Here is a 144,179-nt window from a genome sequence, read left to right on the forward strand (position 1 = left end):
GGAGCTGCTTTCCACCTAAACTGAGACCTACCCAGAGTTCTCTCCTTCTTTTTTGCATAATTTATGCGTCACTCTATGCCTGAAAGGGTTTTGTTTTGACTTAATACTGGGTGCTCCCTTGTGTCTGGACAAAGCTATACCTCTCTGAAGAGCTCTAATTAGAGCGAAACACTGTGTCAGGGGTTGCTTTTATTCATTTCAGGTTGGCTTGAGTTGGTATTTTACCAATTCAAAGCTGTAATATTGTGCCTGGAGTGATAAATGGCTTTTGTTATTTGACAGCTCGGCAAGGACTGCACTGTACTAGTCCTATGCTTAAAGACTTTGCTGTTTAAATGGCGAAAGACTTTGTCATTTTCTATCTCGGCATGGATAGCACTGTCTAATCCTATACTTAAAAACTTTGATAGAAAAACAGACATTTGAGGTGAGCAGATCTAGAGTGTCGCTGGTGTTGAGAGTGCTCTAATAGGAGCTGCTTTCCACCTAAACTGAGACCTACCCAGAGTTCTCTCCTTCTTTTTTGCATAATTTATGCGTCACTCTATGCCTGAAAGGGTTTGTTTTGACTTAATACTGGGTGCTCCCTTGTGTCTGGACAAAGCTATACCTCTCTGAAGAGCTCTAATTAGAGCGAAACACTGTGTCAGGGGTTGCTTTTATTCATTTCAGGTTGGCTTGAGTTGGTATTTTACCAATTCAAAGCTGTAATATTGTGCCTGGAGTGATAAATGGCTTTTGTTATTTGACAGCTCGGCAAGGACTGCACTGTACTAGTCCTATGCTTAAAGACTTTGCTGTTTAAATGGCGAAAGACTTTGTCATTTTCTATCTCGGCATGGATAGCACTGTCTAATCCTATGCTTAAAAACTTTGATAGAAAAACAGACATTTGAGGTGAGCAGATCTAGAGTGTCGCTGGTGTTGAGAGTGCTCTAATAGGAGCTGCTTTCCACCTAAACTGAGACCTACCCAGAGTTCTCTCCTTCTTTTTTGCATAATTTATGCGTCACTCTATGCCTGAAAGGGTTTTGTTTTGACTTAATACTGGGTGCTCCCTTGTGTCTGGACAAAGCTATACCTCTCTGAAGAGCTCTAATTAGAGCGAAACACTGTGTCAGAGGTTGCTTTTATTCATTTCAGGTTGGCTTGAGTTGGTATTTTACCAATTCAAAGCTGTAATATTGTGCCTGGAGTGATAAATGGCTTTTGTTATTTGACAGCTCAGCAAGGACTGCACTGTACTAGTCCTATGCTTAAAGACTTTGCTGTTTAAATGGCGAAAGACTTTGTCATTTTCTATCTCGGCATGGATAGCACTGTCTAATCCTATGCTTAAAAACTTTGATAGAAAAACAGACATTTGAGGTGAGCAGATCTAGAGTGTCGCTGGTGTTGAGAGTGCTCTAATAGGAGCTGCTTTCCACCTAAACTGAGACCTACCCAGAGTTCTCTCCTTCTTTTTTGCATAATTTATGCGTCACTCTATGCCTGAAAGGGTTTTGTTTTGATATATATATATATATATATATATATATATACAATAACAATTCCGCTTTTCCTTCGCAAGCCGAAAATAGAAAGCACTCAGGTCATCCGTTTTAAAAGTGATTTATTGGCAGACCCCGTGCCCCACCAAAAGACACGTTTCGCCTCACGGCTTCGTCAGTGTCGGTGAGTGTGACTGAAGGAAACCATTATATTGTCCACCATTCCCACATCTTTCTAAATAGACAGTGAGAGCGGACTTCACCTATATGTCCCAAAGCGGTGGCCATCTTTTAGTATGTTGAAAAATGGGACATAGTACCTTTTTGTCTTAAAAACAATGGTTTCAAAAGTGCAAGTGCTATGTTTAAAAACAGATTCTTAGTACAATTCATGATATATATGATTATACAAACCTAGAGGGGGGAAATATACAAAAAAGAAATAGCATTTCATTCTTTACCAGCAGTATTGCCTCTTTTCTTGGAACAAATATTTTCTTTTTCACGCTGTTCAATTAATTTGAAACATATTCCACATGTCAGTTGTTATGGAAATAATTATTTGTACCTATCGATAGGCAACTGCCGTACCTCTAAGTATATATTGATTATTCTCTTATTCCCCTGTTTGTTATTTTATCATGCCCTGTAGGGGCTTACTCTGTTATTATCCAGCCCTGTATGGGCCATTGTGCATTTTTATTAAGTCCCTGGACTCGGGAGAGAGCAATAGGCAGATTAGTTAGATCCGATAATTTCAGTCATGTTGTTACTTTGACCGGGGGAGAAAGGTGTTATTCTATTCAGTTAATTTTAATTTGCTATGTGATCCCACATATTTAATGATCGTATCTCTCTCTGCTACTTTCCTGCTTTTTATACTTTTTGCGCCTTCTGTCTCGATTCATTTATAGGTGTACCCATAGCTCCTCATCGTTATTCAGCCCTGTTGGCCATTTGCTTTGCAAGTCTATGATGTATTTAGACTCCAACACCCTTAGAGCTTTAACACGATCACCCCCTCTTTCCCTTCTGTCCACCTGGTCTATGCAGAAGAAGGTGAGTAGGTCTCTGTTGCTGTTGTGATGTGTTTCAAAGTGGCGTGCCACGGGGTAAGTCTTGTCCCGATTTGTTATCGCACGCATGTGCTCCAATACGCGTTTTTCAGCGAGGTGAATTGTACTTCCGATATACCTCTTGGAACAGGGACATTCCAAACAGTATATCGTGAAGTCAGAGTTGCAATTGAGAAATTTCACAATCTCTCTTGTTGGGCTCGGATCATTGGGTCTCCCTTTATATTTTGTTCTCTTTTTACTGTGTTTGCAGGCCTTGCAGCGCATACACGGGAAGAAGCCTTTAATGGGCTTCATTGTTGTTACTTTGGGTGGGACCTCGAAGTGACTGTGTATCAGGTGGTCATTTAAGGATTGACAGCGTCTATAAGTTATGGATGGGTGTGCAGGGATGATTCTTTTCAAGGTGGCGTCTGTTTGTAGGATATGCCAATTCTTGTTAAATACCTGGACCAATTCTCCTGATCTTATACTGAAATTGGTAATTGAATTTTTTATATATATATATATATATATCGCTCCAAAATCCACCAGCCGGTTGATGCCATAGATACTTTCTCAGAAGCTGTCATAAAAGATCTGGTGAGATTAAGACATGATACACAATACCAGGATAAAACTAAGAATTTCACTAAGAAACAACAAATAGCGTTTAACAATCTCTGCGATGATTCCTCCTTAGTCTGTAAACCTTCGGACAAGGGAGGGAATATTGTATTAATGCCTAAAACACAGTATGAGATGGAAGCATGTCGCGGCTGAACGATACAAATTGTTACCATAAGATCACTAATTCTAATTATCAACAAAGTATTACAGAATTTCATAATATGATCTCCAAATGATACGATAAGGACATGCTAAACACGGACGAATTCCTAATTCTGCGCTGCTTAAATCCAGTTACTCCGACATTTTATCACCTCCCCAAGGTGCACAAAGATAAAGTAAATCCTCCAGGACGACCCATCGTGGCATCACAAGGGGGATTGACTGAACATCTTTCCATGTATATTGATTCCTTTCTGTCTCCACATGTGATTTCTTTAAAATCGTATCTTAAAGACACTACTCACTTTCTAAATTTGATGGGTAGTTTTGTTTTGGGAAAATGGGTATTGTATGATGGTGCTGGATATTACCAGCTTATACACCAGCATTGCACATACAGACGGACTGAGAGCTGTCCATAGTTTCTTACAAACTAGACAAATCAGGTTTTATGAACACAACAAAATGTTAATAGAGTTTCTAGCATTTAGTTTGAATAATAACATCTTTGTGTTCAATGGCCAGCTATACAGGCAAATGTCAGGCGTGGCCATGGGTTCCTACTCCGCCCCCAGCTACGCGAACCTTTGTGTTGGCTGGTGGGAGGAGCAGGTAGCCTGGGCCAACGCCAATTCGATGTGGAATCACAGAATCAAAGCTTGGCATCGGTACATCGATGTTCTCTAAATTATATTTGAGGGATCCATAGCAGAGGCAACTGCATATGTGAATGTGCTTAATGATAATACTGTCAACTTGAGATTCAGTGGAGAGATCAGTAATTCTAGTGTTAATTACCTGGATCTAACTGTGTACATTGAGGAAGGACAATTATACACCAAATTGTTCCGTAAAACCACGGCAGGTAATTCCACTCTGTATGCTACTAGTAGCCATCCGAAATAACTGATAAAGAGTATCCCTTATGGGGAACTCTTGAGACTAAAAAGAAATAATGCTACTGAAAAGGAATTTCAGAAATCTGCCAAACTTTGCATGGATCGCTTCAGTGTGCGTGGATACAATGAGGGAGTACTAACACAGGCATTAACAAGAGTGAACAACCGGCCCAGATCAGAACTATTAAAACCTAAGCAGAAAGTGAATACTGACAAGGGGACCTTTAGACTAATTACAACGTTCTTAGATAATGCAGGACAAGTGAGAAAGATACTACGTAAGAACTGGAATATCTTGCTTACGGATAACATAATTAAAGATGATTTACCATCTAATCCCATGGCGACATTTCCCAAAGCTAGGGCTTTGAAAGATCATTTGGTCCATAGCCACCATTCGATAAAACCTAGTGCCCCAAGTCAAATACCACTGAATAGTTTCTATCCCTGTGGCCGATGTAAGGCTTGTAAAATAAGCAAGAGGACCCTAACATATAAAATATCGGGTCTAAAATATCCCCAAAAAATCAATACATTTTTGACCTGTACTACTCCATATGTCATATATTGTCTGGTGTGTCCTTGTGGGCTACGATATATCGGTTAGAGGTAAATACAGTGAGCAACCCAATATACCCTTGGGGGCTTGGGTGAAAATATGGAATGGGTAAGAGTTGCCTCCAAGGGAGTTTATTCTACAAATATTTCAATGTTTTTTTAGAATCTTACTATGGAGGACAATTGAATGGTCCCAATAGAGTTTAGTTCAATCAAATATGTATAATCAATTCAATTGTGTGTTAATGCAAAAAAAACATTCAACATAGCTAAGCAAAACAATCACAAATACAGAGACAAACAAAAAACAAGAAAATGTATATGCAAAATGTTGAATTTTATCAAATAATGAGTTATATATATAAAGTCCAAACCTTCGTGATTTCCCACGAAAAAGACGCTGACACCATGGGATTCAACAAAGAGGGATTTTATTAGCCTCTACGACGACTGTTAACGCGTTTCGACGGGACAACCGCCTTGCTCACAACCTACGTTCACCTGTAACATACAAATTAATTAAAAATATATTATAAATTAAAATATTTAATATTTTTTAAACCTACATTTGGCACTACATTGAGTGCAACAGTAGAGAAAGTGTTGGAGAGAGGAGGAATAGAAATTACTATTCCCACTCCAGCGAGTGAAACAGTAGGGAAAGTGTTGGATAGCAGAGAGGTAAAAATTACTATTCCCACTCCAGCGAATGCAACAGTAGGGAAAGTGTTGAATAGCGGATAGGTAAAAATATACTATTCCCACTCAGGGAAATGCAACAGTAGGGAAAGTGTTGGATAGCGGATAGATAAAAATTACTATGCCCACTCCAGCGAGTGCAACAGTAAGGAAAGTGTTGGATAGCGAAGGGTTAAAACTTACTATTCCAACCCCAGCGAGTGCTACAGTAGGGAAAGTGTTGGACAGCGGAGAGGTGCAAATTAGTATTCCCACTTCAGTGAATGCAATAGCAGGGAAAGTATTGGGTAGCGGAGGGGAATAATTTACTATTCCCACTCTAATGAGTGCAACAGTAGAGAAACTGTTGGATAGCAGAGGGGAAAAAATTACAATTGCCACTCCTGTGAATGCAACTGTTGGGAAAGTGCTGGATAGCGTAGGTGTAAGAATTACTATTCCCACTCCAGCGAGTGCAACAGTAGGGAAAGTGTTGGATAGCGGAGGGGAAAAAATTACTATTCCAACTCCAGCGAGTGCAACAGTAAGGAAAGTGTTGGATAGCGGAGGGGAAAAAATTACTATTCCCACTCCTGCAAGAGCAACAGTAGAGAAAGTGTTGGATAGCGGAGGGGTACAAATTACTATTCCCACTCCAAAGAGTGCAAGAGTAGGAAAAGTGTTGGATAGCGGAGGGGAGAAAACTACTATTCCCACTCCAAAGAGTACAAAAGTAGTTAAAGAGTTGGATAGCGGAGGGGTATAAATTACTATTCCCACTCCTGAGAATGCAGCAGTAGCGAAAGTGTTGGATAGCGGAGGGGTAAAAATGACTATTCCCACTGAAGAAAATTCAAATTAGAAAACAAACAAAATATCAACTTCAATACAAAAGATAATAAAAAACAAGAAACAAAACATATATAAAAATATTTAAATATTACAACACATAGAAACATATAATTTTAAAAAAATCTAAAAATTGCAAAGATTAATGTAAAAAGTTTTTAAAATAATTTACAAACAAAAAATATTGTGTAATTGACATTTTTAAAATCAAAAACATTAAATATTACATACATGTTAAATTTTCTTCCTCGCCTATGACACCACACAATTTACAACAAACATCTAAGTTTAAAAAACAGTGTACCTCCATAATTAACACAATTAATGATCAATTCAACAAATATTATTAAAAAACACATTAAAACAGATAAGAATGTATGTACTAACCAAACGTTACCCCTATAAAACCAAAATCCACAAACCAAATGAAAAATAAACAATTACCAAAAATATTTATCAATTAATAAATGAATATTAATGATCAAGTAATGATGAATTAATCTAAACTAAACTACTTTCCACCCTCTACCCCAATAAACACCACAACACACACCTAAAAATAATGACACAATTTCCATAACAAATTTCCATTAGTAAATTAATATCAATTAACCACAAATTATTAATTTATTTTTTTTTACTTTCCATTTACCACTATAAACCACACAACTCACACATCAAATTATTTACACAAGTGCCATATATATATATATATATATATATATATATATATATATATATATATATATATATATATATATGTATATATATATATATATATTCACTGAAAAAACCATAGGTTATAGACCATATATAGTTAGGAATTAGCATTTACAAAACCTTGAAAATTCACTGAAAAAACGATAGGTTATAGACCATATATAGTTAGGAATTAGCATTTACAAAACCTTATTTTACTCACACAAAACCATTGAAATTCGCATATATAGTTAGTTGCACTAACTATATATCGCGCACCCGCAATCCACTGCTGATCATGTCACATATTACATCATTCATGACATGGTCAGTGACATCACTGATGACATCACTGATGACATCTCAAATGACATCACTGATGACATCTCAAATGACATCACTGATGACATCTCAAATGACATCACTGATGACATCACTGATGACATCACTGATGACATCTCAGATGACATCACTGATGACATCACTGATGAAATCTCATTTGACATTACTGATCACATCACTGATGACATCATTCATGTGATAATACGATGAACCTCTTCAGACTCTAATATAACCTTAGATACACTCAGTGTAAACAGACACTCACAGACTGTCACTCATCCATGGAGTTACTCACACACCTAGTCAGTCATGCAAAGAATCAATCACACCTCCATTTCCTCAACTATACAGTTATACACACCTTACTTATTCAAACATATACTAACACATATTTACTCTCTTATACAATCCCTGTTACAAGTTCACAATGATCCAAACAGCCACTCACACATTCACTGGCTCTTATGCACAGTTATTTATATATGTCAACTCTCACATGTACTGTGTTTTACATATGTACTTACTTTGACATGTAGCACTGAGATATCCATTCACTCACCAATACACTCATGCACACAGTCAATCGCCCATACAGCTGTTTCCACATGCACTTTTGAACCCATACATCTAGTGAATCAACTGCTCACACATCTATGCACAGAGTCATACACCTCCCAGCCACCCACACACACACTCAGTCTCCCATACAAATACTTGGGCAACCAATCAATAACCCATATACTTACTCATATAGCTACTGATCAACAATGCAGCAGTTTACAGAACAACAGACATAATGATGCACAAATTAAGACAGTTTAGTCACTAACCCATGCACTCAGTGAGACACATTTAATCACTCACTCATACAGTCAGTCATGCACCTACTAAATCCTTCATCCAGACACTTATACATCCACTCATTCTTCAATATGTAAGACATATTTTAACTTTACAGAAACATACAGTCACTGGATGTTGTCATCAGTGATGTCATCAGTGATGTCATTTGAGATGTCATCAGTGATGTCATCAGTGATGTCACTGACCATGTCATGAATGATGTAATATGTGACATGATCAGCAGTGGATTGCGGGTGCGCGATATATAGTTAGTGCAACTAACTATATATGCGAATTTCAATGGTTTTGTGTGAGTAAAATAAGGTTTTGTAAATGCTAATTCCTAACTATATATGGTCTATAACCTATGGTTTTTTCAGTGAATTTCAATGGTTTTTTAATAGCAACTATCAAAAGCTGTAAAATGTATTCTTCTTTTAAAGGAAAAATATATTTTATATGTATTTAATATAATTTTTTTATGTATATAAATTTTTTGAGGGAACAAATTTATCAACTATCATGCTGAAGAGGAGTGTGGGGAAAAAAAAACAAAGAGGAGGACTAAGAGGAAAGAACAATCAGTTCAAAAATACAATTGCTTTAAAGCATGAAGTGCTTTTCCACAGATTTACATTTTAAATACCCATATTGGAACATACAAAATATCTACAGAGGAGACGGTGTACATTGAATTTTAGACTCTTCATTGGTACCTACATGTTGGTACCTACATCACCCACACAACACAACAGCTCTATTCAGAGCTACCCTACCTCAAAGCACTCTAAAATATTATTTTAATATTGTCCTTGGTTTTCCCCTTGTTACGCTTTCCGTAACGCTACCCGGTGCGCGGACCGGGCGCTAACCGCTTTTTTTTTTTACATATATGGGCCTCCTCAGCCACCCTCAGAAAACCTAGGGGGTCAGGATATGTCTCCCGTGCCCCCTTATACCCATTCCCAACATTGTTTATCCTCCATCTTGTGACTAAATTCGTCCGAAACACAAGATGGCGGACTCCCATTACGCTACCGGTGAGCTACCCGGTTCGCGTACCGGGTAGCGCTTCCACCGCGAAAAATCGAAAAAAAAGAATATTTTCTTTTTTGCCCCGCGGGGCCCCCACATCAATCCTAGGGGGTCAGGAGGGGTCTACCTTGCCCCCTTTCATTCATTTCCCCCTTCGTTTATTTCCACCTCTTGTCTCTCGATCCTACCGAGAGACAAGATGGCGGCCGCTCCGGACTGTTTAGAATGTTGACAGTCACCGGAGAGCCAATCCGCTTCTCCTCGCGAAGTTCCGTTACGCGTCTGGTACGCGAACCGGGGCGCTAACCGGGACGCTGTCTCAGATATATATTTTTTTGGAACGTTAATTTCTCAAAATCCACTGGAGCACATATCTTGAGACCTAGCAAAGGCAGATCAGGCAAACAGTCTCTACAATTTTGCCAAGTTTCATAGAAATCCATTCAGCCTTTCGAGCTAAAAGTGAGTCCAACCGCCCTATGGAAAACTCAATGTTAAAAACACGTTTTGGGACCCCCCTTTTTTCTCGGCCCCCGCTTGACGAAACCGCCCCAAACTTTCAGGGGACGCTAAGAAACAAAATGTGACATTTTCCTGAAAATTTCAGCCAATTCCGTATATCAACGCCAAAGTTATTCAACATAGAATTTTCAGAAATCCCTATTCAAAAAAATCCTAACTATATATACCTACTGGCGGTCGCCAGTAGGCAATATATATATATATATATATATATATATATATATATATATATATATATATATATATATATATATATATATATATATATATATATATATATATATATATATATATTATATATATATATATATATATATATATATAACATTTCTATGGCAAAATGAAACCCCTTATTTTGTTCCTTTTCAAATTAAATGTATTAAGTGTTACCACTTTATTCCAATCAAGATGACTTCAGGTGTGCCATACTTTTGTCATAAGTAAGACTGTTAGCGTTCTAGTTGTTCTTTAAAACTCTTTGGGACATTCTGTCACTGGGCTATAGTTGGGCTACATCTGGCTGATATTTGGGCTACAGTTGTTTTTTTTTGTCTCTGGCGGCCATCTTTGGGCTACATTGGGCTTCATTGGGCTACATTGGGCTACATTTGGGCTCCAACATATATATAGCCCAATGTAGCCCAATATATATTTTTCAAAGTTAATTTTCGTAAAAACCACTGGAGCATATATCTTGAGACATAGCAAAGGCACATCGGGCTACCAGTCTTTACAATTTTGCCAAGTTTCGTGGAAATCCATTCAGCCGTTCGAGCTAAAAGTGAGTCCAACCGCCGTATGGAAAACTCAATGTTAAAAACACGTTTTGGGACCCCCCTTTTTTCTCGGCCCCCGCTTGACGAAACCCCCCCAAATTTTCAGGGGCTGTTCAGAAACAAAATGTTCCATTTTCCAGAAAATTTCAGCCAATTCCGTCCTCAAACGCCAAAGTTATTCAACATAGAATTTTCAAAAATCCCATAGGAAAAAAATCCTAACTATATATACCTACTGGCGACCGCCAGTAGGTAATATACATTTTAATTAATGCATTAGCATTAACAAATAATTAATTAATGATAAATAAATTACCTCCCACCCTATTCCCCTATAAACCCACCCATTTCTGAATACATGACACAATTAACATAATTACAAATTAATTAATCATTAACAACCAAATAATATGTAATTAATAATAAATGAATTCCCACAATTAACACTATAACACAACATTTTATAATTATATAAAAATAATAAATGTATTAAAACTAAATTACTTCCCACTCTACTCCCCTATCAACCCACAACCTGCTCCTAAACAAATGATACAATTAACATAATTACCAATTAATTAATAATTAACAACCAATTAATAAGTAATTCATAATAAATTAATTCCCACAATTAACAGTATAAAATATTAAATACATATTAATTAATAAATAATAATAATTTAATTATAATTAAATTACTTTCCACCCTATTCCCCTATCAACCCACAACCCGCTCCTAAGAAATGACACAATTAACATAGCTATTAATTAATTATAAACAATTAACAGCCAATTATTAATTAATTAATAATAAATTAACTCCCACAATTAACACTCTAAAATCTAAATGTAATAAATACTAATAAATAAAAATAATATTTAATTAATTATAATTAAATTACTTCCCACCCTATTCCCCTATACACCCACAACCCGCTACGGAACTAAAACGCAAAACGTAATTAAAATAAAATTAATAAATACTAAAAATGTAACACATATATTAAAAAACAAAAGCAATACTTAGACAAAAAAATGAGAGCACATACATTTATTCTGTCTCTACACCTCTACCGAGCCGTGACTGCCCCCGCTGAGCGACGACCTCTGCTGATTTCTGTCACATGGTGTGGGCATGCCTGGCGGCAGAGAGATACTGGACCAATATAGTCACAGAACATACTGGAATATTGGGTTGGGAAATCCCCTTTCTCCTTGAGTAGATAAAGTCTTTCTGGGCACAGCCTTTATGGTAGCGAAAAGACATAGGGCCAGATGTATCAAGCTAAATGGCGTTCACAAACGCTGAAATTCGCAGCGTTTGCGATCACAATTTAGCTGTGTGCTATGAAGGTAGGCAAATACCTACTCGCAAAATAAGGAATCCTTATTTTGCGCTAACATTTAGAGAATCGCAATTTGCGATTCCCAAATTGCTATGCTAGTAGGCATTGCAAATTGCGATATTTCCTTAAGGAATCGTAAATTACCACCTGGTAAATTGAGACTTCTTTGAAAAAAGTACTTTTTTGCATTTTTCAAAGTGCCATGTGGCACACATACATGTCCTTAGGGCATGTATGTGCACCACATATGCACACATGCACATTTCAGGGGTGCAACAGGGTGTCCCTTTGGAACCCTTGCACCCTTGTAATTGCACGCGCAATTCCCATTCATTCCTGTGGGCCTCTTGGCCCATTGGAATGCATGGGAAGCCATTCCTTAATTGCCACTCACAGTTTGCAAGTCGCAATTAAGGAATGTGAGGGAATCACAAAAAATTAGCAAAATTTTACCTACATGTCGTTTTGCGATTCTCAAGTAGCGATTCTCTAAAAAATCGATATTTGAGAATTGCAAATGAATTCTTTGATACAAATGCCCCATAGCCAGCAAGTGGAAGCAGCCCCCACCCACCCCACACAGTGGCACAGAGGCTTGGAATGGTGTGCGATTCAAGAGAAACAGATCTATATTGCATGGGGTTCCCCTGCAGAAGTATGAAAGGGCGTGGAGTAAGTGGCTGGGTCAAGTGGAATAAGACAGGTGGAGTCATGCTAATGGCCTGTTCAGGTGGAGGTGCATATGCGCTTATTAGGGGCCGATTCAGATTCCGGTCGGAAAGCACCCCGACCGAGCCGGATCCGGGGTGGTTTCCGACCGATCCAGACCCCTGCAGTCCGACCGAGCGAGTACGATGCGGCCGTATGCTGTCGGACTCGGTTCAGTCGGACTCCCATAGAAGTCAATGAGAGCCGATCGTACGACTCATACATGGGCTTCCATTGACTGAACGTGTACGTTGCGGTCGAGTGCGCCTCCTACAGTGGGTACGTGTTGGTGCTATCCGCACCATACATGCCTGTGTTGGGGAGACCCATGGGTCTCCCCCTGTGTCCCAATTGTAAGGCTGTAGGTAACAGGGGGTCCGATGCGGACCCCCAAAGCCCGACTCTGGGAGCTATTGCGAGCCGGAAGCTCCGACTCGATCCGGCTGTCCGAATCAAGCATTGTACTGGCTCGGTCGGAATTCGCCTCCATTGCACGGCACGGTTAGCTTACGGCCGAGACGTACGGAGCGGTTCGGACCCGGAAACGATTCGGACGGAGATTTTGAGCTTGTTCGCATCGTACTTCGACGTCCGGACCCGTGTACGAACAGGACGGAAATTCAGCCTCCGACTCCAATCTGCTAAAGACAAACCCAATTCGGTGCCCTTCCGACCGAGATCGGAATCTGCCCCTTAGTGTTGCGCCTGAGGTGAAACGATAAGCACAAACCATACAGTGGGTTGAAAAGTACTTTATCACGCTTAAATGTGGCTGTATTGGATTGTTTGCATTAAATCAATAAACTTGATTATAAAAAAAAATCACCTGAATTATCTTGCCCATATTTTACCATGAGATTTATTGGTTACATCCTTATGCAACCTCAAAGCGCAGTCTGTTAATGATCAATACATTTTGCTATAGTATTTTGTTTTCTTATCAAATTCTTTGGAGAAGCGTGTGTGTATATGTACTGGCAGGCGGTACCCTGCCTGATGACTGTGACTGTGCCCCTCATTACTCAGCCCCATTTTGTCAATAGCCCCCATTTTGTGAATTCCAGAACTGTTTAATTTCACCCACAGCTACACTCTTAGCTTTTACCTAAGTTGTGTTTGGCTTCTTGCCCATGGCTAACACTACCTTGCTCTTGCTGAAGAGGCTGTTAATGACGTGGTTGATGCCGGTGCAGTTGCATATTTTCCTTAACCTGATGTGGACTGCAGGCAAGGAAATAAGGCTGTTTTTTGCCAGGGCTCAAATTGGGTCCCAAATACCCTGCACACCCAGAACAACAAACCTGGGGGCTCATTACGACGGCGTAACGATCGACACCGCCAGGCCGGCGGTGGTGATAATTACGCCATCGTAAAGAGAATTCCCCAGGATGGCGGTGGGTATTGCGGCAGATGCAAAGTCCATCCGTTGCTCTTCCGCCGGTGAAATCGTCACGATTGCCTGCCGGGCGGAGGAGCTGTGCCACTAATATGGTGGTTTTGCCTAGCAGGCCACGCCTGCGATATTAGGATGTGGGTGAGTATGGGCCTCTCCATGATGGCGATGCCGCCATGGAAATGCTGACGGGGATTGGCTTTGGGGGCCTGTTGCGGGCCCCCTTAGGGGGAGGGAGTGGTGGGGTGCACTGGGTACCCCCCGCAGTACCCTGGACCAAGTGGCAGGCACCGCGTAGTGCCTGCCACGTGGTGCAGGGAAATGCTGTGCATGCTCTTTTACCATTGCGGACGGTGCTGCAGCCAGCAGCACCATCCGCAATGGTAAAAGGCCAGGATAGCGGGCGCATCCTATTTGGGCTGGTGGAACCACAGCATGTCTGGCAGGGAGTCCCATCACCGTTATGATGGCAGCCAGACTGATGTCCGCTCGCCATCATAATAAGCCTCTTGATTCCGCTTTTCAGCTTTCCTCTTCTTTCTTTTTGTCTCTCTTACTTCTTATGTGTCTTGCTTGACTTTTCAAAATAGACTTTTGGTGACTTTGTGGTTTCTGTAGTGGAAACAAAACCAGTTAAAAATAAAAAATAACACTGTAAATCACTTATGTTAAATGGACCACATATCATGCTGGTATTCTACAAGAAATCACCTCCTAAGCAGTCTTCTCCCCATTTGAACATATTTTAGCACATACAAAGTAGACCACACCATCTTTCGTTGTGCCTCAATCAGACTCTTGGATCCCTTACTTCCTTTTCCACCTGAGAACAGATGTATTATTTCAAACTAAACTTGGTTACTGTGTCAAGTTCTACACCGTGTATTGGCCTACTTTGTAATGAGTACATGCTCACTCTAGTAAACTACACGTCTAGAATATTGATCTTAGTTCTGGGCGGAGTGGGAGACAGCATTTCCATTGCCTTGTCCCTAGCATCCACTTCTTACACCCACTTCTATGATGGCGTTTGCCAATTTTGTCCCATTTAATGTCTCTCTTTTTTGCTTGTAGTTGCTGCAGTCCTCGCTTATGTACCATAATCAGGTGGCGATAGCCTCTGCTCCAACTTCTCCATTCTTCTCCGTCAGATCTTGTAGACTCTGGTAGGTGACCGGTGATGCCATTTGGAGGCTCCTTTTTAAGCTTAACTTACTTTTGTTTCACAGGTGCCCCTGTTTCCAAGCCGTGTCTATGCCTTACTGCTACCTCGCCCTCGGAGAAGCTTTGACTGTTTGACCCACGCTACCACTGAAACTCAAGTGCTGATAGGGGTAGTACTTGGCAGGGTTACTCAAGAACCCATAGTTTGTTAGGCCACAACCTCCACAGTTGGGCCCAGTAACCGTTGCTTGCCCGTAGCCCTCTGAAAGGTGTTCTGACATTGGGTATCACAGCTATATTGAATTGATAATGAATCGGAGGTAGACCCGACAGTTCCAGTGGTCCAAAGATGGCTGTCTGATTTGGGGGAAGAAGGGATCGGACGACATATAGTCATGCTGTTGTGAGCAAACAGGCACCATATCCTTGAATTGAATCATAGACATAAGCCAATTCCCTTTAAATTCCCATACTGGCATTTTTTTTTATTAAAAACTTAAAAAAATAATATATGTATATTAATTATAATATGTATTTCAAAATTAAGTTTAGTTCAGTAGTTTTTTAAAATGTTATACTACATGTAAAATAAATATATAAAATTAACGTAAATTAATATTTGACGTTAAAACATAGTTACAGTTTTTTTTTAAAGTTTGATAAAATTATTTTAAAAATTCCCTCTACCATAGGGAGATCGCTGCCCCGGTGGCGGAGAATTACGCCTACTAGTGAAAAGTTACTAGTAATAACTTTACACTCCCTGTTTCAGGTGATGGACGCATTACACTTTGGTCGTAAATTTATACTTGGAAATGGTGAATAACCAAGACTACAAAGTGTGAGAGTAAATTTGCACATGTAGATTTACTCACAAGTAAATGTACCTTTGTGAATAGGCCACTTAGTATTTAGTCTTCAGTGCTTCATGGCTGATTCCGGAGCATAGAAATTTGGGCAGAAAAAGAGAGTTATAAACATGCTTTAGCTAATTATAAAAATCTTTTAGCTACGGAGAAAAAGACTTACTTCACTAAACAGATAGAGTCATCTAAAAATTCAGTAAAACAACTGTTTCAGGTTGTGAAGAAGCTTACAACTCCTCTTAATAGCCCACTATCAAAGAGCAGTCAATCCTTATGTGATAATATAGCTAATGCTTTCAGGAATAAAGTCAACAATATATATATACAGTATCTTTACCACCACTTCCAATTAGGCAACTGAGTCACACTCCACTGTTGTGTCCCACAGAAAAAATGAGCTGTTGACTTTCTCACAGGTATCCAATGAGCTTGTGGAAAAACTTATTCAGGATACCAAATCGGGATCCCCTTCGGATCCATGCCCCCCTGCAGTTCTTAAAAGCATTTCAGGGGAGGTAAGCCCAATCTTAAACAACATTTTTAATAACATGTTTTTATCAGGAACTTTTCCTGCAGTCTGGAAAGATGCAATAATTCTCCCTCTGCTAAAAAAAGCTAATCTACACCTTTCCATAACTAGCAACTACCGCCCAATTGCAAGGCTCCCTTCCCCCGCTAAGATGGTTGAGAACATTATGAACAGCCAATTCACTCACTTCATCCAGGGGAATGAATTACTCGACCCATCCCAGTTCGGTTTCCGTTCTGGGTATAGCAGAGACAGCTCTCATCAAGGTCAGCGGCCTTTGATACCGTGCACCACGACACACTCCTCTTACGCCTTGAACATTTAGGGGTTAGGGACCTCGCCCTTGCATTACTATAATCCTTTCTGAAGAATAGAAGGCAGAGAGTTTCCCTTGAAATGTATCAGGCAACCCCGTATGTACTGCCTTGTGGGGTCCATCAGGGCTCGTTGTTAAGCCCCACATTGTTCAATGTTTATGTCTCTGAACTTGCACCTTGAATACAGCAATTCGGCTTCAATTTGATATCTTATGCCGACGATACTCAGACCGTCGTTGCGGCTTATAAAAACACTTTATCCCCGGCATTGCAGTTTCAACACTGCATGAGGGTAATTAGCCTCTGGATGGGAAGACACTGTTTAAAACTCAACTCGGATAAAACCGAAGTGGTTACCTTTGGCAATCTACAGCCAAAATGGGATGGGCTGTGGTGGCCAGCTGAACTAGGACAGACTCCTGAACCAATGAAGAAGGCAAAAAACCTCGGAGTTCTGATAGATAACAGTCTCACTTATGCACATCAAATTAATGCTATAATTTCAGCCTCCTATCTGCTGAAGAAACTCAAAAAGGTCTTACCATTTATTCCTCAGGATTTTAGAAAAACAGTGGTGACCACCTTGGTGCTGCCTAAGTTGGACTACTGTAACGGTTTATACCTTGGGTTACAGAAACAACATCTAAAGAAGCTTCAGATGGTACAGAACGCTGCAGCCAGGCCTCTACTGAAAATACCTAAGTACCAATCGATAAAAGAAGAGATACGGAAGCTCCACTGGTTGCCTGTGGTGCAACGTTCTAAGTTTAAGGCACTCTGCCTTGCCCATAACATATTGAATGGGGCAGGACAGGTACCTTTGAAACATCTCTTCTCATGGTACCACCCAGGCAGGCAGTTAAGATCGACAAACGGCAGATTAATGCTGGTTCCTAAGATCCAAACTGCTAGCTGGGGAGGTCGGAGCACGGCCTATTGTGCAGCAAAACTATGGAATGCTCTTCCCGTTACCTTGAGAGAGCTGAATTCCCTTTCTTCCTTCAGAAAACAATTAAAAACTTGCCTATTTTCAAACTAGTTGCTTTGTTTCCTTTCTCGCCATCAGATCCTACTCTAGTTCAGCGCCAAGACACCCCAGGGTATACGCGCGCTTTAAAATTTTCATTAACATTAACATTAACAGATGAAATAGTTGCTTCCTTTTGGCAAGAGAATCCTCATCAAATTCATACATCATTCACCTGGCCTCTCTTTCTTAAAAGAGAAAGGTACAAAAATAATTGCACTTGTGTTAGTGACCTCTCGTGGGCAGGAGTTCTTGTGTTCTTTCTGAAGAGGCAGTGTCTGTTTGTCATATACTGATTTGTTTATGGACATAAGGACCTAAATGTTGTTTTTTGGTCCTGAAAAAAGTACATTATATGTGTTGGGAATGTGTTCTGAGGGGGAACAAATCTAAAACCCATTAGTCTGAGGAAAGCATCAATGCTGGATAACCATTGCTCCAAGTAAATAATTGTTTTCCTTTCATTTCTGTGCTACTTTAGATTGTGTAAATGCGAAACAATGGCAACAGAAGAATGTGCTTTGAACATGATTCTAAGGGTGAAAACTGAAATGGTCGAAATGTTCCATTGCCATGTGGATATCATATTGAACGATATGGACACCTGGGGTCTCATCACAAAGGAAGAGTACTTCCTGCTCAATGAGTCACTGGACCGGAGGGAGAAACTAGCCACCTTATTGAATATAGTGACCCGCAGTGGAGAGTCAGCATGTCAGACACTTCTCAACAGTTTAGAAGATGTAAACTATTGTCTCTCAGACCTGGGCCCAGTTCTCAGCAATTTGGAACTTGCAACAACGTAAGTAATTTCATTCTCTGTTGATGCTCTGTAACAAGTTAGAGTAAAAGGTGACTTTATCATTGTTTATAGTAAATAATATATTGATATGTGTGTGTATGGGTGTGGGTGTGAAGGTCTCTTGGTTCTTATGAGCGAGCTCAAACCTGCACATTATTCATTAAAATAAATACAGACCGCTAAAATAAACAGCTTGTTTGTTTTTACAGGTTTGAGTAGAAAGGTTTCAAACTGAAATTATAGAGTGAATACATTACATTGGTGTGATCCTTAACGTAATACTTGGCTAGAATAAAAATAGTTCAGTCTTTGATAGTGATGAGACGGTCTGGAGAGTTCACATTGTGTTGATCTTGCAGGGCAACCTGTTCTTCAGGCAGAATGACAAAGTGTGAAAAAGCAGGGTATAGTGTCCCCCTCATGAGGAATCATTTTCATTTTAATTCTCTTCAGGTTCTGTGTTCGCATAGCTACTGTCAATAGGGAATCTTTGCGATATTTTTTTAAACACCTTGATAAATCCCAGGAGTGCCTTGTGTGTGACATCTCAGTATGAATGGCCGTCACCTGAAACTTATCAATTGGTATCACTAAGTATTCATGTTGTTCAAAAGGAGGTATATCTTTATAGAAAGACTTCCAGCTAGGCAGCACATGGTCTCTGTGACTTAGTTGTGATGATACTGCTTTCCTTCCTAGATCAGCTTCATCTTATCCTTATTGTGGTGTCTTGTAAATGAAAGAACGCTGGAATTCTTTGGGTTTCCACTATACACTGTAGGCCTGTGACGTAAGTGTTGGAGAGATGAGTTGAAGGCAGGCTTAGAATGTTGAGTTCTGACTTACAAGCAGTGGAATAAAGACGTGTAAAGTTACTCTCCATGTGTAGTGTGGTTATTGGCGAGTGCCTGGGTGGGTAGGACGCCACAACTGGTGATGAGGTAAGGGATACGAATCCCGTACACTGAAAGCCCCTTTTCAGAGAGTTTGCAGTGGTTCCGAAAACTGCTTGTGTGTGCCACGTGTGCTGTAGTCGAAGTGCAGAATCATCTTCTAGTTATTGTTGCTGAATACTCCTGTTTTCCCTTTGAAAGAAGACCTTTAATCCATTACACATGAAAAGGTTTTTCAAAAATTAGATAGCATTTTTGCAACATGGGGTGAGGTAAGCCGGCAATCTTAAAATCTGACAATGGCCCATCTTTTAATAGTCGAGAATTCATAGACTTTCTAAATCACCTCAACAAAAAATCATCAAAAAAAGAACTCCTGTTTGGCCTCAGGCTAATGGTCTGGTAGAACGGTGCACAAATGCTCTTAAGAAAGCTGTGTAGTGTGCTGCATTGGAGAAGTTCGTCCTAAAACTTGCTTTGAACACTACTCTTCAAGCTTACAGTTCGACCCCTCACTCAACGGCAGGTGTTCTGTGACCCTCCATGTCTATGGGGGAACACATTTAAAACCCATTAGTCTGAGGAAAGCATCAATGCTGGATAATCATTACTCCAAGTAAATAATTGTTTCTCTTTCATTTCTGTGCTACTGTAGATTGTGTAAATGCAAAACAATGGCAACCGAAGAATGTGCTTTGAACATGATTCTAAGGCTGAAAACTGAAATGGTCGAAATTCTCCATTGCCATGTTGATATCATATTGAATGATATGGACACCTGGGGTCTCATCACAAAGGAAGAGTACTTCCTGCTCAATGAGTCACTGGACCGGAGGGAGAAACTAGCCACCTTATTGAATATAGTGACCCGCAGTGGAGAGTCAGCATGTCAGACACTTCTCAACAGTTTAGAAGATGTAAACTATTGTCTCTCAGACCTGGGCCCAGTTCTCAGCAATTTGCAACAACGTAAGTAATGTAATTTCATTCTCTGTTCATGCTCTATAACAAGTCTGAGTAAAAGGTCAATTTATCATTATATAGAGTAAATAATATATCTATATGTGTGTGGGTGTGAAGGTCTCTTCGTTCTCATGAGCGAGCTCAAACCTGCACATTATTCATTCAAATAAATACAGACCGCTAAAATAAACAGCTTGTTTGTTTTTACAGGTTTGAGTAGAGAGGTTTCAAACTGAAATTATAGAGCAAATACATTACATTGGTGCGATCCTTAACGTAATACTTGGATAGAATAAAAGTAGTTCAGTCTTTGATAGTGATGAGACGTTCTGGAGAGTTCACATTGTGTTGATCTTGTGGGGCAACTTGTTCTTCAGGCAGAATGACAAAGTGTGAAAATGCAGGGTGCAGGGTGTAGGGTTCACCTCATTAGGAATCATTTTCATTTTCATTCTCCTCTTTAAGTTCTGTGTCGGCATAGCTACTGTCAACAGGCAATATTTGCGTTATTTTATTAAACACCTTGATAAATCCCAGGAGTGTCTTGTGTGTGACGGCTGTCACCTGCAACTTATCAATTGATATCACTAAGTATGCATGTTGTTCAAAAGGAGGTATATCTTCATAGAGGACTTCCAGCTAGGCAGCACATGGTCTTTGTGACTTTGTTGTGATGATACTGCTTTCCATCTTAGATCAGCTTCATCTTATCCTTATTTTTTTTTTTGTCCTCATTTGCCTTAACCCTCAAGTGTGGAAAACCCCATCCACCTTTACTTGTCTGCGTAAGCATGAGCCCCTGAACCCTAGGCTCATATCTCTCGCTACAAAGCACAGGTATCTTAATGGCGGAAGAAGTTACCAGCATTTTAAGGGCTAACTAGGTGACTCCATACCGGTGTTTTACCACCTATTGGACCGCAGTATTTACCAAGGGAACCAAACCCGAAGGTCCGTGGAGCAATACAGGCATAATCATCAGACCCGGGAGAAAAAAAAAAACGGAAATCCTAACTCCACTGTACCCACAGTTCCCAGAAGGCTACTTTTTGTTTACTACATGACCTGGCCATATCCACCCTGGAGACTTGGTAGAGGGACGTCAGCCAACCAGCATGTGTTGGCGCAGCTGAATAAACCCAAAACATACAAATTTGTCTCCTTGCCAAAAGGATTGCATAAAAGAGGAGAGATCTTATATGGCCACGGATATTGTCATCAATTCCAAAGATGATTAATGAGAGAGTGATGTTCAAGGAGATTTTGAGGATAGAGTCCAAAGAGGCCTTCAACCTGCTTCCTCCCAGAAGCAAGCTATAGCTGGACAGTCCTTAAACATATGAACGTCAGATGCTTCTGGCAGGCCGCATTTATTGCATTTATTTCCCGGCTGGTACTTGGATAACTTTAGGGGAAACAAATAAGCGCGATGTACCATGAAAAGGTGATTACGCCTCAACCAAGCTGGTTTCACTGTTTTATACAGGAGGTTAAACGAGTCGATCCACAGCTGTTCACATCGGGTCTCAATCTCCCCGCCCCATTGATCATCCGGAATTTTAAAATTTCCATCTTTCTCCTCCAGAAGCATCCAGTACCAAATTGAAATCTCCTTGCAGCCCCCCGGTTTTATCACCAGCTGATGTTCCAAGTTACTGATTTTATCCAGGGGGACCCCTTCCTACATAGTGCTTGGGCCCAGCTATTCAGCTGCATATACTTGAACCTGGAAAGGCCTGACCCAACTTTCTCCATCAGATCATCCCAAGTTAACATAGAACCCCTGACAGCAAGTCTCCCCAAATCGCTATCCCGGCATCCCTTAAAGACATCGCCAGACTGTCCTTAAGGCAAGGTGGAATACCCGGTGAGTCCCACATAGGTGCGTGATTTGAAAAATAGCTCATCCCTATTTTGTTTCGGATTATTGACCAGCTTTTGGGCAAAGATTGTAGACTTTTAAATTTCACCTTCTTAAAAAAATTTGGGTCCCCAAACTTAAAGAGAAACCCGTCAGCTGGTAGATCGGCACCTTCTAGCATAGCCCGAAACATTACCCCTCTAGATGTATTTATGGGTGTTTTTAAAAGCATTCTAGAGAATGAGAGTTGAAAGGCCCGTGCATAGTACTGCAGTTCAGGTAGAGCCAACCCTCCCTTCTCCCTTCTTCGCCTTAACTTCTTCCATGCCAGTCTTGTGGCTTTATACTTCCAAATAAAAGAGTTTATCTCACGCTGACATTTGTCCAACAGTTTAGTGTCAAATGCCAGGGGATGGAATTGAAAAGAAACGTATATTTAGGTAGGATAGACATTTTTATTAGGTTTGTCCTCCCCAAGATGGATAAGGGGAGGTGAGCCCAAGACTTTAGCTGTTTTTGGCATTCTTTTGAGACCCGATTTAGGTTATGTTCTGCAATTTTACCAACCTCCTGAATAATTCTAATCCCAAGATATCGCCTGGAGGTGGTCACAGCAAGATGTGAAGTGGTGGTGTTCCATGCCATGATGTCAGTTTTATTGGCATTCACTTCATACCCCGAAATTCTACCGAACTCCTCAGCTTTCTTGATAACCGTGGGAAATGCTAGGTCAGGGTCAGATGTCATGATAAGAATATCATCCGCGTAAAGCGCTACCCGCCTTTCCCACCCGCCAAATCTAAACGATGGAATGTTCGTCTGCTCTCTTAAGACCTGAGCAAAGGGCTCGATATAAAGAATAAAAAGTAGGGGGGAGAGCGGGCAACCCTGCCTAGTGCCCCTCGTTATGTTGAAGGCCTCTGTCAAAGACTTGTTAACGAATAGTCTCGCCGTTGGTGCTTTGTATAGGAGTGCTATCACTCGACGAAACCTCTCACCTAGATTGAATTTATCCATAACCGCCGCCAGGTAGGCCCAATTAACTCTATCAAAGGCTTTGGTTGCATCCAACGTGAGGGTAGCCAAGGGAAGAGAAAAAGTAGATGCTATATCGATGGCCCCTACTAGATCGTGTGTCAGATCTGCCAGTTGGCGCCCCTTTATAAAGCCTTTCTGATCTTGTTGTATGATAGAGCCAATGACACCCCCCAATCTGTTGGACAAGATGGCAGCAAAGATCTTGTAGTCTGTATTAAGGAGTGATATTGGGCGGTAAGACCCACACTCCGTCAGATCTTTCCCGGGTTTAAGTATCAGGACTACCGTCGCGTCACTCCATGACTTTGGAGGGTCTGTTCCTTCCATCAAAATGCTGTTAAAAACAGTTATTAGGAATGGGGTGATAACCCCGCAGAGGGCACGGTAGAGTTCCCCTGGTAGACCATCAGGACCCGCCGCCTTCCCCCGCTTCAAGTGACTGATGGCACTACTCACTTCTTCCTCCGAGATTTCTGCCTCCAACTGCCTGCTATGGTCCGGTGAGAGTCTAGGCAGAGAGACTGTATTGAGCCAGGCTTTTGTCCCTTCATGGTCTTCCCTTATATCTTCCTTGTAGATTTTCTGGAAGAAATCCTGAAATGCCCCCCCAATATCTGAGTTAGAAACCCTTGGGGCAGCTTCACCCTCCACCCTTATCTTCCTGATGTAATTGCGTGCTTGGTCAGCTTTTATCTTCCAAGCAAGGACCTCATCTGCTGCCTCTCCAAACTCAAAATGGGAGAGTTTACTTGCTTCCCATCTCTTGGCAACCCTAGTGTGTAAAAATAGTTTCTAGTTGGTTGTTCATTGAGGTCAGCTTTTCTTGATCCCCACTTCCACCTGCATGATTGCCTAGATTTTGATTAATGGTATTCATTTCGGCCTCGAGTTTATTAATACTATCCCTGTACATTCTTCTTCTGTAGGAGGCTCTGCTGGTAATACAGCCCCTCCAAAAGGCCTTACACGAAATAACTGCTTGAAGAGTCTATGTTAGATTCAAGAAAACATTGGGTCTCCACTTGAAGGGGCACTATTTCATCCTCCTCTAATAATATTGTCCGGTCGAAAGACCTGGAAGAATGTCCAGGCTGCTGGCCTACTATTAGGCTAAAAAAAATAGCCGATTGATCAGAGAGATGGGAAGGGAGGTATGCTATATATTCCAACCGGTCCTTAAGACTATAGCTAAACAAAGCATAGTCTATCCTCGACAAATGCTTATATTTAAAGTTCCGGAAGGAAACCCCCAGGTTATCCCCTGCCCTTTCCCTCCAAAAATCAGCGACCCCCAACTGGGCCATAATTGTCACCAGGGCTTGTCTGGATTTCGAAAGGACGCAGGCTCTTGAGTTAGGAGACTTATCAAGCTTAGGATTTAGAACAACGTTAAAATCCCCTACCCAAATTACGGGGTCTTGAAAGGCTAATAGATGACCGTAGATGGTTTCCAGAAATGTAGGGTCATCCTGGTTTGGACCATAGTATCCTACCAAAGAATACATCAAATCTCCCATCAAGACCCTCAAAAAGAGCCATCTCCCACTATGGTCCTCCTTAACCTCCACAATTTGAGCCTTTACTTGTTTTTTAAAAATAAACAGGACGCCTCTGATATTCGCCGATTGGTCTGTACAGGCATAGGTGTCTATCCATTTCTGTTTTTTTAGAATCGCTGTGGTCTCAGATTTAAGGAGATGTGTTTCCTGAATGGCAATGACTTGCGCTGGGGAGTCTCTCAGATATTGAAATATTTTTTCCCTTCTACTCCTCATGCGCAAGCCATTGACATTCCAGGATAGGTATTGTATCAAAGACATCTTACTTTCACACCCCTTCCCCACATAACTCCATTCTTTCCTGGGCAGAGTACCTAGAGCCCTGGCAATGACCCCCTACGTAGCCTTAAGAAAAAAGAAAACTGTGCTGGCGCTGGCTTTTGAGGAAATGTTTTGTTTTCACCCTCACCACCCCACGTGGCTTCCCCTCCCCGCCACCCCCTGGAAACCCCATCCCTCCTTACACTGGCCTGATGTATGGCCATTTTTGTGCCCTCTAACCACTCCCTCTCCTCTATCCCCAAATTGTGACTTAGTCAGTACTAGGAAATCATAAGTGTCTAATCGTATAATTCTATTAAAGGTTATAAAGTTATGTGAAAAAAAAGGGTTTTATTTTTTTTCACCCTTTTTTATTTTTTTTCCCTTTTCCTTTCCTTTCCCTTTTCTTTCTATTCTTCCCCTCTTGTGCCCCCTTTTTTTCAGTTTTTGAATTCATTTGTTTTCAAATTATTCCTATATGGGTGTATTAGAGATTTAAAGTTTAGGTTAAGTTTAATACCATACGGGCGTCATGGGGAGACTTTAATCTACCTTCTGAGTAAGGTGCACTCTCAATCTCGGGTTACCTCCTTCTTCAGCTTCCTGCCCCCCCCTCCCGAGAAAAGTTCTTAATGGACTCCAACATCTCATCAGCCTCAAGGGGGTTCTAAGATTATGCATCTTGTTATTAAACATAACCCGTAAAAAAGCGGGGAATCTCATTTGTACCGTGGCCCCCAATGCCCTAAACTTCTCCATCCTCTGGCCTAATTCCCATTGCCTATCTAGCGTGGTCTGAGACAGGTCCGAACGGATCTCAAACTGGAAGTCCGAGGCTTTCAGAGTTTTAGCTTTCAGGGCCAGATTTAGTATTTTTTCTGTTCGAGGCATGTGGGCTGCTAAATTCATATCTATTGCATAGATCGCCGCCTAGTGTTGGGTCCGGATGATTGCACATTGTTGTCCTGGAAGAGTCTTTGAAGTATCACGAGATAGGTGGCTCCTCCCCTGGACTACAGTGCGCATGGGTGAGTAGGTGAGAAAGTTAACGAGTATCTTCCTTGGTTTTACCCTCCCAGGGTTTAGACGGAAGGGGTCCCTGTGGATCCTTTGAATATCTTTCTCCAAGATGTCTGAAGACTCCTCAAGTTTTAGGGCACCTTTTAGTAGTGCCACCACAAAGGTCTTGATGTCGTTCCCTTCTTGCCCTTCCGGAACCTTCAGGAGCCGGAGATTATTCCTCCTTGAATAATTTTCAAGGGACTCCACTCTCTCTCGAATTACATCCCCCTCCCTTCGCAGGGTTTGAATTTTTAGTTCAGCTGATCCCAGACATGCCTTGAGCGCCTCCACGGACCCTTCCAGTACCTCAGTTCTATCATAAAGCCGATCCACTTTCTTCTCAAGGACATCACATGCAGCCCTTATCTCATATTGATTTTCTGCTGAGACCAGGAACCCATTTCTTATGTCCTCCCTCATTGATGTAAGAAGGGTCTCTATAGAAAGTCCGATATAGCAGAATGACTAACTAGCTCAGCCAGCCGAGCTACCACCTGAGCTCTGGCCTCTGCACCGTTTGCACTAGAACTCGCAAAAACTGCGGGTGGGTCCGACATTGGACTTTTGCTTGGAGTGGAAGAGAGAGCACCTGAATCTAAGTGGCACGAGGGGGTGCTGCGATGAATATTCAGAACCTGTGGTAGCACCTTAAAAATGGAACGTAGTGAGGGAGTGATGCGTGTTGCGCTATTCTCCTCGTACCTTTTTTTAGCCCCCACTTTTGGTACTCTATTAGGGATCTTCACTGCTACCCTCGCACCCCCTCTTTCCCTTGGGGAGGTTGGCTTAATCTATGATTCTCAAACCTCTCTGGGTCAGCCTCAGCATCCGCCTCAGCCCTTGCTGCTAACACGGGAATAGGCTGCCGGCTACTTTTACCCTTCCCCCGCTTAGATTTCTTTATGGTTTGCCTCTTCCCTTGCTTTCCACTCTCACACTGAGGGTCACGCACGTGAGCACCCGCCTGCTGATTAGAGGCCCACAACCTCTTATTATCGCCCCCCCCCACTCTCACCGCACTTGTAGACTGATCCGGTAACTGCACAAGACGCCGACCTCTCCGGGCTAGATGTGCCCGAATCTCCACACTCGACCGCCGACGAAGCCGCTATGGGCGCTGAAGAAAATAACGAGCAGAGAGCTGCAGCCGCCCTGTCTCCACCTGTGCTGCCAACGCCGACGATGCCCCGGAGGAGGCCGCGGGCTGCCGCTTTGCGGCCGCACCTCAACTCCACGGCTGCAAGCTTCCAACGCGGCAAGAGGGAGGGGAGAAGAGCCTGCCCGGCGTCACCGAAGCACATTCCGTGCAGAAAACCGAGCCAAAGGTAGAAGAAACACCGCTCTTCGTTGGCACCTTTTAAGTTCTTTTTATTCTTTACTCCATACAACACCGACCCTCATTAGATTCCTCACCATGTGGGGCGAGGGAGAGGGAGCTCCTTGCGAGGACGAGCGCTACCGCTTAACTCGCGGGCGCCATGTTTTCCCACCAATGACTCCACCCATCTTATCCTTATTGTAGTGTCTTGTAAATGAAAGAACACTGGAATTGTTTGGGTTTCCACTATACACTGTAGGCCTGTGACGTAAGTGGTGGAGATTTGAGTTGAAGGCAGGCTTAGAATGTTGAGTTCTGACTTGCACACAGTGGAATAAAGACGTGTAAAGTTACTCTCCATGTGTAGTGTGGTTATTGGCGAGTACCTGGGTGGGTAAGATGCCACAACTGGTGATGAGGCAAGGGATACAAAGCCCATACACTGAAAGCGCCTTTTCAGAGGGTTTGCCGTGGTTCAGCAGACTGCTTTTGTGTGCCACGTGCGCCATAGTCGAAGTGCAGAATCATCTTCCAGTTATTGTTGCTGAATACGTCTGTTTTCCATTGAAAGAAGACCTTTAATCCGCTGCACATGAAAAGGTTTTTCAAAAATTAGATAGCATTTTTGTGATATGGGGAGAGCCTGCAATCTTAAAATCTGATAATGGCCCATCTTTTAATAGTCTAGAATTCATAGACTTTCTACATCACCTCAACATAAATCATCAAAAAAGCACTCCTGTTTGGCCCCAGGTCAATGGTCTGGTAGAACGGTGCATGAATACTCCAAAGAAAGCTGTTAAGTGTGTTGCAATGGAGAAGTTCGACCTAAAACTTGTTTTGAACACTACTCTTCAAGCTTACCGTCCGACCTCTCACTCAACGGCATGGGCAACGCGCATGTTTGGAAGAGCCATTATGACCAAGCTGCCCCAATGGACAAACCTGAGATCCAGGAATGAGGAAGACCTTCATGCTGGCCTCTTGGCTAAAACCGTTTCTGAACCAGATTTTGGAACTCCTTCCTAAAATCTGGTATTTACCCAGGCACCTGGAAACAAGCATTCCTGCTTCCTTTATTGAAGAAACCAGAGGGCGACCCAGCGGAACTCAAGAACTCTGGCCCTATTTCCCTTCTGCCAGCACTGGCGAAAATCCTGAAAAAGGTAGTCCAGATGCAGCTGGCAGAATTACTTGAAACTAATGGTCACTTACACAACTCACAATCGGGCTTCAGAGCTGGGTACAACACAGAGGCCGTGCTTCTTGAAGTCTCTGAAACAGTACGCGAGTCTGTGGACCAGGGATGCTGGTTTTACTTGACCTGTCCCAATGCTGTCGCCATCCCAATTTTGCTCAGGAGATTGAGACAAGTGGGTGTGCGGAGAATAGCCTTATTCGGGCTTCAGTCATTCCTAAAAAATCGCTGTCGCCCACCCAATTTTGGTCAGGAGATTGAGAAAAGTGGGTGTGTGGAGAATAGCCTTGTTCGGGCTTCAGTCGTTCCCGGAAAATCGCTTGCAGCTGTTGTTTTGCCTTCTTATGTCTCCTCTCAGAAACCCCTTGTTTGTGGGGTGCCCCAGGGATCGGTGTTATGTCAGCTGCTATTCAATGTCTACCTTGCCCCGCTGGCTACCCTTGCTGAGAAATGGGGTGTGAAGGTAGTTTTCTATGCCGATGATACTCAGCTGGTGTTAAGGAACACTCAAAGGTGACCTTTCACAATATTAAGAAATGCCTGAGACACAACTTGATCTGGATGAATAATAATTGTTTAAAGCTCAATGCCGAGAAAACGGAAGTCTTGTTTTTCAGTCAGGCAGTGCCTCCACCGTCTAGTCTGTTGTGGCCCACAGTGCTAAATCCTCCACCTACTGGTGAATTCGTTCAGAGATCTGGGAATTAAACTGGATAGGGACTTCTCTTTCAAGGCTCAGGTGCAGAATGTTCCTTCCTTGTGTTTCTGGAAAGTAAGAGCTATCAGGTAATTTTTACATTTCATGCAGGAGGGCTGCAGGAGGACCACCGTCCATGCTCTGGTGACCTCACAGCTCGACTACGCCAACAGTCTGTATCTGGGGCTACCAGCATATCTTGTCCGCAGACTGCAGATAATTCAGAACTCTATGACTAGACAGATCCGGCAGGTGCCCCATCGGCATCACATTACCCCTCATTTACGACAACTCCACTGGCTTCCTGTCATCAGGAGGATTGAGTATAAGTCTATGGCCTTTGGATCAGGGCCCAGGCTATCTCAAGCAGAAATTGCAAATATATCACCAGGATCGGGCCCTGAGATCAAACCACCTGCGACTGCTGAGGGTTCCACGCTTTCTTCAAAGCCAGGAAAGAATTCAGATCCTTTGCGGTTAATACAGCAAAGTTGTGGAATTCTATGCCTGCCACCTCCGCATGCTGAAATCAGAACAGGCTTTGAAGAAAGCACTAAAAAGCTATCTTTTTAATCAGTATTAAAGCCCCGCCTGACAACCCTCACTAAGGGGCCCATTAGAATTGTGGACTACCCCAGTGGTGCTGGGACCGACCGTCAGTGGGACGGCAGTCCCGCACCGGTGATTAGGATGCCACTGCGGCCGTGGCATCCTCTATTCCCAGCATTGTGGCGGGCGGTGCTGTGCTGGGAATGCACTGCGTGCATTGTCATGCACAAGGTGACAGGCACGGCGAGGTGCCTGCCACCATGTCCATGACAATGCCCATGTGCACCCCCAATACCCTGGGTGACTGCAACAGGTCCCCGAAAGCAGAATCTGCATTCCTTTCCGTGGCAGCAACGCCGCCACGGAAAGGCATGTTTCCACCCTCATGCTAATATGGATGGCGGTGCCTAGCAGACACCGCCACCATATTAAACCCTTTTCCACCCAAAGCGGCGGATGGTCTTCCTGTCCGCCGCCTTAACCCCCGCCATACTAATATGGCGAGGAGTAAATTGGTGGCGGGCGGGGAAGGATGTAGGACGGATCGCCACCGCCATGCGGGCGGGGCGATCTGCCCTACATCCTAATGGGCCCCTTATTCCGCTTCTAGCACTGGGACACCTAAGCTGAGGTAGCTGAGTGCTCTGTAAGTTACATTTATTATCATTATCATTATTCATGCTGCCGACTTTGGTCACAAACAGAAGATGAAAATGTACGCTGACAGACGGCATTATGTAAAAGAGGTCACCTTCACAAGGGGAGATTATGCGTTTATTAGTCAACACAGAAAAAGAAAGTCTGATGCTCCTTTTGAGGCTGAACCCTTTACCATCAGTAAAACCAAAGGACACACGGTGACTGTCCAGCGTCTTGGGAAGTCCCTTACAAGAGATTCCTCTCATTTTCGACAAGTGGCCTATCACTCACCAAACATCGATGTCAATGTAGAGACTGGGTCCTGACAGACTGTTGATGACTATGTCTGCTGATAATTCAACCTCACCTGTGCAGATCACCGACACTTCGACTGCCAGTTCCCGGTTTCCAGTGACCCGATCAGGATGTGTGATTCAGGTGCCACAACTCTTAATTAGAGAATTATAATTGCCTCTTTATCTATAATGATCTCTGTATTTATTCATGTATTCATTTATGAGTTTATTTATTTGTTTACTAATTTGTCTATTTTGAAAACGTTGTAACTTTTTAATTAAGAAAGCGGGAGATGTTGTGTCTTGTAAATAAAAAAAATGCTGGAACTCTTGGTTCCTACTGTACTCCGGAGGCCTGTGACTTAAGCATTGGAGAGATGAGTTTAAGGCAGGCTTAAAATGTTGGGTTCTGGCTTACACACAGCAGAATAAAGGTGTGTAAAATGACTCTCCGTGTGCGGGTTGGTTATTCGTGAATATCTAGGCTGGTAGTACGCAGCCATTATAGTCTTGCCACTGATCTTCTCATGTACATGTATTAAAGAGCTTCTGTTTATGTTAAAAAAGGTCTCTTCCAAACATTAACTTCACTGATGATTTCCCTGTGAAACTGTAAGGGGTTTCTCTGTAGTTTTCAAAGGGTGTAGCAGAGTAGCTTGGAAATTGGTTTAGCTGATCTGAGCTATTAGTTTTATTGTGAGGGTGCCCAGAAAGTACTCCACTATATCATTATCTGGTGGCCATAAAACTTAAAAAATTCAAAACCTTGGGGTTTCCATATGTAATGAAATATCTTACCCAGCCTACATATGTCTACTTTGCTTGTGTTACTGGGCACAACTAGGAAGTCCAGAAATCGGATTCATCTATAGGAACTAGAAACTGAACTAACTTTTACTTACTACCATTTTGGTATTCACAGAAGGCACATACTCATTTTGGTATTCACAGAAGGCTCAATGAGTAAGTGCCTTCTGTGAATACCAAAATGAGTAGGTGCCTCAGAAGGAACCTACTCATTGATGAGTAGGTGCCTTCTGTGAATACCAAAATGAGTAAGTGCCTCAGAAGGCACCAACTCATTGATGAGTAGGTGCCTTCTGTGAATATCAAAATGAATAAGGGCCTCAGAAGGCACCTACTCATTGATGAGTAGGTGCCTTCTGTGAATACCAAAATGAGTAAGTGCCTCAGAAGGCACCAACTCATTGATGAGTAGGTGCCTTCTGTGAATACCAAAATGAGTAAGTGCCTCAGAAGGCACCAACTCATTGATGAGTAGGTGCCTTCTGTGAATATCAAAATGAATAAGGGCCTCAGAAGGCACCTACTCATTGATGAGTAAGTGCCTTCTATAAATCCCAAAATGAGTAAGCGCCTTCTGTGAATACCAAAATGAGCAAGTGCCTTCTGTGAATACCAAAATGGTAATAAGTTTGGTATTTTGTCTTAAGTTAGTTCTGTGAATCGGGCCCGTGGACCTTAAGCAGTGGCCCATAGAAGTCAAATGCAACTTCTTTCTACATCCTTTGTGGCAGCTTTGACATCTGCAGGATCTCTCATAGACTGGCCTTACACAGACTTTGGCAACTGATGCAGAGTTCTTCCTGCATGAACTTGTCCATGAAAAGGAATAACAAACTTGTCTCGATAGTCATTTGGTCTACACTAATATTCCATGTCCGTCATGAGTGATGTTTTCACAGTCATTTACAAATTATTATTATGGTTCCTCATGAAAGAATTGATTCTTATGGGCCAGTCAGTTCAACATAAGCATGTTGAAGCTAACTTCTTCATTTCCTCAATGCTTCAATGTTTTTGCATTCTTTTCTTGCAGCCATGGTCTCTCCGTCTCTGTGATACACAGTATGCTCATTCACGGCAGTCATACTATGCTCTTGAGTGGTTCTAATGTCTTCAATTTCTAGACAGCTACTAGTGAAACATGCTGAACTACATATGTGACATATTCCTCTGCTGTAAAAGATGTAATGAGTTAGTTAATGGAAACATTGAAAAGAACTCTTCCGGATTGTGAACCCTCAGCGGCTGATGAGTGTTGTGACGTTCATAATCCACCTGGCGTACATCCCACTTTTCATATTGGGGATCTATCTTGACTTTAGTGATCCCAATAATGGAAATGACTGGGTTGTAATCATTAATGGTTGTGAATTAATTCCTATAAAGAAAAAGGTGGCAAAGCTTGCAGACCTGTTCCAAGGTGGAAACTTCAATCTCTGATGGGAATAATGTACTTTTTTGATCAGTATGCTCTGTGACACATGCAATGATTTGACAATGTAATGAACTTGTTTGATGCTTTTGAATGCTTTCTGACCTACTTCAGTCTTAGTGTAGCTCTGACGTCATGGAATTTTTCAGAGTGGACTGAAAGAGGTTTATTTTTAATGTACGTGGCCCTAGAGCAGGACCTGGCAATTTGAAAGGAGCCTAAAGTAGTACGATTAATAGGATCACCTCTGTGGTGAGGGCATAACGTGATTTAATAATATATGTCCAAACAAAACAATGAAAACTTGTTAAGTAAGCAGGCCTTTTTCGTTCAACATTAGATTGGCCTTTGCTAAAGCGATCCAGACTCATTATTTCATCAGTGTTAGAAATTGGGGTCTCTAGTTGGCAGAGGTAGGTGCCTTTGTCCAAAGAGGAACCCTTTCTTATAGTCAGGGTAAGGGAGATACACTTCTAAAATAACCCCTGCTCACCCCCTTGGCAGCCCGGCACACGCAGACAGGCGTATCTCAAATGCAGTGTGTAAAGCATTTGTGAACACATACCCTAATACAGTGAAAACACTTCAAATGGACACCACACCAGTTTAAAACAAGCATTGGAAATGCAATAGGTCTCGGATTTATTTGAGTTAGAGCTAATGGCATTGTAAATAGCAATGTCTTTTAGCCATGTGTTATGGAGTGTATGCATGTGGTGTGTAGTGGAAATATGTGGGTTCGATTGGAATTGTAGCAATGGTGGCATGCTGCGCTGTAGATGAATATGTTTAAAAGTAAAGTGCACCATACTGCGATTGCTACAATAGTTAATTGTGGATGCGTTAACAATTGATGTGTGCACTGATGGCTGGTGGTGTGTGTGCCTGTAGAAATTGTGCACTGATGGCTGGTGGTGTGTGTGTTTGGTGGAAGCGTTCACTGCCGGCTGGAGGTGTGTGTGCCTGGTGGAAGCGTGCACTGACGGCTGGTGGTGTGTGTGCCTGGTAAAAGCGTGCACAGACGGCTGGTGGTGTATGTGCCTGGTGAAAGCGTGCACTGACGGCTGGTGGTGTGTATGCCTGGTGAAATCATGCACTGACGGCTGGTGTTGTGTGTGCCTGGTGAAACTGTGCTCTGATGGCTGGTGGTGTGTGTGTCTTTGGTGAAAGCGTGCACTGACGTCTGGTGTTGTGTGTCTGGTGGAAGCCTGAACTGACGACTGGTGGTGTTTGTGCCCAGTGAAAGCGTGCACTGACGGCTGGTGGTGTTTGTGCCCGGTGAAAGCGTGCACTGACGGCTGGTGGTGTGTGTGTGTGGTTGCGTGTGTGGTGATGAGTGTGTGGTAGTGAGTGTGTGTGGTGGTGAGTGTGTGGTGGTGAGTGTGTGATGGTGAGAGTGTGGTGGTGAGAGTGGTGTGTGGTGTGTGTGTGTGTGTGTCTGGTGTGTGTGTGTGTGTGGTGTGTGTGTGGTGTGTGTGTGGTCTTATGTGTGTGTGTGTGGTGGACTTAGTTCGAGTTTTCATACCCTACACACTCACACAATGTTCACCCTGTACACACAACACAGTGCTCACCCTGCACACTCACACACTGTTCACCCTGCACACTCACACACTGTTCACCCTGCACACTCACACACTGTTCACCCTGCACACTCACACACTGTTCATCCTGCACACTCACACACTTCTCACCCTACACACACACACACTGCTCACCCTACACACTCTCACACTGCTCACGCTGCACTCACACACTGCTCACCCTACACACTCACACACTGTTCACCCTCCACACTCACACAATGTTCACCCTGCACACTCACACACTGCTCACCCTACACACTCACACACTGCTCACCCTACGTAATGCGAAAAGACCTAGCTCTGCCCTTTGGCCTGTGTTGTAATTGTACCGTAGGTTGAGAGTAGTTGCGCTTGATTGGATGGGGCGTCCCCTCCTTGCTGCTCCCCTCACAGAGGGCCAGCTGCCTCAATGAAGCTCCCAAGACACGTGTTCAGCTGTTCTTTGTTTTAGCTCCTGTGTGTCAGTGCACCGTGTAAGCGCACAACCATACCCTGCTCTCTCTGGAACACTCACACTGCTGAGTCTCTCTAACTCTGCAGTCACTCTCACTCTGCAGTCACTCATGCTGTCACTCTCACTCTGCAGTCCTTCATGCTGTCACTCTCACTCTGCAGTCACTCATGCTGTCACTCTCACTCTGCTGTCACTCACTCTGCTGTCACTCATGCTGTCACTCACTCTGCTGTCACTCTCACTCTGCAGTCACTCTCACTCTGGAGTCACTCTCACTTTGCAGTCACTCTCACTTTGCAGTCACTCTCACTTTGCAGTCACTCTCACTCTGCAGTCACTCTCACTCTGCAGTCACTCTCACTCTGCAGTCACTCTCACTCTGCAGTCACTCATGCTGTCAATCTCACTCTGCAGTCACTCATGCTGTCACTCTGCAATCACTCATGCTGTCACTCTCACTCTGCAGTCACTCACTCTGCTGTCACTCATGCTGCCACTCACTCTGCTGTTACTCTCACTCTGCAGTCACTCTAACTCTGGAGTCCCTCTCACTCTGGAGTCCCTCTCACTCTGGAGTCACTCTCACTCTGGAGTCACTCTCACTCTGCAGTCACTCTTACTCTGCAGGTACTCTCACTCTGCAGTCACTCTTACTCTGCAGTCACTCTCACTCTGCAGTCACTCTCACTCTGCAGTCACACACTCTGCTGTCACTCATGCTGTCACTCTCAATCTGTCACTCATGCTGTCACTCTTACTCTTGTCACTCATGCTGTCACTTTCACTCTGCTGTCACTCATGCAGTCACTCTCACTCTGCTGTCACTCATGCGGCCACTCTCACTCTGCTGTCACTCATGCAGTCCCTCTCACTCTGCAGTCACTCTCACGCATGCAGTCACTCATGCAGTCACTCTGCTGTCACTCATGCAGTCACTCACTCTGAAGTCACTCTCACTCATGCAGTCACTCTCACTCTGCAGTCACTCTCACTCTGCTGTCACTCATGCTGTCACTCTCACTCTGCTGTCACTCATGCTGTCACTCTCACTCTGCTGTCACTCATGCTGTCACTCTCACTCATGCAGTCACTCACTCTGAAGTCACTCTCACTCATGCAGTCACTCTCACTCTGCTGTCACTCATGCTGTCACTCTCACTCTGCTGTCACTCATGCTGTCACTCTCACTCTGCTGTCACTCATGCTGTCACTCTCACTCATGCTGTCACTCACTCTGCAGTCACTCATGCTGTCACTCTCACTCTGCAGTCACTCATTCTGTCACTCTCACACTGCATTCACTCATGCTGTCATTCTCACTCTGCAGTCACTCACTCTGCTGTCACTCTCACTCTACAGTCACTCTCACTCTACAGTCACTCTCACTCTACAGTCACTCTCACTCTACAGTCTCTCTCACTCTACAGTCTCTCACTGCGCTGTCACTCTCACTCTGCAGTCACTCTCACTCTGCAGTCACTCTCACTCTGCAGTCACTCTCACTCATGCAGTCACTCTCACTCATGCAGTCACTCTCACTCATGCAGTCACTCTCACTCATGCAGTCACTCTCACTCTGCTGTCACTCTCATTCGGCTGACACTCATGCTGTCACTCTCACTCTGCTGTCACTCTCACTCTGCTGTCACTCATGCAGTCACTCCCCCTCTGCAGTCACTCTCACTCTGCAGTCACTCACTCTGCAGTCACTCTCACTCTACAGTCACTCTCACTCTGCTGTCACTCATGCTGTCACTCTCACTCTGCAGTCACTCATTCTGTCACTCTCACACTGCATTCACTCATGCTGTCACTCTCACTCTGCAGTCACTCATGCTGCCACTCTCACTCTGCTGTCACTCTCACGTCACTCATGTTGTCACTCTAACTCTGCTGTCACTCTCACTCTGCTGTCACTCATGCAGTCACTCTCACTCTGCAGTCACTCTCACTCTGCAGTCAACTCTGCTGTCACTCTCACTCTGCTGTCACTCATGCAGTCACTCTCACTCTGCAGTCACTCTGCAGTCACTCTCACTCTGCAGTCACTCTCCTGTCAACTCTGCTGTCACTCATGCAGTCACTCTCACTCTGCAGTCACTCTCACTCTGCAGTCACTCATGCAGTCACTCTCACTCTGCTGTCACTCATGCAGTCACTCTCTGCAATCACTCTGCAGTCACTCTCACTCTGCTGTCACTCATGCGGTCACTCTCACTCTGTTGTCACTCATGCTGTCACTCACTCTGCTGTCACTCTCACTCTGCAGTCACTCTCACTCTGGAGTCACTCTCACTTTGCAGTCACTCTCAATCTGCAGTCACTCTCACTCTGCAGTCACTCTCACTCATGTTGTCACTCACTCTGTCACTCTGCAGTCACTCTCACTCTGCTGTCACTCTACAGTCACTCTCACTCTGCTGTCACTCTCACTCTGCTGTCACTCTGCAGTCACTCTCACTCTGCTGTTACTCTGCTGTCCCTCTCACTCTGCAGTCACTCTCACTCTGCAGTCACTCTCACTCTGCAGTCACTCTCCAGTCACTGACTCTGCAGTCACTCACACTCTGCAGTCACTCACTTTGCAGTCACTCTCACTCTGCAGTCACTCTCACTCTGCAGTCACTCTCATGCAGTCACTCTCACTCTGCAGTCACTCCCACGCTGCAGTCAATCATGCTATCACTCTCACTCTGCAGTCACTCATGCTGTCACTCTATCTCTGCAGTCACTCATGCTGTCACTCTCACTCTGCAGTCACTCATGCTATCACTCTCACTCTGCAGTCATTCACTCTGCTGTCACTCGTGCTGTCACTCTCACTCTGCTGTCACTCATGCTGTCACTCTCACACTGCTGTCACTCATGCAGCCACTCTCACTCTGCTGTCACTCATGCAGTCACTCTCACTCTGCAGTCACTCTCACTCTGCTGTCACTCATGCTGTCACTCTCACTCTGCAGTCACTCATTCTGTTGCTCTCACACTGCATTCACTCATGCTGTCACTCTCACTCTGCAGTCACTCATGCTGCCACTCTCACTCTGCTGTCACTCTCACTCTGCTGTCACTCATGTTGTCACTCTAACTCTGCTGTCACTCTCACTCTGCTGTCACTCATGCAGTCACTCTCACTCTGCTGTCACTCATGCAGTCAATCTCACTCTGCTCTCACTCTCACTCTGCTGTCATTCTGCAGTCACTCTCACTCTGCAGTCACTCACTCTGCAGTCACTCATGCTGTCACTCTGTTGTCACTCATGCTGTCACTCTCACTATGTAGTCACTCTCACTCTTCTGTCACTCTCACTCTGCTGTCACTCATGCAGTCACTCTCACTCTGCAGTCACTTATGCTGTCACTCTCACTCTGCAGTCACTCTCACTCTGCAGTCACTCATGCTGTCACTCTCACTCTGCAGTCACTCATGCTGTCACTCTCACTCTGCTGTCACTCACTCTGCTGTCACTCATGCTATCACTCACTCTGCTGTCACTCTCACTCTGCAGTCACTCTCCCTCTGGAGTCACTCTCACTCTGCAGTCACTCTCACTCTGCAGTCACTCATGCTGTCAATCTCAGTCTACAATCACTCTGCAATCACTCATGCTGTCACTCTCACTCTGCAGTCACTCACTCTGCTGTCACTCATGCTGTCACTCACTCTGCTGTCACTCACTCTGCAGTGACTCTCGCTCTGGAGTCCCTCTCACTCTGGAGTCACTCTCCCTCTGCAGTCACTCACTCTGCAGTCACTCTCACTCTGCAGTCACTCTCACTCTGCAGTCACTCTCACTCTGCAGTCACACACTATGCTGTCACTCTCACTCTATCACTCATGCTGTCACTCTTACTCTTGTCACTCATACAGTCACTCTCACTCTGCTGTCACTCATGCTGTCACTCTCACTCTGCAGTCACTCATTCTGTCACTCTCACACTGCATTCACTCATGCTGTCACTCTCACTCTGCAGTCACTCATGCTGCCACTCTCACTCTGCTGTCACTCTCACTCTGCTGTCACTCATGTTGTCACTCATGTTGTCACTTTAACTCTGCTGTCACTCATGCAGTCACTCTCACTCTGCAGTCACTCTCACTCTGCAGTCAACTCTGCTGTCACTCTCACTCTGCTGTCACTCATGCAGCCACTCTCAATCTGCAGTCACTCTGCAGTCACTCTCACTCTGCAGTCACTCTCACTCTGCAGTCAACTCTGCTGTCACTCTCACTCTGCTGTCACTCATGCAGTCACTCTCACTCTGCAGTCACTCTGCAGTCACTCTCACTCTGCAGTCACTCATGCAGTCACTCTCACTCTGCTGTCACTCATGCAGTCACTCTCACTCTGCTGTCACTCATGCAGTCACTCTCACTCTGCTGTCACTCTCACTCTGCTGTCACTCTCACTCTGCTGTCACTCTCACTCTGCTGTCACTCATGCAGTCACTCTCTGCAATCACTCTGCAGTCACTCTCACTCTGCAGTCACTCATGCGGTCACTCTCACTCTTGTCACTCATGCTGTCACTCACTCTGCAGTCACTCTCACTCTGGAGTCACTCTCACTCTGGAGTCACTCTCACTCTGGAGTCACTCTCACTCTGGAGTCACTCTCAATCTGCAGTCACTCTCACTCTGCAGTCACTCTCACTCATGTTGTCACTCACTCTGCTGTCACTCTGCAGTCACTCTCACTCTGCTGTCACTCTACAGTCACTCTCACTCTGCTGTCACTCTCACTCTGCTGTCACTCTGCAGTCACTCTCACTCTGCTGTTACTCTGCTGTCCCTCTCACTCTGCAGTCACTGTCACTCTGCAGTCACTCTCACTCAGAAGTCACTGTCACTCTGCAGTCACTCTCCAGTCACTGACTCTGCAGTCACTCACACTCTGCAGTCACTCACTTTGCAGTCACTCTCACTCTGCAGTCACTCTCACTCTGCAGTCACTCTCATGCAGTCACTCTCATGCAGTCACTCTCACTCTGCAGTCACTCCCACTCTGCAGTCAATCATGCTATCACTCTCACTCTGCAGTCACTCATGCTGTCACTCTATCTCTGCAGTCACTCATGCTGTCACTCTCACTCTGCAGTCACTCATGCTGTCACTCTCACTCTGCAGTCATTCACTCTGCTGTCACTCTTGCTGTCACTCTCACTCTGCTGTCACTCATGCTGTCACTCTCACACTGCTGTCACTCATGCAGCCACTCTCACTCTGCTGTCACTCATGCAGTCACTCTCACTCTGCAGTCACTCTCACTCTATAGTCACTCTCACTCTGCTGTCACTCATGCTGTCACTCTCACTCTGCAGTCACTCATTCTGTTGCTCTCACACTGCATTCACTCATGCTGTCACTCTCACTCTGCAGTCACTCATGCTGCCACTCGCACTCTGCTGTCACTCATGTTGTCACTCTAACTCTGCTGTCACTCTCACTCTGCTGTCACTCTCACTCGGCTGTCACTCATGCAGTCACTCTCACTCTGCTGTCACTCATGCAGTCACTCTCACTCTGCTCTCACTCTCACTCTGCTGTCATTCTGCAGTCACTCTCACTCTGCAGTCACTCTCACTCTGCAGTCACTCTCACTCTGCAGTCACTCACTCTGCAGTCACTCATGCTGTCACTCTGTTGTCACTCATGCTGTCACTCTCACTCTGCTGTCACTCATGCAGTCACTCTCACTCTGCTCTCACTCTCACTCTGCTGTCATTCTGCAGTCACTCTCACTCTGCAGTCACTCTCACTCTGCAGTCACTCTCACTCTGCAGTCACTCATGCTGTCACTCTGTTGTCACTCATGCTGTCACTCTCACTATGTAGTCACTCTCACTCTGCTGTCACTCATGCAGTCACTCTCACTCTGCAGTCACTTATGCTGTCACTCTCACTCTGCAGTCACTCTCACTCTGCAGTCACTCTCACTCTGCAGTCACTCATGCTGTCACTCTCACTCTGCAGTCACTCATGCTGTCACTCTCACTCTGCTGTCACTCACTCTGCTGTCACTCATGCTATCACTCACTCTGCTGTCACTCTCACTCAGCAGTCACTCTCCCTCTGGAGTCACTCTCACTCTGCAGTCACTCTCACTCTGCAGTCACTCTCACTCTGCAGTCACTCTCACTCTGCAGTCACTCATGCTGTCAATCTCACTCTACAATCACTCTGCAATCACTCATGCTGTCACTCTCACTCTGCAGTCACTCACTCTGCTGTCACTCATGCTGTCACTCACTCTGCTGTCACTCACTCTGCAGTGACTCTCGCTCTGGAGTCCCTCTCACTCTGGAGTCACTCTCCCTCTGCAGTCACTCACTCTGCAGTCACTCTCACTCTGCAGTCACTCTCACTCTGCAGTCACTCTCACTCTGCAGTCACACACTATGCTGTCACTCTCACTCTATCACTCATGCTGTCACTCTTACTCTTGTCACTCATGCTGTCACTTTCACTCTGCTGTCACTCATGCAGTCACTCTCACTCTGCTGTCACTCATGCGGTCACTCTCACTCTGCTGTCACTCATGCAGTCACTCTCACTCTGCAGTCACTCTCACGCATGCAGTCACTCATGCAGTCACTCTGCTGTCACTCATGCAGTCACTCTCACTCTGCAGTCACTCTCACTCTGCTGTCACTCATGCGGTCACTCTCACTCTGCTGTCACTCATGCAGTCACTCACTCTGCAGTCACTCTCACGCATGCAGTCACTCATGCAGTCACTCTGCTGTCACTCATGCAGTCACTCTCACTCTGCAGTCACTCTCACTCATGCAGTCACTCTCACTCATGCTGTCACTCTCACTCTGCAGTCACTCTCACTCTGCAGTCACTCTCACTCTGCAGTCACTCTCACTCTGCAGTCACTCTCACTCTGCAGTCACTCTCACTCTGCAGTCACTCTCACTCTGCAGTCACTCTCACTCTGCAGTCACTCTCACTCTGCAGTCACTCTCACTCTGCTGTCACTCATGCAGTCACTCTCACTCTGCAGTCACTCCCACGCATGCAGTCACTCATGCAGTCACTCTGCTGTCACTCATGCAGTCACTCATGCAGTCACTCTCACTCTGCTGTCATTCTAACTCTGCTGTCACTCATGCTGTCACTCACTCTGCTGTCACTCATGCTATCACTCTCACTTTGCAGTCACTCATGCTGTCACTCTCACTCTACAGTCACTCATTCTGTCACTCTCACACTGCATTCACTCATGCTGTCATTCTCACTCTGCAGTCACTCACTCTGCTGTCACTCTCACTCTGCTGTCACTCTCACTCTGCTGTCACTCTCCCTCTACAGTCACTCTCACTCTACAGTCACTCTCACTCTACAGTCACTCTCACTCTGCAGTCACTCTCACTCTGCAGTCACTCTCACTCTGCAGTCACTCTCACTCCTGTAGTCACTCTCACTCATGCAGTCACTCTCACTCTGCACTCACTCTGCAGTCATGCGGCTGACACTCATGCTGTCACTCTCACTCTGCTGTCACTCCCCCTCTGCAGTCACTCCCCCTCTGCAGTCACTCCCCCTCTGCAGTCACTCTCACTCTGCAGTCACTCTCACTCTGCAGTCACTCACTCTGCAGTCACTCACTCTGCAGTCACTCTCACTTTGCTGTCACTCATGCTGTCACTCTCACTCTGCAGTCACTCATTCTGTCACTCTCACACTGCATTCACTCATGCTGTCACTCTCACTCTGCAGTCACTCATGCTGCCACTCTCACTCATGCAGTCACTCTCACTCTGCTGCCACTCTCACTCTGCTGTCACTCTCACTCTGCTGTCACTCATGCAGTCACTCTCACTCTGCAGTCACTCTCACTCTGCAGTCAACTCTGCTATCACTCTCACTCTGCTGTCACTCATGCAGTCACTCCCACTCTGCAGTCACTCTGCAGTCACTCTCACTCTGCAGTCACTCTGCAGTCACTCTCACTCTGCTGTCAACTCTGCTGTCACTCTCACTCTGCTGTCACTCATGCAGTCACTCTCACTCTGCAGTCACTCATGCAGTCACTCTCACTCTGCTGTCACTCATGTAGTCACTCACTCTGCTGTCACTCATGCAGTCACTCTCACTCTGCTGTCATTCATGCAGTCACTCTCACTCTTGTCACTTTCACTCTGCAATTACTCTGCAGTCACTCTCACTCTGCAGTCACTCATGCGGTCACTCTCACTCTGTTGTCACTCATGCTGTCACTCATGCTGTCACTCTCACTCATGTTGTCACTCACTCTGCTGTCACTCTGCAATCACTCTCAATCTGCAGTCACTCTCACTCTGCTGTCACTCTGCAGTCACTCTCACTCTGCTGTTACTCTTCTGTCCCTCTCACTCTGCAGTCACTCTCACTCTGCAGTCACTCTCACTCAGAAGTCGCTGTCACTCTGCAGTCACTCTCCAGTCACTGACTCTGCAGTCACTCACACTCTGCAGTCACTCACTTTGCAGTCACTTTCACTCTGCAGTCACTCTCACTCTGCAGTCACTCTCATGCAGTCACTCTCACTCTGCAGTCACTCCCACTCTGCAGTCAATCATGCTATCACTCTCACTCTGCAGTCACTCATGCTGTCACTCTACCTCTGCAGTCACTCATGCTGTCACTCTCACTCTGCGGTCACTCATGCAGTCACTCTCACTCTGCAGTCACTCTCACTCTGAAGTCACTCATGCAGTCACTCTCACTCTGCTGTCACTCATGCAGTCACTCTCACTCTGCAGTCATTCATGCTGTCACTCTCTCTCTGCAGTCATTCACTCTGCTGTCACTCATGCAGTCACTCTCACTCTGCAGTCACTCTCACTGCAGTCATTCTGCAGTCACTCTCACTCTGCAGTCACTCATGCAGTCACTCTCACTCTGCTGTCACTCATGCAGTCACTCTCACTCTGCTGTCACTCTCACTCTGCAGTCACTCTCACTCTGCAGTCACTCATGCTGTCACTCTCACTCTGCTGTCACTCATGCTGTTACTCTCACCCATGCTGTCACTCTTACTCTGCTGTCACTCATGCTGTCACTCTCACTCTGCTGTCACTCTGCAGTCACTCTCAGGCTGCTGTCACTCTCACTCTGCAGTCACTCTACCTCTGCTGTCACTCTCACTCTGCAGTCACTCACACTGGAGTCACTCACTCTGCAGTCACTCACTTTGCAGTCACTCGCACTCTGCAGTCACTCTCACTCTGCAGTCACTCTCATGCAGTCACTCTCACTCTGCAGTCACTCTCACTCTGCAGTCACTCATGCTGTCACTCACTCTGCAGTCACTCATTATGTCATTCTCTGCAGTCACTCATGCTGTCACTCTCACTCTGCTGTCACTCATGCAGTCCCTCTCACTCTGCAGTCACTCTCACTCTGCTGTCACGCTGCAGTCACTCTCTCACTGTAGTCACTCTCACTCTGCAGTCACTCTTGCAGTCACTCTCACTTTGCTCTCACTCATGCAGTCACTTGCACTCTGTCACCACTCATGCAGTCACTCTCACTCTGCTGTCACTCAGCAGTCACTCTCACTCTGCAGTCACTCTCACTCTGCAGTCACTCATGCTGTCACTCTCACTCTGCAGTCACTCATGCTGTCACTCTTCCTCTGCTGTCACTCATGCTCTCACTCTCACTCATGCTGTCACTCACTATGCTGTCATTCTGCAGTCACTCTCACTCTGCAGTCACTCTCACTCTGCAGTCACTTTCACTCTGCAGTCACTCATGCTGTCACTCTCACTCTGCAGTCACTCTCACTATGCAGTCACTCATGCTGTCACTCACTCTGCAGTCACTCTCACTCTGCAGTCACTCATGCTGTCACTCTCACTCTGCAGTCACTCACTCTGCAGTCACTCTCACTCTGCTGTCACTCATGCAGTCACTCTCACTCTGCAGTCACTCTGCAGTCACTCTCACTCTGCGGTCACTCATGCAGTCACTCTCACTCTGCAGTCACTCATGCTGTCACTCTCACTCTGCAGTCACTCTCACTCTGCTGTCAATCTCACTCTGCAGGCACTCTCACTCTGCAGTCACTCATGCTGTCACTCTCACTCTGCAGTCACTCTCACTCTGCAGTCACTCTCACTCTGCTGTCACTCTCACTATGCTGTCACTCTCACTCTGCTGTCACTCATGCAGTCACTCTCACTCTGCAGTCACTCATGCTGTCACTCTCACTATGCAGTCACTCTCACTCTGCTGTGACTCATGCAGTCACTCTCACTCTGCTGTCACTCTGCTCTCACTCATGCAGTCCCTCTCACTCTGCAGTCACTCATGCTGTCACTCTCACTCTGCAGTCACTCTCACTCTGCTGTGACTCACGCAGTCACTCTCACTCTGCTGTCACTCTCACTCTGCTGTCACTCATGTAGTCCCTCTCACTCGGCAAGTGATTGGGGTCCCCCTTAGGAGTCAAAGACTCTGAAAGCAGTGCCCCTGTCTTTAACCACTGTGGCCAGAGTTCCCTTTCAGGGAGTATCTAACAGAAACCAGACTGTTCCATCCATAATATGGATCCCCGCACCCTTCACTGCCTCCTCCTCCTGCCCCACAAAACCAGCTGGAGCACCAGTGACAGCAAATAAAATCAATGAGCTGTCTATTACGTACAATAATGGTCAGGCAGGGGAAATGGCAGCATCTCCATTATAAATAATTAAGGTGTTCTTCTGCTATCGCGAATATTTTAGAAGTCTCTTCCGCACCTGTAGAGATGAAAGTCCTCCTCCTGGAAAGAACGACCAGTCTGTTTTTTAGGTCGAGCTCTCTCGACCTATTGTCACCGAGTTCGCTCCGAAGGGAGACAGAGCGTGAACGAGCCGACCAGGGTCTGTGGACGCGCACACACACATGCGCAGACACACACACATACAGAAACACACTCACATACGCGCAGACACACACATGTGCCAAGCCCCCCAAGCCCCACTTACCGCATCAGCCGGCACTCCTGCTGCCACCGCTCCTCTGGGCCATCCACTCCGTGGGGCGGGCTTCTCGCAAAGACGGAAGTCCCGCCCCACGACAGCCGTGAGCGTGCACATCCCGAAACCGGAAGTTCGGGAGTGTGCACGCTCACGGCTTGTTTCTACCAGTCGCCTTATCTCTGTAGGAACACATTTCTGAAGCTGCATACGAGAAGCTTGTCCGGCCGTTGGAGAGGGGCTCAGGGCAGGCTGTTGGCTGAGCTGGGGGGGGGGCATGGCAGGCTGGAAGTGTGCAGGGCAGCCAGTAAATGTTTTACTTTATTCCAGCAGAAGTGAATATGTGCGAGCGCCGGCTGTCAATACAGGTGCTAGGAAGTAAGCAACATGTCTCTTGTGTGCTCGCTCTCTGTGACCTCTCTGGATGGGCTTCACAATGGGAAGAAGACAACCTCCACGTGGAAGAGCTGCTGCTCTTTGAAATTGCATGGGAAGTTACCAATAAAGGAGCCCCGCTTCCACCAAGCAAAGATTCTATTCAATTCTCAGTGGAACACATAGCCCCGCCCACAGAAGTGACGCAAAGCGTTTCCGTGGAAACATAGCAACAAAAGATTGCGAGCACGCTCAACCACTGAATCCAGGAGTGGACGAAAGACTGCGGCCGTCTGTCTACAGCAGAATAGAAGGAAACCCAAACACTCACTGGCAGGAACCCTGACGGCAGACATGCTTTGAAAAGGAATATGAAGTCACTGCTCGCACCTTCCTGGATGCCCATAAAGCTGAAGAAACGGTGAACCACTGGATTATCGTTCGTCACCGGTGATCCTGGGAATGAAACACTCTCCATGTATACCAGGCCCGAGGTTCCCTTTGAGAAAAGTGAGGAGAACGAGAAACAAGACAGCAGTGACCAAAGTTCAAAGACATTGTGCACGAATAAAACGCAGAGCAGTGGCTCATAATTTATTTCTCACTCATAATGGTGTATGGGCTGCAGGCTTCTCATAATAAAAATGTTTACAATAAAAATTTTAAAAAAAGAAGAGCTCTGAAAGATTGTTCAATGAGGAGTGCGGATAGGGCGAGGTCTGGTTGTGTAATTGTTGCCGGTGTTTAGCCTGCGTGCCTGTCATTAGCGAAGAAGGGAGGAAAGGACGGCGGCACAGCCTCCTTCAGCATCACACCAAGACCTGCCATGATCCCCCCCTGGGTCGATCAGCGCTGGAACGGTTGCAGCTTCTCCGGTGAGTGACAGCTATGGAAGTTGGTACAAATAGAGCATATTTGACTCTTCGGGAACTCAACTGCCCTGTGTAGCCAAGGATGCCGTTATGGGACAAGCATATACGTCCATTATCGGTGAACTCTTCTGCCGGAGGTTTGTAGGACGAAAAGGGACACTATTATTCGTCTCCTTACCTGCATTGGTTGAGTGTTATGTCAGGAGGACAGTTGAGAAGGGTAAAATATGCATATTGTTGGCTTAATCATTGACAGTCTCCTTCACAACTGCGGGATTTTGGGCGTGGTAGTTGATCTCGAAGCGATAGCTTTGCTACTGGATAACGCTTTTTGTATTAGACCTGTATAATTTGTTTTGTGCCGGGGATTACAGTTTCCTTCATCTGATTTCGAATCATGATTGTACTTATTGCAGGTAGCAGCGATTTGCATGCTGGGACATGTTGTTTCACATTTCTTGGTATTAATAGGGCTTAATGGCACCCTTATGCTTAGTGCCATTAGCTGAAAAGAAACATGCAAGTCTTCTCCAGCGCTCCAACTGGAGAGGGTCTTTCCAGTGCTCGGCACTGGCTGTCATTAAAAACTGACATTGAAACGAGTCCCTCCAGAGTCTTCTGTTGGTGTCCTTGTCATAAAAAAAAAAACTGACTAAGAGGCACAGGCAAATAATGTGGTTAGGTGGCTCACCAAATCCAAAGATGAACTTGAGCTGCTTCAAGTTTCGAAATGGGAAGAATTCTAAACGACAGTGTAACGTTTTTAAAAAGCCATACAGATATCTTTTTCAGCAATGAACGGACAAACTGAAGGTAATCTGTCAGCAAGGCGGTCTCTGTGCTTTTCGCATGTTTTACCTAATAGTGATTTCTACAGGTGTCCGTGTTCCCTGTGATTATTTCCTTTTCACTGATAATGTTTCTGTAGTTTATTTGTTCGTGCACCACATAAGTCTTGTACAATGCATACTGCGACTTGTGCGTGGACGTTTTTGACAGGGCACGATTGAGAGCTCTCAAGTTGAGCCTAAAGTTGGTGCAGCTTACTCACAGTGCCCCTCACTGAGTCCTACCGGTGTCCAGAATACAAGCTGCTCATCCAATATTTGGCCTCTCTACGGGGTTCACAAAGGCAATGGTCATTTACCTATTAATCATGATTCTATTGCGAAGTTCGTCAAAGACGGCAGCTGTTGAGATGCTGACGATGGCAAAGAAAGAATAATATACAGTTCTTATCCTTGAGGAGTGGGTATTTGTGTCTGAGGAAATTATGCTTACATGGAATAGACAAGACAGTACATGCAGCCAAAGAGATTGAAAACCCGTGATGAAGAAGGAGCAGAACTGTGTGATAAACAGATGAAGCGGCTTCAGAAAGGGAGATGTGGGATTAAAAAGGGCATCATTAAGGCAGAGATATGTAAAGAGGAAAGCAGGAGCGACTGAAACATTTATTAGGACACTGTCTTAAGCAGACATTTGTAATATTAAATTCCCAGTCTCGTACGTTCACAATCTAATATTTACGGAATTGGAACATATTCAATCTAATTAGTAACAATATTGTTGTTACTCATTTACCCGCCATTAAATCAAAATCACTGGTAACGACTATTGGCAAACTCAATAGGTCTGACTTGTTTAGGTCTGTGCTTTTGTTATTGCCTAATATGTTTGGCTACTTGAATATAGGATTCATAGGCACCCATATACTTGTGAGGTGTCGTGATGTGGAGAAGTGTGGCTCACTGGTTAGAGGCTGCAGACCCGTAAGCAGAGAACGGCCCGGGACCAGGGTTCAATTCCCGACGCGGCAGGGTCGTGGACCAGGGTCAGCGGACTCGATAATTCTTGCCTCGGTGCCTACTCTAGTCAGAAACCACACTCGGCAACTCTGGGCATCAGCTTGCCTCATCTTCACAACGGCCCCCCCAGACCGCCGGGGATGCTTGGTCGCACCTTAGAGATACCCATCAGGGACCATCTCTCAGGGTGAGCCAGGACGGGTTCCCCAGCGGTCGAAGCGTGGAGATACTCCTCCGGGAGTCGATTCCTAGCGCTATATAAACCCACAATTAAATTAAATTAAATTAAATTAAATGTGTCAGGCCAAGGATTTTAGTTCACATGTTTTTTTAGACCATGTCCTTAACTGCATAATGCCAAGCCTCTTATGAAGGGTTCCTTAATTGTCTTCTTTGCATGTGCCACGTTTATAGATCCTTCCGTCTTTTAATCCCACTAAAGCACTGGTATACCATGGAGATGGGTAGCTTTGTGGCACAGTTACTCTGGCATTGTGCTGTGGATCAGTATGTCTGCTGTAGGGCGTAGTATGTGCGATTGACGCTTGTTTCATTACATTCAAGCCTTTCAAGTAAACATTGCAAATGCATCAATGTACAAAGCATTCTTCCTGGTCATGTGACGATGACCCATGATCACATTTGCACCAAGTATTCTCTCATAAAATTATATTATCTCATTATTCATGGCTCCCATAAGTTAGTGAAACAGAGCAGTGTTTGGGTGTAAAATATTTGAGCTAGTATTTGCGTTTGAAAGTGAGATGTCATCCCTGAAATCAAGTGTTAGCATCTCCGCCTTACGGGTAGAAACAGATGCTTAGGTTACTTTTGACATAGATATAATTGGAATTAAATTTCGATGTAATGTGGCGGGTGCGGTAATGCTTAGATTAGTTAGTGGTATCCTGTGCATTCTGTCTAATTGTGAGGAATCATAAGTATTGTTTTCATGCTACTCTAGCACAGAACTTCATGACCTTTCACTTTATGTGGGGCAGTTTATGGCCTGAACCCTCTTTCTATCCTATTTGCCACTGGTATAAAAACACCATATCATGTGCGTTTGCTTGCTCGCTTAAGCAGTGCTTTTCTTAACTCTGCTGTCAAAGATAACAAGATCTTTTTAATGGTTTGAAAACTTTCAGCCTATTTAGGTCAAGCCTACCAGACGGCACAGCTGCCTGGTGTCGCGTCCATGGCGTGTTATGATTTCCCGAGAATCACACAATGTCATCAAGTGGGAACGCCAGGATTATTACTCGGGTCATCAGAGAATGTAGACTCCAGGGACAAGATCTCTGCTGTAACTATCTCGTGGATCCACTAGGCAAAACCACCTTTCACCTGTGTCCCTGGCCGGCAGCGTGTGCCCACATTCTATAGCCCCACCCACACTCTATTCCTCTTCCTCTGCAGACTCAAAACAAGGTATTTGGCCCCTACCCAGCTCTGGGCCCTCCACTCAAACACTGCAGTAGCCATCATGGTCCAGTGGTCTCCAACACCATCTGCCCAGGCTCTGTGCCCTCCACCCCTGCTCGGAAACCTTCTTCCAGGCTCTATGCCCTCACCCCTGTCGGAAACCTTCCAGGCTCCGTGCCCTCCACTGAAGCTCTGCAGTGTACGTCCAGGCCCAGTGACCCCCCCAGCCTCTGTAGCCCCATTCCAGGTTCTGTTCCTGCCCCCCCAAAGCTCAGCAGACTTCAAAAAGGTCCTTGGCTTTCACAACAGGCTCCTTGCCAACACCCACCCTCTGTCACCACCACCCACCCTCTGCAGCACCAAGGCACATTCTTCTGTGCCCACCTGGATCCTAATAATATAATATGCCCCCCTGCCCATCCTCTGTACTAGGGGCATAACTTGACCGCAACTTCGGGGGGCAAAACCTCAAATAATTGAGGAGGGGGGACCTAACACTTCAAGCAGTGTGGGCGGAGCTAATGTCAGCCAACATAAGAAAAGAGAGTGACAAACTGTGCATTTTAAACATAAGGGCTAAACAGTCTAGAATTAGAATAAACTTATACATCCAGGTATCACCACAAAGGAGAGCCATAGGATCATTAATGTATGTTGAACTTTAACCCGGAGATGCTCCAGGACAAGGGAGGCTTAAGGCAGTGTTACAATAGCTGCAAAAGCTCTATTTTCAAGACTATAAACAACAACAAAAGTCCAATTCTACCAGAAACGCTCCTCCTCGTCATGAGGGGGAGGTGAAATAAATCTTTGCTGGGCTGACGAGGTCACACTCACACCTATCAGGCTGTGAATTATTTAGCTATGCACATTTCGGCTAAGGCAGCCAGGCACCTGTTTAATTAGCGTATGTACAGCGCCCGGATCCTTGAGTGTCTAAGGCTGAGCGTTGCTCATCCTGAGAGACACTCTTCATGCATCAGAAAAAAGTAGAGACATGGACCCTCCGCCCTTAATGATGGGCCACTACTGTCCAGAGGAGAGGAGCGCCAATGAGCGCTGTAAACTTAGTGAAAAGGAATGCCTAGGGCCAGAAGAGTTAGGCAATTAAGTGACTGAGGTGTCCACATTGGCTCTGCACTTCCCTTGCAGACACAGCCGCCTCCACATCGGCTCAGTTGCTCTTGCCCAGGAAGCTCTTAGCCTCTACCCAGGCTCTGCCACTCCAACCAAGCTCTCCTCCTCCCAGGCCATCTGTCGTGATACCAGGCATAGTCTGCGCATTGTGTGGAGGACTTGCCACCACCTCGCTATGCCAGAAGCACGGACCTGGTGCCCCATGCACAGACCCAGCACGGAGCCCATCTCAGTTCCATGTGCTTTCAGTCTGACACCTCCTATGGCAGCAGCTGTTCACTCATAGGCAGCTCTGCGTGTGACAATTGCCAGGCTGCTACTAATGAGAGGTTCCACGTCATCACAGTACCCTTCCACAGACCCCACCCTCCCTAGACTCACCATTAAATAATCTGTGATGGTTCATGAAACATAAAACTCCTCAAACTATTCACACCTCGTATATTCATGCCGATTAATCACCTCTACCAAGCAGACCCCCCCCTAGTGTCCTGTGAAACACCACCAACATTCACATTTAAGACCTGACTTAGAGTTGGCTGACAGGTTACTCTGTCACAACTTGACGATTATGTGCACCTTATTACCTGTGCCGTAGGATATAATGCACATGTAATAAGGCACAGGATTGGACTGGGACGGCACATAGGCCCTGGCACCAAATTATAAGTGGCACCCATTAGTGAATTAGATAGCTTAAAAATCAAGCATTTGCAATGCAATAGGTCTCGCAGTTACGAGAGTTTCAGCTATTGGCATTGTAAATAAAAATGCCTTTTATTTATGTTTTTAAAACGAAAACAAAAATAAAAGGCATTGTTATTTGCAAAGTCAATAGCTCAAACTCCCATAAACGCGAGAACTATTGCATTGCAAATGCTTTTTTTTGTTTCCACTGCTCTGCCCTTCCAGTCCGCCCCTTGAAGACTGTTGTCTGTCTTCTGCAGGCTTTGCTGAGGCAGAGTTTACGTAGTCAGGGAGGCAGAGCGTACGTTCAGCATGGGCTATCCCCTCTGGATCTATGCCCGGCAAGGTAAGAATGGAACGGGCGGAAAAAGTGGTTTTTGACCAATTCTTTCACTTTGGCAACTTTTACAATGTTGTGTTTTTTTATTGTTTACATTTCATCTTTTTGCTATACAATTGCATTTACGGTTTGTTTCAGCTTTTGCACTCACTCTAGCTGCCACATGCATCTAATACATTTATTGGACATTGGGTTTGTAAATTAAGCTACCGACATTCTGCAGCCTGCCGTGGGGCTGCTTCGAGGCAAAACACCACATCGGCCCCACCCCACGCACACAGAATACACACCAAGGTGACGTGGGGTCTGGTCCAACGACAGAGACACAAACCCAACAGGCTGAAGACACACTCTCATTTCACCACTACCCCGAATTAGCATTACAGGGTTTTTACATTTTAGACAGTTATGTGATATGTTTATTTGGGCGCCGATAGTATGAAAGTTGCTTGTTTTTCCAAACAAGAAATGTTATTTATTTTTTTAAACAGAAAGTGAAATCCTGCACAGACTGTTCTGCTGTCTGTATACACAGTACATACGATATTTCAGTGTGTACTTTCAGTGATCATGCCAGGCACTACAAACAGCATATTTCGACTACAGAGGTCGAGAGTTTTGAACTGCTGTCTGCAGGGTTCAGGGGCCCCAGCTTTCACTGGGGGACAGACCTTCTTTACATGTCATGCACAAGACACTTCAAAGGGCGTGACGAAGAGCCGGCATCATGTATAACGTCTGTGGTTCATCACAATTACGTCACGCTCAATAACATGAAACCACCGTGGAATTTGGACTTTGAAACCACTGCTTTTATGAGAAAAAAAATCACCCCACGCGTCGCCCCCCTCCCCCCTCTCTCTGTAAATAGGCACGGGTGTGTACTTAAGTGTACATGTATGTGCATTACATGATTATAAACATTCCCTCTTAGGCACGGGCACACATCTGCACGAGTACTGATGTGCGCCATTGAGGAGGTAGCTAGGGGGATAAAGATGAAGAGTTGCGGGCAACAGGGCAAATAGGATGATTGATAATGGGATCAGGATCATGCAATGGGGATACTGGTGTAAGCTTGAGGGCCCGCGTGAGTGGCATTGAGAGATAAGGGCTTTGGTCTTGAGCACACAGCAGAATGTACACTGTTATGCACCATGCATGCTTTGAGGTGAATGCATTAATACTGCACATTCACAATAATACTCGTCAGTCTTATTTATCTATGACGTCTCAATCCTAACAGGATCCTATACTTTATTCTTCCTATGACGACCAGATCGTATGTGGCTCTGTGTGTGTGTGGCTGAGGCTGTGTGTGTGTGTGTTTGTGTGTGTGTGTGTGGCTCTGTGTGTGTGTTTTTGAAACATAAGTAAAACGTGTTATTTGCAATGTCAATAGCTCAAACTCAGGCAAATACGCGACCTATTGCATTGCAAATCTAATAGGTGTCGCATTTGCGAGAGATTAAACTATTGGCTTTGTAAATGACAATGCCATTTATTTCTCTGTTTTCAAAACCAACACATAAATAAAAATATTGTCATTTACAATACCAATAGCTCTAACTTTTGCAAAGGCGAGACCGTTGCATTGTAAATGCTTGTTTTCATTCTTTTTTTTGCTGGCCAAGCAAGTCCGCCTTCTGTCAATCAGTGAGGGCAGGAGAAGGTGCCATAGTTTTTACCAATCAACTAGCAGCGCTCAATTTTCTGCTGCTTTCAATGTATACCTACAGCTATGGTAAAGCGTGGATACTTACCCACTCACCTGGCTTTAGGAGGCTGGCAGCGGGGATTATTGTGAGGACACAGGCCTTTTTACTTGAACCTTTGAGTGAGGAGCCTGCACTCTCCTCCCTGTAAAGTTCATTCAGTCCCCCAGTTGGCTTCTTTCACTTCCATCTGCATGGATGTGGATGGTACACATGCTCGCTGTGTGACCGATTACCTTGATGACAAAACAATGACTGTGGTATAATAGACATTCACTCCTTCCTCCAGTGTGGCCACAATGCTCAGCGTGCAAATTCTTGCAGAAACATTCTGTCCATATAAGAGCTCTAGAGAAACCACATTCAATCCTTTCCATGGCTAGGTTATCCTGGAGAACATAAGGCTGACCAAAGCTCTCTTTGCTTCTTTGGAAATGGATTCCTAGGCTGACCAAAGTTAGCTTACCCTACGTGGGCTGTCGGGTCCACCACTCCTTGAATAACCAGCCCTGTCGCCATCTGTCCGATTACTCTCGGTCGTTTCCTGGCACCTGCCTGGAAATCTCGGAGACCCCACTCAGGAGGTTTCCACATTCTGGAATGATGCACATTCCTTTGTCTATTCAGCAAAAGACTTTCCCCTCCGATGTGAAATCCAGGGAAATAACTTTGCAAAGATGCTCTCTTCATTGATTGACTACGGCTATAATTCTTGAAACCGGCATCCTAACTTGACTGGCACCGACTTCTCACCAGTAAACCCATTTCAATTCATTCTGAGCCCTTTGAGCCGCTTGTCTATATCGGTCTAGAATCCCGGCAGAGGTTTATAGCTTCAGCTGAGAGACATCTGATCAGGAACGGGAGTTTCAAAACTGGTGTCTCCTTGTAAAGCTAGGAACCAGAGAAGGCTCTGCTGCTATTGCCTGTCCATGAAGAAGAGGAGGAGGCGGTATTGGCCAGTTAGGGAAAAGGAGCTGACCCTAGTTCACGAAGGCAAAAGAGAGGTCCAGCAGATTGTAACCTGTACATCTGGTGGAAGACAGACAACAAGGAGCCATGAGAACTTTGCAGCCCAGCTGGCAAGAACCAAAACATGGCAATTTGCTTCATAAGAGGGCTGATGGCAGGAGGGGACATTAGATGGTTGCAAGTCTATTGCATCACTCTAACATGAGCAGTACCATCAATGACTTTATGCTAGCCTGTATCACTCACATTCCAGCCTGGCACTTACATGAGGTATCTTCCTTTCTCCTCAAGTCATAGGGTAGTGGTGGTGATGGCCGAGGCTGGTTGCTTTGACTTCAGATTTCTTGAAGCCACATGGTTGTATAGACATAGCAGATTGAAGGAGTGACACAATTCTCACCTTAGATTCCAGTTCCCCACTCCTAGTGGTAACCTTTGGGCCCAGCTCACATGGATGCCCCTCCAGCTGAAAATCTTCACCATCACAGATGTCTACGAGATACGAGCTTAGGAAATCCGGCACCTGTGGGCCTTCCTAAAGTGCTGAATCCAATCTCAACATCAACAACCTCGCTTGATTAACATTAACGTTGGTTGCTAGTTGAGGCTGTAACTTGTCTCTCACTTTGAACTGTGTCCATCAACTCCTGGCCTTTGACTTCGGGACCAGTCTGTTAGGCAACCAATATACCCCCTTTCCAGTAGATTAGGACAACAAAATCATAGTTTTATGTGGTGTTCAAAATATGCTTGGGCTTTGGAGAGTTTTACGGATTATCAGCCCTCCAGGTGCAAATCAATCCAGTTGTCCCTTTTTCCCAGTAACCCCCTTTTTTTTGTTTTCTTTTTTTTTTTAAAAGGTAGCCATATCATCACAGACTTTGTACATTGTTAACATACTTCCTGGGCACCTGTATCCTTTAAAAAATAATGTAATCGTAAAAAAATAGCAACTGTGGGGAGTTCCAAAGGATGTAAACAAAGACCTATTCTAGAAGGCTCTTACTGGACATGGCGTGTGAGTCTGACTGCTGTGTCAAACTGTATCTGTTATATCATACTTAACCCAGCTTTATATAACGCTACTTCGTTTCTGTGCTGAGAACAAAATCAAATTTAAATGTGCATAGAAGATAACATGATTGATCACCAATCAGAGCTCTGTTCGCCACTCATTCTGGATAGGTGTAGCTAGGCTGGAGAATGACCCACCTTCTATTCTCCATTACTGACACCTCATAGCTTGAACTCTACTGGTGTCTCTCCCCTGAGACGGAAGCCAGGGGCTCTGTACGATCGATTTTAAAAATTCGTATTTTAATCTGTATTTTGCAATTGTATTTTGTGCATTGTCCAAGTTGATTTTAAGAACTACCTGCACATCTTCATGCCCCCTCGAACCCCGATTCCCAGCGCACATTACCAGCTCGTGACGCTCGGGGAGAAAGGGTTGTAGCGGCCATCTTGAGTGAGGGAAGGGTGGCGGTGCAGCTGCTGGCCGCCTCCCGCCCTCCCAGAGTATTTAACTAGGCCTACAGCGCAGCGCGCTGACTCTACTGGTGTCTCTCCCCTGAGGCGGAAGCCGGGGGCTCTGTACGATCGATTTTAAAAATTCGTATTTTAATCTGTATTTTGCAATTGTATTTTGTACATTGTCCAAGTTGATTTTAAGAACTACCTGCACATCTTTATGCCCCCTCGAACCCCGATTCCCAGCGCACATTACCAGCTCGTGATGCTCGGGGAGAAAGGGTTGTAGCGGCCATCTTGAGTGAGGGAAGGGTGGCGGTGCAGCTGCTGGCCGCCTCACGCCCTCCTCACAACGGATATAAGGACATGGTTTCCCGTCCGCGCAGTGGGCGGGCGCAGCGGGTCCGCCGGCGGCGCGCCAAAGGCAAGCCCGTCCGCGCCGAGCCCAGGGCCACGACCCCTGGACAATCGCTGACACCTATCCTTTATTCCAAACATACGCTTCTACAATTTCATCCACCCCCCATTAAGGAATGCCCGGTACTTGACCCAGAGCGTATTTCAACATCACATCACAATGCCTGTGTCCATTGTAAAACCCCGATATTTGTCCATACGGCCACATCATCTCGCAATAAACAGAAACCTAAAACTAATCATAAAACATCTATAGCTCTGATCAATGCCTGCTCCCTAGGGAGACATAGGCAGGACATCTCAGACTTCATTTCGGACAGGAGATTAGATATCCTGTTCGTTACTGAAACATGGCTGGATGACACTTCAGATCCAGATTTAGTGGTTGCCATCCCGCCGGGATATAACATCTATCGGCAGGACAGATATAAAAAGAGGGGAGGCGGTTTAGCTATAATCGCTCGCAACACCTTGCCGGTGAAGCTGTCTCCTACACATTTCACTTCGTGTGAAGCCATACAATTCTCCATTCTATTAACACCTTCACACAACTTTAAAGGTATTTTGTTGTATAGACCCCCCGGAGCACGGACACAATTTTTGTCTAATTTTGACCATCTTTCAGACTCACTCGCAATGGAGGATGGTTTCACGATCCTAGGTGATTTTAACTTTCACTTAGAAAAATCTGCCGATACCGAAACACACACCTTATTGTCCGATATGGAAATGCTGGGGCTATTCCCTCTGGTTTCTCGGCCTACACACGAGGCAGGCCACACGTTAGATGGCATTTTTTCCAGTCTTAAAGGGTTACTTTTAACGGACATTCTTCCGCTCATTTGGACCGACCATCATGCTGTGATGTGTGACATTCTCTCCAATAACGTTTCTTTAGGCAGGCCCATTAATCCCCCTAGAACCGCGTGGAGCGATCTTAACAATACAGATTTCAGACAATCACTGATCCCTACCTGTCCGACTTTCGCAGATGATCCTAACTCTGCTTTATCTCAATACACAGATTGGCTAGGCAATGCTATACAGAAGCTGGTACCTCAAAAAACTATATCTAGAAACAGGTCTACTCCGTCTGCCCCGTGGTTTTCGGGAAAATTAAGAACACAGAAACAAATCTGCAGGAATAGGGAGAGGATTTGGCGCAGACTTTATGAAGCCGAAGACAAATCTCGCTACAAGGAGTCTCTGGCAATCTATAAAAAAATTATTACTGAGGCAAAAAGAATGTATTTTAGTACTCAAATTGAGAATGCTAAAAACTCGAACAAGCAGCTATACGAGGTAGTTAAACAATTAGCGGGAAACACTCCTGCCTTGACTCCACCACCTTCCCAAGCATTCTGTGATGCGTTGGATAATTTCTTTTACACCAAAGTCAACGACATTTACACAGCTTTCTCCGCCAAAGATACTCCCTACTCATGACCCTTCCTCTGAAATTTCCTTTCCTCATTTTAATCAAATCACTGAGCAACAAACTAGGGACCTAATTAATAATATAAAAACAGGATCGGCTCTAGATCCTTGTCCCCCAAAAATTCTTCAGTCGGTTCTGGACCTAATTGCACCAGTAGTTATGCAACTATGCAACGCTATGTTCACATCAGGGTTATACCCTAATGCTTTGAAGAGCACTCTCTTAAAACCTCTCCTCAAGAAACAGCATCTGGCCATGACTGATCCGAAAAACTTCAGACCAATAGCCAGTCTCCCTTTTTTGGCTAAGGTGGTAGAAAAAGCCAGGAACCAGCAGCTGTCTGAGTATTTAGAGGATCATCAACTGTTGGACAGTACTCAGTTTGGTTTCCGTAAATTCCACGGTACGGAAACCGCCCTCATAAAGGCCGCTGATGACATTAGGCTCATCAAAGATCAAGGGGGCACAGCAGTGCTTATACTGCTGGACCTCCCTGCGGCTTTCGACACGGTCGATCACTCCATCCTGATCGACCGTGTCGGACGGATGGGCGTACAACAGAGAGCAAAAAATCCTCTAGCCTCTTTTCTGTCTGACAGAACTCAGACAGTTACTCTGGGCCCATTTCAATCAGCAGAGCTTTCTCTACCTTGTGGGGTTCCTCAAGGCTCATCCCTGAGTCCGACACTCTTTAATATCTATGTGTCGGACCTTGCTAGAGTCATCAAGCAATTTGGGATGGGCCTTACCTCCTATGCAGATGACACCCAGCTAGTCCTCGCCATTAATAACAACGGAGATGAGGTGGCGAAGCGATTCCAAGAGGGCATGCAAGCAATTGGAGATTGGATGTCCTCAAGCTGCCTTAAGCTAAACTCCGAGAAGACCGAGGTGGTCATCTTTGGAAAAATCTCACCACTGTGGTCATCTATTTGGTGGCCATCCTCATTTGGAACCGTGCCCAAGCCGGTTGCAAAGGTTAGAAATCTAGGAGTAGTGTTTGACAACCATCTCAATTTTGCCGCGCATGCTAATCAGACAGCAGCATCAGCTTTTTTCAAACTAAAACTGATAAAAAAAAAAATTCTGTTTCTTCCCGACACTGCAGGCAAAACTCTGGTTAGTACGATTGTACTTTTTTCTCTCGATTACTGCAACGGCATCTTGGCCAATGCCCAAGCTCGGGTTATTAATAAAATGCAACAAGTGCAAAATGCCGCGGCCAGATTACTATCAAAAAACCCCAAATTCAAACCTATTGCTCATACCATCCGCAAATACCACTGGCTACCAATAAAAAAGCGGATAGAATTCAAAACGCTCTGTCTGGTATTCAAAGCACTGCATCACTGTGGCCCCCAATTCCTGAGAAACCAGCTTATACCATATTTCCCAGCTAGGCAACTAAGATCAGTGACTCTGCACCAATTAACAGTACCCCGTACTAAGACTCTTTCATGGGGTGACAGACGTTTTTCAGTTACAGCTGCCAGATTGTGGAATGCACTCCCGCTCCCAATCAGATTAAATCACTCCCTCTATACGTTTAGCAAAAGTCTAAAGACACGGCTATTTACACAGTAAATTAGTTTGGTTCTACACTGTATGAGACATGAGTTGAGTCTTCAGCGCCAATACGCCCTTGGGCAAACGTTCGCGCTCTATAAATCTCAAAAATAAAAAAATAAATAAATAGCGGTCAGTAACTCAGCTGGAGGAGCACAGACTGTACCTATGACAGTAGGGCATGGATTGATTTCAGACCTATTGCCACCACTTGCTGAAGGCTACAATGGCCTGACAGCTATCAGTCATAAAAGACTACTCACTACAGATACCAATGGGTGTCCACGGACTATTGTCCTAGCGTCCAGAGAAAGGGACTTAACCCAGTGGACATATACATGACCTTTACAACAAGACAGGGCAATGATCGAGCACAGTTCTGGGGATCAAAGAGCGGCTTCCATGCTAGAAAACAGATGAGAAAGGACGAGGGCCCTAACACACTGATTACAATGGTGGGAATGTTGAGAAGTGAGCACGCCAATCAGGGTGGTAAACAGAGAACTTTGTATATGGATGAGTGATAGAGGGTTAATAGACAGCCGCCACATGAATCCTGAAGGCGTTGCAATCATTAAAGGTATTTCAGGTGTTTTCATATCAGTGTTGTCCTTTAGTAGCATTGTAAGATAGCAGATGCTGCAGTCACCCAATGCAATCGTATACACATTCTAAGAACGAAAGGTTGATTTTTTTCTTCCGGCATCTGCAACTGAGTTTCCAGATGTCTGCCGCTGGTGCGGAACCTACTGACCTACTTTACTGGGGATGCACATAAAGAGTGGTCCAGTGGCTTAGCTGAAAAAAACGACCGCGTAGACTTGGATTCGAACACCAGCTTCACTTACTTTAGGTCTGACTCGCTTCTGTTGCTATGAAGAGTTATCTAGAACACTCTCTGATGCTTCTTGAGGAATGGCGTGCTTAGACTAAACAAATAAATGCGTGTTACATAAGTAACCGAGTTCCCTTTGACACAGGGCAGTACTAGGCCTCAAGACCAATCCATGGCATCTCAAAATGGATGTGCCCGCCCCATGCACGACCTGGACGGGGTACAGCAAGGTCTGGTATTAGAAAGATTTCTCAATGTAAGTCAGAGCCATAAACAGTGCTGCAGCGACCTCATTAGACCGTAAAACGTGAACAGAAGGGGCAGACCTGTGCAGAGAGCGAACATTTGAATGCACGTACGCGCTTCTAAGCGCATTAAAAGAGACCTTGCTGCTGAAAGCGATGATGCACCATAGCACTAGTCTGCATGCATGTCTGGGCGTCCTACACCACCTGGCCTCTATGTGCAGAACCCATGAGATGTGCAAGGATCAGCAAGGGAGAGACGACTGCGCCGCATCACTATTCAGGACATTGTTCACCGCAAATCCCTGCAGACGCCATACAGACTGGGCAGAGGCCATATTCCGAACAGCCAGGAATTATCGGCGAAAGGGGAGTTGGTTTCTGCTGACCATGTTTTTGTATCCAGCGCTGCACGAATGCCCCGAGACGCCGCCGATTGGATTTACGTATTTGTATACCGCGATCTGGGGGGAAGGGGAGGGGGGGGTGCTTCACTGTCACACAATGACACACATACGTCATACATAAAACAGAGCATAATTAATGATAGCAGACAGCAGTGCATGTTATATAGAAGATTTAAGGCCGAATTCCTGCGTAGGTAGTACGTGTCAGACACACTCTTCACTTCCAGAAGGTTATCCACACGTGTTGAACAGGATTCCGTAGACCTCGGATTGGTACCTACTTTGGGGGAGAGGAGGGGGCAGTATCACTCAGCGAGTTTTTGTGTGACCTCACAGAAGCGCAGGAGGTGCCTCATTTGGTCTTTCTCACGAGCCTATGCCACAAGGACATAGTGGACAGACATTGCTTGGCACATACATGCACACTGTAGTCTAATTTAAGGCATGTGAAAATATTAAAATGTTGGGGCAATAACATACACTGTCAGGTGCTTACGACTAAGCGCATAAATCAAGTAATGCAAGGGCAGACAGCGTGAGGCACTTGGGCACATACATACGTTCGGGTTGGATTCGAACTCTGGGCATATAAAACAAGCGGCACTTCAGCGGATCGCAAAAGCGATCTAAAAAAAAAAGCCTGCGAGTGGTGTGCGCGCGCCACTGCGAGCATATGTTTTGAGTTATCGCGGCTGTCAAGCCGCGATAATTCAAAACAAATGGCCTCAGGTGCGCGTAACAGACACCAGTAGGCCGTAGGCGGAGCTACGCGAGCGCCTATGGCCTATTGCGTGTTCTGTTTAAAAACAGCACGCACGCGAAGGCCTGTGAAAATGGACCTTGGAAATCCACACGCACAGCTATGTGGAATTTCAAGGTCCATTTTCAAAACGCCCGGAATAGGACTCTCGTCGCTGCGCGACACTGCTGCGCAGTGTACGCAGAGCCCGAGCCCTAAAAATAAGTAATCTTTATCTAACCATGGTCTAAAAATTGTTATTGGTAAAAACAAATTCGATTTTCCACCCGCCCAACTTTTAAAAGATGGCAAACCTCAACAAACATAGATTATACATATTCTTGGATATCGATTTATGGCCAGGTCTATATGACATGGAGGTAGTTCCAAGACCAGACAGCGACCATCAATTTTTAAATGCTAAATCTGTAACAGGTGCCTTGTTCAATATAAATGTGGCACCTTTTATATCTAAAGCTCCTTTGGAAACTGCCAGTAATAAAAAAGAAATGTCAAATGTCAATAATAGCAGCTAACACTGTGGTCCTGACGCAAATATATGAGTTATTTGTGGATAAACTCTTTTATAGATGTTACTAATTCAAAATTTGTAAATCTTCATTGCCAATTATTGTCTCAAATGAGGTTTTTTTCTGTGAAAGAATAGAGACGGGGGCCGCTACTAAATAACAGGCCCGCTTGGTATTCGAAAGACTGCTGCATAGGGAAACACCTTTTGGGAGTAATAAAGAGGGGCAATGCTGTAGAAATAGGTAACGCTAGCAAAAGTTAAAGACTACTTTGAGCAATATAAACAAGCATTTGTAGATGACAATTTTTTTATTTATGTGTTGGTTTTGAAAAAAGATAAATAAATGGCATTGCCATTTACAATGCCAATAGCTTAATCTCTCGCAAAGGCCACACACAGACCCACACAGAGCTCTACCCACAGAGCCACACACACACAGAGCGCCACACACACACAGAGCGCCCCACACACAGAGCGCCCCACACACAGTGCGCCCCACACACACACACAGAGCGCCCCACACACACACAGAGCGCCCCACACACACACAGAGCCCCACACACACACAGAGCGCCCCACACACACACAGAGCGCCCCACACACACACAGAGCCCCACACACACACAGAGCCCCACAAACACAGCCACACAGCGCCCAACACACACACACAGCCACACAGAGCCCAACACACACACACAGAGCCCAACACACACAGAGCCCAACACACACAGAGCCCAACACACACAGAGCCCAACATACACACAGAACCCAACACACACACAGAGCCAAACACACACACAGCCCAACACAGACACACACACACACACAGAGCCCAGACAGAGATCTTTGTGCGCACAGCCAGTCACTGGACTGCATAGTCATATGCAAAAAAACATAATTACCACAAAGATGCAAGTTCTCAAAAGTGCAGGCAGTATTTACATATATATGGCCACTCCAGGTGTGAGAATCACAAGGCCAAGAGAGTAACCCTCGGGCTTAACCAAATATTTTATGGAAAACACGAAGTGCATCTAAAGTATAAGTCATGATGAAGTTATAAATAGAAAATATTCCTTTCTAGGTTGCACCTTTGCCAGATCCAATAGAACTCCAGTGATTACATCTGACCTTGGCAAGCTGCTGCTCTGGTTATTTTTTAAATCTTTTTTTTTTTTACTGCCTTGATAGTCCAGAAACATAAAAAGACGAAAAAAAAGAAAATATACCACAAGCTAAACAGGTGACCGTACAATTGCAACAACAAAATTATATTAAACAAATGTACCCTTGCATATAATTCTGATAGAACAGTATCGTCCAAGTGCTCTCTAGCAGGCAAGGGTACTCGGAATAGGTACAGAATTTTATTTTTAGTTTTAATGCACATCACAGAAAATATGATTCTTATTTGCGCAAAAGAGGGCACTATCGACTTTGAATCTTTAGACAGGTTTAAACACCAAGTAGGAAATGCTGCAACTCATAGTGCTGACCTGTCCCCTAATGCTTTATGATGTAGTGTGAAGACACAAAACCTGAATGGTAGGGCTACAGCCCAATAAGAGGGGAAACACAAGGCATATATGTATATATGTATGTATTTTTTAAGATGTTCTTTTATTACATGAGGCTTGTGTTGTGAACAATTTAAGCTGCCTCTATGCACTACCTAAAAAAGAAAATCTTTGTCAGGCACACACAAAGCGGACTACAACAGGCGCACACAACAGACAGCAGCTGAAATAAGACACCGGGCTGAGACCCAAAATACCCGGGGCTGCAGTATAGTGGGTATAGGAGAGAACGGGCGGGTGAAAGGCACGGGGGTTCCCAATACTGGTTAAGAAGTATGATAAATAACCAGTCTGGAGTGCTAAGCAGAAGACAATGGGCCCGATTCACAGAACTAACTTAAGACAAAATCCTAAACTTACTACTTTTGGTATTGAAAGAAGTTAGGATTTTGTCTTAAGTTTGTCTTAAGACAGACTTAAGACAGACTTTAGACAAAATTCTAACTTCTGTGAATACCAAAAGTAGTAAGTTTAGGATTTTGTCTTAAGTTAGTTCTGTGAATCGGGCCCAGTGTCAACTAAGCACTGTTGCAGTCTGCTTGTTTTCAAATGTATATACGGATTTAATTTTTTTACAATTATCTGAGCACTCTCATTGGTCACCCAAGCTGAAAGGCAAGTAGTTCCAAAAGAATCAAAATTCTATGTATAAGCTATAGTTGCTCCAGATGGTTGCACGAAACAGAGTACGCAATGGTCCATTGTTAATATCGGACAGTTCCTTTAATGATAATTCATTTATTGTAAAACTTGCTTGAAGCCAACATGTTTTATTCAATTACAACTTCTTCAGGGCTGATTTAGTGTTTGTGTTCCCTCCCATCTATCCATATTTATGTGGATGATCTGATATGCTGCATTTATTGTATGTAAAAAAGAATATATAGGCAATTAGTTTTTGTTCAACCACCAGGAGGATCTGTTTATCATACATACAATTTTGATTCTTTTGTAGTTACCTTTCACATTGAGTGACCAATGAGAGTTGGGAGTTAATTTGTAACATTCATAGTGGGCAGCCAACATTGTGGTGTCTTGGAACAGGGGATTGTGGTGGCTGATCTCTTCTCTGGCTTGTGCACCAGTCTTCAAATGCTGAGTGTTTGGACTGCTGTTGGCAATAGTGAAATGTGCAGTCGTTTGTGCCTCTGATACTACAGTGTCCTGCTATCGCCATGGGCAGAGGGCAACAGGTCAGTGACACCGTGTTTCCCTGAGCAGAAGAACGCTCTTATCTCACCACTTATGTGAGTCACCTCTTGCTGCCCTGAGGCTGGCTGGCTAGACGCCGGCATCCTGGAGAAAGCGGCGGCGACGGCTGCTACTCGGGACTGGTTCGTTTGCACCTGGAGGGAGGCACACTCATGTATACTTGTAGGAGGATGCGATGGACTACATAGCTTCTTAGCGCTCAAAGATGCACACACTGAATGCGATGCTAGCGTTTTCTTCCCATGGGGCACGGGGGTGTTGCACAATCCCAGTGAGGTTGCGGGTGGCACGGGGGCTGCTGGAGTGGGGCACAAAGCAGCCGCACCATGTACAATTCCTTTTAGATGGACAGCCTTAATTCAGAACCTAGCTGGGGGGAGGGGGGACTAACACCGAGTGAAGGAAGGAGGGCCCGCTGATCCGGGACAGGGACTGACTACTGAAGGGCATCGGCTAAAGGGACTGCTGAACAGGAGTGAGAATCGCAGATTGCCCATGATAGAACCAAGAGTTATTAATAACTTGGGGTAAAACCAAGGAGGACAAGGGAACCTGGCAGGGCTAAAAAAGCCAGCTAAACCGGTATAGGAATACCGAGGACTGCTAACTCGGGACAGGAATACGGGGGCGGGTGGTGGGATAGGACTAGCAGAACTGCTAACCCAGGATATGAAAGAAGGAGACTGGTGACACGGTTTAGGTTTAAGAGGAGAAGCTAACCCGAGAAAAGGAAAAGGGGTCTCTCATTACTCGGCATGGATAGAATTTAGAGAGGCAGCATGTTAATCCAAGATAAAACCTATGGCGCGGCTGTTAGCCGGGATAACACCATGAGGGTATATGTAACACGGAATAGAATGGAGTGTGAAGCCCCCCCATCTATGAACCGGAGCCGCACATTGGACACGGAAGACGCTGATGGGACTAAAATACACTCTATGCTGTGACAGGTTAGGAGGAACTGCTAACTCGAGACAAGACCGGTCGCTGCTAGTCTGGGATATATACATAAAAGCTTGGACTGATCCGTGATAGGACTGTAGAGGGGTTATAAATCGAGACCGGACTCACGCCCGGTGTCTGCACCAGTCTCTAGACCCAGGGGAGAAGCCCCCCCCGTCCCACGTGCGCCCCTGTCCTCCCTCCTGAGCTGCCCCCTCCGCACCCACCATCTGCATGGGGATGGCGCTCAACAGGCCCCTCATGGTCGCGTCTCCTCCGCACTCTCCTCACTGCTTTACCGGCAGCTGCTCTAGAGCTATGTACACCCAGCACAGCCAGAAGTGTGGCCCGGAAATAAACCACAAGACCAGTGTCCACTTCCGGCCGGCTCGGGTGCCACCTTGGAATGGGACTGCTGCCTGCAAGGGTCGAGCGCGGCCAAACCTACCTCTTGAACCCGCTGTCTCGGGGTAACAAGAAAAAACAACAATAAGCTCCATGAAAAAAACTGGCGGCGCAAACATCCTGGGAAAGAAAACAAGAACAAGAGCTGCTCAAACATAAAACATCTCCCGGGAACGGAGACACGGACTGCCGCATGACGAAAAAAGGGGCGTGACTTAAAAAAAGACACAGAAACGCCCCCGAATCGCGTCGTGACGGGGAAAGAGTGATTGACAACCAATCTCTTCCAATAGCTAGCCTCCATTTATGGAGCTAGCCAATGGAAGAGAGAGGCGGGACAAAGCCCCACACTGTACATCAAAAGATTTCGCCTGTGCGAGCACTGCTGCGCAGTGCTACGGCCAGGCGAAACCTAAAAAGTGCTGGGAATCTGAACAGTGGGCAGAAATAACAGATGCACTTCAGAATGGGGACCAAAACGCATTATGGACGTTAATTGCATCTAACTCCTGTGTAATTGATAATCATCTTGAAGTGACAATTACGCCAGATAGGTGAGTACTACACATTGAGGGCCTCAATAGAGAATGGGACGGTAAAAAGAACCAGATTAAGTCCCCCGTGAAGGATACGTTAGGGGCCCAGAGAAACATAGATCCAGTGGAAAAGGGGGAACTAACATAAGTTTTGACGCTACAGTCTTCACTTTATGCGAAATGGTCCTCGCCCTAAAGCAGATGAAGAGGGAAAAGACACTGTGGCTAGATGGAATTTCTAGAGACTTGTATTTATCTCAGCCACAAATATGGGTCCCATACTTTAAAAAAAAAGTGTTATTGAGTTTATATGGCAATACATAGAGAAGTTCAAGAAAACTTCCCCAACGCGAGGGATCCAACCTCTGCCTTACACAGGGCTGACATTTTCGATGACATACTCATAGTACATTATGCAATACCATTTTACATTATGTGATATAAACTTAAACGTCCAGGTCCAGTTTGTATACATTCATTAGCTGTACAAGTCAAAGGATAAGCGTTGACAGATATTTGTGACAAATGTTACCTTGATTACTATGACAGACTTTATTTCTACTACTGCATGGGGGCACATGGCTATCTATTGGTCCGTATTAGGGGTCAGCACCTCCGCATTATTCTCACCTCCTCCCACCACAACACTCTCCGATGCATCGGTATCTGCCACCTCTTCTGTTGTGGAAAGAGGGCCCCATATGTCCCTTGGTCTGGAGGCAGATGGAAGTAGTTCTGCATAATTGAATGACTGCTCCTGTCAAGTGGTGAGGTCATGCAGCTAGTCCTTAAATTTAGGGGCACGTCCCCGTCCCCACCTACAGGCCACTTTGCGCTTAGCAATCAGGAACCCCAGCGCTAGGTATTTCTTATATACAGTATCAACTCCATACGTGCACCCTAGTAAAGCGATAGCTGGGGATAACTGCAACGTCATGTCAATCATCTGTGCCATTCCTGCAAATACCTGTAGCCAGTAATCAAAAAAAGCTGGGCATTGCCAGGCCCAGTGGAGGAATCCGGCCCCCGCACAGCCGCATCTGGCGCATCTGTCATCCTTCATGAGCTTAAATTTGCAGAGTTTGACTGGGGTATAGTATAATCTATGTAAAAACTTATAATGGATCAGCCGCAGCCTACTATTTGCTGTGAGAGCCTCTGTCTGTGTGCAGCAGAACTCCCATTGTTTGTCCGTCAGCCGTCCTCTCAGATCAGTCTCCCAGTCCACATGCGCTGTCAGTACGTGTGCCTTAACTGCCTTTTGTGTATGGTGATAAATGAGTGAGGTAACATGCTGGGGATGCTCGGCTTGTAAGAGCGCATGAAGCGGCAGGAGAGTGGGTGGTTCGTGCGGGAACATCAGCGTGGCCTCCCTTACGCTTTGTCGAAGTTGAACAAACATGAATAAGTCCATGGTGGTGAGTCTGGTAGCACCAAAGAATTGGTCCCTGGACCAGAAGTTTCCCTCTACATATAGATCACCCCATGTGCTTCTCTGGACTTTTTCCAACATTGACCGACACTGTCGTTCATAAGTGACCTGTAGCTCTGGATGGTAAATCAGTGGTAATTTGGGAGAGTATAGCATTGATATGTCCAGTTTAGTGGGAATCTTCCTCCAAGCTGCACTGGTACATGCAAATGTGGTGGGTTCCCGCCACTTAGTGGGGGTGAGTAGGAAGCCTGAGAGGGGGTCAGGGGCCATGTAGCTTATCTCCACTGCCAAGTGTGGCATAAAGGGGGGTGGGTGAAACCAGTATGCAGCATAATGTGCTTATGCACAGTGGTAGTGAAGTTCAAAAACCGGGACCTCAGGTATGCCCTGTGAAAAAGGTAGTGTCAGGGTATCCCATCGAAGCCTAGCTTGTTTACCACCCCACATCAGATGGATGGTCTTTGTTTTAAGTGCGCTAAAAAAGGATTTCCCAGGGTTGTAAGGTATGGTAATGAAGAGGTAGAGAAACTTAGGCAGTAATATAATTTTTACCAATGAGATCCACCCTGCCATGGACAAAGGCATGGCTATCCACCGTTTGATGGAGTCTGTGACTGTTTCCAGCGTAGCTGCGTATTTGGAGTGCATTAGTTCTTCCTTGTCCCTGGTGACTTTGACCCCTAGGTATTTTACCCCCTCATCGCTCCATGTCAGAGCATAATCATGTGCATATGGTGCTGTCACTTCTGTCAGCGTAAAAATTGATGATTTGGTCCAATTAATATGTATGTCTGAACATTCACCAAATGTTATAGTTTCCCGCAGCAATGGATTTAAATGATCTTGTAGATCCCTGAGACAAAGTGTGATGTTGTCTGCGTAAAGTGAAAATAAAAGTTGCCTGGACGGGTATATCAGTGCTCGTTCTTTGTGGTGCTGCCGTATTTTAGCCGCTAGCGGCTCTATTGCCAGAGCAAATAATATGGGAGATAAGGCACAGCCCTGATGCGCACCTCTAGTTATGGTGATGGGGGTGTGTGCTCCGTTGAGAAGAACAGTGGCGGTGGGTTGGTGATATAGTAATTCTACCCATCCAAGGAAGTCCGGGGAATTTCTTTATATACCCAATGTACCAAAGAGATAATCCCATTCTACAGAATCGAATGCCTTAGTGGCATCGAGGAACACCGTCACTGTGTCACACTCAGGGTCAAAATTTTGGAGGACTGCAAAGAGGGTCCTAAGATTATGGGACGTTGCTCGGCCTGGGATAAACCCAGACTGGTCCGACAGTACCAGTCTATCCATCAATAGGTTCAACCTGTTGGATAGGACCTTAGCAAGGATTTTTGTATCACAGTTGATCAGTGAGAGCTGGTGGTATGATTCACATTGATCAGTTGGTTAGCCTGGCTTCAGTAGGGAAGTGATAATATCCTCTCTCATCATGGTCGGGAGACATCCCTTGTTAGCCTCATAGAAACTGCTTTTAAATTGGGGACCAGCTGTGTTAAATATGTTTTATAAAATTTAAACTGCAGTCCATCAGACCCCGGCTACAGCCCGATTTCATTTGCATGATCGCCGCGGTGATCTCATCAACCTCCAATTCTGCTCTCAAAAATTCCCTTTGGGTATCACCCAACCAGGCCAAGGCGGTGTCTTTGAAGTATGATTGAAGATCTAGTGGTCGTTGTCTATGTGTATTGTATAAGGTTGTATAATATGTCATAAAGGTGTGGAGCTGGCCAGAGAGGTTCCTGCATGTGCCGCCCTCTGGGTCCATGATATCTGCTACATAATTGGAGAATTTAGGTTGTCGGGCAAAGTCTGCAATCACTTTCCCTGTGCGATCTCCCTCCCTGTATTGTCGCGCCACATGGTATTTACTACGGAATTACTTTATCGGTCAGTAGTTTCATTATATTCTGTCAATTTTCCCCGTAATGCCTTTCTTACAGAGCCTTCGTCTGTCGTGTCGCAGAGTTCCTGTTCTAGTGTATCTGAAAGAGAAACGTTAGTGATAGATTCCTTACCTTAGAATATCCCCAGGCATCAGACTGCATCCGGAAAGTTTTTGTCAGCAGTACCCCTGCGCGTCGGCAGGCGTCGTTGGCTGGCTCGGCGTACGTCGCTGGCGTTGTAGCTGCCAAGATGACTTCGTCGGAGCTACTTAGATACGCCCACGCACACTGACGTCAGTTCTTTCTTTTTCCGAGACACCAAGCGCAGATCCGAGAGAGAGCAGTACCCCTAGTTAATATTTTAAATTGGATTCTGAGGACTTGTTTCTCTTGTCTTGTCTAGTAATTACCTCCTGGTGCAGTAGGGATGCCCGGGTTTAAGTCCTGTAGGGCCTGCCGTTGGAACATGTCGGTAGCAGCCCTGCACAACGTGTGTCTCTTCTGCTTGGGGCACACCCATGACCCTGAGGCGTGCCCCGATTGTCGGGCCATGGTGGTGAAAGCTTTGCGGGAGCGTTCCCAAAAGTTGTTGGAGGTCCGGCAATCGGTTCCACGTCAATCGAGGTCCCGCTCCCGTGGGAGGTCGAGGGACCGGTCACGAAGCCAACATCATTGCTCGGTGGAATCAGGGACAGGTAAGTCACGGTGCCATAAAAAGTCGAAGAAGCGACGTCGCTCTTTGTCTAATCCTCACCGGTCGCGGTAGGCGGTGGAGGGGGCGGGTGGACAATACAGGCCTTCCCGTCGGCCATGGGCCATTTGTTCGCTCCATAGCAACGTGGACCCATTGGGTGGTTCTGCCCCAGTGGCGCCTCCTTTGGCCCCGGCTACACCGGCACGATAACCTGCGGCACCGCCAGCTCCGGCCTTGGCACTGCAGCCCGATACAGCGCCGGACAGCGTCGAATCTGGATTGATCTCTGACCCCTGGATTCCACTTCTTGGCATGGAGTTTATGCCATTTCCCCGAGCACCTCGTCCTTACCGGCCTCTTCCACAGTCGGTGGACGAAGGGGAGTATAGGAGGGGTCTCAAGACCCTCTCGTAGCTCAATGCGAGGATGAGCCTGAGTGGGTGGGTGATAAGGAAGGTCCAGGCGATCTGGATTTCTCTCCACACCCTGGTAAACTGTCCCCTTCACCATGGCTACGGAGGAGGTTGGGACGTTTTATGTGGTGTTGCATATGGCGGTTGAGGCACTTCACCTTGAGCTCCCTTCTGTGCCCATCAAGACCAATCTCCTGACTGAGGTGCTGCAGCCAGCGTCCTCCTCCGCAGGAGCCACTGCTGCCTTTCAACAACGCACTTACTGACATCCTGTTGAGCACCTGGAACAAACCTAACACAGGGGTTCCTGTGGATAAGGGTGTGGCACACTACCATCGCCCGGCGCCAGGCGACCCCAGCTTTCTCACACAACACCCAACGCCTCAGAGTCTGGTTGTCCAGGCCTCTGCCTCGCCGAGCGCATTTCTTTCTGCTCTTCCAGACAAGGAATCGAAGAAACTGGAACAGTTTGGGAAAAATATTTTCACTTCTGCCAGTTCCACGTTTCGGGCGGTGAATACTGCGTGCCTGTTGGGCCGCTATTCACATTCTGTGTGGGACACCGTGGCACAGGTGCTGCCTCAGTGCCCTCTGGAAGCTCAGGCAGTGCTCTCCCAGGCCATTACCGAGGGGAGAGATGCTGCTAAGTTAATTATCCGTTGTGGGCTTGACACAGCCGATTCACTCGGCAAGGCACTTTCCACTATGGTGGCACTCCGCTGTTACTCATGGCTCAGAACTACTGGCTTCTCCGGGGATGTCCAGAACACTTTGTTGTACATGCCCTTTGATGGCACACACCTCTTTGGTGACTAGGAAGATTGCACCCTCGAATGCTTTAAGGACTCTCGGGCTACTGCCCAGTCCTTGGATCTCGCCCCTACGCGCACTCCCTCGGGGTCTGTTTTTTGCTCCTTTTGAGGTCAGGGTTGAGGTGCCCTAGAGCGTTCCAATCAGAACCACTGGCCTGCGCAGCCTCAGCGCAGCCGCGGATATGGGGCCCGAGGCCAACGGGCGGGTCAATCCACCACCGCTCTGCCTCCGTATCTCGAAACCTTCCTAGTCCGGTGTTTCAGGCCCACCAGACGCCAGTGGGCGGCAGGATTCGCCATCAACTCCCCCACTGGTGCACAATCACTTCAGACAGGTGGGTTCTACTGACAGTCCGAAGGGGCTACTCCCTCCCCTTCGAGTCTACCCCTCCAGCTATGCCACCTCAGTATCACTGCATGTCAGGGGATCACTTGGCACTTCTCCAACAGGAAGTTGTGGCCCTCTTGGCCAAGGGGGCCATCAAGCATGTTCTGACGCGAGAAGTAGGTCGTGGTTGTTACTCCCACTACTTCTTGGTTCTAAAGAAGGCCAAAGGACTGCGTTCTATCTTAGACCTCCGAAACGTCAATCGCTTCCTCCGGAAGGAGAAGTTCAAGATGCTCATGCTTGCTCAGGTCTTGTATGTCCTAGGCCCGCAAGACCGGCTTGTAACGTTGGACTTGCAGGATGCTTATTTTCATATCCCCATCCTGCCAGCCCAGCGGCGTTACCTACAGTTCACGGTGGGCCACAAGCACTTTCAGTTCACCGTGTTCCCTTTCGGCCTTACCAGCGCCCCTCGAGTGTTCACGAAAGTGATGGCGGTGGTCACAGCTCATCTGCGCAGATCAGGGGTTTCAGTCTTCCCCCTATCTCGGCGACTGGCTGTTGAAGGCGGGCTTGCCCCAGGCAGTTGTCTCCTACCTCCAGACTCCGGCCGACCTCCTGCCTTTGCTGGGGTTTTCCATCAACGTGCCGAAGTCGCACCTGATCCCCTCTCAGACGCTCCTCTTCATCGGAGCGGTTCTGGATACAGCGCAGTTTCGGGTTTATCCTCCCGAACAGCGAGTCTAGGACATTTGGGCTATGATGCCAATCTTTCGGCCTGGTCATGGGTTTCAGTCAGGAAAACCCTGAGGCTGCTGGGCTTCATGGCCTCCTGCATCCTGCTGCTCAATCATGCCAGATAGCATATGCGGGCTCTGCAGTGGGACCTGAAGTTCCAGTGGACGCAGCCTCGGGGAAACCTGTCTGACTACATCCAGAACTCGGACGGCACTGCACACGACTTTCAGTGGTGGCTCACAAACCAGCGTTGGGTCAGCGGCAAATCCCTCTCCCTTCCCCAACCGGAGCACACAGTGATGACGAATGCATCCCTCCTGGGATGGGGCGGCCACATGGGAGAGGCAGAGATCAGAGGCCTCTGGTCTCCGGCGGAGTCCAAGCTCCATATCAACCTTTGAAGCTCTGGGCGATCCTACTTGCACTGAAAGCATTCCTTCCCTCTGCCAAGGGGATAGTAGTGCAGGTGTTCACAAACAACACCACTGCCATGCAGTACTGCAACAAGCAGGGCGGGGTGGAGTCGTGGACTCTATGTCAGAAGGCTCTGCGTCTCTGGACGTGGCTTTTACTAGCCTCGGCGCTTTACCTGACAGCGCTGTACCTATTGCGCAGCTCTGCTGAATTTTAAACTTCCCCGTTTTTGTCTCTTTTAGTTATCCTTATTTTATCACTTATTCCTCGTTTTTAACTATAGGTAACTGCCGGCCACGCTTTACTTGCACCTCTGACACCCTTACCCGCATTATAATTGGTTGTACACCGCACTTTGCGGGACCCTCGCCCCGTCTCGTTGGTGGCCATCTTCAGTGAGGGGTGAGGATTACAACGGTCTAGTTCTCACTCGGAGGCGGGACCAGTACAAATACAAGGTAAATCGCAGGTGAGCGCCTTTACTAGCCTCGGCGCTTTACCTGACAGCGCTGTACCTATTGCGCAGCTCTGCTGAATTTTAAACTTCCCCGTTTTTGTCTCTTTTAGTTATCCTTATTTTATCACTTATTCCTCGTTTTTAACTATAGGTAACTGCCGGCCACGCTTTACTTGCACCTCTGACACCCTTACCCGCATTATAATTGGTTGTACACCGCACTTTGCGGGACCCTCGCCCCGTCTCGTTGGCGGCCATCTTCAGTGAGGGGTGAGGATTACAACGGTCTAGTTCTCACTCGGAGGCTGGACCAGTACAAATACAAGGTAAATCGCAGGTGAGCGCCTTTACTAGCCTCGGCGCTTTACCTGACAGCGCTGTACCTATTGCGCAGCTCTGCTGAATTTTAAACTTCCCCGTTTTTGTCTCTTTTAGTTATCCTTATTTTATCACGTATTCCTTGTTTTTAACTATAGGTAACTGCCGGCCACGCTTTACTTGCACCTCTGACACCCTTACCCGCATTATAATTGGTTGTACACCGCACTTTGCGGGACCCTCGCCCCGTCTCGTTGGCGGCCATCTTCAGTGAGGGGTGAGGATTACAACGGTCTAGTTCTCACTCGGAGGCTGGACCAGTACAAATACAAGGTAAATCGCAGGTGAGCGCCTTTACTAGCCTCGGCGCTTTACCTGACAGCGCTGTACCTATTGCGCAGCTCTGCTGAATTTTAAAGTTCCCCGTTTTTGTCTCTTTTAGTTATCCTTATTTTATCACTTATTCCTCTTTTTTAACTATAGGTAACTGCCGGCCACGCTTTACTTGCACCTCTGACACCCTTACCCGCATTATAATTGGTTGTACACCGCACTTTGCGGGACCCTCGCCCCGTCTCGTTGGCGGCCATCTTCAGTGAGGGGTGAGGATTACAACGGTCTAGTTCTCACTCGGAGGCTGGACCAGTACAAATACAAGCCATGCCGACGCGCAGCGTCATCACGCAGCGGGATCGCCGGATATCCGCCGGAGTTACGCCTGAGTTCAGCCCGTCTGCGCCCGTCTGCGCAGAGGACGGGCTGCAGGACGGGCTGGACCCGGCGTTTTCTCCTCTTCCATCTTTTGAGGTAATCAGGCAATATTCTATATCCGATCTGCTGGCGCTCAAACCATCTGCGCATTCCTGTCACTATTGTTTTTCTCCTGCGGGGATCTTACATTCCCCTCATTGTCCTACATGTAGAGCTTCTTTTCGCTTCCTTGCCCCCGCTATAATAAAACCCCATTCTTGCCTTGGAAAACGATCTACTATCCTTTCTAGAAAGGGTTTCTTGGTAAAGGCGCGCTCGCTTATTAAAAATAATGTTGCTTTCCACGAGTTTGTAGAAGAGAGACAGCCAGACTGGGTCTTTGTGACCGAGACATGGGCCTCGCACTCCTCCGGTCATGATCTACTCCTAGCCATTCCCAATGGCTATTCTCTCCATAGACATGACAGGCCGCTTCGTAGAGGGGGAGGACTTGCCATCCTCTATAAATCCTCTCTTTCCTGCACTATCAAATCCTTATCGATGCCTCAAGATTCCTTTGAGGCACTATACTTCTGCATTTGGTGTGCCCCATCTGTCTCATTTACCGGGATACTTATATACAGACCACCTGGTTCTAGAGCCAGTTTCTGTGTAGATCTTCTCAGAATCCTTGAACCCTATTTTGGAAAACCTCGTCTCTCTATTCTTGGCGATTTTAACTTCCATCTTGAAGATGTGGGTTCAAAGGATACCTCCACACTAATTGAGTCGCTTGAAGCTGGTGATCTCGTTCAGTTGGTTAACAGCCCTACACATAAGGCTGGCCATATTCTGGACGGGGTTTTTTCCAGTGACTCAAGACTATCTACTGGTCCCCCTTTGCCGATGGTCTGGTCAGACCATTTTGCAGTGCCGTTAGAACTCGTTCTCCCTGCCTCGGCTATGGCTAATCAGGCTGCCACCGCATTTGTTCTTAGGAGAAATTATAAAAATATTACTGATGAAGCTCTTGCCCCCTATGTTCGGGCCACAGAGCCTTTCTCCTTAAAGAAGGTGAGTGAGACAGCTCAAGTACTCTCTGATTCCATCTCTATTGCAGTTGAGAAGCTCGCTCCCTCCTCTCTTCGCTATGTGGCGAGGCAGAAACCCACTGCTCCCTGGTTCTCTGAACATCTTAGACTTTTGAGGCGGAGCTGTAGGAGTAAGGAGAGAATTTGGAGGAAATCTTGGGACATGAGGGACCGGGAGGAACACAAGTCCGCTCTGCAGGAATACAAACAGAGAGTGATTACTGAAAAGCAGGAGTATTTTTCCAATCTCACAAGTTCTCTAACTTCATCCAGAGAACTTTTCAAAATTGCTGACTCGCTATGCTCTCTTCAACTTCCAGATCCAGTGGTGAGTTCACAAGTTCTTTGTAATAACATCTCGGATTTCTTTTATAGTAAAATCACGGATATCCACGCTTCTTTGGAAGCTCAACGACACTCCCTGGATGATGGCGTTCCTCTCAATATAGTCAACCTTGATACTTTGGTTGAAGGTCCCTCTGCATCCCTCACCCAATTTCCAACTCTTTCACTGGAAGGACTTAACCTCCTTTTAGACAGGACTAAATCCTCCTCCCCAATGGATCCTGTATCTCTAAAAAAATTAAAGGAATGTAGAAATAGTATCCTCCCGCCCCTGCTTTAAATTATGAACGGGGCTATTGTTCAGGGTTCCTTTCCGCCGGTGTGGAAGAAGGCCATAGTGAAGCCTCTCCTTAAAAAACCATCTCTGGACCCGAGCAACCTTAAGAACTTTAGACCTATTTCTTTACTGCCAGCTCCGGCAAAGATGCTAGAATCGCATCTTAATACACATCTTTCCATTTTTCTTGAGACTAGTGAATATCTTGATAGCTCGCAGCACGGATTCAGAAAACATCATAGCACTGAATCCGCTCTCACTGTTGTGGTGGATAATATTCGCCGCAAAGTTGACCTTGGCCAAACTACAGTACTGGTTCTATTAGACCTCACGGCTGCATTCGATACTCTGTCTCCCGCCATTTTAACATCTCGGCTTAGGGAGGCAGGGGTTACGGGACCAGCCCTGAGTCTTCTCAACTCCTTTCTCCATGATAGAGAACAAAGAGTTATGCTTGGAGATTTCCTCTCCCCTGCCAAGTCATTGCACTGTGGGGTGCCACAGGGATCGGCTCTCAGTCCGACCCTATTTAACATTTATGTGGCCCCCCTTGCCAGACTAGTAAGATCGCAGGGGATGGAGGTGGTGTCTTACGCCGACGACACCCAGATCATGGTGTCACTGGCCCACTCTGTCAGTACATCCGCACTCAGCTTTAGGTCATGCATGCAGCGTGTGGCGGAGTGGATGATCCTCAACTCCCTAAAGCTGAATGGCGACAAGACAGAGGTCCTGGTCTTTGGTAAAGACCAACACATGTGGTCGAGCGATTGGTGGCCTTCATCTCTTGGCATTTGCCCCACTCCCTCCCAATCGGCCAGAAATCTCTGCGTCATTTTTGACACCTCACTTTCGATGATGCTCCAAGTGAATAGGACCGTGGCCACCTGCTGGGGTGTTATCAAGATTTTAAAGAGAATCCTCCACTATCTCTCCTTCCAGGCGCGCAAACAGATTGCAATAGCTCTCGTTGGCTCCAGGCTCGATTACTGTAATTCTCTCTATGTGGAGTCCAACAAGGGCCTTATCCATCGATTGCAAACTGTACAGAATGCCGCAGCGCGCTTCTTTCTGGCCCTTCCCATAGCATCATCTGCCACCACTGCCAGGAGAGATCTCCACTGGCTCCCTGTCCAGTTTAGAATTTCCTTTAAACTCCTATGTCTCACATATAGAGCACTCGCGGCTGGCTCTGTAGATGCACTTGGTACACTGCTCACCCGTTATGTACCCACGAGATGCCTACGATCTGCCGGGTCACATCAATTGGTAGTGCCTCATGTTAGATTGACCAGATAGGGAGCAAGAGCTTTCTCTGTCGTTGCTCCTCAGCTCTGGAATTCTCTTCCGATGGAAATAAAAATCTTACCCTCTATCGATTTGTTTAAAAAAGCCTTGAAAACTTGGTATTTCACCAGAGCTTACCAATGAGATACTGCTGTCTGACCTGGTTTGTTTCTTTATTTGATTTAGGCGCCTTGGCGCCCATTGGGCTAAGTTAGCGCTATATAAGATACAACTCATTCATTCATTCATTCATTTCCTTGGTGGTTCAGCACCTGGCAGGTTCCCTTGAACTCCAGTGCAGGCAAACTCAGCCGCTGGTGCATGTTGGATCACGAATGGCATCTTCACTCCGAGGTGGCACAAGGTCTCTTTCAGCAGTGGGAAGAAACTTGGTTAGATCTATTCGCCACCGAAGAGAATGCGCAATGTCAGCAGTTCTGCGCGTTGGAGTTTCCAAGGTGGCACTCACTCGGCGACGCTTTTCGTCGCGAGTGGAGTTCCGGTCTGCTGTATGCCTTTCCTCCTATACCACTTCTGCCCAGAGTGCTGAAGAAGATCAGGTGCGACCGGGCCCAAGTTATTCTTGTGGCTCCGGACTGGGCTTGAAGAGTTTGGTATCCTGAGCTACTCAGTATGAGTGTGGATACCCAGATCCGGCTGCCTCTTCAGGAGGATCTTCTATCGCAGCAACAGGGGACGGTCCTCCACCAAAACCTGTCCAGCCTACACCTCCTTGCATGGAGATTGAGCGGCGACAGCTGATTCCATTTGACTTGCCTCTTGAAGTCTGCAATGTGATTCTGGCAGCGAGGCATCCCTCGACTAAAACTGTATATGCCTGTTGGTGGAAAAAATTAGTGGCATGGTGCACAGCAAAAGCTGTAGATCCCCTTGCTGCCCCTCTTTCTGAGGTCCTCTTGTTCCTTCTCTCCTTGGCCCAGCAGGGCTCTGCTCTGAACACTATCAAGGGCTACCTTTCTGCTCTTCCAGCCTTCTCTTTGTAAGTTCCCTGTTGTCAATAGATTTCTCAAAGGCATTACTCACCTTTTCCCTCCTATTCCTTTTGTGGAGCCTCAGTGGGACTTAAACCTGGTTCTCACTTACTTAATGTGCGCTCTCTTTGAGCCTCTTCATAACTGTCCTTTGCGGTTATTGACTTTGAAAACTGTCTTCCTGGTGGCCATCACCTCTGCTAGGAGGGTGAGTGAGCTCCAGGCTCTTTCCTGTAAACCTCCTTTCCTGGCGATACATCCGGACAAGGTGGTGCTTCTACCACGTCCCTCCTTTCTACCGAAAGTAGTCTCAGCCTTTCATCTTGGGCAAACTGTCACTCTGCCCACTTTCTTTCTGTCTCCGCACCCTTCAAGAGAAGAGAAGAGGCTCCCCCGTCTGGACCCAAAACAAGTGCTTTAGTTCTATCTGAACCGCACACAACAGTTCCGTGTGGGAGGTTAGGGTTGCGCGCCGATTCTACCAGGACGACTGCAGTTACTACAGCATGGGGACGCGGTGTCCCCCTGCAAAACATCAGGCAACCACTTGGGCTTTGCTGCATACTTTCACTAAGCATCATTGCTTTGACAGTCAAGTCCGGAGAGACGGCTTCTTTGGCCGTTCGGTTCTCCGTGACTTTCTGGTGTAATCTCAATTCGCACACCCACCACCGGGGTTGGTATTGATTGGGTATGTATTCTAAGGTAAGGAATCTATCACTAACGTGTCTCTTTCAGATGCACAAGTTACTTACTTGTGTAACAATACATCTGTAAGAGACATTAGTTCGTGATAGATTCCTTACCGCCCGCCCATTCTCCCCGTTCTGCGAACTGTTCTCTAGGGTTCAGGTCATCCCTTTGAGGGCCCTAGTCCTATTGCACCAGTAGTCGGTCTCTGGCATGGCTCTGCGTTCCTGGCACGGAAAAGTCGTGTACAGAACTGACGTCAGTGCGCGTGTGCACGTCTAAGTAGCTCTGACGACGTAATCTCGGCGGCTACGATGCCAGCGACGTAGGCGGAGCTGCACCACAACGCCTACCGATGCGCAGGGATACTACTGACAAAAACTTTCCGGATCCAGTCTGATGCCTGGGGATATTCTAAGGTAAGGAATCTATCACTAACTAATGTCTCTTACAGATATATTGTTACACTAGTAAGTAACGTGTGCTTTAATATCTGGCTCTAATCGGCTAAGATGATTACGAATATCTTTTAAAATACCCCCTCCTTTAGCTATACATGATCCCCTGATAGTGACTTTGAACGCCTCCCATACGGTGGTAAGACTGGATACAGAGATAGTGTTTTGTTCAAAAAAATCTTGGATCGCCTGCTCAATTTCAGCTTTAAAGACTGCGTCTATTAGGTGCAATGGATTTAGCCTCCACCTTGCATAAGGGAGTTGGCTTAGCTGGTGGCAATAGTACCAACTTCACCGGGGAGTGGTCTGAATATGTCCTTGCTAAATGCTTCACAGTGTCCACCCAGTTTTCCATAACTGCAGAAACGAACCAATAGTCCAGCCGGGACCACGAGAAGTGAACTGCAGAGTAATGTGTGCCCTCACTGGCCTGGGGTGCAAGTATCGCCATGCGTCTAGGAGATAATTGTCAATTATTATGCCCGCTAAATGTTTTTGCATGGTGGTATAATGTTGCATAGTTGAGTAGGCCCTATCCAGTGCAGGGGACATTGTTGTGTTAAAGTCCCCTCTCCATGGGTCCCATACCTTAATGCTGTGAGTAACAGCATTCTGAAGGGTGAATCCATTCTTCAATCATGGCATGGAGCTGCCATTATCCCTATCTACAAACAAGCATTGGCATAGCTAATAGGACTCGCTTTTGGGACCTTATAAGTGTTTAGCCATGCAACAGTTGATGTTGTTGCACCAAGGATATTGTGCTGCATAACTAAATACTTATGAGGTCCCAAAAGCGAGATCTATTGTCTATGCCAATGCTTGTCCTTTGATGCATGTGGGCCTTGATTTCTTCGACGGCACACACAAAGGCGCAGCGTTTTGGCGCTTGTTTAACATGTTTTATTATGACCAGGATTGACTTTTATTTGCACCTGGATTTGAATTAGCTTTGAGGATTTTTAGAATTTTGTTTCCATACCTACTGCTGAACACCCTGTGCACCTTTAAGAGAATACATTCGGTACATTTTTATAGCTTGTGCTCATTAGCCCTTCGCTGAAATGCTGACACACCACAGATCGCAAAGCATTATAAACCATCAAACCAAAGGGTGCTTTATTAGCATTGACACACACCTAACACGAGAAAGAGTGTTTTCTGCTGGCAGCAGTGAAAAAAAAGTCTTGTCAACAAGTCTCAGTCAAATGTGTGATCTCATACATTTCCTTAAGGTTTATAATTATTGGTCGTCACTGGGAATTGAGAGAGTGGTGTTACAAAGCAGCAAGAGACCTGGACCCCCCTCTCAGTCACAACCACTTTGGTGTACCTTCAAAATGTTATCTGAATTCCTTTGTGGCCGACAATAATATACATGTGAGTTTACAAGCATGAGAAAAAAAAACACAGAACAACAGCAAACAACGCCTAGTGTTTATCTCCCCCCCCCCTCCTTATGGGATATATTTTCCACTGTAAAGAAACTGTTAACCGAACAAATTTTGGGAGTTGCTCCTATGTCACTCTGTAAATGGATTTTGTGAATGTGACGCCAATTCAACTCCCACAGCCAGCTATTTACGCACATGGAAAGCTCTATGTATGTACATAGTTCCTAAACATTATTTAACAAGTTCTCAGGAAACTAGCAGCTACCACAGTCAAAACTAATTCGGCTCTCTACTGGAAGAAGCCGGAAGCACCGCCCATCGCTGCGTGGTTTGTGCGCCTCTGGCATGTTCTGACGATGGAACTTCTCACAGCTCGGCTGCAGGCCCGAGACGCGCGCTTCAAAGCGGTGTGGCAACCCTTGGTGAAGTATCTCTGCACAGTAGAGCGCGCGCGTCACATGCCCCCCAAACTCCGGGCGCTGCGCTTGGTGGAGGATGCAGTGGTTCCCCCTGACCCAGATAGACTGTTGGCGTGAGGCTTAAGTGTGTGAGACCTCGAATACTACCGAAGAAATCGACCGCTGGTTGACACGACGCCTGTCCCTCTCTTCCCCCCTCTCGGTGCTCTATGACCCTTCTCTTCTCTAGCCTCCTCCTTTTGCCTATTCCTACTGTCCTCTCTATTCTGATGTCTCCTCTCCTGTCATCTTATTGAAGTTTTGACCCTCTTGGTCCTGTAGGATTTACCTTATTGGTTTACTTGTTCCAGATGGTCTTGAGACCAGATCATCTTAGGCAGTGACTGCACGGAGACTGTTGTTTGAACATAACGCGACCGGCCCTGTTGGGTTGTAGGTGAAACGCTGTGTATAAATCCCTGATCGAGCATTGTCAAGGTTGCTCCACTTTCTTATGCCACCACGCGGCCTGCCCTGTTGGGTTATAGGCTTAACGCTGTGTACTAGTCACCTTATTGCCGCTCCCGGATACGGGGGCGAAATAAAAAAAGATTTGACAACAAAAAAATAGATTATAAAAAAAAAAGAAAGAAAAAAAAACCTCATTCGGTGCCACCAGATTTGATAACTATATCAATAAACAAGCAAGGCATGGCTATGTTCTTAGATCTTAAGTCTTTCATACTATTTCAACTATATGCTTGCATAATTAACATGCCAAGTATTAGGAGAGCTTGGTTCCTGGTTAGCTCCTATTCACATGCTGGTCAAACTAGTAAGGGGGTTGGTCGCGGCTCTACTCTCGGAACGGCTTCTGCAATGGCTCTTTCCACTATTGCCCCCGGTTGGGCGGGAATTCTGGAATTGCTGCACTGGCGCCATGCAGGGTACTGCTAAAGCCCTTATCTCGCTGGGTATTTATTTACGGGAAAGGGATGCGGCTGAAGTCATAGCCATAAAGGAAGGACTCAAACTAGTTTGACGTTCCTTTAAAAGACACAGAACTGCAGATTGTATCTTTAAATCGCGTAAACGCTATGAGTAAACCTGGTTCCTGTTCCAGATATTAAAATAGTGCGCTGCTGCATGGGGGCTGTGACTGACATTCTATTAATGCTTATACAGCAGTTTGTTGCACTTTCCTGGTTTCTAACGCAGGGCATATGTTCTGCCATGTGGCCATGTTCGACCCAGGCAAATAGTTCGCAAGTCATGATCTTCTTTACAATGCGTCTTAATTTCACATGGAGCGCTGTGCTGATAACATAAAGGGCATGCACGGTTGAAGTCGGGCTGGGGCTAAAAGGTAGCTGCTTGATTACACTGAATTGGGAATCGCATGATTGAAAGTGGGGCTGCAGCTAAAAAGTGCTTTATTACCCTGAATCAGGTGCCTTGCTAAGTTGGAAGTGCTGAAAAAAGCATAGGCGTGTGCAAATTAAAAGAACATTGTGCTTAACATGCGTGTGACCGCTGTGCATACCAATCTATCCACCCCCTCGGACCACATTTGTTGTTTCACCTTGTCAGCCGCATTTACAGAGTGCCGCTGCGCCATCAATCCAATATACGTGCAACGAGAGTCCTCTACCGTTTGAAATATAGTAAAGATCCCCTAAGAATCTCACCATGCACCTACCACTGCAAACAGCAGTGCTGCGGTGCTTGATTACACTGAAGCGCAGCGGTCATGAGTCAGGAAGCGAAAGTGATCGCGGGGCAAGCACGCGAGTGGTGCGCATGCAGCAGTAATCACACCATATGGCGCCTCTGCTCAAGCGTGCGCCCGCACACATGCACTGCAAGCTGTAGCCGGCTGTAGCATTTTTTGAAGCCCTTCTTACTTAAGGTCTGGCCAGACCAGCTCAAGCGCTGGGTCAGACGAGACCTACAAAGGGGAATAGAAATGCTCCATCAAACTTCAGGCCCATATGCCTATTAGATAACAGCCAAACATGTTTTGTAGGCAGGCCCTGTTTAGGCTGCATACGTAGGCAAATGAGAACCATATTCTTGAAGATACACAGCCGGGTTTCAGGAGTAAGGTTAGCACCCTCAACCAGGTCTTTCGCTTCAAGGTGCTATGATGGAAGTATATCACCCGGAAGCGGCATCATCTATATGTCACTTTTATTGATTTAAGAGCAGCATTTGACCTGATTCTGATGGATAACCTAAGGAAGCTCCTGGATGACCATGGAATCCCAAGGGACTTACTCTGGATTTTGAGGGTCCTCCATACTGAAACATATGCTAAGGTTAGGTGGAATACGGGAGGGGACCTTACGGGCAAAAATAGAATCATGGGGAGTGTCCTTGCACCTACTCTCTTAAGTCTTTATATTAATGGAGTGGTTAAATGGTTATGTCAATGTAGATACGATGCTCCTAAGTCAGCAGGTCTTCCTGTCCCATCATTAATGTTCACAGTTGACATTTTACTCATATCTATAACCCACTGGGGTTTACAGTCACAGTTGAATACTCTTGCAGCCATCAAAAAAAGGTTAATGTCAATTAATCTGCATCGATCTTTCAGAGGGAAGATAGCAATAGATAGGGTTCTCCTAGAACAGGCTACACACTTGAGATTAGCAGATAACCTGACATGTAGGCACAATTGAAAAAAGTAACACTACTCTACATCATAAGGCATCTGCAATTGGGAGTAAATGTAAGATTACCTTAGGAGGTTCAGTGTCACAGGCCATTACTGTATATAGAGCTACGGCATTGACAGCAACTATCTATTGAGCTGATATATGGGGCAATGTAGATTTGGTTAAACTCACAAAGACTGAGAATAAATTCATAATGGCCCTTTTCAACCTACCTATGAGTACTCCTCTTATATCCCTGAGATTTGGTCTGTTGTTAAATCCCATTCACATGATCACTTTGCTTAAACCCTTACTATATTGGGTCCGGCTATGGTCGACATTGGAGTTGGCCCCATATCGGTAATCGCTAATTGTTTTAATAGTCTTCGACAAAGAAGTACGTACCCCTTGGCTGAAGCAAATTAAGGAACTTTCAGTCAATGTGGGGATGGGTGAATTATGGAGTGCTCCAGGGAGCATAGTTAAAGCTGATGCTCAGAAAGTAAAACAATGGTATTGGGAAAATGTAATGCAGCAGATCTGGAAAGATTACCCAGAAGGAAGCAGAACAGGGCAGTTTATTATCCATAAATGCCTAATCAGGTTTGAAACATATATGGATAGAATATGTCCCGTTCAAGCAAAATGTGTATATGTCCAATGTAGATGTGTAGTTCTTCCGTTAAGAACTTACTCATCAAAGTAGGACAAAACTGCTGCCCACATTGCCCTAAGACTAAAGAGACGGAGGCCCATTTTTTATTCTTTTGCCCCCATTACTTACCCGCCCGCAAGAAATGGATCATCGCTGTGTGTAAAATTGTGGGTGTGAGGCATTATTGGGAGGCATTAAGGGTTTTAAAAAGTGATTCCAAGGAACAATTAGTGTTTGCTGTTTCTTGTTTTTTATACTGGGCTTTGTGGCTAAGGATACTGGATAAATCTGGTTGGTTAATAGTATACCCTAAATTTGGTCTGCCTCAGTATGTTTTATTAGAGGGTATGTACATATTTTTAGGTCATCAAGCAACTCCCTTAACATGATTGAGTGGTTTGGTAATTGTACACCTTATCAGGAAATGTATGAATTGGTGTTGCTACTACTTCAATCTGTTATAAGAGTTGTATTATATGGTTTGGGAGATGACATCAGTATTAAGCTGAATATTGAGATTAATTATTATATGCAAAAAGAGAGTTGTCCTTGACGAGGTGCGGTCCAAATTGGTTTCTTCCTCTTTTATTTCAGCTACAACAAAACCAGAAATGGTCATCAAATTAAATCATCAGGCTTAACGCGTTTGGAACTTAACAGTTCTTGTTCACAAGCCATATGTTGAGCGAAGCAGCAATAGCAAAACAAACACCTGATCAACTTAAATAGTTCTGCCCCCAGTGGGCCTCTCAGTGAGAACAACAAGTGCATGATGGTGTTCGTAGTTTTGCTAAAAGTACTGTCACCCCAGTGGGTCCACTCCTGCTCGGCATAAAATAACAAAGAAAGTGTACACCAAGTAATTGAGAGGTTCTGTGATGAGAGTGTATAGTATCAATGACATTTGCTTGGGAGCCATCATTGAACGTGAATGGGTGGAAGCTTTGAAGATGTATACACTGTTGTGTGAAGCTTACAAATGTGCTATGGAGAGTTGGCCAGACTTAAAATGATCTGAAAAGGCTATTACATGGTATGGTTCAAGTTTCTTTGGAATTGTGCATCAAGTCTGCAGTACTGCTGAAAGATTGGCCCACCATCATATTTGAGATTATGCTTGATTAGATTTTGTAAGCAAACAGTTGACATTTGGGTTGTGGGCTAACTATTTAGGGAAGGAAATTGTTGATCATTAATGGAGGGGTATACTGATGGCTATGTGGCAAATTGTAAGAAATGTTTTGCTTTCTAATAAGCATTGGTGCTCTTTGATACTGCTTTGTGCCCTATGGAGGTACCTGGAAAAACCAAAGTAGAAGGTACAAGAAGATTTTGCTGGACCTTTCTTCGCTATACCTACTGGGTGTATTTCAAATTTGTCAGTGCAACCACCTTGAAGATAGTAATTCGTTTTCTGTGTAGTGTTTTTGGCTTTGAAGGTCTTTCCACAGAACTATTACCAATGTTATTAGGCATTATACCATTCCTCTTTACAGTCCTCAAACAAATAAACTTGTCAAGATAGTCAACAAACTGCTGAGAGTGTGCAAACTGTTTTGAATAATGATTTGGATGTGGATGCATTTCTTAGAAGGAAACGTTGGGCTTACCATTAAACATCTGTAAGAAAATAGAGTCTTAATTGAGAGATGTAACTACCCGCTTCAAATAATAATCACAATCCTTGTCAGGGTGAAGCACTAAAACCTGAGCCCTACACCTGGGTAGCTATGGTACAGAACTGTCTTAACTAAGAGGCAATGTTTAAAGTATTTATGCAGTACATAATAGTAATAAATAAAAATTATACCAACATTTTTAAAAAAACAATAAGGAGAATATAATTTTTAAAAGTTTTAAATAAAAATAGCACCAAAATGCGTTAAGCTCCAACCGCAGTCAACCGGTTGCGAAAGACTGGAACCTATGCACGATTTAAGGCCCATGACAATGGAGCTCAGGTCAGCTACAGAAACCAGGTTGGACCTGGTAGAAAGTTTTACCTTCAGACTCAGTGCCTGATTTAAATCTTCGCGGAAAGGGAACTCCACCGCAATAGTGACAGTGTTCTCTCCCTGCTAACATTAGGGTCTGCCCGCCCGATTATGATTTGGGTAGACTATATTTCCCTGTCTGCTGTGGCCAAACTTCTCCATCGGAGATTTTGCTATAAGTCCGTCCACCTAATTTTGAATGGGTGGACATTAACAGCGGACCAACCCTTGCTGCTTTGCAGTCAGCGGGGTCACTCTTCAGCCACACGCCATGAGGGGAACGGCTGGTAAACCGCGAACGCCGTGAGGGGAACGGCTGGTAAACCGCGAACGCCGTGAGGGCAACGGCTGTAGTCTCCATCGGGGGACTACACTTCCCAGCACCACCCGGGGCCGGCGCACATCCCACACGCGAGCAGCGCGCCGGGAGGCGCTTTAAGAGGCTCGCGCCACAGAGTCCTAGGGGAGACATTAACAGTGGACCAACCCTTGCTACTTTGCAGTCAGCGGGGGCACTCTTCAGCCACACGCCGTGAGGGGAACGGCTGGTAAACCGCGAACGCCGTGAGGGGAACGGCTGGTAAACCGCGAACGCCGTGAGGGCACCGGCTGTAGTCTCCATCGGGGGACTACACTTCCCAGCACCACCCGGGGCCGGCACACATCCCACACGCGAGCAGCGCGCCTGGAGGCGCTTCAAGAGGCTCGCGCCCCACGAGTCCTAGGGGAGACATTAACAGCGGACCAACCCTTGCTGCTTTGCAGTCAGCGGGGGCACTCTTCAGCCACACGCCGTGAGGGGAACGGCTAGTAAACCGCGAACGCCGTGAGGGGAACGGCTGGTAAACTGCGAACGTCGTGAGGGCAATGGCTGTAGTCTCCATCGGGGGACTACACTTCCCAGCACCACCCGGGGCCGGCGCACATCCCACACGCGAGCAGCGCGCCCGGAGGCGGTACAAGAGGCTCGCGCCCCACGAGTCCTAGGGGAGACATTAATAGCGGCCCAACCCTTGCTGCTTTGCAGTCAGCAGGGGCACTCTTCAGCCACACGCCGTGAGGGGAACGGCTGGTAAACCGCGAACGCCGTGAGGGCAACGGCTGTAGTCTCCATCGGGGGACTACACTTCCCAGCACCACCCGGGGCCGGCGCACATCCCACATGCAAGCAGCGCGCCCGGAGGCGCTTCAAGAGGCTCACGCCCCTCTCGCCCAGCGAGTCGCGCACGCGGGAGAAGCCCGGGACAAGGGCGGGACAGTCTACGACAGTCCACGACTGGACGAGGCTGGGCTGGGTCCCAACCCCTGTTTCTTCGCACCCAGCATCTCAGACTCTGCCGTTTGCCTGAATATTGGTCTACTCCCGGTAACAATAGTATCTCTAAACCTAGTTCCTAATCTAGGGGTCTGATATTGGTTTTACCGTTGATTTACCGTTTATTTTATAATTGTGTTTTTAAGTCATTTCATATTAAGTGCTATTCGGATTTATCACCTATTTTATTTCCATCTGGTAATATCTGTGCTGGTTATATTGTACCCTCCTCCTAGGCAGTATGCCCACGTCAGTCGGCGGGAATTCCCGCCCCATTATCTCTACACTTGACAACTACTTAGTTAAAGTAGCAGACAAGATTAATAAGGAACGAAGACTGTCTCTGGGTCTAGGAAGTGTCCCAGACCCCACGATCCCACTGGTCTCTGCTGAGATCCCTGTCCCTCTGCCTACCCCCTTGTTGATCCCCACCATTGATGACAGTTGTGTAATGGGCTCTCCGGATTGTCCAACTAGGGAGGGTAGCAACGAAATAGAACCATCACAGGATATCCATGACATTGAGGATTCTCACAAGGAATCCGATGCGAAGGAATCCGATGCAAACGAGTCCCATAATGACTCTGACGCCCCGGGTTCCGTGGCCCCCAAAACTCATAGAGTGTTGAGGTCAGGGAGACATCTAAATAGACCCGTACTGTTCAAAAAGGGGGGGGGGGGGTCGCAAAAGTAAAAAGAACACTGTCTCTGTATCAAACGGGGGGCCCATTGAGCTAAACTGTCTTTATAATGACGCTAACTCCACTCACCTGAAACTAGCTCCGGATCAGCTCGAGCTGCTTATTGGTATGATTGATGCCAAGTTAGAAAAAATTGTTCTTCCACTTTTGGATAAACTCGAGGCTGTCTCTAGGGAAGTGATTAGATTGGGTGTGTTGGTGCAATCCGGCTTAAAGCAAAATAACAGTCCGCAACCAGCTGCTGTGGCCGCTGTGGCTGGGGGCAGGACTAGTAAGCCCGTGCAATCCTGCAAAGACCCATCCAGTGTTGGAGTGGCCTGTGCAGGTTCTAGTACTCCTGCACAGTCAAATAGTAGTCCTTTAACAGTTATCGAGTGGCAGGGCGCTACTGGCAAACCAAAACTACCGTCTACAGGGGACACTATTAATGTTACTGCAGTAACATCTTTACATCTTTATGCTCTAACGATGTCCCTTTGAACCCCCCACTACCCGTGCCCTGGGGAATCAGTTGAAGATTACCGAAAGGGGGAAGTCTAACAATTGTGGCCTCTCTCAACCGAACCACCCACCGGACTGCACACCATATGTGGCAGTCCTGACTAACGTTACACCAGTCGGGGAGGATGGGCTTCACCGCTCTATGGAATCACATGATTCCCTTAAATACAAAACGTCCAAGATCAGAAGGCTGCAGCGCCTCCTCCAGGGGGCGCCTGACCTTCAGGTCAGAGTGTTCGGTAAAAGTGAAAGTCCCCCTGTCCCAGCCCCTCCACTATCTCAGAAGCACTCGCTACACTTGCCTAGGCAGTCAATAGTCAGTTTAGAAACACAAACATCTGAAGAGGTGGCGTAAGCGAGCCCCCTCTGCCCTTTGAAGGGAATAGCGAGCTCTCTCCATGGAGTGTGCAGCCGCCGCGGCCTAATCCACCTTCAGATCTGCTGACAAATGCCTGGAATCCCTGTCTGTGCCCCACCCTCACTGTCCCTAACAAAAGAGCCCGATACTCCAGGGAGGGTAAGGGGGAAGAGCATCTTCAGACTGTATCGCACCAGTACTCTCGGGCCACACCATGTTCCCAGATTTATGCAGGGGGGCACGTAATTCGCACTACAGCTGACACAAAGTGCACTTTCCCACATTGTGCGCGCAGCGCCCCTGGCACCTCACAGCGGCGCACCGGGGTGCTGAGGCGCACAGTTTGGGAACCACGGGGTTAAAGTGAACAGAGTTCTACAGCCAGGAAAAACAATTAAGGCAAAAGTCTTGGGCTAAACCACACAAAAAATTCTAATTTCCTACAATACCCATTTCCACTTCTTGAGTTTGCCTGTTTACCTTGCTGTGGACACGTGATTCTACAACCAAACATTCACCATCATGGATGGATACTTGTACGTCTGTTGTCACTGATTCAGGTGGGTTGGGTTTTGACAGGTAGAGTGGGCCTGCATGTGAGGTGGATATGAAAGTGTTTCCTGATCGACATATGGAAACAAAGCAACATAATATTAAAGCTGCTTCATGGCATTTATTTAAGAAAGTGAATAGCAAGAACGTAAGGCTGATAAGTATGATTCACCATTTCATGTGAGGAAGGCTGCTTCGAGTTCTGCGTTGCTAAAGAATGGTATTTGGTGGTCTATTCGCAATTTGGCAGATGTCACTGATCATCAGAATAAGATTATTCCTCCATTGGCCAAATGGCTTTTGTAGTGTATTTGTATCCTTCAGATATAATAGTCTGAAGAAATGTAAAGTTCACTGTGGAATAATCTGGTTGACACTTTGCGCTATGATCGGAGTGATAAAATACATAAAGGTGGTAGGTATTCAGGTGCTTTTGAGGATATAGGATTATGCTATGCAAGATGATGTATCTGAGGATTATTCTACTTCTGTTAATTAAGATGTAACTGTTAAAAAGGAACTGGTCACCTGTGGCCGGGTTTCAAAATGTTTATCGTTTTTTAGGTCTCGGCCTACGTAGGCTGCGCTTGCGCAGTCTCGCCGGCGAGATCTTATGTTTTTCAGAGTTGGGCTTGAACCTGCCCCTCTTCTCCATTGGCTGTCTTCCTAAACGGAGGAAGCCATTGGAGGAGAGGGCCGTCTGTCCATTTAAGCCCCGTCTTTTTGGAATTCGGTGGGGTGTTTTTTAGTTTCTTTCTCTCCTCTTCCCATTGGCTGGAATTTTACATTCCAGCCAATGGGAAGAGGAGAGAAAGAAAAACACGCCCCCGAATCCGAAAATGACGTCGCGTTTCTCCGAGGCATTTCTGCTTGACCTCAGAGAAACATGGTTGCATCCCCTGCTCCTTGCACCGGTGCCTCACACCGGTGCTCAGGGCAGGGTCCCGCAGTATTAGTGTCAACCTCCAGGAACCATGGAGTCTCTACCTATGGGCGTCCACATTCAGTGTCTTGTTAAACCCTTCTTTGATTCTACAGTGGCCGGAAGAATAAACCAGAGACGTTCATACAGCAGCATGGCGCCCATGGCCGGAAGAATAAGAGAGACGTTCATACAGCAGCATGGCGCCCACCGTAGTCTTAGATTTTAGGTAGCACCTAGTTCTCTAATAGACCGTTATGCCAGGAGAAATGACTTGTAGTCGTCCTGCTTTCATGTTGTTGCTCTTCCGATAGTCCTTCATCTAGGTCTTTCGCTAAGAGGGAGGGGGGCTAAATCCTGTGAAACATTGTCCATTTTCTATGTCTACTGGCCGTCTGTGATAGACCGGAGAGTGCCAGTGCGTTTACATCAACCTCTGAGACATCACGTTGCTGTGGCTGCGCAGTGAGGGGCAGGCCCGGGGCGGCGCTGGGTGCTGCCAGCTCCAGAAGGGAAGAGGCGGTGTAGGAGGAGGAAGGAGGAAGGAGGATGGTGGTGGAGACCAATCTCTGAGAGGTGAGTCCAGAGCAGGCGCCTGCTCTTGCGCTGCGCGGGGGCAGCAGGAGAGGAAAGACGGGGCTGGAGGGGTAGCTCTGTCTGCGACCACAGCATCTCCAACCTCTCTGTTTCTATGAGTGTTTGGGGTGTCAGCGCCAGTCCTGGGCCTGCATTCAGACAGCAAGGTTGGGGGTGTCTTGTCCTTAGGGCTCTGACATGAGTACATCTGTTGTATAGGATGACCTTTGCTGACAGCTTGAGTCGAAACTAGGGTGGCAAAGGGAGGTTGGTGAACAGGGGCTGAGACTGAAGCCCTTGCACCCATTCTGAGACATAACTGATCGTGCACTTGTCTACAATTGTTGGCCCTGGAATATCACACCCGTGGTGAACAACGGCACTATGTCTGAAGTGTTAGAACCCATTATACGGTACATGTTGCTTGGACGTCTTGCACCAGCTGGGGAACGATTCACGGTAGTGGTGGTGAAGATGTATTATCCTCATTGGTGTTGGGTCTTAGAGATGGGTCTGGAGCTGCCTTGGGTCGTGAGTTACAATGATCATGCACACCGCGGTTACGAGGTAGCTCCGTAGTTGTTAGTGGGCTTTCATTAGTTCTGCTTCTCTCGTTCTCCTAAGCAATATGGGGATGGAGGTCAGGGTCTCTAGGGAGGACTTTTACCGTGTCTACTACCACTTTAGCCCACCAGTTGCATGCGGAACGACAAGCTGACAATCTAAATACTGAGTCCAAATACTGGGTAAACCGGATGAGTTAGCAAGAAAGTTGTTCGTGCAAACCTGCGCGTTTTGCGTTAGGAGAACTTCTTCTCACTGTGGGTCCAGGCAAAAAAAATGATCGACTTTGCACACAAGGGGTTTTCTTTCAGTGTGTGTTTGAATGTCATGCATGGCTTGAGCTGCATTGCTGTTGTGCATCTGTGGTGGTGGTGACCGTCTAGTGCCAACGCCATGCCTGGATCAAGAGTAGTTTGTTTAGTCTAATTACTCTGATAGACCCTTTGATGAAAACATGTTGCTTTTTATCCAGAACAACATAAGTCAGTACCCTCTCAGTCAATATAACAAATGCCAAATATCTGAAATAAATTACATATTTGACCGTATGCTGGAGTGTGTGTGTGGCTCTCTGTGTGTGTGTGTGTGTGCCTCTCTGTGTGTGTGTGTGGCTCTGTGTGTGTGTGGGTGGGCTCTGTGTGTGTGTGTGGCTCTGTGTGTGTGTGTGTGTGACTCTGTGTGTGTGTGTGGCTGGGTGTGTGTGTGTGGCTCTTTGTGTGTGTGTGTGGCTCTCTGTGTGTGTGTGTGTGTGTGTGCGTGCGTGTGTGGCTCTGTGTGTGGCTCTCTTAGTGTGTGTGTGTGGCTCTGTGTGTGTGGCTCTGTGTGTGTGTGTGGCTCTGTGTGTTTGTGTGGCGCATTTTTGAGAGATTAAGCTATTGGCATTGTAAATGATAATGCCATTTTTTTTATCTGTTTTCAAAACCAACACATAAATAAAAAAAAATTAATTTACAATAGCTCTAACTTTTGCAAAGGCGAGACCGTTGCATTGTAAATGCTTGTTAATGATTTTTGTGTCGATTGAATTATTGTGGAATAACTTCTATTTCTTGTGCAATGTTTCACTTGGTTCTTTTGTGTTTAAAGGGGAAGATGTGTAATGTCTTTATATTTGCCATGTTTTACTTTTATTTTCCAATTTCTTCCTATTGTGTTAACGTCACATGTTGTAAAGTCTTGTCTTTTGTCAAGTGTCTGTCTTGTGTTCTTTGACCAAATGTCGTCCTCTGGCAAGGAAAGGAGATGTGTTGTAAAGTCTTGTCTTCCAGTACAATGTTTATGACCTGTTGGAATTCCAGTGTCTGGCTGACTGGATTCCATTCTTGTTGATGTTAGAATTCTACTTGTCAGTTTGAACTGTGGCGCCTGGCCTTAAGGTGTCACAGTGTTGAGGCTCTATAAAGAACCTTATCACCACTGGAAGGAGAGCATCTTTCATTTATTTAGCACACCACACTAAAAATGTTGTGCTGCATCGTGAGCTAACTGCTGTGTTCCATCTGTTGTCTCAGTGTTTCCGCTCTGCAGTTCCACTGATTTTGACAGTTGGAGCTAAAGAACGATTCTCTGGGATGTGTGTAGATGAGCCCTTATTGTTGTTCATTTACTTTCCCCTGATGGCTCTACAAGTTCTCTTTGTGCCACCAGGAGTTGTTACATATTTACAACAAGGGGTGGTGAGGGACAGAGTCTCTGAATTAAGCAGAATACTCTCACCCAGTCAAGAGATCAGGGCTAGATCCAACACCGTTTTTTAGCTCACTGCACCATCCCAGTTTCAGAACCTGGCTGTATGCAAATTAGTCTGTTCCTGTCCCAGTGCATGATGGGAACAGGGCAAACCAAACTACAAAAGCCAATTCTTACACTGGGAAGGAAACAAGCTTCCGGGGACCGGTTTCTGGCATTTCAGCCGTCTTCGGCCCGGCTTGCTTGAATCCTGATGGTGCAATGAGCAAGGGACTCATGTCTGAGTATACCTTTCCACACTCAGGGTGGACAAAAATATTTACAACAAGGGGTGGTGAGGGACAGAGTCTCTGAATTAAGCAGAATACTCTCACCCAGTCAAGAGATCAGGGCTAGATCCAACACCGTTTTTTAGCTCACTGCACCATCCCAGTTTCAGAACCTGGCTGTATGCAAATTAGTCTGTTCCTGTCCCAGTGCATGATGGGAACAGGGCAAACCAAACTACAAAAGCCAATTCTTACACTGGGAAGGAAACAAGCTTCCGGGGACCGGTTTCTGGCATTTCAGCCGTCTTCGGCCCGGCTTGCTTGAATCCTGATGGTGCAATGAGCAAGGGACTCATGTCTGAGTATACCCTTCCACGCTTAGGGTGGACAAAAATATTTACAACAAGGGGTGGTGAGGGACAGAGTCTCTGAATTAAGCAGAATACTCTCACCCAGTCAAGAGATCAGGGCTAGATCCAACACCGTTTTTTAGCTCACTGCACCATCCCAGTTTCAGAACCTGGCTGTATGCAAATTAGTCTGTTCCTGTCCCAGTGCATGATGGGAACAGGGCAAACCAAACTACAAAAGCCAATTCTTACACTGGGAAGGAAACAAGCTTCCGGGGACCGGTTTCTGGCATTTCAGCCGTCTTCGGCCCAGCTTGCTTGAATCCTGATGGTGCAATGAGCAAGGGACTCATGTCTGAGTATACCCTTCCACGCTTAGGGTGGACAAAAATATTTACAACAAGGGGTGGTGAGGGACAGAGTCTCTGAATTAAGCAGAATACTCTCACCCAGTCAAGAGATCAGGGCTAGATCCAACACCGTTTTTTAGCTCACTGCACCATCCCAGTTTCAGAACCTGGCTGTATGCAAATTAGTCTGTTCCTGTCATTGTAAATGACAATGCCATTTTTTTTATCTGTTTTCAAAATCAACACATAAATAAATAAAAATTAATTTACAATGCCAATAGCTCTAACTTTTGCAAAGACGAGACCGTTGCATTGTAAATGCTTGTTAATGATTTTTGTGTCGATTTAATTATTGTGGAATAACTTCTATTTCTTGTGCAATGTTTCACTTGGTTCTTTTGTGTTTAAAGGGGAAGATGTGTAATGTCTTTATATTTGCCATGTTTTACTTTTATTTTCCAATTTGTTCCTATTGTGTTAACGTCACATGTTGTAAAGTCTTGTCTTTTGTCAAGTGTCTGTCTTGTGTTCTTTGACCAAATGTTGTCCTCTGGCAAGGAAAGGAGATGTGTTGTAAAGTCTTGTCTTCCAGTACAATGTTTATGACCTGTTGGAATTCCAGTGTCTGGCTGACTGGATTCCATTCTTGTTGATGTTAGAATTCTACTTGTCAGTTTGAACTGTGGCGCCTGGCCTTAAGGTGTCACATTGTTGAGGCTCTATAAAGAACCTTATCACCACTGGAAGGAGAGCATCTTTCATTTATTTAGCACACCACACTAAAAATGTTGTGCTGCATCGTGAGCTAACTGCTGTGTTCCATCTGTTGTCTCAGTGTTTCCGCTCTGCAGTTCCACTGATTTTGACAGTTGGAGCTAAAGAACGATTCTCTGGGATGTGTGTAGATGAGCCCTTATTGTTGTTCATTTACTTTCCCCTGATGGCTCTACAAGTTCTCTTTGTGCCACTAGGAGTTGTTACATCATCTATTTGAATACCATTGTCTACAGGAACATTTAATTGTTCATTTCTTCCAAGCTGTTTTTCTCTAACTTTTTAGGGCGAAGACTACCAGAAATCTTAGCTGTTGCAGAGACATATTGGAGACATGCTGAAAGCTTCCCTAGGAATGCATTCCACCAATTGCTCATCATTGGCTTTCTGTTTTGTAACTCACATTTGCTTCCTTTTTACTTGCCAGCTTTATTTGTTTAATGCTGTCCAGAATGTCTTTATTCCTCCCATGGGGCATAGCCTGTTGTCTACCTCTCTAACTAGCTCATTGGAACTATTTTTTAATTTTTGTGAAGTACTCAACAAGAGTTAATGTGTTTTTAGTTATCTCCCTTGTATGCTAGTTCACAACAATAAACTGTATGCATTTGCTGCATTTATTTGGAAAGGATTCATTCCTCCCTAACTTTCTGCTTGACTGATTCTACTTATCTCTGCCACTAACAGTTCATCATTCTTGCATGCCTGTGAGGAATAATGTTCTGTCTACAAGCTTGTTTATTTTGGTCAGTGCCCTTTACTAATGACATAACAAAAATCCTCTTCCTCAATTTCACACCCATGCCATAGGCACTTGGAGTGGGGGTGGGGTAAGCAATAAACACGCCTTTAAGTTCTGGGCCTTTTTTTTTACAAAGAAAGCCACTTGGCTGCCCCTTCCTGCACATAAACAATCTAAAATAGCATTTTAAAAACTTCTATGTGTGCTGCACTAGAAAACATAGAAGTTGCAAAATGTCATTTTTTAAAAATGATTGTCACCTTCCTGCACATAAACAATCATAAGAAGTGATTTCCTCGTTCTATGTGTGCTGCAGAATGCAGCACGCTTAGAAAGAGGAAAACATTTCCAGGTTTCCGATTTCTTGTAGTTCTGGAAATGTGTCATGTTCCATGGGTGTTGCGTGGGAACACCCACAGCAACACTCATGGCACGCCCCTTTCATGCGAAGGGTTGCGTGTAATGTGGGCCATATTTACAAGGACAGGAAAAGCCACGCGTCACAGAAAAAACGGACACACCGGCGGCATAAGGGGCTTGTAAATAAGCCCCACTGTTTTTATCTAGCCACATTTGCTGTGGATTAAAAGACAAGAGGTCAAATGTTATGCTCTGTCTTCCAGGGAAGTTGGTGTATACCTTTCTTTCTCTGACTGCAAAGTGAGAGGATTTATGTGACAATCTTGCTGGGTACTGGGTGGGAACGGAAAGGAAGTAGGATGTGATTTTTGTCTACCACACAACACAATCTAAATGTCAGTAAATGAACTGAAGAAATATTTTAGAATGTATCAAAATTAGGAAAGCACAAATGGGGCACATTTGTAATTCCGAAGTGTAGTGGAAACCAATATTTTAATATGACCAAAACAAATCAATACACTAGGTGATGACGATTTCCACACATAATCATTTGTGCACTCTATAGTTTTAAAACTGTATGTCTGTGCAAATGTATTTGTCATTTCAATTGAAAATATGTTGTCTGTGTTGGCAGTGCACTATCACAACGTGCATACTCCACTCTACACCACACCACTCTATTCCATTCTATGTCACACTTCACTCCTCTACGAAACGCCACGCGCCCCACTCTATGCCACTTTACTCCACCCTATCCCACTGTACTCTACGACACTATACTCACATCTACAACACTCCACGACATTCTACTCCACTCCACTGTAGAGTCCTGCAATTTACAACACTTCACGCGGCTCTACTACACGCCACTGCACTCCATGCTTATCAATGCCACTTTACGCCACTTTATGATGCTCAACTCTACGCTGCTTCACTCTAATCTACAAAACTCCACTCCAAGACACAGTATTCCACCCTGACTCTCTGCGACATTCCACAACACTCTACTCCAATCTCTGCCACTCCACTCTACAAGGCAATACTCCAGTATACGACACTTTACACCACTTCATTATACTCCACTCTGACACTTCAATTTGCACCCTTCCACTTAACAACAATCTTTGCCGCTCCACTCTATGCCACTCTACATCCCTCTAATCCACTCTACACCACTCCACCCCACTTCACTCTGTGCCACTTTACTCCACTCTACGCCACCCCACTTCATTGAACTCAACTCCACTCCACTTTCCAACATGACACACAATTCCTCTGTACGGCATTCCACTCTATGCCTTTCCAGTCTATGAAACTCCACTCTACTCCACAACACTTTACTCCACTCTATGCCCCTCCACTCAACGTCACTCCACTAAATTCCACTCTACTCCACTCCCCAACATTCTATGGCACTCTACTCCACACCACTCCTTTCTAAGCCAGGCTACTCCACTTTGCTCTACTCTAATCCATTGTAAACCACTCCACTACATTTTACTCTACGCTACTCCACTCTACAACAATACACTCCATGCCAGTCTACTCTACGCTAATCCACTATGCGCCACTCTACTCTGCTCTACTGTATGACACTCTACAACAATCTACACCACTCCACTCCACTTTATGCCACCTCACTCTACTCACACTACAACAATATATGACAGTCCACTCTAAGACTCTATACGCAACTGCACTCTACACCACTCTACTCCATTCTGCTTTACGACACTGCACTCTGCTTCCCTCACCTCTACACCAGTAACCTTTAGCCATGCTGAACAGGAGCCACGCTGGTAAACAACATGGATAATTCACATTGGCAAAGCCAATAGCTCCCGCATATGCAAGAACTATTGGTTTTCCCAATGCTTGTTTTGGGTGCTTCTGACAAACATTTACAGCAAGGCCTAGCTGGGAACCATAACCTAGCAACAGGACAGTGTTGTCAGCATCACTCCATTATTTCTGACCAAGTCATAAAGGAAATCCTTTTTTTATCAGGGTGCTGTTCATTTATCAAATTGCAAGCCAGCATGGTCCCAGTGGATGAGGAGTGGGCTGTGAACCAGGAGTCTGTGGCTCTAATCCTTGTTCCTTCACAAAATAGTCTTTTAGTCTTAATGTTCCTGAAATTGAGAATACAAGTAAACTCTGAGGGAACAAAAACCAAATTAGAAGTTGACATAAAGCACAAGTTACTTACCTTCGGTAACGATATATCTGTAAGAAACAGTAGTTAGTATTAGATTTCTTACCTTAGAATATCCCCAGGCGTCAGACTGGATCTGGAAAATTTTGCATAGCAGTACCCCTGCGCGTCAGTAGGCGTCGTCTGCGGCTCCGCGTCCGTCGTCGGCGTCGTTGGCACCGGGATGACGTTGTCAGAGTACTTAGACGCCTCCCTCGCGCGCTGACGTCAGTTCTTATACACTGTTTTCCGCGCCAGAAACGCAGAGCCATGATAAAAACCAACACTGGTGCCATGAAAACTAGGGCCCTGAAAGGGGATGACCTTAACCCTAGATATCGGTTCGCAGAACGGGGAGGATGGGTGGGCGGTAAGGAATCTAATACTAACTACTGTTTCTTACAAATATATTGTTACCGACGGTAAGTAACTTGTGCATCTGAAAAAAACAGGTTAGTATTAGATTCCTTACCTTAGAATAGATACCCCAGCAATACCAACCCCGGTGGTGGGTCTGCGAACCAATGATCACACCAGAAAGTCCTGGAGAACGGAACGGCCGAAAAAGCCATCTCTCCGGACTTGGCTGTCCAGGCAGTAGTGTCTTGCAAACGTGTGCAGCGAGGCCCACGTAGCTGCCTGACAGATGACCTGCAAGGGGACTCCCAGACCTAAGGCAGTAGTAGCCGCCGTGGCCCGAGTGGAATGGGCACGTAGCCCCACAGGAGGCTCCTTTTTAGCCAGAGAGTAACAAGCCTTGATGCATAAGACGACCCATCGAGAAATGGTCTGTTTGTGCACCGCCCGTCCCTTCTTAGCGCCCACGTTACCAACAAAGAGTTGGTCATCCACCCGGAACTGGCGTGTGCGATCTAGATAGTATGAGAGCGCACGTTTTGGGTCCAGACGGTGGAGCCTCTCTTCCTCTTTCGAGGGAGGCAGAAAGAAGGTGGGCAAGGTGATGGACTGCCCGATGTGGAAGGCTGTGACTACCTTGGGCAGGAAAGAGGGGCGCGTCCGCAACACAACTTTGTCTGGATGGACAGAAAGGAAAGGAGGTTGAGAAGAAAGAGCCTGGAGCTCACTCAGGAGCTCACTCACTCTCCTGGCAGAGGTGATGGCAACCAGGAATGCAGTCTTAAGAGTAAGGAGATGAAGAGGACAGTTATGAAGTGGCTCGAAGGGAGCGCACTTCAGATAAGTCCAAACAAGGTTCAAGTCCCACTGAGGCATTCCGAAAGGAACAGGAGGGAACATATGAGTGATGCCCTTCAAAAACCTATTTACAGCTGGGGACTTGAACAAAGAGGGCTGATCAGGGAGTCTTAAGAAGGCAAAAATGGCAGAGAGGTAGCCCTTTAGAGTGCCCAGAGCAGAGCCCTGCTGGGCAAGAGAAAGAAGAAAGAGGAGAACCTCTGAAAGGGGGGCAGAAAGGGGATCCACAGCCTTTGCTGTGCACCATGCCACAAATTTGTTCCACCTGCAGGCGTATACCAATTTTGTGGAGGGACGCCTGGCTGCCAGAATCACATTACAGACTTCAGGAGGCAAGTCAAATGGCCTCAACTGCCGCAGCTCAATCTCCACGCATGTAAGTGGAGACTGGGCAGACTCGGGATATCGGCTGATAGATCAGAATCAGAGCCTGAATATCCCGAACCCGGTGTTCGGGAGGATAAACCTGAAACTGCGCCGAGTCTAGAACCATTCCGATGAAGAGGAGCTTCTGAGATGGACACAGGTGTGACTTCGGCACATTGATGGAGAACCCCAGCAGGTGCAGGAGGTCGGCCGTAGTCTGGAGTTGGCTGACGACTGTCTGGGGCTAGCCCGCCTTCAACAACCAGTCGTCGAGTAGGGGAAGACTGAAACCCCTAACCTGCGCAGATGAGCTGCGACCACCGCCATCACTTTCGTGAACACCCGTGGGGTGCTGGTAAGGTCGAAGGGGATCACGGTAAACTAAAAGTGCTCGTTGCCTACCGTGAACCGCAGGTAGCGCCGGTGGGCCAGCAGGACGGGGATGTGAAAATATGCGTCCTGCAAGTCCAATGCTACCATCCAGTCTCCCGGGTCTAGGGCAGCTAAGACCTGAGCCAAAGTCAGCATCTTGAACTTGACGTTCCTTAGGTCCAAGATAGGGCTTAGGCCCCCTTTGCCCATCTTGTGAACCAGAAAGTAGTGGGAGTAACAACCACGTCCTACTTCTGGCCCAGGAACACGCTTGATGGCCCCCTTGGCCAAGAGGGCCGAAACTTCCTCTTGCTGAAGTTGCAAGTGATCCCCCGACACGCGGTGGTACTGCGGTGGCATGGCTGGAGGGGTCGTCTCTAAGGGGAGGGAGTAGCCCCTTTGGACGATTTGCAGCACCCACCTGTCCGATGTGATGGTGCGCCAGTGGAGGAGGTGATGGCGAACCCTGCCCCCCACTGGTGGTAAATGGACCTGAAAGCTCGGACTAGGAAGGCTTTGAGGCGGATGCTGCGGGGGTAGATGTGTACTGGCCGCGCCGTTGTCCCTTGTTACCGCCGCGACGGTAACCACATCCGCCACCGCGCTGAACGTTAGTCTGCTGCCCGTGGCTGGCAGGACGTGTGGGAGCACCCCTTCCGTGGCAACGAAAGGAGCGATGGGCAGAAGATTGCTGGCGCGGGACCGACAGGCCCAAGGACTTGGCCGTAGCCCTGGAGTCCTTAAAGCTTTCCAGCGCATGATCTGCCTTGCCACCGAAGAGGTGGCTGCCATCGAACGGCATGTCCATAAGGGTGTTTTGGACATCGGCCGAAAAGTTGGCGGACCTCAGCCAGGCGTGGCGGTGAACCGCCACAGACGTGGAAATCGCTCTTCCTAGTGGGTCCGTGGTATCCAGTCCACATGTTATAGAGTACCGCGCTGCGTCTCTTCCCTGCGCGAGGGATTGAGCGAGTTTCGGCCAGGCTCCCTCCGGGCACTCAGGCAGCACGGCCGCAACTGTATCCCACAAAGAGTGGGTGTAACGGCCCAAGAGGCACGCGGTGTTGACTGACCGCAACCCCATACTAAGGGAGGAGAACATCTTCTTTCTGAACTGTTCATACCTCTTGGATTCCCGATCTGGTGGTGCAGTCGGTAATGCGGATTGGGAAGTAGAGGCCTTGTTTAACCAGGCTCTCGGGGTGGGGTGGGGGGACAAGAAACTAGGGTCACCCGGGGCTGGGCGGTGATGCCTAGCGATGTTCCTATCTACAGGGGGACCTGTAGTGGGTCTGGACCAAGTGGACGTCTGTGAGAGACTCATTAAATGGCAGTAGAGGCTCTGGGGAGCTTACCTGCGGTTTAAGGACCTCTGTGAGGATGTTGGACCTCACTGTTGCGACGGAGAGCTCAAGAGCCAAGGCCTTGGCTGCCCTCATCAACACCACAGCATAAGCAGCCCCCTCCTCCGTAGCCACGGTAGGATGGGAGACAAAACCCGTGTTTGGGGAGGTATCCAGGCCACTGGCTTCCCCTAGTTCCTGTGTCCAGTCCTAATATGAATGGCACTCATGTGCCAGGGGGTCCTCAGACCCCCCCAGTCTCCCTCGTCGTCCATTTCCTGAAATTCAGGGATAAAGGATGGATCCAGATCCTCGAAGAATTCTTCTTCGGCCGGCGCCGAATTCGGCGTCGAGCGACGCTGCTCCGACGCTGGATCTGGACCGAGGGGTGGACCAGGGATGGCGTTGTGCGGGTACAACGCCGGGGATGACACCCTAGGGGCCTACGCCGGCAGGGTCGTAAGGTCGACCAGCAGAGACCCGGAACCGGATCCAGTGGGCTCTGCGGCACTGGGACCGAAGTCGCCTACCGCGCCAGGGCCGAAGCACCCGGCCCGCTTGGACTCCCAGTTGGGCCGCTTTTCCTGAAGGCGCCGCGGAACCCGACAGAGAAGAGAGCGACCTCATGGCCATGAGGAAGGCGTCGTGTTCTGCCCAGGGACCGGCGGGTATGGAGCAGGCCGCGACGCCTGCGGCTCCGGCGGAGCCGCGTGGGCGGTGTCACCCGAACCCCAGGCCGTGTCACCCAAGCGTCAGGGAGAGTCAGAAGAGCGATGTCGCCTCTTCGACTTCTTGTGCCTCTTACCTGAGAACTTGGAGCCCGACGAGTGGTGTCGACTCGTTGAGCTGTGATGACTCCGGCCCCGCGACCAGTCCCTCGACCTCCTTCCGGACCAGGACCTCGAGCGGCGCGGGCCAACTGCCAGAGCTCGAGGCACTTACGGTACCGCTCCCGCCTAGCCTTCGACGTCAAGGCCCGACAGTCTGGGCACGACTTGTCATTGTGGTCGGGCCCCAGGCAATGTAGGCACCGGCGATGGGGTCGGTAACCGACATCAGTCGGTTGCAGTCGGCACAGGGCTTGAACCCGGGCATCCCTACCAGCACCGATGGAGTCGTAGACTCGAAACGGATCCAAAAAGGATCGAAAAGCATAGTCAAAAAGTGACTAAAGGGTACCACTTTCTCCGGACCTGCGCTTGCTGGCGCGGAAAAAAGAAGAACTGACGTCAGCAGTGAGCGAGGGCTGCGTCTAAGTACTCCGACGATGTCATCCCGGCACCAACGACGCCGACCACGGACGCGGAGCCGCAGATGACGCCTACCGACTCGCAGGGGTACTGCTACGCAAAATTTTCCGGATCCAGTCTGACGCCTGGAGATATTCTAAGGAAAGGAATCTAATACTAACCTGTTTCTTTCAGATATATAAATTGGGAGGGAGAGCAAGGAAAGCGAGACGTTCCCAATGAGTGATAACAGAAAACTTATTGTCCCCATGCATTGGTTTAGAAGACTGCCCTGTTCACAATAGAATACCATAGGTTTTCCCACTATTTTAACTACCATGTCCGTGTACGTGATTGCAGATAGAGATGTAAAAAATATTCACTACACAAAGAGTTGGTAGTAACATATTAAATTTATAATACTGGATACTTGTATCAAAAGCATTATGTGCTTCTTACATAAAACAAGCTATTTATGAGAACCATCTTTAAAGCAAGTGGGCACGCATCGTGTATATATATATGACTTATGAAAATAATTAAGAAATAAATATACTGCCCCACTGTGCTTAGTAACATTCTGTGATCTTGTAGTTTATATTTACAATGGGTTTCTAGACCACCAAATCCAGTTCATGAATACCTAAGAAAAACAAGTGAAAAATACATCTAAAAGATTAATATATGAAAAACCAGTGAATGAACAGGTAAGTTAGGTTTAAATTCAATTACATAATACTGTCTACAGTCTCATCACCTGTTCACAAATATATAAATAAAGCCTCTCCAATATTTAACTCTCTCGGCTCCAGTCCCTGGCATCAAACTCAAGAATGTATCAGGGTTCTAGGCACTGGCTCATTATTTCCCTGTTCCTGTCTTGTATATGTCTGGGAACATTGTCCACTTCATATCTAAGATGTTCTATTTTTCCTCATTGATACATTTGATAGTGTTTGGCTACTAGGAAATTAAAATCATATATTCAAAAGGCCATCCATTTGCCTTATCCAAGCTGTATTACCTGAGAACTATTTGTAACGTACGCTACCAGCAAACTGTTCTTCCCACCAACCCATATGCAAATTAGCGTAACTGGGTGTGGAGCCAAAGGCACTTCATCACCCCAGGTATGTTGAATTAAAGTAGAGCTTTCATAATTGTTTCTCAAAATGATCTGTAAAGTGACAAAGACTTTCACTAAAACGGTTAAACATTTGTTTTGGCTGTGGCCTGCTTTCTTATTTGGGCAAGCTCTGTGTATTTGTTTGATGGTGTAATGAGTTTCATCTAGTGATGGGTGTCGGTGGAGTGATACCTGTTGATACCCTCACCTCTTGCACTACAAGGTGTTTTGAATGGAAATGTAGCCTTGTGACTACATGTGCTCTTTCCTATTTCTACCTATTTTTACTGTTTTCAGCTTGAGATTTTTTAATTAAATAAATTAAAACATAAAATGTTTTCTTCAAACAAATAATTTTTTTATTTAGACTTTTAATACATGAAAATTTTTCCTTTTTTCCACAATTTCACCTAACTGCTGGTAGTTGTTTCCTCTCTCGGATAATTTTTATCAGTTTCCTTTGCACTACTTGTGTGTGGCTATGTGTGGTATGTCGAACACACAAAAGGTGATGCGTGGATGCTTCCAATAAGTCTAACCACTGTCAATTACTCAGGGTACCATTACAACCCATCGTTCTTTTGCCCACAATGCCACCTCAAATTAGACCCAGTGATATGCAAATCAGTCTTGACACTGCTCCAATAGGAACAGTACAGCCTGAACTGCCACGCAGTTCCTCTTGGAATCAAAACACAAGCAACCCAAGACCGGTTTCACCCTGATTGGGTCTTTTCAGTCGGTGTAGCTTGGTTCCAGGGACACAGTGAGCAAGGAACCCACATTTGGGCATACTCTTGGTCACTTAGGGAAATGCATCCAGCACACAAAAGGTGATCGCAGGATGTTAGCTATAAGTCTTACCACTGGCAATCGCTTGGGGTAGAGATCCAACCCATTGTTCTTTGGCTTACCCTTCCTGCTACCTCAGATTAGACCCAGTCATATGCAAATCAGTCTTGACCCTGCTACCATAAGAACAGTCAAGCGCAAATTGCCAAGCGAGGTCCTCCCTGAACCGGAACACAAGAAGCCAAGACCAGTTTCGCCCTCACTAGAGCTCTTCAGTTGGGTGTAGCTTGGTTCCAGTGGCACAGCGAGCAAGGGAGCCATGTCTAAGCATACCCATGCTACTTAGGATGGTACTTCAAACTCGCAAAAAGTGATGGGTGGATGCTTGCAGTAGGTCTTAGTCAGTACATCTAACTTGCCAGTGGTTATACTTAATGCAAGCATCCTCTATATCCTCCGCAAAACTGGTCTTGGGTTGCTTGGGTTCGCAGAGGACCTGGCTTAGCAGTTCAGGCTGAACTGTTCCTATTGCAGTGGGGTGACGACTGATTTGCAAATGGCTGGATATAATCAGAGGTAGCATGGTGGGCAAAGGACAGATGGGTTGGGATGCTACCCCGAGAGATTGCCAGTGGTTGGACTTACTGCAAGCAGCCTCCCATAACCTTTTGTGTGTTTTATGTGTAGTATGTGACATAGTTCAAGGCTTGGCTGTGGTAGATTCGAAACTGTTTGCTTTGTAGTGCAACTTAAGTAGATGTGGTTGTATATTTGGTGGATAGCACTTGTCTTACTCTTTTGTAGGTGTGTTTTCGTATTTGCTTGCTTAATGTAAAGACAATTAGCAAACATGGGTACAGTTAATACATTTCCTTGCATATGCAATGCCAGCATTATTCCAAAAGTCGTTATGGATTTTAATGGCAGTCGAAATCTGAAAAAAGGTAGAACATAAAGATGTAACATCTACTGTTTTTCTTTCAGCAGAGAAAACAAATGAACTTGATGAGATCTTATCTCAGCTGGACCTGAAGCGTTATCGTGACAAAAGACTTACATTGAGAGAGATTCTAGAAACTGGTCCAGAAGATGGAGAACATTTTCAGTGCCTCACTTTGCAAGATGTACCTTGGCACTTCCTGAATAAGCTCCTGGCCCTAAACATGACAGCAAGAAACACATGTCTTGTATTGAATTCTGTGGATGAACAAGCCGATAAAGAGGATAGCAAAGAATTTGATATCGGTACATTTGATGATGAAAATCTCTCTGTGAAATCTTATAACCCTCTTGATGTTCTTTGCGCCCTCCTGCATTGCACAGATAGCTTTTTACAACAGGAGATTCTGTTCAAAATGGCCATATGCCAGTTTGCTCTTCCTCTAGTGCTGCCCCCTTGCGATGGTACCAAGTGCACATTCCTTCTGTGGGCGATGAGGGACATTGTAAAAAAGTGGAGGCCTCATTCACTGACAGATAGCAAAGGATTCAGGGAAGAAAGCCTGGCACTCATATCAATGCCGACAATTTCCTTTGTACGTCTAGGGAGACGCAGGTTATCCAAGTCTAAGATTCTAAATGAGGTTCTCAGCCCTGCTCAGCAGCACCATGACACCTTCATCCATTGGGACATGAAATCGGGGAATTTTCCACGAAGGCTATCTGATGGGTTAGTGGAGATTTCCTGGTATTTTCCTGGTGGAAGGGAATATTCAGACCTTTTCCCAGAGCCTGTTGCATTTGCAAATCTACGAGGAGATATAGAGTCCCACTGGCCACAGTTCAGCTTTTTAACGGAGGTTTCATCTGCTGTCTTTATATATGTTGAAGATATTAGTAAGAAGGAGTTTGAATTACTTTCATCTTTAAAACCTCAAAATAACTGCTACTTTATTTTTCATTGCCATTCTGCCCAATCTAAAATCACTTTGAAAAATATTAACAAATTAACTCAATATGTGAACGTACGACAGTCACGAATTTTGAAGAAGGATACAAGCATGAATGATGCAACATTTGCAGCAAAACTTCAATCTATGATATTGAAGTTAATGAAGCATTCCCCAAAAGTAGTGACTCTAGAAGAGATGGCTGTCACAGCACGTGAACTAGGAATTAGGGTAGACGAGGACTGTGATGAATGCCAGAATGCCATGGAGTGTGCTAAACAGATCACTGAAAACATTGAAGATGTTGCAGAATATAAGAAGGAAATGATGAAACTACAGGGCGAGCCTTGGAAAAAACTGGCAAAAATAGAGAAAGAATTTTGCCGATTAAAAAGGCAAGGCAAGACCCATACAGAGGATTATAAATGTCAGTTAAATAAAGAACTATCAGAGCTTCGTGCTGAACAGAATAAATGTGACCTTACAGATGGCATGATCAATTTCCTTAATGGCATACGACATCTACCAAAAGTGGAGAAACACTATTTTATTAAATGGATGAAATTTGGACTTGATGCCATTGCAAGAAAAAATCTTTCGAGTCTGAGAGAAAAATATAAAGAAAAGTCTAAAGATTCAACAAGTGACCCAAAAGAGCTGGCCCAATTAGACAAAGCAATATCAGAGCATTCGCTAGGTGTTGAACATTTTATGCGTGAGATGGGGCAGTTTTATGAGTCCGAATGTTCAATGAAAGAGAAGGATCATAGGCAATTTACCCAACTACCTGGTATTGCTGCAGATCTAATGCTCGAAGGGTTTCCTCTGGAACTAATTGACGGAGATGCCTCCAATATCCCCCTGCAGTGGGTGACAGATGTCCTGACAGAACTTGATAAAAAGCTTAAAGGACAATGCCGGTTGATGGTTATGGCAGTGTTAGGAGTGCAGAGCACGGGGAAATCTACTCTACTGAACACCATGTTTGGGCTCCAATTCGCAGTGAGCAGTGGCAGATGCACAAGGGGAGCTTTCATGTTACTCATGAAAGTAAAAGAGAAGCATAGAGAGGACCTTGGCTGTGATTTCATCCTGGTTATTGACACAGAAGGCTTGAAGGCTCCTGAACTGATGACCCTTGAGGACAGCTATGAGCACGACAATGAACTGGCAACCCTGGTAGTTGGGTTAAGTGACATCACAATCATTAACATGGCAATGGAGAATGCCACTGAAATGAAGGATATCTTGCAAATTGTGGTTCATTCTTTTCTCAGAATGGAAAGTGTTGGGAAGACACCAAACTGTCAATTTGTGCATCAGAACGTCAGTGACATATCAGCTCATGATCAAAACATGCGGGACAGGAAAAATCTCCTGGATCAGATGGATAAAATGACAAAAGCAGCTGCAAAGATGGAGAAACAGAACAAGGAAATCACATTTTCTGACATCATGGAATATGATCCTGATAAGCACAATTGGTACATCCCGGGCCTCTGGCACGGTGTCCCACCCATGGCGCCGGTGAATCTAGGGTACAGTGAAAAGGTTCTTGAACTGAAAAAATACTTGTTTGAATTTATAAGAGAACGTACCCAGAAGGGGGATGCCATGAAAATACCACAGTTTAAGGAGTGGGTAAAGAGCTTGTGGAATGCTGTAAAACATGAAAACTTTATCTTTAGCTTCAGAAACAGCCTGGTCGCTGAAGCTTACAACCAGCTATCAAGTGAGTACAGTCGGTGGGAATGGGCCTTCCGCAAGGACATCCATCTCTGGGTGACTAGCAAGGAAACTGCTATACAGAATCATTCATCAGCTGAACTTAATAAAAACATGTTTCAGAAATTAGAAGCAGAGGCATCCCAGAAGCTTCTTACCGGAGAAAAGAATATTATAAATACTCTGGAAAAATATTTTGAAAGTGGAGTTGAAAATTTGAATTTGATAGAAAAATACAGAGAGGATTTTATTAAAAGCACTAAGGGCCTCATGAATGAGCTTGAAATTTATTCAAAAAGGCGGTGGCACGAAGCTATTCAGATCCAAAAAGGGAGACAAAAGCTGAAAGATCTCCAGCATGTTTACATTAAAATATTTGAGGATAAAGTGGTGAAACTTTTAGATGAGTGCAGGATGAAACATTCGCAGCTAGGTGATGAGGAATTGAAGAAAGAATTTGAAGATATGTGGGGACAGACACTTTCAGAGTTACAATTAATCCACCTAGAGAAATGTCAGGTTGCTAAAGATATGTACCTTCAGCTTATAAAGGATCTGAACAACCGTGGGAGTGCAGTAAATCAGATGGTCCAAACAGCTAAGAGTTTGAAGTGTGGAAGGGAAGAATTCATATTAAAAGAAGAACACTTTGAACGCTCGAAGATCTTTAAGATGCTTGAATATTTGAGAATTAACAAGAAATTAAGACAAATATTCGGAAGCGAGTACTGGAATAAAACTGAAGACCTTGTTGCATCCCTAACTGATGTGTGTAGTAAATATGTCAGGGAAAAAGTGAATTCCAAAGCTGACTATGATGAAAATTTTTGCAGAGAATTACTGAATACCATCAATGAAGAGCTGCAAGGCAGTGATACTTTAAAACTTTGTATCAGCCCCCGTTTTGAAGTTGATTTGAAACTTCATATTTTGGGAAGAGCAGCCAAAGAGTTTCAGGCAATGCATGAAGAATACATCATAGAGAATGACCCCCGGCTCTCTTTGGATAAGGTTAAACCGCAGTATTTTTCTACATTCAAAGACCTTTATTTGCAGAAGGATCAATGTCAAAAGAGCGCCCAAAATTTCTGTGACCTGTGCCTGAAGCCAGCCCTTAAAGACTACATTATGAATAGGCTTGGCCTAGAGATAGTGGATGACATCCTGAGCAGTGGACAATCTGAAAAATACTGCAGCCGAATGTTTTTCCAGTTTACCGTACTGGAGGAGCTGCTGCGGAAAAGGAACTTTGAGGACTATGTGGAGTACACGATCCATTATAAAGATTTTGTCAAAAAATGGATCTGGAATCACATTCTGGATTGCTATCAAGGCAACAATAGATTGGACACCCTGGAACAAAACGTCCTGGGTGCCATAATCAAGAACATCAGTGGTACAATTAGCAGCTTGGAAAACAGTTCGAACACAGTTGCTGACTTTTTAGAAAACGTCTGCCATTCACTGCGGGAACAACTAGTAATCTCCCAGGAAAAGTTAAGGGCTGTGAGTTTTCAAAACAAATCCAACCTAAAGCAGTTTTCCAAAGATGTTCTTGACTTTCTTACAGAGATGGAGCAAAGTATTCTATCCGAGTTTAAGTCCTGCAATGTTCCTGAAATATTTTCAGCCTTGTCATTTAAACCACAAGATGAGTTGTTTAAGAAAGTGTTTGGGTGTGGGGTGCAGTGTCCCTTCTGCAAAGTGTCATGCGTAGCAGGAGGGAGTGAACATCAGGAGCACTTTGCAGAGACCCATCGTCCTCAGGGATTGGGAAGAATGAGGAATCTCTTGTCCGAAAAGCTTGATTATTCTTTATGTTCGTCGGATGTAGCCTCCACACTTCGGTTTTCAAATTCAGACACTAAAGGGGAATTTGTTCCCTATAGTGATTACCGAAAATTTTATCCTAACTGGAAAATTCAGCCGGATCCGAGCATCAGTGCCTCATTATACTGGAAATTCATTTTTAAGGAGTTCAATAAACAATTGGCTCAGAAGTACCATGCAGAACCGGCTGATCTTCCCGAAGATTGGGAAAACCTAACCGAAAACCAAGCCCTAAAAAGCATACAAGAAGCTTTCAATATGACCTCATAATTGAAGCAGCAGGACAGCAGTTATTCTATTGAATGCCAGGTCTGTGAAACCTTGCTAGATGGAACTCCAGTGAACTGGCTTTGTAAAAAAAAAGAAAAAAAGTATTGCATACTCTTGTAGAAAAAATATGTTTATTCCATGAACTTAAGGTGATAAAGCAACCCATGTGCAAGCAACAACAGGAGTGTAAAATAGTGTCAGCGGGGCTGAGGGAAAATATCATACAAACTTGTGATGCTTGGCACAAGTTACCTTAACAAGGTCCTTTTTAACCCAGTCTCCTTCTTCCTGTACGTAATTTTCTTTTTGAAAGTAAATTCTGTCCCTGTAGTAAGTCATTCAACAAAGTAATCTCTTCTTCCATTGAACTTGGCTTTTCTCAAACTAAATCTTACCTCTTACTGCTCATTTCCGGCACACTCCTCCGTTGCAGCGCCTAGACGTCCCTGGGCATTCGAGCGCTATATAAATTTCAAAAATCAATCAATCAATCATTGTGTCTATTATACCATTCTTAACCTCTGCAGCTCCTGTAACCGCCTCAATCCACAGCATGCCCACGTCTATTACTCTCCGGGAAAGAAGCTGCATTAATTTCATTTTTAATTTAATTCTTATTGTGTTTCTGTCATGGTACATACACAGTTCCAAACAGCAGTATGGGCATTGAAAAGGAAAAATAATAATTAAACCTGAAAAAGTCATAGTTAATTTGAGGGAGTAAAGTTGCCTGGAGGAGCGATTCTGGTGGCAGCTTAGAGATATATGCAAAGGAAGGTGGTAGAAGGGACAGAGGAAGCCAGTGTGTGTCATAGTGTGGGTGCTGTAAGGGCGAAGAAGTGAAAAAGGAGGAACTAAGTGGGTTGCTCCTTGAAGAATGTAGGCACAAAAAACATGGTGTTTGCTTAATCCCACTAGGAGAGTCTGCCCACCTGAGAGAATTCATGGTGGGGGCTACAATCTTCGAAGTACAAAGCCTGTTTCATCTTGGCACATGAAACAATACAACAACATAAACTATGGTGTAGATAATTGTGTAGATTTTTATTCCTACAAGGGCAGTCCTCCAATTGAGAATTTAGCACTTTCTCTGTAATGTAAATCGGAGGATTTTCCATTACTGGCCAACTCCAAATCAGGTCCTCTTTGGTGGATTGTCTTTTCGGAATTCTCTTCAGTCAGAGTCTAAAGAACTCTCTAGGAATTTAGCAAGAACTTAACTAGGGAAATGGCTGATGCTTCGCTTCACAGGCAAGTAATTCATGAGGGAAACATTAGAAGTTCTGTGCTCACAGTCCTGGATGTGTATTCCCTGGCTCCCAATGTCACCAGATTGGACACCATCAACAAGGATTGTGTTCTAAATAAACAGTAACTGTTCTATCAGAATCAAATGAGTCTCTTTTCCTCTGAGAAGACGACATAGCAAAGCGCTGTTGATGTGGCAATCCATGTGGTGTTTATAATCTGTGACTTCTATAATGGGGAATGACTCTCATGAAAGACTTGGTAGACTTACAAGAATTTGTGGAAGTACAGCAGGAGCTTCTATGCAAAAATTTATGTGCAAATACTTTTGAGTAGTTTGTTTGTCGTGCCCCTTCTTGGTGGGCCATATTTGCAGCGAATGACCATTCTGCCCTCCTCTGGAGTTTGATGGATGCAGTCATTTGTACATTACGGTAGAGCACCACACCTACACGCACCTGCAGTCGGCCCCATTAACTGGAGAGCATTGAAAGGCAGAAATGACTATGGCCACTGTCTGGTGCCATGTGGATGATGGATGGCAGCAGCATTGTACCCAACACTCTAGGTTATTTTAGAACTCTTCTGGAAATGAGATGAGTGCCCACTGCAAATTCTCCACTCTTCTGAGGACCGGAATAACAAGCTGTCGTCCCTCTTAAAAGGATGGAGGGGGTTCATTTGTCTGACTGCACACACTGTATGGTAAGCATGTGAGGCAGTGGTGCATTGTTCCAGAGACTTACATCCTTCAGGATGTGCAGCATAGACCGATTGTCAGCCCTTGATCTTTTTGAGTCAAGCTAAACCACGACCATGATTCAGCCTATTCTGCAGACACGGCTGCTATCTGCATAGTGTTCTGCCATTTTTTTGGTCACCTCAGAATCTTACCCTCCAGTTGACGGGTTCAAGAGAAGTAGAAAGGAGGAATCTGGAGACAGGAAAAGGAAGGGACAACATGGATGGATGAGAACTCAGTTTTATATAAAATACATTTACAATGGTACAAGCCTAAAGTAACAAATGTAATGAATGTCATTCATGAAGTGAAAAATAAAACTTTTCCAGGAAAAGGCAAGTGAGCTCAGAATGCATGCACCAGGGTTTGCACACACTACTGATGTCTTCATATAAGTCGCAGTCAAACATTGGTTGCTCAATCGTCTCATCCACCCCGGTCGGAAAAGGGCAACTGACTGGTCACAGATTCATTGGCCTCTGGCAGTTAACTTAATCCTTTGATTTGAAATTATAAGAAAATATATTCTTCTCAAATCAAGCAACATAGAGAATAAAACCAGTGATTTCCATACAAGGGCTCAGTAAGAGGAGATAGTAATGTTTTTTTAACAGAAATCCTGTATATTTGTACTTGTGGTCTTCTTACCACTTTCACTCTTCTAATATTTCAGAAAAAATAACAATTTCATAAGAAAGTAATTTATCCTTAAATTTATGTAACAGGCTCAAATCTTCCACCCAGCAGTTTCGGAGAAAGTCTCATCCTGAACAGAACACCATGTTGTGTCGTCCCTGTAGGCTTTATTTGTTTTAAGGAAAGGCTCAAAGCAAGACGTCTTTCTAAATACACAAAAAAGAAATGTCCTTGATTAGCATGGACATTTCTCCCTGGTCTTCGCTTTCCTCATTGCAACTACTGTCCCTATAACTGCATTCATCAACAGGAAAATACACTGTAAGAAGCCTTATGGTGCTCTAAAACTGGTAGCCTTTTGATGGGTTGGCCACCTCAAAAGGTTTCTGATGGCAGAGTCTGCTGAGGCTCCGTGGATGGAAATTTAATATCCCCCACCTTTTTATGAGAAAGGGGATCCCTGAATGTATCAGAAGCAAACATCTGCTGGTTCACATCAGATGTCCTGTTAGCACCACATTCTAAATTAGGGACCAACAGGCACATGCATCAAGAAAAGCTTTTGCGAGTCCTTTATGCGATTATTAAGGAATCGCAATTAAGGACTCTCAAAAGCCTATGCATGTAGGAATCGCTATTAAAATAGCGATTCCCAAACATTTCTAAATCGTGACTCGCAATTAAGGAATGGCTTCCGATTCATTCCTATGGGCCTACAGGCCCATAGGAATGAATTATTTAATTTTAGCAACTAGCAATCAAACTCCTTAAAAGGATGTAAAGTAGAGTATTCTTGGAAACAGAAATAGACTGAGGTAATTGGCTATTTTGACGAGAAGCAACCCACCTAAGGTCTTGTGCTTCCTTTCTGCTTCCATCTTCACTAAAACAATAGCCAAACAAAACTTTTAAGTCTTTTACAAAATCATAAGGAGACAAGTGTTGACTGTTCAAGTATGGCAGGAGGCTTATACTTTGGCTGTCTACTGCTAACTTCCCCTCTCTAGATCACTGTCTCTACAAACATCTGTACTTCCTTGGCGACATACTCCTACAGCGCTACTAAACATGAAATATTTAGTGCTTTAGGCTTCCCCATTTCAGTTATCTCCGGTCTCCTTCATTGATTAAAGTTCACCATGAGACAGTGCTTTGTGGTGAGTCCAGCCTTGGACACCTGCAGGCAGGAAGTGGGGGAAGCAGGAGATGTGGGTTAGATGGAGAAAAAGATGTTGGGGGAGACTGCAGGTGGAAATGAGTTGAAGAGGTGAGGATTGATAGTGAAGGGAACCAAGCTCCTGACTGAGATGTAGAATGGTGGTACAGGGTTCAAGAGATACGTATGGAAGCCAGGGATTGATTTCCCTTCATCCCAACAAAGTCGGTAGTAACACCACTCATGCTGGTTGACATAAAAAGGTATATTTACTGGCTGGCCCTTAGCAGGAATTGGAGGTGGGGAAGAGGAAGAAGGTCTCATTTTCCAAGGTGCCATAGCTCGCACAAGGAATGATGAGCCAGGGACGGTGGGAGCACTTCACTGAGTGGGCAAGACTTGGCCCTAGCAATCACTTTGCCACATGTGGCTTGCTCAAGCATCCAAAATGCAGACCATTTGATACTCCTGCATATGTAATAATTGTCAGAAAGAACCAAAGACAACGATCAATTTATCAAAAATACAAAAGGTTATCATGTATTACGTTTTTGAACCATGAAAGAAAATGTATAATGAATCATTCATTCAGTTTCAAATCCATAATACAAACTCACAACCATACTGAAAACAGATTAAAAACATTGTTACAATGATAACACATTATCATGAATTAATTAATCAGCACAAAATTTGCAAAACACTATCAGAAGAGTGGCACAAATTCAATTGACTGGTGGAATAACGTAACTAAGTAAGTGTTATCTTGTTTCATGGTTGAATGTTTTCATTCCAGTATAAAATTAGTTAACTATCATTTCCATTTAAGTATTCATCATTTTGCATCACAATTGGGAATCATCTCAACATGTATCTTGTTTCCATTAACTAGGATCACTATATACTTCTTTCAGCGCAGAAAGAATAGAATGTGACATCCGGTTATCTACAGACACTACTAACCTTTTTTGCCTGTCCAGACGATGCATGTCCATTGGACAATTAGGTACTAATACAAAATAAATTCATATATTTGTAATGAAAGATCGAAGGCTTAAAAATCTTTTCAGTGCACTCACAATTGTTTTAATATACATTTTTCAACATCTTTAGTATACCCTTATTGAAATCACATCAGGATATCCTTCAGTATTTTACAGCATAAACTGATGTCCCATCGTCATTTGTTTTTGAGGTGAATCAATGGTGGCTTCCTTCAGGCACAAGCCATATGCTCAGAGTGAAATGGCTTGCAACGGTGCATAGAACAAAAACACAAAGTTGCTTAAGGAAAAAAGAAATGATGCAGATCGTTTTTCTGTTTTTAACGAACAAAAATATTCTGTAGTCCCTCATTAATCTTGTTTTTCAAGACTTTGCTGAGACATACTGCATCAGTTAGGAGCTAGAGCTTAACAAGGAGTTACTAATGAAGCATGTACTTCCGTTTTGCAATGTACAGTTTTCAAGATCTGCTAGTCAGTCTACAACACAGTTAACACTGTGGCCCTCAAAGACATACTACAACCCTAGCAAAACAGGGAGAGATTCTGATCTCTTCACACAGTGCCCAACCCACCTGAAGTCCTGTGTGAATGAAGGGAGAGTAGCAAAGGGTTCTCTTAAAATCTTTGCTCACTTTTACCGTAGTAATAAACTTTAAGTTCAGGTGCAAGCTGTTTAATGATATTAAACTGATTATTGGTGTTTGGAAGCACATGAACGTTTTAATCTGGTTGGTCTTCACAAATTTAAATTGGTTCGAATTTTAAATAAACGTTACATTAGAGTAAGCTACATGCCTGCATGCACCTGTCAGTGCCTTCCTCGTGTATACAGGCCTGCTGACACCAAGCAAACTCTGTGATATTGCCTGTGATAATCATGTTCTAATCATGTATCCTCATTGTTAAAACTTATTTACGTGAAAAATATTACCTTTTTGCTCGCTTTTAAAAATTGCTTGCCGATTGCTTTACAATTAATTGACACCCTTGGCTATAGATAGTTCATGATCATAGAACACCAGAAAAAAATAGAATTATGTGCTACTTTTAGATTTGAACTCTCTTTTTGTAACAGAGTTTCACAACAGTATATTTAATCATATATTCAAAAGCATGTTTGCTATTGTTGTACTTTGTTCTTTCTAAATTGTATTTCATGTTAGATGTTGTATGTTGCCATGCTTATTGATGTAAATCCCAAAAAAATATATAATTATATCATACATTGATGGTGTGAAGTTGGCCTCATTGTCTCTCCCATAAGTATCTCTGGACCAGGTTTTTGTCCAGTCATTGGACAAGTTCTGTGAATTGTTGCCTCTGCCCTCTCATCCAGCCCAAGTACTCAACGTGTCAACATAGAAAGTAAACATCCAATCACAGGACTTGGCTTACTTTAATTCTTGCTTGTTGCCTGTTGTGTACATTCGGTACATCCAGGTCAAAGTGGCAAACAACATTTAAATGGCCAAACAAACCTGCTGGCAGAAGCGTAATCTGATGGGTAGTGTGACAAAGTTCCCTTTCAAACCCTCGGATCTTTGATTGCTTCTTTTGGAGGAAGCAAGACTAGCAGAAATTTCATACAGTACGGTGAATGTTCCAATCCAATGATGTCTTATTCCAGACAGTTTTACATGCTCTCTCGCTTCCTGAAATTATCTTTCCTTCTTTCTGTCAGTCTCCATTCATTTTTTCTTACCCATCTACGTCGAGTAGCTACTCCCTCAGCCCCCACACAATCTCCCCCTACCCAACGTACCCATTCTTACTCTTTCCCACCTCTTTACTGGTTCTTTTTTATATTTTTATTATCCATCCTTAACGAGTGAAAGTGCGCCACTCAGGGAAGAAACCCTGGAAGGCTTTGTCCTGTTCTTAAGCAAAAGGCACCTGAATAAATTAAAATGACATAAGAAAAACTCAGTCATAAACCAGGTAAAGCAAGGTCAAACATTTCACCCACCAGTGGAAAATGTCCCTATGTTTCCCCAGATTAATTGAGAAAGTGGTCCCCCATAACTCAAGTGAGAAGAATACCACAACATCTGCTGTGAACTCAGATGCGCTTGACAAAATGGATATGGTTCAGTCTAACCCTTTGTTATCAGAGGATCAGTCTAAAGAAATGAACTTGGACGTGGTTCCCACTTTTCTTAATGGCCCCAATTTAACAACATCTTTAGTAATTATGGCCTCCCCTACTCAGAGCCAATGTTACCTCAAGAGTAAACACTCAGTCAACTTACAGTGAAATGGGGATTGCCCTCAGAAACAGCCAAATATATGAAGTGTGATGCAATCCCGACCCTCAAGCAAACAACTCTAAGATGCTTAAACATATAATGGATGGCATCACGATGTTAGCCAGATCACTTACACCCCCACCCCAAAACCTCCCGATAAACCAGTTTCAACAAACTAAAACCTCGTCCTCGATACAGAAAAGCCAAAAGATTCTCATTGTCTGAATATTGTCAGTAGAGGCCGCATCCCCATCCTCAAGACACACAGAGACCGGTTCAGTGACAGAATATCAAAAACATAAATATTGTGATACCAGATTATCGTGTGAAAAATATCAACATCAAAAAAGCTCCTTATACACTAACAATATTTATAAGAATATTGTTTTACACATACACACACACATATATATATATATATATATATATATATATATATATATATATAGTTATAAATAATAAATATTAAATAGCGTAGCTTGTAACAATAATATAATATTAATTAAGCATGTTTAAATAATATTTAAAGATGTATATAATAATATACAATGGTGTCGTTCGAGAAATAAAGAAACCAGAGTGATATTACACCCCTGGAGTGCTGGATGATCATTTGAAATAAGTGGCTATCTTATGCGAGAGATAATAATATATTTATATACTTATTTAAACACGCGTATATATTTATAAGTGTATGTTGATGTACACATATATCTATTAATACTCAAATTAAAAATATTCGTTATAATTTATATTATAATTTTCTTTTTTAATTTACTAATATAGCATATATATATATATATACATATATTTACATACAAATACATTTTTTAAATAAAAACTATAACAAATAAAGTAGAAAACACTTTAAACACATTACAATATAATTATACATAAAAAATAGACAACAGGAATAGATACGTTTTAATAAAAATATCTTAAAAATAACACATTTCTTAATATAAAAAATACAAAATTAGATGCACAAGCAAACAACAATACATAATTAAACAATACTAACAAACTATTACATTTTAGAACAAATAAATATCCTAATCCCACTTCAGTCGATGCATCAGTAGGGAAAACACTGGACTCGGGGGGGGGGGGGACATTTCCTATTCCCACTCCAGTCATATTTTTTGTTGAAATATATTTTATTGAATTTTCAAACAGACCAAGAGAAACCAACTCCACTGGTGTTTGAGTCACATAAATTTGGTTGATATACATTTTACCAAAGTTCTTCAATAGATTGTATCCCATTAGTTGTCTATATGTTGAAGTGGTTACGATTCCATCTATGAGAGGCTATGTCTCAGTACTTCCCCTTCGAGTAATTATCCTCTTGCAATTGTAGGGCTATAAGTGGCCCACAAACAAAACACACCGTTGTAATTAATAAGCAACCACATCAGTAATAAGCAAATCAGTTCTTCCCCCTCCCTCCCCCTTACTACCTCATACCACTTGTGTGATCAGGTTATGTGCAGTAGGTGTATAGAAACCATCTCCCCACTGGAGTCATTACAATAATTGGGACAGCATTGATCTAAGGAGGGGTCAAATGTACTATTTTCACTCCAATATGTACAAAAGTAGGTAAAGCGTTGGATTGTGGAGGGCCCAAATTAAATATTCCCTCTCCAGTCAGTGCAAAGGTAGGGAAAGTGTTGGACTGAAGAGGAGTAAAAGTTACTATTCCCACTCCAGTCTGTACCATATTTTAAAATGTATTAATTGAACATAAATAACAACTATTAATATAAAAAGCAATATATATATACATTTTTAATTGTTTTAAATAATTAATATCAAATAAAAAATTGATTATTTAATTTAATTCCCAACTTATACTCCCACTAACCTAGTAGCCCAAATATAAAATATAGTTAAAATACAAAATTATAACAAAACATATTAAGTAATAACAAAATAATGAATAATAAATGAAAAATTAATTGTTAATTAATTATTACTTAAATATCTTCCCACCCTGTCCTCATAAAAACAGCACACACTTAATATAGAACATAAAAATATATTTATTAAATATTTTGTATATTGCTAAATAAATTACACATTTTAATTAAAATAATTCATTGATTAAAATGTAGTATTTACTAAATTAACTTCCCACCCTATACCCCTACAAACCTAACAACCCCATATAACTTAAACAATATAACAATTAACACTCATCAATTACATAATTATTTATGATTAATTAATAAATTATTACTTAATTAACTTCCCACCCTATACCCCTACAAACACAACCCACACCTAAAACATAACTTGACAAATTATATTTAGACAATTTACAAAATTAATTATCAATTACATAATTAATAATGAACCAATAATTACTTAACTACCCACCCTAAACCCCACAAACACAACAAACCACACCTAAAACATAACTTAAACAAGCAATGGCATAGCCAATAGGTCTCGCCTTTGGAACCGTTGTGATGAGTTGCTTCTCGGCTGCCTCTGGCGGCCTCTAGAGCGCCACAGCAGCGAGTGGAGAGCACCGGGTTCACTGGTCCCTGCTGCTGGCGAGTAGAGTCCGCTGTTCTTCACTGCACACCCGGGACAGTGGTGAGTATTGGAATGACTGATCTCCCTGCTAAACGGAATCAGTCTCCCTCGTAGCGCCAGCACTGGAGAAGTGCTGCAAAGCGCTACACTGGAATCACTGCTGCAAAAAAGGCACTTCTCGCTCCAGTTCAAATCCTGTGTTATCCTGGGAACTGCACCAGGAGCAGTGTTGCTGGAAGTTCTTCAAAGGATTCACTGGAAAGGGTACAGGGCTGGAGTCATCCTGACACTGCTGCTTACTACATTCAGTGCAAGGCTGAGAAGTGCTTGAGGTGCTGTTGTTGCAGTGCCAGCTTCCCCTGCATCCAATGCACTGCCAGGACCAAGAGCAGTGCTTTACTATAATCAGAGCTGGTCTGGACTCCCTCTGCTTCTTCTCATAACATCCACGGCACAGCATGAAGGGCGCCCCCTAGAGCTCGGTTTCCTTTCTGCTGTCCTGCTCTACGGTTCTGCCCAAGAGCTGTGGTGCTGCCAGAGCGCTACGCTGTGCTCAATACACCACTGCTGCTTCTCGTCAACCCGTGACTTTGTGCTCTGTTTCGAGGCGGGAGGGAGTAGGGGGCAGGAGATTCAAGATCCAGGAGTGCATAGGTGGAGGGTAGAAGGGTGGGGGAGTGACCGCGCTAATAGCAGGGAAGGAAGGCGTGGGGCGAGTGAGGGTAAGAGCTGTGAGGAGGATGTCTGGAGGTAAGGGGAGGAGCAGGAGCTATGTCTGAGGTCCCAAGACCGCTCGGCTTACTAAACAGTGCTTAATTTGTAAAATATGAAGTGCAGGTGCTCACAGTCTTTAACTAGGCCACACCCACTTCCTGAGCTCTGCCCACTCCCTCCAGTGGCCCCACCTACTTCCCTTTTTTGGCTCAACCCACATCCACAAGCCTCAACACATCGGAGTCACCTCCTCCCTTATTGAGTTCCGCAACAGATGAAGGGCTGGCTCTTCACAAAAGCAACTCAGGCACCTCACACCTACACACCTTTCCAAATCCCTGGATACCCTCCTGGTGATTAGTGCGCTATACAAATCAATATAACATAATATAACATATTGGAAGCCTATGACAAAAACTTAAAAGTGAACTCAAATTAGAGAAAGGTCATTTGAGGACTTGAGGCAGATTTGCAAACAAAAGAAAATGTGCTTGCCCTGCGCTGTTTAAAAGAAAGAAAAGAATGAAGGAAGGAATTCATTAAAGAGGGCAGTTACAAATGGAGGCAGGAAGAGGAGCACTGGAGTAAGGAAATAAGTAATGGATGAAAGAAGGAGGGAATAAGAAAAGAATGTGAAAGGAAGAAATTAAGGGATAGAGGGAGAAACACACCATGTATGTTTGTAAAGCACATTTTCACTAGAGGGGGCCTTGACACCAAATTAAAAATGTTGTTATCCAGTTCAATTGCACTAATTTTATCTAAAGATGAAAGACTGAGTGGCCACACCAAGATTTCAATGTATGACACTGAGATAGAACAGGGATTCCTGGAGTAGAAACAAACATATGTGTAAAAAGGAAAAAATCAAAAGGGAGAGTGAGGGAGGGGGAGAGGTCTAAAGGCAAAGATAGATGCACTAGTCAATGTGAAGAGAAATGTAGAAAGCAGCGATTGGGATTGCAAGATTGGAGGGGTACGTGATGAGAAGGAAAAGTGAAAAGGGGAACAAAGGCAAGGGAACAAAAGCGAACAGTGGGGCGGTGTGAGAGTAGAGTGGAAGGGAAAGATGGAAAGGAGGTGGCGATTAAGAGAAAATGCAGATGTAGGGCAGAAAGTGAAGTAAGATTGGAGAGAAGTGAAGGAATGAGGTGTGATGGGAGGGAGAAAAGCAGATACTGAGATAGAGCAAGCAAAGAGTACACCTCTGCTTTATTAAATATACAGTCATTAATTATGTAAAGTTGAAAGGTGACAGGAGTGTATTTAATCTTGGCCTGCCTCATCAATGCACAGCAGTGTTGTCCAAGACACACAATAGCGATTCTTTAACTGTGTTAAGTTTTATGCCATTAAAATATGTTTTGTTATGTGACAATAGGTATTCCTGATAAAACATAATAAAGTGTCAGTGATACCATTGGGATTACGCCTTGATGGAGAACCACACTCTCATGCTTCGAAAAAATAGTTCTAGTACATGATCAGACTATAAGTCGCAAAATCCCACTGCCACCTATTTTTGCTATATTAGAATTGTAATTTATGATCAGTGAGTAACAAAAGGACGTCTGTGACAAAAAACTGAAAACCACTGAGCTATCCACATAATATAGTTCTGTCATCTGCATGGTACATGTTCTACATTACCCCTCTGTGCTACAGTCAAAACTTCAACTAGACAAAACTCTGATCTCTCTCCAACAGGGCCATAAGGCTGTAAGTATGCAGCAGGGGTTTACTGGACATGGGTCTTTGGAGGTAAAGAGAAGGTGAAGGGCGATAGATCTCAGTGTTGTATAACATTTTAGGACCCTATTGTAATTTTCCAGATTCATGCCCTTATACAGGTATAAATCACCATATCCTTATATAGGCATAAGAATCATAACCATATTTAGACATAGCTCATGCAGTCAAAATACAGCAGGGCTACTTCCACTAGTTCCGAAAATCTTCAACGATTTTTGGGAAAACTCGGGTTCAGCAGCCAGGGACTTCCCCTTGCTCGAGAACTGACTTGTCCAAGAACTCATGGAGTTTTCAAAGAATTGAGACTCTTTTATGACGTTATTATGTCGACCTTTACGTCAAACTCGGCAACTTCAAGGTATAAATATGCCCACACTTGCCTTAGCAAACACACAGTGGTTTGGAGCAGTTCGACTATCCACTTGCCCGACGCATTCTGCTACATCAAGTGTTGAAGGAAGCCGACCCTCCAGCAGACTCACTGAGAGAGACGCTGTCTTTTTTTTTCCTGCCGAGAAATCCAGCTCCAGTGTTTCCAAGCTCCCCTTACGGGGTGTTGGGAAATCAAGTCCTGAGCCTGACCTTCTTCATTCCAAATCAAGGTACGGAGCTGATTAGATCCTAAGAGAAATCTTGGACAGATTCTTGGCAAAAGAATACTATATTTATTCTACACCTCACTTACTTCTTCCCTCGTACTAAGCTTAGGTTAGGTACATTGGGGTAGGCGTATCTTAGAAGCACCAGTTGAGTACTTTTAGCCTCTGTTATTTATGTATGTATTTATTCATGGTTTAGGAACCATACAATGCTCTTACAGTATTATTTTATTCTACTCTTTCTTCTGTATGCATTATATTTTGCAACCAGTTTTACGATTGTAGCAGTTAATTTCTTATGCTTGAGAAAGAAGACTGTTCAATAAATCCTTTTATTGAAAACGCCAGTCTATCTATTTTCTCGGCACCTCTGGTGAAACGAAGCATGCACGATTGACTGAGTAAAATATATATCTATTGTTTCCACGACTCTGAAGATCAATTTATTCTTGGGGAAACAAAGTTGTCATGTTTATGCGGTTGTCAGAAACGAATCCCTTCTTGTTTATTCAAGAAAGTTTCTAGTGACCTCTGAGCTAGCTGCCACTCACAATTAAGTCTAGTATATTCGATAGAGACCTAGTAGACCTCAGTCCTACGTCTAATCTATAGGATATATTATTCCAATGCGCAGAGCCTATTGGGAATATAGGAACTACACTACATGGCGCCCAACGCTTGGTAAGGCACTAATTTAATGCTAGATACTAGAGTAACTCGGTCGTGCTTTTCACAGAGATCCCTTTTTCCCCGTAAAATACTCCAATAGATGTCTGGAGTGGGTTAAAAGGATAAAAAATCTGCCATAACTGAGTAGGACAAAAAATCCTATGAATTAGTTTTTGGTTTTGTTCATTGTTGAAGGATACAGTGTTCCAAAATATTGTGCTCCTTATCTTTATTTCCTTGAAACTTGCTCTGCAAGACTTTCAACAAAATGTCGAATAGCGACACCGAGAACGGTGGAGCTGCAGCAACTGCAACCCGACCAGGTTTTGACACCACAGGGTTTAATGAATACGACCTGGATGCTATAATCACCCCGGAAAATGTAAGGAAAACCATAGCTATAAAGCTTATAGAAAATGGCCTATCAGCAAGAGGTGGTAGAGTCATATTTGTCATAGAGGCACATGAATATCGGCAGACAGAGGTATTCTATTCATGGATTAACTTTCTACAAGCAAATCCAACAACACATCTGTTCCACTTCTACACGATGGAGGAACCTCCAGCGGAATACGCTCCTTTCGAGGACGTTGAAATTCCACTAACTTACCAAGAGCATCAGCTCTGGTTTAAAGGCGCCCTACAACATCAAAATCACATTACCAGGCTCGGTCCACTAGGTAGACCAGGAGAAACATGGCCGGTACTAGCCAGCTATATACCACATCCTGCCATTGAACAAATGACAGGTCCAGAACTGTTAGCTCAGCTAAAACAATTAATAAAAATACATAGACAATTGGTACAATATGTCATGCGGACTCTAACAGTCCAACCTGCTATAAGAATTCTACAGCACACCCCTCATCAGGGGAACACAAACAAAATCACACCACAGACTATACAGTCATTCATCGGTAAGTTGCCCGCAAAAAGGGAACAAATTCAATTCTGGTTAGCCCAGAAAATTACTCAAATAGAGGCAGTATTTCCCGAAAGTATACCTCATGAGAAACACAGGATTCTAACAATCTATTTACCAATGGGGATAGCACCACACGTGGAGGACTGTGACACTTGGGGTACAGACTTTGCTTCAATCTACACAAAAACACATGGTGTCCCATCTATGGCGGAAATACCAGACGTCCTGAGACAGATTCAAAATGAATACGGACCAGAACCGGCCTTGAATCTTGGAATGAAATTACTGAAAGATTTCAAACAGGTCTCGACTATATTATTACCTAACATTAAAGGTGAAGCAGCATCCGTGGCAATCTGCCAAAAACTCGATATTACTGAGCAACCGTATGAACTTGCCAGAATTATTGAAAAATCCTATGAAGAACTAGGAAGAGATAGTGTGGGAGGAAAATCTGTAAAGCCCGAACTAACAGAAAATCCTGAAATAGTTTTTATCAAAAATAATCTAACTACTCCTAAAAAGAAATGGGAAAATAGTAGACAGTCACTTCATAAAGAGAAGCGCTCTCAGTCCAGTGGTAGATCTCCTCTAAGGGAGCCCTCTGAAAAGAGATATAACCTCAGAATTATGGATAATTTGAGAAAACTTAATAGATATCAAGATACTGATACACGTTCCTCTCGTACCTTTCAGACTTCCTCACAGAAATCCCAAAGAAGAGGACGATCAGAACACAAAGAACGCGTGAAGTCCAAAGACGATCAGCACATTCCAAAAAATAAGAAACAACAATTCACCAAGAAAAAGGTCACAGGTCTAAAAATCAGACATGCCGAGGATCTTGAGGACACAACTCAAGAACGGGGAGTGGGACCAGACAATGCTGGACAGCGCGACAGAAGTCACCATAGCTCGCAGGATCCTGAAAGATCATCTGGAGACAGTGGATCTGAATGAATACATTCAGGTTGAAACTGCTGACACCAGGGTTAGTGTACCCCATAAGTTATACGAAGCAACACTCCGGATAGAGGGGGACATAACTAGGAAAATAAAAGCACTCTTTTGGGAAAAACTATCAAAGGGTTATGACATCCTTCTGGCTGAACAAGACTGGCCACCAGAATTTGTCACAGAGTGCCCACATGGCGAATAAATCATTATGCCAGCCTTCTCCAATCATATTCCTATTCATAAAAAATACACCTATGCCAGAAAATGGGCTGTGGCCCAGGCTCCAGCATTATATAAAAATCATGTGGGATGGGATGAGGATTCTCCTCACCATAAAATCCAGTTAAAAAATCAACCTACTGCTCAGAGGCAGTATCCACTAAAGCAGGAAGTTAAAAAACTAGTCAGGGAGATCTTAGATCAACTTGAATACCAGGGGGTGATTGAAACATGCACCTCGTCAATGAACAATCCTTTGTTTCCTGTCTCCAAACCAGACGAAACATATTGTCTAGTTTTTGATTACAGACATTTAAACTCTTGTTGTAAAACTTTTGCAGTACAAAATGCACACAGTGCAGCACTGATGAATAACATTGTGCGCAAGAAATAGAAAACCACATTAGATATTTCAAACAGTTTCTTCTGTCACACCAGAAAGCAGGTATTTGACCGCTTTCTCAATAATGAGGACATAGCGTCAATTTTGCCATCTCCCCCAAGGATTCAAGAATAGTCCAGGGTTATTTTCAGCTAGAGTAACAGAGTTATTACAAATGTATGATGATGAGGCATTATCTTATGTCGATGACATCTATCTTACAGACGATGACTTGGATGTGTACTTGAAAGGAGTGAACACCACAATACTTGGGTTCGCTTCTGAAGGGTACAAGTTCAATTTAAAAAAATCAAGAATTGCCCACCTCAATGTCCTATTCTTGGGATACGAACTTTCAAGTGAAGGCAAAAGCCTGGCAGACAACTTTTTAGAAAAGTGTGCGCTGCTCCAACCTCCAAAAACGCTGAAAAACTTACAGTCAATTCTAGGTTTCCTGAATTTCGGAAGAACTTACATTCTAAACTACGCAGAAAGGGTAAAACCTCTACGAATTAATCAAACCTGATTTCAAACAAACTAATTGGACTAAAAAACACACAGAAATTTTGCGTTCAGTGCAAACAGACGGTAGCAACAAAACATTTACAAACACGCGACAATGTACACAACCTTGTAATCCGAATCATCCCAGGTAGATGCGGATTCAAATACCTAACCTTTAATGAAGGTGAAAAGGCACCAATAGCTTACAAATCACACGTGTACACACAAGCTGAAATGAAATTCACTTCAACAGAAAAGATTCTGACAGCGGTTCAGACTGCGGTAGCAAAAGAGAGAGCTCTCGCACAGGGTAAACGCATAAAAGTCGCTACTCCTGTACCTGCCTTAGAGGCAGTGACAAAAGCAAGCATTCCAAATGCAAAAGATTTACATCCAAGATGGATACAATAGGTTAATTCTCTTGCTGCAACAGACGTTGAATACGTTTTTGATCCCTACTTGAAAACACAAGAATTTCTCCAATACAAACAAGAATGTCCTCTGCCTACTGAGATTCTGCCTCTAGATCCTTACGGCTGTGTAATATATACAGACTGATCAGCACAGCCTGCAATTGGGGGTAAACAAGCTTACAGTGCTGCGTGCGCGATTGTTAAAGTTCGCTGGCGATGGTAAATTCCGCCCAATGGTTACAAAAACTCAATCCCTAGAAGACTGTACAGCTCAGCAAGCTGAACTACAGGCTTTCAAGATGGCGCTTGAAAATACCGATCGCGAATTCCCCACACTCATAGTGTGCAATTCGTATTACTGCGTCCAGTCTTACAATGAATATCTGCAGAACTCGGTTCAAAATGGATTTAAAGCCGCAAACGGTGGCACAATCAAGCATAAAATGCTTTGGGAACAAATAGTTTTATTACAGAAAGAACTACAAAAGACTCACGTGATCCATTCACTGAGTCATCAGCGTGATGACGTTCACGTTGAAGGGAATTCATTGGCTGATGAAGCCGCGAAGGCAGCTGTGCAAACGGCTTCCGTAGCTGCAATCACTCATTCAAAAACAAAAATAGACAGCGAAATAATGCAAGCTGTGACTGCTGCAATAAAAGACAGTGGTAAAACATTACCAAAAGGCTTTCCACTCAAGTACTCATATATAACTGATGCGAAGAATGTTCAGTTTGCTCGAATCCCTGGAGTGGGGGATAGAGTAATCCCAAACATGGAACATAGATTAGGACTAATTTTAGCAGCACATGAAGGGCTTGCCTCTGCACACGCAGGAATTACCGCCACAGTATCATTACTAAAGCAGAAATACTGATGGCCACGCATGAGGAAACAGACCTGAAACTATGTTTTGGAATGTGAAATCTGCCTGAAAATGAAAGTTTCAACAGTGAAATGCCCGGCGCAGACGCCCCTTCTAATTTCAGATAAACCATTAGCTTGCGTTTACCTGGACCACTGCGGTCCCTTACAGAGGGATGGCAACTATAAATATATCATGGTCGCAGTGGATTGCTGCTCAAGATTCATTTTAATGTGGCCTCAGCGCTCGGCCGACGATTTTCGAGTCCATTCCATCCTGAGGGAAATTCGGCTGTGGAGAGAAAAAACTGTGACATAAAGCAATCTATAACAGCTAGGGTATTAGTTTCGGGTGATGGGTGGGTCAAACATCTAATAAGTGTCCAACGTAGTCTTAATAACCTACCAAGAAATTCTCTGGGTGGAATCATTCCATATGAAATCCTTTTTGGTACTAGAATGTTGGTTGAAGACCTCGATCGTCATACTTCAGTGGTGGAACAAAAACCCTTTAATATCAAAAGATCGTTTGGCTGTTTTACAGGACTTAAATGAAACAAGAAGAAGTCTAAGCAACACCAGCGAAAAGCCAACGACCACTGAAGAAAAACCACCTGTCCCAGCAAGACCTGTCTGGATTCCAAAGATTGGTGATCTGGTCAGAGAAAAAATAGCGGACAAGAAGGAATTTGGGCCTTCTTACAGAAAACCAGTACCTGTACTAGCAGTCCACGGATCAAGAACATTGTTACTGCCGCCCCTTGCTGGAAGAAAGGAGAACCGGTCTGTATCAATTGACCTGGTAAAACACACCACGTGGCCCATAATAAGTAGTAGACCCAGTGGACTCCCAAGATGTAGCAGATGACCAAATCTTGCTACTATCCAAGAGGTTCAAACTGAAAGACTCATCACCTTTGAAGAATCTACAGTGAGAAAAGAAGGACTATGCAACAAACCCATTGAACTTGTGCCTCTTGAAACCCAAATAACAGTTTGTCAAGACACTCCCGTCTACAATGATGTAGCATCTGACTATACGAATATGTCAAGGGAACAAACAGCTCCAGCGATTTCAAATAATCCGGATGCAATACCAACAATTGACAGAACTGCCTCTGGCTATTTCATCAACTTTGATAACTTTTCTGAGGATTGAATTTTGGATTGTGTTAGGTGTACTTTTTCTCCTACTATGGCTGATTCTAGTTTTAAGTTTGGGAAAGCTGATAGATGGAAAATTCAGTAAAATGGACACAGCAAGTAAGACCATCAACTTGCTTCTGAAGGCACACAAATCATCTCATTGTGAACAACGAGACCTGTCATCAGTGAACATCACAGCCGTTCCTCTACATGTTGGAATAGCATTGGATAGAACTGATTATGACATTTATGGTCCTGTCGAGCTGCTGAAGATTCCACACCAATTTAAGGTTTCCTTGAGTGATTTTGTTTCACCCAGCACATTTTCTGATGATTGGGACTTTGAAACTTTTAATAACTTTTAATAACATGATGGCAGACTTAGAAATGTCAGCAAAATTTACAAATCATGATTACTTAGAAGGTTCATCAGATTATGAACAAATGTATTTTTTTTTAATGTTTTTATTGAATAAACAGTGGCATTTATGACAATGATCACATAATAAAGTCACTTTCGGTCAATCAAGTTTAGGCAATCGAATATTTCTCAAGACAATAGTTACCTTCGAGCAGTGAAACTTAGGCAGTCCGACATTTCTAAAGATAGCAGCTACATCGTATCTTTCTCGTCTAGCTGAACATGTCCATATATGCACTGCACCATCAGATCCCCCTCATCTTCGTCCTCTGAACTATCTCTGTCCTCCTCTGGTAGCAATTCACATATATCCCCTCTTATACTGTCCGCTTTGTCTAAGTGTAGGGTCGGGCATGTTATTAAGTAGCTTTCGGTATGTTAGGGACGTTGCGCGTTGTTGCATGAAATCTGTGAGTAGACGGTCCTCCAATGGCGAGGCCTCTGGGATGTCTGTATCAGCTGGGAGTGCCGTTAGCAAAGCATGTCTAATTTGTGCGTATCTATATGTTTCAGCCTGACCCAAGTCATATTGTTGTTGGAGTTGAGTAAAGGGAATCACTGTCCCCTTATCCCACATGTCACCCACCGTGGAGATTCCGATATTGTCTCCCTGCGTAAATCCCTTGCTGTTTCTCAACTGTCCCAATGCCTTTGTGTCCCAGAGTGGGGAGAGTTTAGTGATAGTCCCTTTCCACCCCAGTTTCGCCTGTGCTGTGTACCACAACACCACTGTTTGTTTTGTGTGTCCTATTAGTTTTGCCACCAGACTTCTGTTATAAAGCACCGCCAGCATGTTGTTCGTGCCCAATTGCAGCCTGTCGGCTCTGTATGCTGGATCATCCTGTGGTGCGTGAATCCAATGGTTGATGGCCTTGAATTGCGTCGCCCAATAGTATAACTGTAGGTTTGGCAACGCAATCCCTCCATCGTACCAGCTCCTGTTCAGTTTAATTTGTGCTATATGCGCCGGTAGGTTGCCCCACATAAGGTTCGAGACCTGTGCTGCGACTTGTTTAAAATATCGTGGCGGTATCGGGTATGGTGTGTTGTTGAGTGCATAGAGGAATCTCGGCAGAGCCATCATTTAATATAGTGCAGCTCTCCCCAGCAGCGTTAGGGACAAGGACGCCCAGTGTTTGACATCGCGCTTCAGCCTCTCTAAAGGGGGCGCCAGGTTTCTGCCCAAAAATTCTGCCGTATCTCTAGTGATGTGTATACCTAAATATTTAAAGGAATCTCTTGCTATCACGATCGGGCAGTCTGTGTGGAGCAACGGGTCTGGACCTTTCAGAACTTAGAGAACCGATTTGGACCAGTTTATTGTGTAACCTGATGTTTTCCTGTGTGCATTGCAAATCTCGAGGAGCTTTGGTATACTATGGTCGGGGTCCGTAAGGTATAATAGCATGTCATCGGCGTAGAGTGAGATGCGATCCTCCCACCCTTCTTTCCAGCTAATGCCTTTTAGCAACGGGGTCGCTCTAATTAAGGCCGCCAACGGTTCTAGCGCCAATGCAAACAACAACAGCAACAGCGGACAGCCCTGACGTGTCCCCCTTATCAGTTGTATAGTATGCAATATGTGGCCGTTGGCTGTGATTCGAGCCACTGGTTCAGTGTATAGGAGTCGTATCCAGGCCCGGAACTTAGGTCCAAAGCCCATATGACATAGGACCGCGAAGAGGTACTGCCATTCTACCATGTCAAAAGCCATTTTAGCGTCTAATGACATTATTACTGTTGGTTCTGAAAGCGTCGGAGCCCGTGCCAGAATTCCGTGAACTCGCCTGAGGTTAAGAGCAGTGTTTCTGTGTGGCATAAAACCTGATAGGTCCGGGTGAATTAGCTGGGGTAGGTGAGATATTAGTCTGTTTGCCAGTATTTTTGCCAAAATGTTGGCTTCCACGTTTAGCAGAGATATCGGGCGATAAGAGGTGCAATCTGTTGGGGGTTTACCTGGTTTAAGAATTGCCACGATCGTCGCTGTACGTTGGTCCAGTGGAAGTATAGCTGTCACTAGGCTATCGTTATACATTGCCAGCAGCGGTGCGCTTAGCGTATCGGACATGAGCTTGTACCATACTATGGGGATTCCGTTGGGGCCTAGTGCCTTCCCAGATAGTATCGCTCCTATGGCCGTCTGCAGCTCATTGGTCGTACGGTCTGCCTCGAGTTCCGTGACAGCCTCGGGGGTGAGGGTATGGGTTTCTATGTGGCTCAGCGAGGTGAGCGCTTCGGATTCTAGTACTTCTCGGTCTGGAGTGTACACTTCCTGGAAATGTTCAGCCAGTATGTGTACTATCTCTTCAGGATGTGTATGTAGCGCGCCTGCCTTTGAGCACAACTGTTGTATCCCCCTAGGTCCTCCCCCCTTTTTATCCAACCATGCCAACATTTTCCCTGCTTTATCCCCCACGTCATAAACTTTGTGTGTCGTTGCAGTGATGTAGTCTATGGTTCGGTGTTTCAGGTGGTCCCTGTAGCGCTGTTGCTGTAGCTGTAAGTCGTGTGTCGTGCTTAAGGAGGGATCTGCCATGTTCGCCGTGTGCAGGGTGAGCTCCAGCTCAGTCAGTTCCAGATTCATGCCCTTATATAGGTATAAATCACCATATCCTTATATAGGCATAAGAATCATAACCATATTTAGACATAGCTCATGCAGTCAAAATACAGCAGGGCTACTTCCACTAGTTCCGAAAATCTTCAACGATTTTTGGGAAAACTCGGGTTCAGCAGCCAGGGACTTCCTCTTGCTCGAGAACTGACTTGTCCAAGAACTCATGGAGTTTTCAAAGAATTGAGACTCTTTTATGACGTTATTATGTCCACCTTTACGTCAAACTCGGCAACTTCAAGGTATAAATATGCCCACACTTGCCTTAGCAAACACACAGTGGTTTGGAGCAGTTCGACTATCCACTTGCCCGACGCATTCTGCTACATCAAGTGTTGAAGGAAGCCGACCCTCCAGCAGACTCACTGAGAGAGACGCTGTCTTTTTTTTTCCTGCCGAGAAATCCAGCTCCAGTGTTTCCAAGCTCCCCTTACGGGGTGTTGGGAAATCAAGTCCTGAGCCTGACCTTCTTCATTCCAAATCAAGGTACGGAGCTGATTAGATCCTAAGAGAAATCTTGGACAGATTCTTGGCAAAAGAATACTATATTTATTCTACACCTCACTTACTTCTTACCTCGTACTAAGCTTAGGTTAGGTACATTGGGGTAGGCGTATCTTAGAAGCACCAGTTGAGTACTTTTAGCCTCTGTTATTTATGTATGTATTTATTCATGGTTTAGGAACCATACAATGCTCTTACAGTATTATTTTATTCTACTCTTTCTTCTGTATGCATTATATTTTGCAACCAGTTTTACGATTGTAGCAGTTAATTTCTTATGCTTGAGAAAGAAGACTGTTCAATAAATCCTTTTATTGAAAACGCCAGTCTATCTATTTTCTCGGCACCTCTGGTGAAACGAAGCATGCACGATTGACTGAGTAAAATATATATCTATTGTTTCCACGACTCTGAAGATCAATTTATTCTTGGGGAAACAAAGTTGTCATGTTTATGCGGTTGTCAGAAACGAATCCCTTCTTGTTTATTCAAGAAAGTTTCTAGTGACCTCTGAGCTAGCTGCCACTCACAATTAAGTCTAGTATATTCGATAGAGACCTAGTAGACCTCAGTCCTACGTCTAATCTATAGGATATATTATTCCAATGCGCAGAGCCTATTGGGAATATAGGAACTACACTACATGGCGCCCAACGCTTGGTAAGGCACTAATTTAATGCTAGATACTAGAGTAACTCGGTCGTGCTTTTCACAGAGATCCCTTTTCCCCCGTAAAATACTCCAATAGATGTCTGGAGTGGGTTAAAAGGATAAAAAATCTGCCATAACTGAGTAGGACAAAAAATCCTATGAATTAGTTTTTGGTTTTGTTCATTGTTGAAGGATACAGTGTTCCAAAATATTGTGCTCCTTATCTTTATTTCCTTGAAACTTGCTCTGCAAGACTTTCAACAAAATGTCGAATAGCGACACCGAGAACGGTGGAGCTGCAGCAACTGCAACCCGACCAGGTTTTGACACCACAGGGTTTAATGAATACGACCTGGATGCTATAATCACCCCGGAAAATGTAAGGAAAACCATAGCTATAAAGCTTATAGAAAATGGCCTATCAGCAAGAGGTGGTAGAGTCATATTTGTCATAGAGGCACATGAATATCGACAGACAGGTATTCTATTCATGGATTAACTTTCTACAAGCAAATCCAACAACACATCTGTTCCACTTCTACACGATGGAGGAACCTCCAGCGGAATACGCTCCTTTCGAGGACGTTGAAATTCCACTAACTTACCAAGAGCATCAGCTCTGGTTTAAAGGCGCCCTACAACATCAAAATCACATTACCAGGCTCGGTCCACTAGGTAGACCAGGAGAAACATGGCCGGTACTAGCCAGTTATATACCACATCCTGCCATTGAACAAATGACAGGTCCAGAACTGTTAGCTCAGCTAAAACAATTAATAAAAATACATAGACAATTGGTACAATATGTCATGCGGACTCTAACAGTCCAACCTGCTATAAGAATTCTACAGCACACCCCTCATCAGGGGAACACAAACAAAATCACACCACAGACTATACAGTCATTCATCGGTAAGTTGCCCGCAAAAAGGGAACAAATTCAATTCTGGTTAGCCCAGAAAATTACTCAAATAGAGGCAGTATTTCCCGAAAGTATACCTCATGAGAAACACAGGATTCTAACAATCTATTTACCAATGGGGATAGCACCACACGTGGAGGACTGTGACACTTGGGGTACAGACTTTGCTTCAATCTACACAAAAACACATGGTGTCCCATCTATGGCGGAAATACCAGACGTCCTGAGACAGATTCAAAATGAATACGGACCAGAACCGGCCTTGAATCTTGGAATGAAATTACTGAAAGATTTCAAACAGGTCTCGGCTATATTATTACCTAACATTAAAGGTGAAGCAGCATCCGTGGCAATCTGCCAAAAACTCGATATTACTGAGCAACCGTATGAACTTGCCAGAATTATTGAAAAATCCTATGAAGAACTAGGAAGAGATAGTGTGGGAGGAAAATCTGTAAAGCCCGAACTAACAGAAAATCCTGAAATAGTTTTTATCAAAAATAATCTAACTACTCCTAAAAAGAAATGGGAAAATAGTAGACAGTCACTTCATAAAGAGAAGCGCTCTCAGTCCAGTGGTAGATCTCCTCTAAGGGAGCCCTCTGAAAAGAGATATAACCTCAGAATTATGGATAATTTGAGAAAACTTAATAGATATCAAGATACTGATACACGTTCCTCTCGTACCTTTCAGACTTCCTCACAGAAATCCCAAAGAAGAGGACGATCAGAACACAAAGAACGCGTGAAGTCCAAAGACGATCAGCACATTCCAAAAAATAAGAAACAACAATTCACCAAGAAAAAGGTCACAGGTCTAAAAATCAGACATGCCGAGGATCTTGAGGACACAACTCAAGAACGGGGAGTGGGACCAGACAATGCTGGACAGCGCAGCAGAAGTCACCATAGCTCGCAGGATCCTGAAAGATCATCTGGAGACAGTGGATCTGAATGAATACATTCAGGTTGAAACTGCCGACACCAGGGTTAGTGTACCCCATAAGTTATACGAAGCAACACTCCGGATAGAGGGGGACATAACTAGGAAAATAAAAGCACTCTTTTGGGAAAAACTATCAAAGGGTTATGACATCCTTCTGGCTGAACAAGACTGGCCACCAGAATTTGTCACGGAGTGCCCACATGGCGAATAAATCATTATGCCAGCCTTCTCCAATCATATTCCTATTCATAAAAAATACACCTATGCCAGAAAATGGGCTGTGGCCCAGGCTCCAGCATTATATAAAAATCATGTGGGATGGGATGAGGATTCTCCTCACCATAAAATCCAGTTAAAAAATCAACCTACTGCTCAGAGGCAGTATCCACTAAAGCAGGAAGTTAAAAAACTAGTCAGGGAGATCTTAGATCAACTTGAATACCAGGGGGTGATTGAAACATGCACCTCGTCAATGAACAATCCTTTGTTTCCTGTCTCCAAACCAGACGAAACATATTGTCTAGTTTTTGATTACAGACATTTAAACTCTTGTTGTAAAACTTTTGCAGTACAAAATGCACACAGTGCAGCACTGATGAATAACATTGTGCGCAAGAAATAGAAAACCACATTAGATATTTCAAACAGTTTCTTCTGTCACACCAGAAAGCAGGTATTTGACCGCTTTCTCAATAATGAGGACATAGCGTCAATTTTGCCATCTCCCCCAAGGATTCAAGAATAGTCCAGGGTTATTTTCAGCTAGAGTAACAGAGTTATTACAAATGTATGATGATGAGGCATTATCTTATGTCGATGACATCTATCTTACAGACGATGACTTGGATGTGTACTTGAAAGGAGTGAACACCACAATACGTGGGTTCGCTTCTGAAGGGTACAAGTTCAATTTAAAAAAAATCAAGAATTGCCCACCTCAATGTCCTATTCTTGGGATACGAACTTTCAAGTGAAGGCAAAAGCCTGGCAGACAACTTTTTAGAAAAGTGTGCGCTGCTCCAACCTCCAAAAACGCTGAAAAACTTACAGTCAATTCTAGGTTTCCTGAATTTCGGAAGAACTTACATTCTAAACTACGCAGAAAGGGTAAAACCTCTACGAATTAATCAAACCTGATTTCAAACAAACTAATTGGACTAAAAAACACACAGAAATTTTGCGTTCAGTGCAAACAGACGGTAGCAACAAAACATTTACAAACACGCGACAATGTACACAACCTTGTAATCCGAATCATCCCAGGTAGATGCGGATTCAAATACCTAACCTTTAATGAAGGTGAAAAGGCACCAATAGCTTACAAATCACACGTGTACACACAAGCTGAAATGAAATTCACTTCAACAGAAAAGATTCTGACAGCGGTTCAGACTGCGGTAGCAAAAGAGAGAGCTCTCGCACAGGGTAAACGCATAAAAGTCGCTACTCCTGTACCTGCCTTAGAGGCAGTGACAAAAGCAAGCATTCCAAATGCAAAAGCTTTACATCCAAGATGGATACAATAGGTTAATTCTCTTGCTGCAACAGACGTTGAATACGTTTTTGATCCCTACTTGAAAACACAAGAATTTCTCCAATACAAACAAGAATGTCCTCTGCCTACTGAGATTCTGCCTCTAGATCCTTACGGATGTGTAATATATACAGACGGATCAGCACAGCCTGCAATTGGGGGTAAACAAGCTTACAGTGCTGCGTGCGCGAATGTTAAAGTTCGCTGGCGATGGTAAATTCCGCCCAATGGTTACAAAAACTCAATCCCTAGAAGACTGTACAGCTCAGCAAGCTGAACTACAGGCTTTCAAGATGGCGCTTGAAAATACCGATCGCGAATTCCCCACACTCATAGTGTGCAATTCGTATTACTGCGTCCAGTCTTACAATGAATATCTGCAGAACTCGGTTCAAAATGGATTTAAAGCCGCAAACGGTGGCACAATCAAGCATAAAATGCTTTGGGAACAAATAGTTTTATTACAGAAAGAACTACAAAAGACTCACGTGATCCATACACTGAGTCATCAGCGTGATGACGTTCACGTTGAAGGGAATTCATTGGCTAATGAAGCCGCGAAGGCAGCTGTGCAAACGGCTTCCGTAGCTGCAATCACTCATTCAAAAACAAAAATAGACAGCGAAATAATGCAAGCTGTGACTGCTGCAATAAAAGACAGTGGTAAAACATTACCAAAAGGCTTTCCACTCAAGTACTCATATATAACTGATGCGAAGAATGTTCAGTTTGCTCGAATCCCTGGAGTGGGGGATAGAGTAATCCCAAACATGGAACATAGATTAGGACTAATTTTAGCAGCACATGAAGGGCTTGCCTCTGCACACGCAGGAATTTCCGCCACAGTATCATTACTAAAGCAGAAATACTGATGGCCACGCATGAGGAAACAGACCTGAAACTATGTTTTGGAATGTGAAATCTGCCTGAAAATGAAAGTTTCAACAGTGAAATGCCCGGCGCAGACGCCCCTTCTAATTTCAGATAAACCATTAGCTTGCGTTTACCTGGACCACTGCGGTCCCTTACAGAGGGATGGCAACTATAAATATATCATGGTCGCAGTGGATTGCTGCTCAAGATTCATTTTAATGTGGCCTCAGCGCTCGGCTGACGATTTTCGAGTCCATTCCATCCTGAGGGAAATTCGGCTGTGGAGAGAAAAAACTGTGACATACAGCAATCTATAACAGCTAGGGTATTAGTTTCGGGTGATGGGTGGGTCAAACATCTAATAAGTGTCCAACGTAGTCTTAATAACCTACCAAGAAATTCTCTGGGTGGAATCATTCCATATGAAATCCTTTTTGGTACTAGAATGTTGGTTGAAGACCTCGATCGTCATACTTCAGTGGTGGAACAAAAACCCTTTAATATCAAAAGATCGTTTGGCTGTTTTACAGGACTTAAATGAAACAAGAAAAAGTCTAAGCAACACCAGCGAAAAGCCAACGACCACTGAAGAAAAACCACCTGTCCCAGCAAGACCTGTCTGGATTCCAAAGATTGGTGATCTGGTCAGAGAAAAAATAGCGGACAAGAAGGAATTTGGGCCTTCTTACAGAAAACCAGTACCTGTACTAGCAGTCCACGGATCAAGAACATTGTTACTGCCGCCCCTTGCTGGAAGAAAGGAGAACCGGTCTATATCAATTGACCTGGTAAAACACACCACGTGGCCCATAATAAGTAGTAGACCCAGTGGACTCCCAAGATGTAGCAGATGACCAAATCTTGCTACTATCCAAGAGGTTCAAACTGAAAGACTCATCACCTTTGAAGAATCTACAGTGAGAAAAGAAGGACTATGCAACAAACCCATTGAACTTGTGCCTCTTGAAACCCAAATAACAGTTTGTCAAGACACTCCCGTCTACAATGATGTAGCATCTGACTATACGAATATGTCAAGGGAACAAACAGCTCCAGCGATTTCAAATAATCCGGATGCAATACCAACAATTGACAGAACTGCCTCTGGCTATTTCATCAACTTTGATAACTTTTCTGAGGATCCCAGTGAGCCTGACACAACGCCAGCAAATAAAACATTCAAGGATTAATTAACGGAACTTTGTCACCAGCTTGCAAATACATATCTGGTTTCAACATGGGTTGAATTTTGGATTGTGTTAGGTGTACTTTTTCTCCTACTATGGCTGATTCTAGTTTTAAGTTTGGGAAAGCTGATAGATGGAAAATTCAGTAAAATGGACACAGCAAGTAAGACCATCAACTTGCTTCTGAAGCCACACAAATCATCTCATTGTGAACAACGAGACCTGTCATCAGTGAACATCACAGCCGTTCCTCTACATGTTGGAATAGCATTGGATAGAACTGATTATGACATTTATGGTCCTGTCGAGCTGCTGAAGATTCCACACCAATTTAAGGTTTCCTTGAGTGATTTTGTTTCACCCAGCACATTTTCTGATGATTGGCACTTTGAAACTTTTAATAACTTTTAATAACATGATGGCAGACTTAGAAATGTCAGCAAAATTTACAAATCATGATTACTTAGAAGGTTCATCAGATTATGAACAAATGTATTTATTTTTTTAATGTTTTTATTGAATAAACAGTGGCATTTATGACAATGATCACATAATAAAGTCACTTTCGGTCAATCAAGTTTAGGCAATCGAATATTTCTCAAGACAATAGTTACCTTCGAGCAGTGAAACTTAGGCAGTCCGACATTTCTAAAGATAGCAGCTACATCGTATCTTTCTCGTCTAGCTGAACATGTCCATATATGCACTGCACCATCAGATCCCCCTCATCTTCGTCCTCTGAACTATCTCTGTCCTCCTCTGGTAGCAATTCACATATATCCCCTCGTATACTGTCCGCTTTGTCTAAGTGTAGGGTCGGGCATGTTATTAAGTAGCTTTCGGTATGTTAGGGACGTTGCGCGTTGTTGCATGAAATCTGTGAGTAGACGGTCCTCCAATAGCGAGGCCTCTGGGATGTCTGTATCAGCTGGGAGTGCCGTTAGCAAAGCATGTCTAATTTGTGCGTATCTATATGTTTCAGCCTGAGCCAAGTCATATTGTTGTTGGAGTTGAGTAAAGGGAATCACTGTCCCCTTATCCCACATGTCACCCACCGTGGAGATTCCGATATTGTCTCACTGCGTAAATCCCTTGCTGTTTCTCAACTGTCCCAATGCCTTTGTGTCCCAGAGTGGGGAGAGTTTAGTGATAGTCCCTTTCCACCCCAGTTTCGCCTGTGCTGTGTACCACAACGCCACTGTTTGTTTTGTGTGTCCTATTAGTTTTGCCACCAGACTTCTGTTATAAAGCACCGCCAGCATGTTGTTCGTGCCCAATTGCAGCCTGTCGGCTCTGTATGCTGGATCATCCTGTGGTGCGTGAATCCAATGGTTGATGGCCTTGAATTGCGTCGGCCAATAGTATAACTGTAGGTTTGGCAACGCAATCCCTCCATCGTACCAGCTCCTGTTCAGTTTAATTTGTGCTATATGCGCCGGTAGGTTGCCCCACATAAGGTTCGAGACCTGTGCTGCGACTTGTTTAAAATATCGTGGCGGTATCGGGTATGGTGTGTTGTTGAGTGCATAGAGGAATCTCGGCAGAGCCATCATTTAATATAGTGCAGCTCTCCCCAGCAGCGTTAGGGACAAGGACGCCCAGTGTTTGACATCGCGCTTCAGCCTCTCTAAAGGGGGCGCCAGGTTTCTGCCAAAAAATTCTGCCGTATCTCTAGTGATGTGTATACCTAAATATTTAAAGGAATCTCTTGCTATCACGATCGGGCAGTCTGTGTGGAGCAACGGGTATGGACCTTTCAGAACTTAGAGAACCGATTTGGACCAGTTTATTGTGTAACCTGATGTTTTCCTGTGTGCATTGCAAATCTCGAGGAGCTTTGGTATACTATGGTCGGGGTCCGTAAGGTATAATAGCATGTCATCGGCGTAGAGTGAGATGCGATCCTCCCACCCTTCTTTCCAGCTAATGCCTTTTAGCAACGGGGTCGCTCTAATTAAGGCCGCCAACGGTTCTAGCGCCAATGCAAACAACAACAGCAACAGCGGACAGCCCTGACGTGTCCCCCTTATCAGTTGTATAGTATGCAATATGTGGCCGTTGGCTGTGATTCGAGCCACTGGTTCAGTGTATAGGAGTCGTATCCAGGCCCGGAACTTAGGTCCAAAGCCCATATGACATAGGACCGCGAAGAGGTACTGCCATTCTACCATGTCAAAAGCCATTTTAGCGTCTAATGACATTATTACTGTTGGTTCTGAAAGCGTCGGAGCCCGTGCCAGAATTCCGTGAACTCGCCTGAGGTTAAGAGCAGTGTTTCTGTGTGGCATAAAACCCGATAGGTCCGGGTGAATTAGCTGGGGTAGGTGAGATATTAGTCTGTTTGCCAGTATTTTTGCCAAAATGTTGACTTCCACGTTTAGCAGAGATATCGGGCGATAAGAGGTGCAATCTGTTGGGGGTTTACCTGGTTTAAGAATTGCCACGATCGTCGCTGTACGTTGGTCCAGTGGAAGTATAGCTGTCACTAGGCTATCGTTATACATTGCCAGCAGCGGTGCGCTTAGCGTATCGGACATGAGCTTGTACCATACTATGGGGATTCCGTTGGGGCCTAGTGCCTTCCCAGATAGTATCGCTCCTATGGCCGTCTGCAGCTCATTGGTCGTACGGTCTGCCTCTAGTTCCGTGACAGCCTCGGGAGTGAGGGTATGGGTTTCTATGTGGCTCAGCGAGGTGAGCGCTTCGGATTCTAGTACTTCTCGGTCTGGAGTGTACACTTCCTGGAAATGTTCAGCCAGTATGTGTACTATCTCTTCAGGATGTGTATGTAGCGCGCCTGCCTTTGAGCACAACTGTTGTATCCCCCTAGGTCCTCCCCCCTTTTTATCCAACCATGCCAACATTTTCCCTGCTTTATCCCCCACGTCATAAACTTTGTGTGTCGTTGCAGTGATGTAGTCTATGGTTCGGTGTTTCAGGTGGTCCCTGTAGCGCTGTTGCTGTAGCTGTAAGTCGTGTGTCGTGCTTAAGGAGGGATCTGCCATGTTCGCCGTGTGCAGGGTGAGCTCCAGCTCAGTCAGTTCTTTTTGTTGTAATCGTTTATACCCTGTGATG

General features: G+C 44.9%; 1 protein-coding gene across 1 annotated transcript; it reads left to right on the forward strand.

Moving 5' to 3' along the window:
- Nucleotides 1–15,068: 15,068 nt before the first annotated feature.
- On the forward strand, nucleotides 15,069–118,712 carry LOC144768674 (interferon-induced very large GTPase 1-like). Its single transcript, XM_078652497.1, has 4 exons — nucleotides 15,069–15,151; nucleotides 18,370–18,690; nucleotides 20,239–20,552; nucleotides 107,999–118,712. Exons 2-4 carry the CDS (start codon nucleotides 18,389–18,391, stop codon nucleotides 112,726–112,728), a joined length of 5,346 nt encoding a protein of 1,781 aa, XP_078508623.1. The 5' UTR covers nucleotides 15,069–15,151; nucleotides 18,370–18,388; the 3' UTR covers nucleotides 112,729–118,712.
- Nucleotides 118,713–144,179: the final 25,467 nt, after the last annotated feature.

The sequence above is a fragment of the Lissotriton helveticus genome, chromosome 7 (genome assembly GCF_964261635.1).
Source record: "Lissotriton helveticus chromosome 7, aLisHel1.1, whole genome shotgun sequence".
Taxonomy (NCBI): domain Eukaryota; kingdom Metazoa; phylum Chordata; class Amphibia; order Caudata; family Salamandridae; genus Lissotriton; species Lissotriton helveticus.

Coding starts and splice junctions, on each gene's coding strand:
- LOC144768674 (XM_078652497.1), top strand. CDS start 18,389: ATGGCAACAGAAGAATGTGCTTTGAACATGATTCTAAGGGTGAAAACT. Junction 18,691..20,238: donor AATTTGGAACTTGCAACAAC/GTAAGTAATTTC, acceptor GTGCTACTGTAG/ATTGTGTAAATGCAAAACAA. Junction 20,553..107,998: donor TCTCAGCAATTTGCAACAAC/GTAAGTAATGTA, acceptor TTTTTCTTTCAG/CAGAGAAAACAAATGAACTT.